Below are 144,179 nucleotides of genomic sequence, written 5' to 3' on the forward strand. Positions count from 1 at the left end.
GGGGTATCGTCTCAGTTGTGCGACTGGATTCGTGATTTCCTGTCAGGAAGGTCGCAGTTCGTAGTAATAGATGGCAAATCATCGAGTAAAACTGAAGTGATATCAGGTGCTCCCCAGGGAAGCGTCCTGGGACCTCTGCTGTTCCTGATCTATATAAATGACCTGGGTAACAATCTGAGCAGTTCTCTTAGGTTGTTCGCAGATGATGCTGTAATTTACCATCTAGTAAGGTCATCCGAAGACCAGTATCAGTTCCAAAGCGATTTAGAAAATATTGCTGTTTGGTGTGGCAGGTGGCAGTTGACGCTAAATAACGAAAAGTGTGAGGTGATCCACATGAGTTCCAAAAGAAATCCCTTGGAATTCGATTACGCGATAAATAGTACAATTCTCAAGGCTATCAATTCAACTAAGTACCATCATCATCATCATCATCATCATTTAAGACTGATTATGCCTTTCAGCGTTCAGTCTGGAGCATAGCCCCCCTTATACAGTTCCTCCATGATCCCCTATTCAGTGCTAACTTTGGTGCCTCTTCTGATATTAAACCTATTACTTCAAAATCATTCTTAACCGAATCCAGGTACCTTCTCCTCGGTCTGCCCCGACTCCTCCTACCCTCTACTGCTGAATCCATGAGTCTCTTGGGTAACCTTGCTTCTCCCATGCGTGTAACATGACCCCACCATCTAAGCCTGTTCGCCCTGACTGCTACATCTATAGAGTTCATTCCCAGTTTTTCTTTGATTTCTTCATTGTGGACACCCTCCTGCCATTGTTCCCATCTACTAGTACCTGCAATCATCCTAGCTACTTTCATATCCGTAACCTCAGCCTTGTTGATAAGGTAGCCTGAATCCACCCAGCTTTCGCTCCCATACAACAAAGTTGGTCGAAAGATTGAACGGTGCACAGATAACTTAGTCTTGGTACTGACTTCCTTCTTGCAGAAGAGAGTAGATCGTAGCTGAGCGCTCACTGCATTAGCTTTGCTACACCTTGCTTCCAGTTCTTTCACTATGTTGCCATCCTGTGAGAATATGCATCCCAAGTACTTCAAACCGTCCACCTGTTCTAACTTTGTTCCTCCTATTTGGCACCCCATCTGTTTATATTTCTTTCCCACTGACATTACTTTCGTTTTGGAGATGCTAATCTTCATACCATAGTCCTTACATTTCTGATCTAGCTCTGAAATATTACTTTGCAAACTTTCAATCGAATCTGCCATCACAACTAAGTCATCCGCATATGCAAGACTGCTTATTTTGTGTTCACATATCTTAATCTCACCCCGCCAGTCTATTGTTTTCAACATATGATCCATAAATAATATGAACAACAGTGGAGACAGGTTGCAGCCTTGTCTTACCCCTGAAACCACTCTGAACCATGAACTCAGTTTACCGTCAACTCTAACTGCTGCCTGACTATCCATGTAAAGACCTTTAATTGCTTGCAAAAGTTTGCCTCCTATTCCATAATCTTGTAGAACAGACAATAACTTCCTCCTAGAACCCGGTCATATGCCTTTTCTAGATCTATAAAGCATAGATACAATTCCCTGTTCCACTCATAACACTTCTCCATTATTTGCCGTAAGCTAAAGATCTGGTCCTGACAATCTCTAAGAGGCCTAAACCCACACTGATTTTCATCCAATTGGTCCTCATCTAATACTCACACTTTCCTTTCAACAATACCTGAGAAGATTTTACCCACAACGCTGATTAAAGAGATACCTCTGTAGTTGTTACAATCTTTTCTGTTTCCATGTTTAAAGATTGGTGTGATTACTGCTTTTGTCCAGTCTGATGGAACCTGTCCCGACTCCCAGGCCATTTCAATTATCCTGTGTAGCCATTTAAGACCTGACATTCCACTGTATTTGATGAGTTCCGACTTAATTTCATCCACCCCAGCCGCTTTATTGCACTGCAATCTATTGACCATTTTCTCCACTTCCTCAAATGTGATCCTATTTCCATCATCATTCCTATCCCATTCTACCTCGAAATCTGAAACATTACTGATCGCATTTTCACCTACATTGAGCAACTCTTCAAAATATTCCCTCTATTTTTCTGACCTGTCCAAAATGCTTGTCATTTCCTTTTTACCTCCCTTTCGAAGACTGCTAATTACACTCCAGAATGGTTTTCCAGCAGCTTGACCCATAGTCTCCAACCTGTTTCCAAAGTCTTCCCACGATTTCTTCTTGGATGCTGCAATTATCTGTTTGGCTTTGTTTCTTTCTTCAACATAACTTTCTCTGTCTACCTGGGTTCTGGTATGTAGCCATTTTTGATACACCATCTTTTTCCTTTTACAGGCTGCCTTGACTGTATCATTCCACCAAGCTGTTTGCTTCATCCTACTTTTACACACTACTGTTCCAAGACATTCTTTAGTCACTTCTAGTACTGTGTCCCTGTACCTTGTCCATTCATTTTCCAATGACTGTAATTGACTACATTCAACTAACTGGTACCTTTCTGAGATCGCTGTTATGTACTTGTGCCTGATTTCCTTATCCTGAAGTTTCTCCACTCTTATCCTCCTACATATGGACCTGACCTCCTGCACTTTCGGCCTCAAAATCCCAATTTCACTGCAGATTAAATAATGATCAGTGTCATCAAAGAATCCCCTGAATACACGTGTGTCCCTCACAGCCTTCCTGAATTCCTGATCTGTTATTGTATAGTCAATGACAGATCTGGTTCCCCTGCCTTCCCAAGTATACCGGTGAATGTTCTTATGTTTAAAAAAGGAGTTTGTGATTACTAAGCCCATACTGGCACAGAAATCCAAGAGTTGTTTCCCGTTCCTGTTGGCCTCCATATCCTCTCCAAATTTACCCATAACCTTTTCATACCCTTCTGTTCGATTTCCAATCCTGGCGTTAAAATCACCCATGAGCAGAACACTGTCCTTGTCCTTTACTCTAACAACTACATCACAGAGTGCCTCATAAAAACTATCCATCTTATCTTGATCTGTCCCTTCACAATGCGAATATACTGGCACAATCCTAATTTTCTTGCTAGACACTGTCAAATCTATCCACATCAGTCGTTCGTTTACATACCATATTGCAACTACGCTGGGTTCCATTTCTTTCCTGATGTAAAGCCCTACACCCCATTGTGCTATTCCTGCTTTGACTCCTGACAGGTAGACCTTGTATTCTCCCACTTCCTCTTCTTTCTCACCCCTTACCCGAATGTCATTAACAGCTAAAACGTCCAGCCCCATCTTACTTGCAGCCTCTGCCAGCTCTACCTTCTTCCCAGAGTAGCCCCCACTGATATTAATAGCTCCCCATCTCATTACCATTTGTTTGCCAAGTCGTATCTTAGGAGTCCCTGATTTGTCAGTTAGAGGTGGGACTCCGTCACCTCCAAAGGTCCGAGGCATTTTGCTCTGATTGTTGCCAGCATCATATTTAGAGTACCAGAGAAGCAGGTTGCTAGACTTACTTGCCCCGAGTCCCATTGGGTTTTACCCCTAACGGCTGAGGGACTAACCGGTGGATTTGGTAGTCTTTGCCGTATGAGCACAAAGGTGACCACGACTCAGAATATGCCCGAGATGCCCAGCCTTATTCCGAAGTAACCGGTATCCCGACTGTCGAGACCACTTACTTGGCCACTCATACGTTGCCCGTGGTTCATGAACTAGGACATGGCTACAGGAACCCACACCATGAACCACTCAACTAAGTACCTGGGTGTTAAAATCACGAACAACTTCAGTTGGAAAGACCACATAGGTAATATTGTGGGGAAGGCGAACCAAAGGTTGCGTTTCATTGGCAGGACACTTAGAAGATGCAAGAAGTCCACTAAAGAGACAGCTTACACTACACTCGTTCGTCCTCTGTTAGAATATTGCTGCGCGGTGTGGGATCCTTACCAGATGGGATTGACGGAGGACATCTAAAGGGTGCAAAAAAGGGCAGCTCGTTTTGTATTAAGACGTAATAGGGGAGAGAGTGTGACAGATATGATACGCGAGTTGGGGTGGAAGTCATTAAAGCAAAGACGTTTTTCGTCGCGGCGAGATCTATTTACGAAATTTCAGTCACCAACTTTCTCTTCCAAATGCGAAAATATTTTGTTGAGCCCAACCTCCATAGGTAGGAATGATTATCAAAATAAAATAAGAGAAATCAGAGCACGAACAGAAAGGTTTAGGTGTTCGTTTTTCCCGCGCTCTGTTCGGGAGTGGAATGGTAGAGAGATAGTATGATTGTGGTTCGATGAACCCTCTGCCAAGCACTTAAATGTGAATTGCAGAGTAGTCATGTAGATGCAGACGTATCAAGTCTGAGCATAGTGAGCCCCCTGTGGAGCGGTCATCCGTCTTAAGATCTTATGTTTATAGAAAGCTATCACTGCAGTGAGCCTAAAATCTGACAGTTTCACACCATCATCTTGTTGATACATGCCACCACTTAGGACACGTTTTTGTAATAGGATTTTACCGATGGTAAGTAACATGACTGGCTGCTATTTTCAATATGTAATAATTTCCTAGTATTAAAGTAATGTGTGGATAACGAAGTTATGTTAATTTCAGAAATGATCTGCAAATGCTCAGTTATCATGTGTGTCTCATTAGTATTTAAAAAAACCCAAACAGATTTATTGGTAGAACACAGAAATGTAGAAGGGTCTTGATCACACAATTCTTCATTAAGCGTTAAGTGTTTCCAAATTTCGTCATCAGTCTGAAGCTGTGGAATGAAGTGCACAAGAAAATTAACGATAGAAAACACAAGTATGCATCTAAGTATTTCAATACACAGAAATTTCAGTTAGTATTGTACTTATATAAAAATCAAACTTTTGTACAAAGCTCACGAATGTGAGCGCATAGATTGAATACAATACAAGTTTCATCTCATTTATGCATATTTGATAGTGCCATTGTCAATTCGAATAGAAGCAGTGCCAAACTGAGTTTGACAAACTATCAAAGAGGTAAGCGATGGCCAATAGGTGGTGCTAGCATTAACCATGGCAAGCAAGTCAAAGAGTAACTTTACAAACTTATTAAGTACATACATGCATGCATGCAACTCGTGAACAACTTGACAAAATACATTTATGCTGCTTTTATGGAAGAGCCATACTAACAGTATGAAAAGTGCATCGTTAGGTAACACTGTAAATAACTGAAGACTACATCTGTAACTTCAGATTACCTGTGTGTGTGTGTGTGTGTGTGTGTGTGTGTGTGTGTGTGCAACCGACTTTACTTCGCCATCACATTGAAAAAAGAGACACATTTACTGCTATGGGAAAACTTATTATTTTCTACTTGCTCCTCCCATGACAGTTAATTAAAGTACCACAGCATAGGAAGATATAGCCTGCATCGTCCTTGAAAGAAACGGAGATATTTCTATTCCTTTTATTTCATTGCACTCCTGCCTGTATGTTATGTATAATACTGTGATTTTGTTCACAACCTCTTCTTGCGTAGTATGTAGGTGGGAAAGGTGTGCTATCCCTTCCATTTTGGACGCTGTTAGTGCTATTTTATTTTTTCCTTGATCGTAGTTTACATACCGTAGTTGTAGTAACTCACAATACAGTCAGGTAAGTAGTAATAAAGCAATTTTTCACTAACATATGCGGCGAATCATAGACACAAACAATGTTCATCGTATTGTCAAACTTTCTGTTAATCAAAATTCCTGTCAACAAGCTCCATGCTTGACAAGCACATCAAACAGTACTATACACACTCAAATATTTGGCAAGCATAGTTAAGTTTGACAAAATGTTTAATCATTTATAGGGGCCTTAAACATGAGGTGTAGGAAGTGGAAGATTGGAATCTCGTCAAATACCGCAATATTTTTATGTTTGTAAATCTAATCAAAAGGCTTTGATGATAATTTTTATTGAATTAATTGGTTTAAATTATTTTTTTATTTCTCATACCTTACCACGAAATTTTCATCATCTTCTTGACTTTTTATTTGTTTTTATTTTCCTTCTTATCATTCTTTATTTCGTTTGGAATCTGTTTGTGTCGTTTATAATCTTCACCCAAGTGCCATTCAGGATTGCTCATTGGTTTGTAATGTGCAGCACAGTTTCAAATAACCAAGACACCTAGAAATTACAGTTTGCTTTTAGCGTTAAAAATGAATTTCTGCTGCAAAAGATGGCTGTGCAAACAAACATATTATGATCTTTTCTGTCTCGAGTTTGCCTGTAGAGGCTACCCTTCAACAACTAGAACAAAGCGATCATGACTTTAGTTCTGCTGCAGACTGTTGATCGACGTTTTCTCGGCTACAGTCCCCACTAGGGGGCTGTGGCGATGAGTTTGACTTCAGAGCTTGAAAACCTGCCGTCTGCCACACTTCAGTCATTGTTAACTTAAAATCAGCCGTCAATAGAGCGCCTACAATCTCCGTCATACCTCGCGGCGGCTGCTTCCAACATTGCTCTGGATCACACATTAAGAGCATTTCTGAAGTGACCTGCTGGTTTTCTGTGTGGCGTGTAACCGAGCGGTAGTCGGCAGCGAATGTGCCAACACTGTAGCGGCAAGTAACAGACGTTATCTATCAAGTAATTTTAATCTGACAGGATCATGTTTTGGAAAGGGCTTGCTAAGATTTTGTGTGAGCCGTGCAAAGGGTGTCTTTGAAATCATACATGAAAAAGGACAAGTAATGGAACAGTTCTGAAGCTTCAAGCAGCAGCATCAGAAAATGATCAAAGCTCCCGTAAATTGAATAGAAATAACAAAATAGATGGTCAATGTGTTGTCCTAATAAAAGAATAAAGACGTTACATTTGTACCTCGCATTTTCATGACATTTTATACCACTGTGCAATGGCTGAGTTTGGCATTATCAAAATATTTACAGAAGGAAATTTTAAGTTTTTTTCATCCTTAAATTTGTAGTTTCTATGATTTTTTTTTCGATAGCATATTCGCAGTTTAGACATTTATGCAGGTCCAAAATAAAGACAAAAAGTGAAATATCGTTGATTTCATTAAAACACGAAGTTTGTTAGTACTGTTTCAGAGTTTCATAACAGAAATAAAACATACTTTTATTTCCATTGTCATTTCACAATAGTTTGGTCCATCTGACCCACAACTAGAAAAGTTACTACTTTTCATGGCTATGGCTGTAACAACCTATTACGTTTGGAATAAATCCTCGTAGACACATTCCCACCTCAAGAACAATCACGGTTTACACATTTACAATGCTGAGATAAGATAACGGCAAAATTTACACGGCGCCTTTTTATATATATATATATATATATATATATACACCATGAGTCCGTGTCTGGCTACTAATTGCTTTTTTTTTTTTCTTTTTCGTTGCCAAGTGTTTAATATGCCGGTGCTTCGAAGAGTTCTGGCTCGCGTAGTTCGAAAAAAATGTTCTGTCAGTGTAACGCCCCTGCATTTCTTGAAAACATGAAGTCATCATGACAGTTTACATCAGCGCCCATATATATCGCAGAGGCTATAAAGGGTAAGAAAGAATTACGCATTAGGAAGAACCAGGAAATATGTACCGGTGCATGATTTTGAGCTTTGCATATAAAATTTAGAGTTAATTTAAACGTAGGCTGTCAGTGACAATTGAAGTCCTTCCTACTTTGAAGAAAACACGTTTGGAATAAAAAGCAACAAACAGTAACCCAAACACAACTTTAATTCGAAGGCAGGTGCACCAGTTTCCGGAAGCACTAATTGTGGAAGCAGCATTTTGTGATGGATATGTTCTTACAAATTGTATTTTAATCCCGTGTGTGCTAATACATGCGTTAACCCCAACTATGTTGTACTCGTGCACTTGTATTAAATAGTAAATCTCTACTCTTGTTTCTGTACCGAGTTCCGTGAACATTTAGTTACATTATTGATCATAGAACAAACAAGAACGTGACAAGAAGCTCTTAATGTAGTTTTGTTTCTGAAACACATGAATATATGTCTAAGAAATCAAATAGTTATTCAAAACTTGTTAAGGAGATACAGTTGTTACAATTGTAATTATACGTGTATGTCTTACTGCAGTTACAGCAGCTGTGTTTATATTAAGAATTAATTTGGTGGTATGTGAGTGTTACAAAATTTCGTGTGTCTAAAAATGTGAAGTTTTCCATTTGCATTTTTATTTAGTTCGAAAACGAATGCCTAAGAAAAATGGGTCCATGAGCCGAAAGTGTTAAACAGAAAAAAATGAATCGAAACAGAAATATAACCCGTACAGTTGGTGCATGAGATTGCTGTCACTTTCGGTTGGTATTGTGATCAAAGAAAAAATATACACACAGTGCCAAGCAGGTGATTTTCATCATTTGCTACCACATACTACATCTTAATCATTGTCGGAGTGATTGCATCAAATTTACGGAACAGAAATACTATTAGGAATATACATACAATAAAATAGAAACACATTAATAGAATATATATAAGTTGGTGTAAAAATTTATAACAAAGGCATTTAATGTATTACTTTTCTGAAACTGGCAACAACTTAAATTACGAAAAAAATCATTACTCATAATGAAACAGAACTTCTTGAGTGGCCTTATATTTTGTCAATTCCGCACTTCCATTTTGCGGTAACAGTGTAAAAATATTAAACTAAATACAGAGGTCACAATGTTAGAGTATTAGGAGTTTGGTTCAGAACTTTTTCAGTGGTGAGGATAGTACTTCAGAAGGTAACAAATTAAACATGTTCAGTGCTACCAGAGAAAAGCTGTCACATTTTACATAATTAACAGTGCAGGATGCCTATGTTGTCATGTTTCCAAATGTTGTAGTTGGGACTTTCATTCTTGATTCTAAACGTTTCATGATTTTCTTTCCCATAACAAAGATTGTTGAAGGCATATTCACTGAATATTGTAATTATTTCTTGCTGGATGAAGATAGGTCTCCAGGGATTCATTTTCTGACTTGATACCATAATTTTGTTTTGTTTTTTTCTGGAGGAATACACACACATTCTTCAGAGTAGCCCCACAACTATAGTTCATAACTAATGTAGTAGTGAATGGGTGTGTGATATGCTATTAAAAATTATTTTGCTGTTGTTATACAAGATGTATCATAATTAATGGTGTAAACACATACAGTTGAAATACCATGATACTAGAAGCAAAAAAGTCTCAGTAAACATAGGGTTGAAAATGCATACCTTAAGAGGTAAGAGCAATTTTTCATCTTCGATACTGTGAAGCAAATCTCTTCTACTGCAAGCTCTTTGCTTTCCATATTTTGGGAAATGATAGTGTGGACCAAAACAAGAAGAAACAATCCAGTAAACACATGCTCTAAAATGCATACTTTAAGAGTTATGAGCATATGCTCATCTTTGCTACTTGGAAACACAATTCTTCTAATAAACAATTGCTGATAACTTTTGAGGTATGCATTTTAGAGCAAATGTTTACTGGACATTTTTTCTTGTTTTGGTCCATACTACTACTTCCCAAAATGTGGAAAGCAAAGAGCTTCCAGTAGAAGAGATTGCTGCTACATACCCTCAAGTCGTACAGTTATGCTTGCCTTAACTATGAGCCTACCAAGCAGAATGCCTCCCTAGATAATGTCACATCAAACATTTTGCAAAGATGATGTAATCTTAAATGTTGTTAAACCAATGCTCTCTGACCATGATGGAATTTTCCTAAAATTAATGACATTCGAAAAAGAACAGGCTCAACCAATAGAACCCAGGGCAGTGAGGCAGTTAAACCCATCAGATTTAACAAATCTCACACAAAGACTTATGATCGTGGACTTGTGTAATGCTGTCATGGAAAATGAGTCATTAAGTGTTGCTTTTAATTATTTCTTAGACACCATTACCACTATCTTTAATGAATATTGCCCCCTCATCATTAAACACGATAGACTAAATGCAAGGAGAAAAGAGAAAAGAAAAGTAACTGACTGGTATACATCTTACTTAAATAACTTAAGGATTATGTTAAGAATTGACTATGATAAATCTTGCTTGAATAATGAGTATAGACACTCATAATTTAAAAAAGCTGTACAGAAAAGAAATCATTTCTGCAAAGAAAAAAGCTAATGATAACTATATTTGTCAGTCCAGCAACAAATATAAAGCAGCATGGAAAATAGTTATAGCAGAAACAGGGCTAATTGCAGAAAATTTACCTGTTCCTCTAAGTGCAGTTGAACTAAATAATAGTTTCATAAATTCTGGAGAATTAGCTATGGCAGATGAAAGTAATTAGATGATAGTGAGGACAGACTTCCCAAATTGCAGGAAACAGTTGACAGTAGCCTTGCCAAAATTTGAATGGAGAACCATTTATCCTAAGGATATACTGGATGTAGTCAGATCACTAAGCAACTCCAGAACTGAGGACATCCATTGTTTTTCTAATTTTACGATAAAGAAAATAATAGACACTAAGCAACAGATCACTAAGCAACTCCAGAACTGAGGACATCCATTGTTTTTCTAATTTTACGATAAAGAAAATAATAGACACTATATGCATTCCACTGTCTTACTTAATCAATATGATGTTTACAGAGGGAACATTTCCAGACTGCCGTAAACTGACAATATACAAAAAGGGAGACAGAAATTCACCCCAAAATTACAGACCTGTAGCAATAGTACCAATATTATGTAAAATTATAGAAAAATTAATGAAAGACCAATTAAATGATTTTTTGGAGTACCACAACCTTCTCAATAAGGCTCAGTATCAATTCTGAACAGGGCTATCAACAATAAAAGCAGATCAGGAAGTTGTCTTATCAATATTACAAGGTTTTGAAAATAGGGAACATACCTATACAACTTAAGTTGATGTAACAAAGGCATTTGACACTGTCTCACATAGCATTTTAATTAAGAAACTAGAAAAATATGGAATAACTGAAACAGAACTATTACTGCTGAAATCATATTTGACAAACAGAAACCAAATGGTCTACATAAATTCAAACAACAAATTTGACCTTCTCAAGGTAAAATATGGACACCCACAAGGATCTGCACTGGGACCTTTCTTATTCATTGTGTATGTGAATGACCTGCCCAACACATTACCATATAAATCTGTAATGTACGCTGACAACACAACTTTTATCACGTCACATAATGATGTGAATGTTGTCAAACAAATGAACAAATCCATAATGGAAAAGGCAGCTCACTGGTTCATGAAAATAGTGTTGTTGTTGTTGTTGTGGTCTTCAGTCCTGAGACTTGTTTGATGCAGCTCTCCATGCTACTCTGTCCTGTGCAAGCTTCATCTCCCAGTACTTACTGCGACCTACATCCTTCTGAATCTGCTTAGTGTATTCATCTCTTGGTCTCCCTCTGCGATTTTTACCCTCCACACTGCCCTCCAATGCTAAATTTGTGATCCCCTGATGCCTCAGAACATGTCCTACCAACCGATCCCTTCTTCTAGTCAAATTGTGCCACAAGCTCCTCTTCTCCCCAATTCTGTTCAATACTTCCTCATTAGTTACGTGATCTACCCATCTAATCTTCAGCATTCTTCTGTAGCACCACATTTCGAAAGCTTCTATTCTCTTCTTGTCCAAGCTATTTATCATCTATGTTTCACTTCCATACATGGCTACACTCCATACAAATAGTTTCCGAAACGATTTCCTGACATTTAAATCTATACTCGATGTTAACAAATTTCTCTTCTTCAGAAACACTTTCCTTGCCATTGCCAGTCTACATTTTATATCCTCTCTACTTTGACCATCATCAGTTATTTTGCTCCCCAAATAGCAAAACTCATTTACTACTTTAGGTGTCTCATTTCCTAATCTAATTCCCTCAGCATCACCTGATTTAATTCGACTACATTCCATTATCCTCGTTTTGCTTTTATAATGTTCATCTTATATCCTTCTTTCAAGACACTGTCCATTCCGTTCAACTGCTCTTCCAGGTCCTTTGCTGTCTCTGACAGAATTACAATGTCATCGGCGAACCTCAAAGTTATTATTTCTTCTCCATGGATTTTAATGCCTACTCCGAACTTTTCTTTTCTTTCCTTTACTGCTTGCTCAATATACAGATTGAATAACACCGGGGAGAGGCTACAACCCTGTCTCACTCCCTTCCCAACCACTGCTTCCCTTTCGTGTCCGGGTGCTGATAACCTCGCTGTTGTGCGCCCTAAAACACTAATAATCATCATCCTTTCGTGTCCCTCGACTCTTATAACTGCCACCTGGTTTCTGTACAAATTGTAAATAGCCTTTCCCTCCCTGTATTTTACCCCTGCCACTTTTAGAATTTGAAAGAGAGTATTCCAGTCAACATTGTCAAAAGCTTTCTCTAAGTCTACTAATGCTAGAAACGTAGGTTTGCCTTTCCTTAATACTTCTTCCAAGGTAAGTCGTAAGGTCAGTATTGCCTCACGTGTTCCAACATTTCTACAGAATCCAAACTCATCTTCCCCGAGGTCGGCTTCTACCAGTTTTTCCATTCATCTGTAAAGAATTCATGTTAGTATTTTGCAGCTGTGACTTATTAAACTGATAGTTCGGTAATTTTCGCATCTGTCAACACCTGCTTTCTTTGGGATTGGAATTATTATATTATTCTTGAAGTCTGAGGGTATTTCGCCTGTCTCATACATCTTGCTCACCAGATGGTAGAGTTTTGTCAGGACTGGCTCTCCCAAGGCCGTCAGTAGTTCCAATGGAATGTTGTCTACTCCGGAGGCCTTGTTTCGACTCAGGTCTTTCAGTGCTCTGTCAAACTCTTCACGCAGTATCGTATCTCCCATTTCATCTTCATCTACGTCCTCATCCATTTCTATAATATTGTCCTCAAGTACATCGCCCTTGTATAGACCCCCTACATACTCCTTCCACCTTTCTGCTTTCCCTTCTTTGCTTAAAATTGGGTTTCCATCTGAGCTCTTGATATTCATACAAGTAGCTCTCATTTCTGCAAAGGTCTCTTTAATTTTCCTGTAGGCAGTATCTATCTTGATATATGCCTCTACATCCTTACATTTGTCCTCTAGCCATACCTGCTTAGCCATTTTGCACTTCCTGTCGATCTCATTTTTGAGATGTTTGTAATCCTTTTTGCCTGTTTCATTTACTGCATTTTTATATTTCCTCCTTTCATCAATTAAATTCAGTATTTCTTCTGTTACCCAAGGATTTCTACTAGCCCTCGTCTTTTTACCTACTTGATCCTCTGCTGCCTTCACTACTTCATCCCTCAGAGCTACCCATTCTTCTTCTACTGTATTTTTTTCCCCCATTCCTGTCAATTGTTCCCTTATGCTCTCCCTGAAACTCTGTACAACCTCTGGTTTAGTCAGTTTAATCCAGGTCCCATCTCCTTAAATTCCCACCTTTTTGCAGTTTCTTCAGTTTTAATCTACAGTTCATAACAAATAGATTGTGGTCAGAGTCCACATCTGCCTCAGGAAATGTCTTACAATTTAAAACCTGGTTCCTAAATCTCTGCCGGCCGGAGTGGCCGAGCGTTTCTAGGCGCTACAGTCTGGAATCGCGCGACCGCTATGGTCTCAGGTTCGAATCCTGCCTCGGGCGTGGATGTGTGTGACGTCCTTAGGTTAGTTAGGTTTAAGTAGTTCTAAGTTCTAGGGGACTGATGACCTCAGAAGTTGAGTCCCATAGTGCTCAGAGCCATTTGAACCAACCTAAATCTCTCTCGTACCATTATATAATCTATCTGATACCTACCAGTATCTCCAGGATTCTTCCATGTATACAACCTTCTTTCATGATTCTTGAACCAAGTGTTAGCTATGATTAAGTTATGCTGTGTGCAAAATTCTACCAGACGGCTTCCTCTTTCATTTCTTAACCCCAATCCATATTCACCTACTATGTTTCCTTCTCTCCCTTTTCCTACTCTCGAATTCCAGTCACCCATGACTATTAAATTTTCGTCTCCCTTCACTACCTGAATAATTCTTTTATCTCATCATACATTTCATCAATTTCTTCATCCTCTGCAGAGCTAGTTGGCATATAAACTTGTACTACTGTAGTAGGCATTGGCTTCGTGTCCATCTTAGCTACAATAATGCGTGCACTATGTTGTTTGTAGTAGCTTACCCGCACTCCTATTTTTTTATTCATTATTAAACCCACTCCTGCATTACCTCTATTTGATTTTGTATTTATAACCCTGTATTCACCTGACCAAAAGTTGTTCCTCCTGGCACTGTACTTCATTAATTTCCACTATATCTAACTTTAACCTATCCATTTCCCTTTTCAAATTTTCTAACCTACCTGCCCGATTAAGGGATCTGACATTCCACGCTCCAATCCGTAGAACGCCAGTTTTCTTTCGCCTGATAACGACGTCCTCTCGACTAGTCCCCACCCGGAGATCCGAATGGGGGACTATTTTACCTCCGGAATATTTTACCCAAGAGGATGCCATCATCATGTAACCATAACAGTAAAGCTGCATGCCCTCGGGAAAAATTACGGCTGTAGTTTCCCCTTGCTTTCAGCCGTTCGCAGTACCAGCACAGCAAGGCCGTTTTGGTTAGTGTTACAAGGCCAGATCAGTCAATCATCCAGACTGTTGCCCCTGCAACTACTGAAAAGGCTGCTGCCCCTCTTCAGGAACCACACGTTTGTCTGGCCTCTCAACAGATACCCCTCCGTTGTGGTTGCACCTACGGTACGGCCATCTGTATCGCTGAGGCATACAAGCCTCCCCACTAACGGCAAGGTTCATGGGGGGGGGGGGGGGGGGGGGGGTGTTGAATTTGCTGTCATTAAATTAAAATAAAACTGAACACATCCTCTTTTTCCTTAGAGATGCAATAATCTTGATACCAAATTGTGCTGGAATACCCACACAGAAAAGCTGTGCAGTAAGTTGGCAGGAGTTCTATATCTCCTTAGGAAACTGAAGGATAGTGTCAGTAAGGGGTGCATACTTATGGCATACCATGCCTATTTTCATACTCATCTGCATTATGGAATACTTCTTTGGAGCAACTTTGCTAGGGCAAAAGATGTTTTCCTCTGGCAGAAGAAAGCCATTAGATGTATTTTTGGTGTGAGTGATTTAACTTCTTGGAGACAGTACTTCATTGAGAACAAAATTCTTACAGTTCCCAGTCTATACATACTTAAAGCACTTATGCATGTCAAAGAGGATGCCCACATGTATGAACGCAGGTCAGATGTGCACTCATTTGAAACCAGAAATAGGAGCTTATTCCTTGGACACGTTTGAGTAAAATCCAAAACAATTTTTTACATGCTGGCAAAACATTTTACAACAATACATCACATGGAATGAGGGAATTGCATGAGAATAGATTTAAAATGGTGGTAGAGACATGGTTGAAAGAGAACGCATTCTATAGCATAAGTGAATTCCTACATAATGAAAAAATATGATTATTATTATAAATATGATTGTGATCAAAGAAACTGTAATTTATATCTAAAAACAAAGATGATGAGACTTACCAAACAAAAGCGCTGGCAGGTCGATAGACACACAAACAAACACAAACATACACACAAAATTCAAGCTTTCGCAACAAACGGTTGTTTCATCAGGAAAGAGGGAAGAAGAGGGAAAGACGAAAGGATGTGGGTTTTAAGGGAGAGGGTAAGGAGTCATTCCAATCCCGGGAGCGGAAAGACTTACCTTAGGGGGAAAAAAGGACAGGTATACACTCGCACACACACACATATCCATCCGCACATACACAGACACAAGCAGACATTTGTAAAGGCAAAGAGTCCCCCGTCGATAGATTGTTTTGTCAGTTACAGGGCCATAATAGATGGTGGTAGGAGGCAACATAGGGCACAGTGGGAGCGGGCAATTGCGCAGGAGCCATAGAGTAGGAAAATCGATGCAGAAGAAGCATAGGGTCTGACTAGGATATTGAGGAGGAGGGGGGGGGGGGGGAGGGGGGGCAGCGAAAAGGTATTCTAAGTGTTGTGTGCAAAATGTGAGACAGACTGGACCTTGTTTCAGGACAAGATGTTAGGGAGTCCAGCCTTGTCAAAGTAGCTGATTGATACATTCAAGATCAGGATAGTATTGACTGACAGGAGGTGTACTCCAGGGCTGTTTCTTTAAAGGGATCAGTGAGTATTGTATGTGATGACCCAGACAATATGCTTTTGATTTAGGCTGGTGGGTTAACAACGTCCAGTGAAGGTTGAGGTGTGAATAGTGGTGTATTGTTGTAAAGAGTCTGATCCTGAAGAGATATGTTTGCCTTGAATTCCAAGGCTGTGTGGGAGGAAAAATTCGGGATGAAAAGGATGGCAGCTGCCGAAATGTAAGTACTGTTTTGTCAACATAAGTGTCTAGCTGACCCTTAGTGTGGATGAGCGCAACCTCAAGGAAAGTGGTTTGGGATTCAGAAAAGGACCATGTGAAATTTAGTTGAGAAGAGTGTATTTAGAGATCCCAAAAATTTTAACAGGTCATTCTCACCAGGAATCCTTATGGCAAAGAAGTCGTCAGTATATTTAAACCAAACCAGGGTTCAAGACTAATGAGTCCCAGGAAAGTCCCCTCCAAGTGGTCCGTGAAAAGGGTGGCAGAGGAAGAAGCCACCCTTCTTTTGAATGTCTGCCCCTCAAAGGTAAAGTAGTTGTTCATAAGTATAAAGTTGGTTAAGGTATTTGAGGCAAACTTATACCACAGTCACGTTTGCAGAATGAAGTGGTACCCATTGATGTGCGTGTTGATTTTCCATTGTCCTTATTCTGCATTTTGACATGTCAACTTCCATGTGAGCAAGAAATTCCAGAGGGAATGTTTGTCTTGCTAGCAGGTTAGCAGGAAGCAGCTTCTGAACATGATTAATTTTGTATGGATAGCAATGCCGGATGTTTTGCAGAATTTTATGCAATGTAATGATGTGGCCAAAGCTTCTACAGGTGTCAGATCTTTTGGAATTTTGTTATCATTTTCTATAGACCATTAAGCAAACCATTTTCTCTACATCCATAGCAGACATCAGACCAATGCCGTTTTTCATACATTCCGTATCTGGGACTTTTGCAGGTTTACTGGCACACAGTCACTGTTCTTGTAAAAGAGCTGCACCAGCAGTGTACAATCATTCATGGATGGTGACAGTTATGTTTGGTATCTTGGGCGCAATCTGAGGAACAGATGTATGCCATGTGTCTGGTGGTTTGCATATTCAGATGTTTAAAGAGCCATAAATTTGGCCATATCTTCGTTAATCTCTTTCTCTCTCCCCTGCCCCCGCCCCCCCCCCCCCCCGCCCCCCTCTCCTTCCAACACATTCCCTCTTGCACCAATAAAATGCTGTTCAAATTTCATGTCAATCTGAGCAGTGATTTTCTTTCTACAGTGTTTTGAAACTGGAACTTTAGTTGTGGACACCCTGTGTGTAAACACAAACTAGATTAGAAGCTTGAACCTTCTACACACAATTACAGTGTGCAATGATGTCAATTTATTTTCAACCACTTTGCTTTTAAAAGCAAAAGATAATCTTTGTTATAAGTTGATAGATTTTTACTTATTTAGTGTATGATTTATAGAATTATTCGAGGTTTGGAACTTTAATAGTGGCAGCTATTTATTTACAGCTCATACAAAATAGATACATGTTTCAAAGTTTTACTGACCTTCAAAGTAGTCACCAGCATTGTGTGTAACCTGTTGCAGGGGTGTGGAAGTCGTAGGATACCCTTAGCAGTGCCAGTTGGGTCGACAGTTCGAACTGTGTGGTCTGCTGCCTGACAAATTTGTAGAAGTTCTGAAGCGAATGCCATGAAGTACTCCCTTCAGTTTAGAAATTGAGTTGAACTCACAAGGGCTTAAGTCAGGGGAGTGCAGTAGATGGTATAGCACTTAGCAGCCCCATCAGTCAAACAAATCAGTAACAGCTTGCACCGTACGTGCTTGAGCATTGTCCTGCAAATTGATGGTCAGATCCTGCAGAAAGTGTCATCACTTCTGTCTCTAAGCTGGTTGTCGGTTGTGTTCCAAAAATAAACAGTGCTAAGAGTATCCTACGACTTCCACATCGCTGGCAACAGGCTATACACGGTGCTGGTGACTACTCTGATGGTCAGTAAAACTTTGAAACACCTATCTATTTTGTACAAGCTGTAAATAAATAGTTGCCACTATTAAAGTTCCAACCCTCGTATTTTACAAGTACAAACGGATGCAAGATAAGATCATATAAAACAGAAACTGGTTGATTGCTGTAGGTGTTGTGTCTGCAAGGTGTTTCCAGGTACTCATGAATTTTCTTTTTGTGCAGTTTTGCTAAATGGGGTTCAATGTTTCTTTCATAGTTCTGCAGTCACATTGGTCATCATCGGTCATTGCCATTTATGTAGTGTTACTTTGGTCATTTTGTGGTCAGTTCTGACACAGTTGAGGGAGTTCCACATTTTTCTTCGCAGATTCACTCCCGGGGCTTGAATGGTCAGATGTGTTTTACGTTTCTTCTTTTGACCATGAATTCAAATCCAGTCTACTCTTAGTTTATATTCTCAGGCAAGCTGGCCACTGTTAACCCATATTGGTTCTCAATACTTTAACTGAGTGCACAGTAATGGACAGTTTACACTAATTGCTATCCAATGCCATGTTGTGTCTGAGTATGGGTTTTGCACTGGGTTGAGTGACGTGTGCTTGTGCTGAAAGGAATTCAACCTGTTAACCGAAATGACAGGGAGACTTTGCTTATCCAACTTATATTTCCCAAGGTGGATATGTAGGATCGGAGGATGAGGAGGAGAATAAGCTTCTCAGAAAAGAAAGATAACTTCTAAGTTTTATTCAGAATCTCAGTTATAGAAATGACTTCCCTAGCAGAAGTACCTTCACACTAGTAGCCAAGCCGTTCTCAATAAGACAGTGATTATTTATTACAGTTTTGTCTGGATAATGAAACCCTCATATAAGTTCTAAGACCAGCAGAGTTCTGCAACTTTTATATTCCCAGCAAATCCAGATTGTAAATAGGGTCTGTATACTAGTTCTGAACTAGAAGTATCAATGGGGACAATAGGAGGTTGGTGCTTTTAGAGGAGCTAAATGCCAGAACCAAAGAAACATACTGCTTTTACTTAAACTGTTTTAGGGAAGAGACAGCAATTACAAATCAGGCTGATTGGATGATGCTATGTATATGTGTGCCCCCAAAAGTCAGTCCAATTATTTATACTTTCTTCAATAATTAAGAAACCAAAAAGCTCAGAAAATGTACAGGTAGTTCCACATAATGTGAATAGCCTAATATTGCATAAACACTTCAATATGCTGAAACAATATTTTTGAGAAGTGGTAGTATGCCAAGGAATTTGCTAATTTTCTTCTCTGTTCTTGTGCTCCATCTTTAATGACCTTATCACCAATGGAACATTAAACCTCTAATCTTCCATTTCCAGGACTAATATTTTGCTATATCATCAGCAGTGCAACTTTTTTTTATATCTAGTGCGATATTTAATCAACTGTGATTTCAAAAATGGAACTATGCATCTTATTTAGCAGAATTCTGAGAGCCACTGAAGATTTTGCATCACATAACTTTACTGGAAGAATGGTGTGAGAGGCCACTTACAAGGGTGCAGGTACAAAGGGGATTCAAAAACTGTGTAGGAAAAAAAAAAATGGTTTGAGAAGTAACCGAGATATAGATGTGGGTGGTCCTGCCTCTTGTGTCCATAACTTCTGCTAATGAGGCGGCAGCTATCCCTTAGTCCACAACTCTAAACACACTCTCTTGTCACAGTATGACTACGCCCATGAAATAATGTGATTTATAAGGTGACAATACACATGGATCACACACCACCACCTGCACATTTTGCTCATGTTCCACAATTGACTTCTTGCTGCCACTTCACTATGGTATTGTAACATCTCAGAGGTTGGCAAGGCGTGCTGAAAAAAATATGCTATTTGCCAAAAGGCTCCCAATATCTGCCAACTGAGGAATGGAGGGAGACTTTTGATCTGCCATGGTATAACTAGAGTTCTTCATAGTACACTGGTGTGCAAAACTTAAGGACCAAAGTAACGTTCGCGTGATGTGTCACTGCCAAGTAACATAGGCTTGATGAAGCTTGAACCATACATAGAAAACACTGCTGCAGCATAGTACAGAATGTAATTGAAAAACATACACAATGAGCTGAACAGAAATGGCACTTTTATTCTAAGACAATAATTACACTGATTTCACCACGATTTGTGGTCCCCTGCCCTTTATAAAAGGCAGGAAATGGTTCTTTGTAGGGTGTGTGATCACCATGGATGTCGAAGTATCCTCTGAAATGTGCTCCCATGCTGCTAACAAAGTTGGTAAGGAGTTCATGTGGTAGCACGTTCCATTCCTCCACCAGTGCAGTGGACAACTGCTGGGTGGTTGTTGGTACAAATGGACATACTGCAATACATTTCCCCAAAGCATACCACCTATGCTTAATGTGATTTAAGTCCAAGGAACCAGCAAGCTAGACCACACACCAAATGCGAGGGTGGTTTGGAAAGTTCTTGGAATGGAATAGAAAAAAAGTTCTTAAATCACTGAAATTTTTTTAATATTTCAATGTAATCTCCTTGTAGATTAAACCACTTGGTCCAACGACATTCCAGTGCCTGATCCCATCTCGAAAATGAGTTTCCTCCAGGCCTGCAAAATAGTTGTCAACTCCGGCTATCAATTCTTCGTTTGAAGTGAGTGTTCGTCCACCAAGAAAAATTTTCAGTTTTGGGAAGAAATGGAAGTCCAACGGAGCCATATCAGATGAATAAGGTGGGTATGGCAACAATTCATTCCTTAGTTTGTGTAATTTTGCCATGGCGATGCCACGTGTGCGGGCACTCATTGTCTTGATGGAAAATGACTTTCTTCCTTGCTAAAATTGGCCTTTTTTGCATATATTTTTTGCAAATTGTCTAAGGGGTTGGCATAGTATTTTCCAGTAATTGTTTACCCAGTGGGGAGATAATCTACAAACAGAATCCTCTTCGCATCCCAGAACACTGATGCCATGACCTTTCCTGCCGAAGGAATTGTCTTTGCTTTCTTTGGTGGTGGAGAATCAGCATATTTTTCCACTGCTTTGTCTCTAGGGTCTAGTAGTGCACCCAAGTTTAATCTGTGGTTACAAACCGGCACAAAAAATCTTGTTCGTTTCTCCTAAAACAGGCCAAACATTGTTCTGATATGTCCATTCTCGTGCGTTTTTGATCCAGCATCAAGGGTCGCTGCACCCGTCTTGCAAATAGTTTTTTAATTTCTAATTCTTCACTTAAAATGTGATATCCCCTTTCAAATGAAATCCGGCAAGCATGAGCAATTTCACGCACTTTCAATTGGTGATCCTCCATGACCATTTTGTGCGCTATTGCATTGATTTCTGGAGTAGTGGCACATCTTGGCTGACCACTGTGGATCATCATCTAAGCTCTCCTGACCAAACTTAAATTCATTTGTCCAGTTGGCAACAGTTGAATATGAAGGAGCAGAGTCCCCCAGTGTATTATGGAAATCGGCAAGAATGTCCTTTGCTTTCATACCTTTCTTTATGAAGTACTTAATCACTGCTCGAATCTCAATTTTTTCCATCTTCGCAAATCACTATGCGGGAACAACAACAGAGCTACATCACCGCCAGAGCTCTCTTCCAGGAACACTGACATGGCATGTGTTTACAGGCAACAGTCCAATGAATATCACGTGAACAACTCATTGCGCTAGCACTGACCTCTCATGGTGAGTCCAGGAACTTTTCAAAGTCCAAGAACTTTTCAAACCACCCTCGTATCCTCACGTTTCAAGAGCTTCTCCACATATTTAATTCGATGCAGTCATGCATTGTCATCCACAAAAATGAAGTCAGGGCTGCATACACCCCTGAAAAAATTGCACATGGGGAGGGTGCACAGTGCCATAGTAACATTGAGCAGAGAGCATACCATGTCTGAAGATATGGAACACGTAATGAGCCTAGGAACATTGTTGGACATGATCATTGTGATTGTCAAGGTGTTATGCTTAGGGGCTACTATGTTACATGAGCGCACTGACCTCCAAATTTTGAGCACAGTACTCCTTCTCCATGTTCATCTTTTGAACAGCGAAGGTGGAGGAGCTCTTGGAACAAGAGGATACTAAGTGAATGCACTGACCTGCCTGTTCCCCTCAACTTAAATCCCATCGAGCGGGTGTGGGATGTGTTGGGGAGACATATTGCAGCATGTCCACTTGCACCAGTGACCGTCCAGTAATTGTGGAGGAATGAAATTGCCTACCTCAAGAACTCCTTACCAACTTTGTGGCCAGCATGAGAGAAAGTTGCAGAGCATGCATCCCTGCCCATGGTGATCACACACACACTATTAAGAATCATGTCTCATCTTTTGTAATTTCCGGGGGCCATCATAAATCGTGGTGACTTCAGTGTAATTTTTGTCTTTGAATAAAAATGTAATTTCTGTTAGTCTCATTGTGTATTTATTTCAGTTATCTTCTGTACTATTTTGCAAATGTCCTTTCTATGTATGGCACATCGAACTACGTTACTTGGAAGTGACACATCACGCGAAAATTACTTTCGTCCTTAAGTTTTGCATACCAGTGTATCTAATAGAATAATTAGTGAAATGGAAAATTATCTAATAGAATAATTAGTGAAATGGAAAAAATATATTACACTATTTCATCAGACTTTATTTACTTGTCAGAAATGCCTTAACTGTAAGAAATGAATATCCAACTTATTTTGGTGTCAAATATGCTAGGTTTTTGATACAGCTGAACTGCTTCCAAGATCCAGGTGATAGAACAGATGAATAGCATTGGCACAGCTTCCCTTTTTCATATTTTGTAGTTTATTTTCAGTGTGTGGGTTAAGAGATGATATTTTAACATTGAAATAGCTTAGAGGATATTTAAGACAATGCCAGTGTCTGCAGCAAATTGTGAACATATGTTCAGATGATAAAAAAATTTACTTAAAGTCAAGTATAAGTGAAAATGCATTTTCAGATTTAGCCACGTATCTTGTCAACAGAATATGATTCTGCTGTTAAACTTGACCTCAGCAACATAATAAATGCAAGGGAATTAAAATTAAAATTAAAATTATAGCTCTATTAATAACTACCCAAGCAATTAAATAAAAATTCAGAACATGGTAAAAATTTAACATTCCTTTGAACCAAGAATCAAATCAATACTGCTGCCGTTTGTGTTTAAGTACAGAAGACATAACTTGAATCAATCTAATAATCTTCTCAAGTTAGTTGGGTCCACTGCCACAGCGCAATGAACATGAATGGATGCCTTAGTTGTAAACAGTGTAACAGTCCAGGGAAGCCTACAGAACCAGGGTGATACAAGTAATGCAAATGGTATCACAATAAGGTCATCTGAAAGGGAAACTATATTAAAATCTGACCACACAAGTATTTAACAACAATTCCCTTTGCTCGTAGTGTTGGCGCTTTCCCCTTTAGCACCCTTATTTTAAAACTGTGAAATTAGTGTGTTCCCCATTAAGAGTTAGAATCAAACTGTTGAAAGCTGAATTCCTGCCACTAAACCAGATACCAATTAATTAACCAACAATCTAAAAGCTAAACTACACTAACAGTTACAACATTAATCAAATAACAAAATCTTAAAGGGAAGTAGCGTACTAGATTTCAACTTCTAGGCACAATTCTCAGTAGCCACTTTCATCTCAGTAATGAACAGTTTGACAAAAGAATGGTGAGATCACTCAGCTTCACTGCAAATAAAGGCTTGGTGTGAGCTTATCTACATCCAAATGCTTGTGTTCACACATAAAGCAGGCCAGCAATGCTGCCCCCAGTCACCACAGCAGTAGCACATGCTGACCTCTACAAAGTAATATAATAGAAGAACATAGACACGCATTAATATGGTAACCTGGTGCTCAAGACAAATTATATGTGGTGGTCTTTCATCGACTAGAATACACAGATTGGCTAACAGGGCCCAGCGAACTATAAGCAGCAATAATGTTCATTAACACCCTCACACATACAGTTTCCACTGCACGTCCTGCTGCACTCCTCAGTTGTGCAGTATCAGAGCTATAAAACATTAGCATCAGTATATATGTCAGCCAAACCATCATCAGATTTCAGCTATATAAAATGCTACCATCACACACCATCAACCAGTTCCTTACAGTACTCTTTTAACAACCTTGTATCATGTCATACATGTTGTACCATTCACTGCTGCTGGTCATACATTTTTCTGACAGCTCGTTTCAACTTACTCCATGTCCACCTCCTCCTGCCACCGCCATCAGATGGTGCTCATGTTTGGTCATCCTGCACCGCGCAACGATGTGTCCGTACCCTGACACAAGCAAAGATGTGGCAGCTTACAGCACATACTCCCCCTTCCCGCCACACACACACACACACACACACACACACACACACACACACACGGAGGTTGGGGCCCACGTCTGCAAGGTGTGACTGCCCCACTGTTAACTATTTATGGCTGTAGGCTTCACATGGTAGAGATGAGCTCTAATTGTTTTCTTTCTCCTTTGGTCGAACAATAATAGGATAATAGATGTTAAAATTCTTATGATTTCCCAAGATTCAGTCTTCCTTGGTAACAATTTCTTCACAGTGTTATCAGTTGCCTTATTAGTTACTCCCAGGATGTGCACAATCACCAGTCTGGTCGGGGTATGACTGCCGAATTGTTGTCTCTCTGCTTTTCCATCTGATGGGCTTTTCTGATATTATTTCTGGCTCACTTCCACTGTGTAATGATTTACCGAGTGGTTGTCCTCTCCAGCAACAGGTCATCTGTGAACCACAAATTACTCAGTGGGGTTGTAATCTTAAAACTGAGGAACAACTTGGTGTGTGTGTGTGTGGGGGGGGGGGGCTCAGTGACTCTTATGTTTTATTGTATTAAAGGCCAACTTTAGCTAGGATTGTGATTAATCTGTCACCCGTTGACCCTGCTATGTAGCTTATTAAAGCAGAGCACAAATTCCAATTCACTCCTTCGTCATAAGATGGATTGGGATCATATGTGTGGGTTGTATTATGACGGACATCAAAGTCAGTATGAAAGTTCTTGAACTCCTTCAATGTGAAACAGGTGGCATTGTCCATTACTATGTTTGGTTGGCCTGCATATTCCTGCTATGATTTTAAGAGAGGAAATGGCAGAACCGGATGTGGCAGTCCTTGTAGGGAAGAACCACATGAAATGTGCAAATTCGTCTACACACATGAGAATATAGCAGTTCCCTTCCCTAGATCTTGGTAACTATCCCACAAAGTTGGCATAAAGCCTGTCAAATATCCTTTCAGCCAAGTTAGATGCTAATAGCCCGACCTCTGTATTCTGTGCTGGTTTGCTTTCAGCACGTCTTACACACGTAATTATGTTGCGAATGTCGGCATCCATCTAATGCCATATAAACTTCTCACATATTTTATTCCTAGTTTTAAATAATTCCAGGTGTCCACCTATTGGATATTCATGGTAATATTAAAAAGGCACAGTACCAGATCTTAATGGCACAACTATTTAGTTTTCTTGTTGTACATTTCAATACAACACACCACACCCTGCTTTATCAAATATGACCTAACATTCTCTCCTTATTGAAGTTTCTCCCTGATGTCGCAGAGCTCCTTATCATTATTCTGATAATCATTGATACCTTTAAATAACAAGGCGGCGTGTCAACAAGAATTATGTTAATAGTTGTGGTAGGTAGTTTATCTGTTTCCCCCAGTTGGCTTCAAACATTCTACTGAACATATCAGCAATAATGCTGTCACTCCCTCATTGTTAACCACATCAAACTTAAATGCCAGTATCTGCACTGCCCATCTAGCTATGCACCCTTATCTTTTTTGGTCTTCCCAAGACTCAACACCTGGTTTTTTTTTTCTCCCCCTAACCAAAAATGAGTATGTTCCAGATAAACTTTGATCCTTTCTTAGCCAAACAGAACAGCTAATGATTAGACTTCATAAACTGAATATTTCTTCTCCAGGTCACTAAAAGCTATAGGTTGCCTTCCTCCCTCCACGTCATGTATCAAAATTTCCCCCCACCCCTGCATTGAGCCATATGTCTGTAGTATAAATTGTGTATCAAAATTGGGTAATGCTAACACAGGGGCAATACTGTGCACTTGTTTTAGGGCACTAAAGGCCTCTTGTTGCACCTCTCCTCCATTTAACCTTTTGTTCTTTTTATGTCAATCACTGAGAGGGACTGCTTTTTTGAGAAAATCCTGAACTGAACCTATAAAAATAATTAGCCATTCCTATGACTTGAGCTACTGCTTTAAAATTATTCGAAGGAGGTAATTCAACTTTAGACAGCAGTTTGCTAGGCTTAGTAGTCACTCCTTCCAGTACTACCTCATGGCCAAGAGACTGTATGGTCAAACAAGCTATATTTATCTTTCCAGAGATAAGAGGGAGTCCCACCTTCCTGAGACTCATAAACACTTTATAGAGATGGTTACAATATTCATCCATTTCTCGCTATGTTATGAGCTCGTCCAAATAATTGTAGTCAAACTGAAACTTAATATCTAAAGATATCTGACGCATCAGTTGTGTAAGCATGGCAGTCCTGGTGTACCAGCTGAGTGCAACTCTATTGAACTTGTAAATGTTCCAGTTGGTGGTAAACATTGTTATAGGTTTCAATTTTTCTGGCAGGGATATCTGATTATACGGTGTGTAACAGGTATAACCGCAGATTTTTTTTTTATATGTTGTACCTTAATATATACACACACCTTTGTGTTGTTTGTTTTCTCTCTGTATCAGACAATCTTCCCACAAACACATCACATAATTTACGACCTGATATTGTCTGCATGGTTGTAACTGCTCCACTAAGAGGACTATGCGTGTCAGTGTAGACTAACTGTTTTGTGTTCACACTTCAACATCTGACCTGCTTCTCATGAGGAAAATAAGCAGCACTGATGGCTTTTCTTGCCACATGAGTTTGGAGGTAATACCCAACCTAAAAATATGCGACTTTTAATAGCTATAATTATTAGTATGCAAATGATGTAAATATTGTTGTAACATTGTTCAGTACACCATCCTCAGCCACCAATAGAAATATCTGCACTTTTACCCATTACACACTGTTCGGATTGAGAGTGGGAAAGTTCTTGGCTCCCTTGAACCAGTCGAAACTAGACTGCAGGTCAGGCAAGGTAACTGATTGTATAATTCCCTTCTTACTCAACTCTCTGTAATTAACTACAGGCCTGTGCTCACCATTAGATTTCAGCACTATGAAAATAGGTAGAGCATACAGGGATTTTGATGGCGTATCATGTTTTTGTTCAACATATCAACCAGTTATTCAAAAAGATTTCGGGCTTGCAGCCGGTCGTCTTTAGCTTCCATCCATGATATTTTGACTGGACAACTGCCAGCCATCCTCAGGTGAGCCATCGAAGACTGATGAAGACGCACTCCGTTCCGTAATATATAGTGTGCAGCGAGTATCCTGCGCATGCGTCAAAATCATACGGAGAGACGAACCACACCGGCCGCCAGAAGCGCCCTCGCCGGTGGAACTGCAGAACTCAGCTGTCTTCGGCGTTGTCGATTGCTGTGGCCATCGGAGTACTCTGACGTCTTTGTCTGTAGCAGATCTTAGAGATGACAGGGTTCCACGCATTATCTAGCTGATAGCCATTGTCACAGTTGATAAACTTGTCTGCCATGCGAATTTCCACTGATTCTTTTATGACGGAGTCCCAAAAGGATGTTGCTGTGGCCAAAATTGTTGTCTTGTCATACTCCATTGAGTGTCCAGTGGAAATGCAGTGCTCAGCAATTGAAGACTTGCTAGGTTGCAAAAGGCGAGTACAGCGCTAATGTTCAGTGCAACGTTCTTCTACTGTTCGCAATGTTTGTCCTATATATGACATGCCACACTGACAAGGTATTTTATAAATTCCCGCCTTCCGCAATACCAGATTGTCTTTCACTGATCCCAGCAGGTCGGAAATCTTCGATGGTGGTCGGAAAATTACTTTCACTTCGAAACCGTGGAGGATTCTTGCAATTTTGAAGGAAATGTTGCCAACAAAGGGAAGAAAAGCTAAAGATTTAGTAGACGTGCTCTCTTCTTTCTCCACTCCCTGTTTCTTTGACTTAATTGCAAGTGCCTTGATAATTTGCCGGGTAGAATATCCATTCTCTCTGAAAACCCTCTTCAGATGGGCAAGCTCTTCAGGCAAACTATCTGCATCTGGCACTACATGAGCTCTCTGCACAAGTGTTTTAAGTACACTCATTGTTTGCGATGGGTGATGGCAGCTGGACGAATTTAAATACAAATCAGTATGTGTGGGCTTTCGATAAACAGAATGCCCCAGAGAGCCATCACTCTTCTGTCTAACTAGCACATCCAAGAAAGGGAGGCAACCATTTTCCTCTAATTCCATGGTAAACCAAATGTTCTCATGAATGGAGTTGAGGTGATCTAAAAACTCCATTCATTTTTCTTCTCCATGAGGCCACACTATGAAAGTGTCATCCACGTACCTCCAAATATCAGTTGGTTTGAGGGCTGCTGATTCAAGTGCTCTCTCCTCAAAGTCCTCCATAAAAACATTGGCCACCGAGGGAGACAAGAGGCTACCCATGGCGACGCCGTCAATCTGTTCAAAATATTCTTGGTTGAACATAAAATATGTTGAGTAGAGATCATGGCGAAACAAAGCAGTGATTCCCACCTGAAACTTATTGCCAATCAGTGCCAAGGAGTCTGCAAGAGGTACCTTTGTAAAAAGAAACACCACATCAAAACTAACTAAAAGACGGACTACCCTTACGGCCAATAGTGAGTAATATTGGGGCCACCACTTACGATTTTGCCAAATATCTTGCATCCTTGCTGAGGCCATTTGTGGGCAAATGTCCACATCACATACTTAACTCGGCCGATTTTATCAACAGACTGGGGACTCACCACCTAAGTACTTCTGATCTTTTAGTTAGTTTTGATGTGGTGTCTCTTTTTACAAAGGTACCTCTTGCAGACTCCTTGGCACTGATTGGCAATAAGTTTCGGGTGGGAATCACTGCTTTGTGTGGAGAAAGAAGAGAGCACGTCTACTAAATCTTTAGCTTTTCTTCCCTTTGTTGGCAACATTTCCTTCAAAATTGCAAGTTTCGAAGTGAAAGTAATTTTCCGACCACCATCGAAGATTTCCGACCTGTTGGGATCAGTGAAAGACAATCTGGTATTGCGGAAGGCGGGAATTTATAAAATACCTTGTCAGTGTGGCATGTCATATATAGGACAAACATTGCGAACAGTAGAAGAACGTTGCACTGAACATTAGTGCTGTACTCGCCTTTTGCAACCTAGCAAGTCTTCAATTGCTGAGCACTGCATTTCCACTGGACACTCAATGGAGTATGACAAGACAACAATTTTGGCCACAGCAACATCCTTTTGGGACTCCGTCATAAAAGAATCAGTGGAAATTCGCATGGCAGACAAGTTTATCAACTGTGACAATGGCTACTAGCTAGATAATGCGCGGAACCCTGTCATCTCTAAGATCTGCTCAAGACAAAGACGTCAGAGTACTCCGATGGCCGCGGCAATTGACAACGCCGAAGACAGCTGAGTTCTGCAGTTCCACCAGAGAGGGCGCTGCTGGCGGGCGGTGTGGTTCGTCTCTCCGTATGATTTTGACGCATGCGCGGAATACTCACTGCGTGCTATATGTTACGGAATGGAGTGCGTCTTCGTCAGTCTTCGATGGCTCACCTGAGGATGGTTGGCAGTTGTCCAGTCAAAATATCGTGGATGGAAGCTAACGACGACCGGCTGCAAGCCCGAAATCTTTTTGAATATTTAGTTCACCAGGAAAATTTTAAATTTTACATATCCACCAGTTCCTTTAGAATCTTCATTCCTGGTGAAATGAACTGATATGGTGGCTTGTCCACCGGAATATCATCTGTTACCTCTGTAGTGTACTAGACCAACAGTGTAATCCCTAATTCAGCTGTCAACACATCCAGAAACTGTTGGCAAATCTGTCTAAGCCTCTCTTTGTCTTCCGTCCTCAAGTGGTTTAAAGTATCAGTATTATCCCTTGTGGATCCATCAATCTGTGCTACCTAATTGTTTCCATTTTCATGTTCTGTTTCCTATTATGAGCACAGACTTGTATGACATTATCCATTTTTTCCTGTCCAATCTGATTTCAATCTTACTTAAGCAATGAAGTCAGATCCCAATATACATGGGACAGCCAGGCCTTGCACTATCTTAACTGGATATTTTTGTGTGTATTGGCCAATTCTAATCTTAGCAGTAATCTGTCCTATTATTCCTATCATTGTTGTATTGGTGGCCGTGTATTTCTCCTTTTCTTGGCTAATATATTTCCAATTGAAATGTACTTGGCTGTCCCTACACCAGTGTTCATCAATGATCGTGACATCACTCCGTGAATTCAACAGTGCACCTATTGAGTCTTCATTGACTGAAATCCAAATGAATGGTAACCTACTTGTGTCCCTATTTGTTATCCCCTGAATTCCTGTTCGTGGGGTTGCCTTATATTTTATTACCAGCACCATGCCCCCACTGTCAGTCTTCCTTTTCCAGGTAGTGGTTAGCCTTGCACTCTTACCAATAAAATGACATCCTTTCCCATAATGCCAACACTATTTCCATGCTCCTGTTTGGTTTGTCCTGTACTATTACCCTACTCTATGTGCACAATCACAGCTAATATGGCCATTCCTACCTGTGTAAAGCATTTTAACTGTTCCTGACTATGCTGCAGTGTGTGTTGCTTTTCCCACCTTCCATCAAAATGTTGTATCACTGGCATATGATATATGGTTCTATTCAATTACTTGAAAATTAATAAGCTTAGTATCAAATACTGCTCTCTGCCTTTCAGCAGTGATAAATCCATCTGATAGATGCTGTGCAGTATCTACTTCCGTATGTGGTGAAAACAATACTCTTGCTTTTTCAAATTATGTCAACATCATTCCTAATACCTTCTGTTGTTCCTTGTTCCCTACTGTATCTTTCGAAAAACAGTTCTTGCACTGCCCTCTGTACCTTCTCTACAAAGTCCTGCTCATAATTCACTGATGCTCTGCATTTGCTCTATCATCATTATCATCCATTCTGCTAACGAACTTTTTACAGTGCTTGCCCCTACATGTGGCACATTGTATATGGATATGTTATTGTTGTTGTGGTCTTCAGTCCAAAGACTGGTTTGATGCAGCTCTTCATGCTACTCTATCCTGTGCAAGCCTCTTCATCTCCAAATAACTAATGCAACCTACATCTTTCTGAATCTGCTTACTATATTCATCTCTCGGTCTCACTCTACGATGTTTACCCCCCACACACCCTCCAGTACAAAACTGGTGATCCCTTGATGCCTCAGAAAGTGTCCTGTTAACCGATCCCTTCTTCTAGTTACGTTGTACCACAAATTTCTCTTCGTTCTGATTCTACTCAGTACCTCCTCATTGGTTATGTGATCTACCCATCTAATCTTCAGCATTCTTCTGTAGCACTACATTTCAAATGCTTCTATTCTCTTCTTGTTTAAACTGTTTATTGTCAGTGTTTCACTTCCATACAAGGCTACAACCCATACAAATACTTTCAGAAAATACTTCCTGACACTTAAATCTATACTCAATGTTAACAAATTTCTCCTCTTCAGAAACGCTTTTCTTGCCATTGCCAGTCTGCATTTTATATCCTCCCTAATTTGACCATCATCAGTTATTGGTAGTTATTTGGATATACACATTCGTTTTGTGCCATCGTGTAATTGTGTTATTGCCTCTGAGAACTTGAACATGCTATGTGTCTGTTTCACTAGCTTTAACACTGCTGATTTGCTTTTGCTTACTCGACTATTCATCTAATGATGGGACATCTCTATTATGCCGCACTGCAAATCATGACAGTCACTGCCCCTGCGCATGTTAAATAGTTCACTCTTTTTGTGTGTGTGTGTGTGTGTGTGTGTGTGTGTGTGTGTTCCACTCTAGCCTGTGGTCTCTTACTATGGCCAGCCATGGGACTGAGGTGAGTCTTGAAATAACACTTAATTTTGTAACATTTCAGTAAGCACCATGCGAATAGAAGTCGTGGCCCAACTTACCTTTTGTTTCCTTCATTTTAATATTAACAGGTTGGCTCATATTCTTTTTTAAAGTTTAGATTAATTCATCTATACCATTCTGTTGTGATGATTTTCCCTTAGCTCATCAATTCGTAATTTAATTCATCTTTCCTCAGGTAAACTGGGTCCTTTACAGTTGCAGTCGCCCTGGTGAAAAACAACAAAAAACAAGTGTGTATGTACTACAGGAACTGGCTCCAGTAACTGCAGAGTAGCGTTTTAAAACATTTATTAAATATCTAAGAAATTAAATAAAAATTCTAAGCAGTAAAACCAACAGAAAAATGCTCCTTTCCAAGTCAAAAAATTGCGAATATGCTCCTGTTTATTGAAAAGACTCTGACTCCAAAAGTGGGGTGACAATTGTCTCATCCTACCTTGCTTAGCACCTTCAAAAAATTTGGTATGCAAACATAATCATGCTTTTTTTAACGTGTGGCTCACCTCAAACTCCCACAAGATACCCTAACTATAACTATTTCACAACCACTAGTCCATCGCTGTAAGTCACTCATATCCATCTATTCTGATCCCCTTTCTCACTCACTCATTCAGCCCAGTTTGTTGTCATAATCTCTTTGTGTCTCTCTGTCATTGTCTCCTGTGTCACAGCCACAGTGCCCTTCATTCGGTCCTACTACAACAGTTTCCTCTCGCTGTCACTTTCTCCCTCTTGCTCTCTCTTACTGCTGGTATCTCATTCCATCCTTCCTTCCTACTGCTGGTGCCTGCTCTCACTGTCACTAACTCTCTCTTCCTCATTGTTGTCATATACTTTGCCTCTCATTATCATGGACTCTCACCCACTTTAACTTTCTCTTTTTCTCTTCCTCCCTCCCCATCCTCTCGGCACTGTCTCCTCCTCTCTTTTCTTAGCACTATTCTATCATTGTCAACTATGTTCCATTGCCAGTGCATCCCGCTCTTTCTCTCACACTTCCATTGTTCCCATCGTTCTTTCTATAATGAAACCACTGTCTGCTATTTTCCAGTATTTATCACTGAATTAACCAACATAAGCTATATTAACAGTTACAACATTCATCAAATAACAAAATCTTAAAGGGAATTGGCAGTGCTAGATTTCAGCTTATAGGCACAGTTCTCAATAGCCCCTTGCAGCACAGTAGCAAACAATTTCACAAAAGAACCAATAGAAGATCAGGTGAACTCACTCAGCTTCACTACTAACAAAGGTTTAGAGTGAGTTTATCTACATCCAAGTCCTTGTGTGCATGCATGCACTGACCCCTACAAACTAGCATAATACAAGGTCATACAGGGATTAAACCTACTGTCTGAAGGCATTTACAACAAACACTGATGCACTTAATTAATGACAACCTGCCTCGTAACAAAAATTACGAGCAGTGGCCCTTGCATCAATTAGAATGCACAGATCATCTAACAAGATGAGAAACAGCCATAATGTTCACCAAAACCTTCACGCATACTGTTTCCACTGCATGTTCAGCTGCACTTCTTGGTTGTCAGTATCAGAGCTTTAAACTATTAGCTTTAGTATATCAATTGGCCAGACTATCAGATTTAGATTTCAGCTATACAAAATGCTTCCAATACACAGAGCATACCAGCTGTCAACCAACATCTTATGGTACCTTTTTAACATCTGTCTATCATGTCAGACCAGTCGCTGCTGCTGGTTGCGTGTTTCTCTGACAGCTCAATTCAACTGGCTCTTAGTATATCTCCTCCTGCTACCCCCCCCCCCCTCCCCCCGCCACCACTCCCTCAGTGGCACTTGTCTTTGGCCAGCCCACACACCATGAGGATGTGCCAATCCCCCAACACAAGTAAATACGTGACAACTTAGTCACAGCTCATTTGTAATATATACATTATTAAAAGTTTAGGAGGAACAATAAAAATCTTACATTTGTTACACATCATAGGTGTTGTACAGTAGTTGCCATAAAAAATAACATGTAAATCTGGCCTTCCTTTAAATATTTTTTAGAAAGACTATTCAACTTGTAATTTATTTAGTATGATGATTAATTTGTTGTGTGAAATATTTTATAGCAATGTAGTACATTCAAGTAACATTTTTCAGCTATGCTCAATTTTTGCTAAACCTATGTACAAAAGTATAAAATTAGTTAAATTTGCACAAAAAATTGAGTAATGTAGTTTTTGGGGGGTCAGCATGAGTTTTAAGTGACCTCTCCCTTTTCAGTCTTCTCCAACTGTCCTTTCCTCCATGAAGAAGGAACATTTAGTATGAGGTGCATTGTAGTTCTAAGGCCTCTGATTTTTTTTTTCTCCGGACTGGAAAGAGATAGAAACATGCGCATTGTTTTAAAATGAGACCGCGTTCATTGTCAACACATCCCAGAGATGGCAGCACCGTACGGCAGATGGAATTTTACCGCCAGCGGCGAGAATGAGAACTGTTTTAAATACTTAAAATGGTGACGTTTTCCTTACTTGAACAGCTTGCAATCATTCGTTTTCTGAATTTGCGTGGTGTGAAACCAAATTGAAATTCATCGACAGTTGAAGGAGACATGTGGTGATGGAGTTATGGATTTGTCGAAAGTGCGTTTGTGGGTGTGACAGTTTAATGAAGGCAGAACATCGTGTGACAACAAACCGAAACAACCTCGGGCTCGCACAAGCCGGTCTGACGACATGATCGAGAAAGTGGAGAGAATTGTTTTGGGGGATCGCCGAATGACTGTTGAACAGATCGCCTCCAGAGTTGTCAGGGTTCTGAGGGTTTTGTGCACACAATCCTGCATGACGACCTGAAAATGCGAAAAGTGTTATCCAGGTGGGTGCCACGAATGCTGACGGACGACCACATGGCTGCCCGTGTGGCATGTTGCAAAGCAATGTTGACACGCAACGGCAGCATGAATGGGAGTTTCTTTTCGTTGGTTGTGACAATGGATGAGACGTGGATGCCATTTTTCAATCCAGAATCAAAGCGCCAGTCAGCTCAATGGAAGCACATAGGTTCACCGCCACCAAAAAAATTTCGGGTAACCGCCAGTGCTGAAAAAATGGTGATGTCCATGTTCTGGGACAGCAAGGGCGTAATCCTTACCCATTGCGTTCCAAAGGGCACTATGGTAACAGGTGCATCCTACGAAAATGTTTTGAAGAACAAATTCCTTCCTGCACTGCAACAAAAATGTTCGGGAAGGGCTGCGCGTGTGCTGTTTCACCAAGACAACGCACCCGCACATCGACCTAACGTTACGCAAGTTTCTTCATGATAACAACTTTGAAGTGATTCCTCATGCTCCCTACTCACCTGACCTGGCTCCTAGTGACTTTTGGCTTTTTCCAACAATGAAAGACACTCTCCATGGCCTCACATTCACCAGCCGTGCTGCTATTGCGTCAGCGATTTTCCAGTGGTCAAAACAGACTCCTAAAGAAGTCTTCGCCGCTGCCATGGAATCATGGCGTCAGTGTTGTGAAAAATGTGTACGTCTGCAGGGCGATTACTTCGAGAAGTAACACCAGTTTCATCGATTTCGGGTGAGTAGTTAATTAGAAAAAGAATCGGAGGCCTTAGAACTTGAATGCACCTCGTATAAGAATTTTGATAGTTAGGATTAATATTTTTCATTTTAAGTGTTAAATGTTTGCAGCACTAGGAATTTCTTCTCCCGAAAGTATCTGGTGGCCAGCCAGTCTATCCTGTTGTAATTTTAACAGGTTGTAATGGTATAATGGCTTTTCCAGATCTCAAAACAGACAAAATATATGGTACACTAAACAGCTGACAGATCTAAAGAAACAAGTTTTGTTACTGTACAACATATACAATAGTATGAAGTCTGACTGTGCCAAATCAGTCTATGTGGAATGCAGGAATGAATACAAAAAAGCCATCCTGCAAGCCAAAAAAAACCTACAATGCCAACAGCATACATAATTCCACCAATAAATGCAAAACCGCTTGGAAAGTAATTAACAGTGCTGCCACAGATAATAAAAAAGACAAAATTAATATCCCACCACAAACACTTAATGAGTTTTTTTATTAATTCAGTGAAAGAAATAGGAGATGCAATTATCAAACCAGACATTAGTCCATCATAGTTACTCTCCCAAAATTGAGGTGGACAGTCATTAAATACAAATATGCTAACCTTCTCCTAAGTATCGCCTAGATATGTACAAGGGGTCATAAAACAACTGAAATCATCTGATAGCTTAGATATATATGGCATATCATGCAACCTGCTAAAAAAAGTGTGAGATTGCATTCTGTACCCTTTAACCCATTGCATAAACAAGTGCTTACTTGAGGGATATTTCCCTGATGAGTTAAAACTGTCTAGAATCGTCCCAGTATACAAAAAGGGAGATAAAGACTCGCCATCTAGTTACAGGCCTATTTCAATAGTACCCGCATTCTCCAAGGTAATAGAATGCATCATGTACCAACAATTATCATCTCACTTTGAGAATCTAGGAATAATTAATGCTACGCAATACGGGTTTAGGAAGAATCTGTCGACCATTGATGCAATTAACACGGTAGTCAGTTACATCCTCAAAGTTTTTGAGAACAAAGGCTTTGCTCAGGTCTCATTTTGTGACCTAAGCAAGGCTTTTGACTGTGTTGAGCACACGCCACTACTAGAGAAGCTAGAAGTCTACGGCATCAAAGGAAACAGTCTCAGACTATTAAAAGCTTATCTCAACAATCGTAAACAGGTAGTTTGTGTTGGTAAGGAAATGTCAAACATAGAAAATGTTAAAGTAGGTGTGCCTCAGGGATCTGCACTGGGGCCCTTCCTATTTCTGATAATGATCAATGACTTCTCCTCGTTTATTAGATCCACCACTGTATTGTATGCAGATGATACGACTTTTCTTCATAGCAGTGACAATTTTAATGATCTTAAAACCTGTTCTGAAAATACACTCACTCATGCATCATATTGGTTCAGAGCAAATGGTTTCCTGCTAAATGAAAATAAAACTCAGCAGATAATCTTCACTCTAAGAGACAAGCCACTATCTGATGACCCTAGTTCTGTTAAATTCCTGGGAGTTTATTTAGACGAAAAGTTATCCTGGGGCCAACATGTAAACTATATTAGTAGTAAGCTATCTAGAGTAATTTATTTATTAAGACAACTCAGAAATTGGGTACCTGAAACATAATCAGACCATCTTATTTTGCATTTTTCCAAAGTATAATATCCTATGGCATTATCTTGTGGGGTAACTGTAGTCATATATATGACATCCTATTATTGCAGAAGAAAGCCATTAGGATAATTACAAATTCTTCACATAAGGCTCACTGTAAACCCTTACTAAACAAAAAATTATGACTGTAATAAATCTCTATATATACAATATCTTAATCTTTACGAAGAAGAACCTACAAGATGTGAAACATAGAGAAAATGTACATTGTTACAACACAAGAAGCATCAACACATATACACGCCTTACCACAGACTATCAAAATCAATAAATAGCTATGAAGTCACAGGGCACAAACTATTTAATAAGCTGCCACATGCCATACAGGATCTTCCTGAACATACATTCAAAGAAAGACTGCATGAATGGTTTATTGCCCACCCGTTCTATGATATCAATGAATTCTTCAACCGTAAAATGCAGTAATCCAACAGATGACCCACTGTACATTTATTGTAATATAAGCTAAAATATTTCAGTAGTCAATACCTTATCACACTGTATTATAAATTGTAACTTCATTTGACGTTGTCAATTGCTGTAATGGCCTAAAGACAATAAAATATTTATTATTATTATTATTTAATGTTTACAGTAAACTTCTTTCAAAACATACTGCAAATGTAAATGAAATGGCTAAGACTTCCAGCACAGTGCAGTTTCTCTCTCTTTATCCTGTGTTACAAGTATAAAAGCAAGTGAATCTACACCGTGGTTGCAGTTGTGGACACCATAGCACATTGCCCCCATTTTTACTACAAACTTGAAGAAGAATTAGACCACTGTACTCATATTCTCAGACAGTCTAGAATCTTCAAAAAGTAGGTAATAGAAAACAATGTAGCATTTGCGTGGCTAGGAGACTGGTAAGGTTGGTTCACTACCCAAATACTGCAGTTTCCATATCTGATTTTTACACCTTTCATCTTTGGCAACTTTAACTAATCACTCATTGTGGGCCATTTTCTTGTTGGTTGTCATCTTGCTCACAATCTTATGTACACAGACTACCTGTTTTTGCTCTTGTATTTCCATCCTTTTTCCTCATCAGAATGCCTTCCTTGGGCTTTAAACTTCTTGCATCAGTGGTGTGCTACCTTAATTCTTCCTTTTCCTAACATATTGTAATGATTGTTTTATTGAAACTAATTCTATTGCCCTCATTGTTGTGTTGCATCCTTCTGTAGTTTGATCACCATTTCATAGCGCTGTTAAAGACTGGAGGTATTTGCTACATCACATCAGTTTTTGTCACTTGTCTGCTACCAATGTGCACAGTCTGTACAACCTTTGGAAAAATGAAATATTTGCAGTGCATATTGCACTGAATCATTATATTTGATCAAAACTATGTGCCAAAATGAGATTTGAAACTGGATTTTTGTCTACTGTTACATCACTATACGTTTATGGACTTTTGAAATATAGGCCAGAGATAGTAAGTCGGTTATTTGCTTTTTCCATGAACTGTAATTGTGCTACCCAAGCATGACTCAGTCCCCGTCCTCACAGCTTCAGTTCTGCCAGTATCTTGTCTCTTATCTTCCAAACTTCACAGAAGCTCTCCTGCGAACCTTGCAGAACTAGCACTTCTGGAAGAAAGGATCCCCCAGGCTGTGGCTAAGCCATGTCTCCGCTATATCCTTTCTTCCAGGAGTGCTAGTTCTGCAAGGTTCGCAGTAGAGCTTCTGTGAAGTTTGGAAGATAGGAGACGAGATACTGGCAGAACTGAAGCTGTGAGGACAGGGAGTGAGTCATGCTTGGGTAGCTCAGATGGTAGAACAACTAAAACAAGCAGAAAAATATATGTGATCAGTAAACTTGATAAGACATCAGTAGTATCATATGTCAGTGAGGAACTCAAAACTTTCAGCACAGGTCAGGAGCACAGAGAGGAACTCTTGACTCAAGTTTAAAAGAATAGTTGACCCCACACTGAATAGGTATGTACCTAGTAGAACAGTTCATAATGGGAGGGAACCTCCATTGTATACAAAGCTGGTGTCTGTACAGATACCATTGGTGATCTTGCAGCTCCTGAAGAATGAAATTACAATGAAATCAGACCTTTAGCTGCTTACAGGCATTGATAAATATCAACGGGGGCAGTCGAAAAATGTGCCCCCCGACCGGGACTCAAACCCAGGACCTCCTGCTTAAATGGCAAACGCTCTACCCGACTGAGCCACAGAGGACACAGAGAACAGTGTGGCTGCAGGGACTTATCTCTGGCATGCTCCCCGTGAGACCCACGCTTTCCAACTTTCTGTCCACACACTACATTTGTAGTGCCCCTGTCCACCATACTCATTACTCATGGCAGTCAATATACTGATTCCCATAAGAGTTTGGGCAATCTGAGTGCATCCGCACGGAAGAAGATCATTGGCCGGTAAGCCTTATCTATATGAAGGTGATATCTGTTTTTTCGGATATGTCCGAAAAAACAGATACCCTCTTCATATAGACAAGGCTTACCGCCAATGATCTGCTGCAGTGGGGTTGCAGATAAGTAAAAAATGTCTAGGAAACATGGGACCTAAACTGCATACCTTAAGGGCTGTGAGCTCTTGTTCACAGTCACTAGTGTAAAGTACATCTCTTTTACTGAAAAAGTGCTCATAGCTTGTAAGGTATGCATTTTAGAGATCATGTGTACTAGTTTTTTTTAATCTGTCCTACCTTCGCCCAAAATATGAAAAGCAAAGAGCTTCCAGTAAAAGAGATTAGTTTCATAGTATTGAAGATAAAGAAGTGGCCATATCTCTTAAGGCACGTGCTTTAGAGCTGTTGCTTACTAGATACTTTCTTCTTATTTTGTTGTAAGGAACCTGTTCCTAATGTCTGTTGGAACTTTTTGGGACACCGTGTATTTATTACAGATATATGCTATGAGAGGTGTGGGATTTAACCCATGTATTTGGAGTATCATAGTCTAGTGGTGATGTACTTTGTGCTACATATGCTCCTCCCTTTCCCACCCTTATATTGGTGGTAAGCTGGGACAACCCACCTTGAATGAAACACCACTGCACTAACATTCATTAGTTAGCTACATAAGCTGGTCATCAGTTTCAAATGCTTTCTATTTTCCTCCTTTTGCTTCATTCACTACATTACTACACTTTTGTTAGTATCTCTTTAATGGAATATTGTAACAAATAGAATAATATTTTAGTTGTTCTGTTTTACAAGGCAATTCTACTATCATTCAAGTTGTATTTCATATTTTTGTAGTATCAGTAGTCTTATAAGAAAGATGAAATGAAACTTCCTGGCAGATTAAAACTGTGTGCCAGACCGAGACTTGAACGCAGGACCTTTGCCTTTTGCGGGCAAGTGCTCTACCAACTAAGCTACCCAAGCACGTCTCATGACGTGTCCTCACAGCTTCAATTCTGCCAGTACCTTGTTTCCTACCTTCCAAGCAGCAAAAGGCAAAGGACCTGAGTTCGAGTCTTGGTCCAGCACACAGTTTTAATCCGTCAAGAAGTTTCATATCAGTGCACACTCCGCTGCAAAGTGAAAATTTCATCCTGGAAACATCCTCCGAGCTGTGGCTAGGCCATGTTTCTGCAGTATCCTTTCTTTCAGGATGGCTAGTTCTACTAGGTTTGCAGAAGAGCCTATGTGAATTCAGAAGGTAGGAGCCGAGGTACTGGAAAAACTGAAACTGTGAGGACAGATTGCGAGTCGTGCTTGGGTAGCTCAGTTGGTGGAGCGCTTGCCTGCGAAAGGCAAAGGTCTCAAGTTCAAGTCTCGGTCCAGCACACAGTTTTAATGCTTCAGGAAATTTCATATCAGTGCACACTCTGCTGCAGAGTGAAAATTTAATTGTGGAAAGATGAAATGAGTAAAGCAAAAATTGATCATTGTGCAGTAGTGTTTATGTCTAATATCAGAATGATTTATAGTTCATCTGTTAATATGCAACACATTATATACATTCTTATTTTCTATTTATGCTTGGTGGTTTGTTACAGGTGCTGTTTATAGATTGTTTCTCCATAAAACACCTGAGGTGTGAAGAATGAACCAAAAATGTTACTTAAGAAAGAGAAGGTGCCAAGGCAGAACTACTTATAGTTATGGGGCAACTGGTTTAATTTAATAATGTAGAAATGAAGTTTACTGATACCATTATCTTGCCAAATGTAGCATAGCTCACATTTTAGAAAGATTTATCTAGTGCCTTATTTTGTATCATACTTTAAGAAACTAGTCATGTTGAATGTATCAGATTAACTATGTTGTAATTTACTTGTTTGTAATTTACAATTTTGAAGAACAGATGCTTGTCATATTAACCAAAGAACACAGTTTATTTTAATTCTGTACTGAATTTTTACTTTTAAATGTTATTTATACAAAGCTTTTGCTATTTTTATGCCGTATCATCTCCTCCTTAGAGGTGTAAAGCTAAACCGAATGTGCCAGTACCAAACACCAATGAATTTAGAAATTAAGAATTTCAGTGATATCAGACAAGTGCTTTAAATGTGTCAGTTATATCTACAGGTACAAAACTGCACGCATAGCGTACTATTCTTGTACTTCCTGCTTGGTCGTCAATGTGTGTGTTGTAAAAGTTACAATTGTATATTCAATACCCACCAGAGCAATAAAATGTGACAAGCTGCACAGGCACAAGTAGCCATATTGTTCCTAAAAATAATCTGAGAGGAAAATTTTTATTCTATTGCCACATTGAAAAACTGAGAATAGCATTAAACTGGCAATCTGCATTCTTTTTGTGACATTTTGCTTGATTACTGTGTTATCTTCTTTGTAAGCCATAATACAAGACACTCTGCCAGCAGTTGCTTGTTATAATTTTTGTGCAGTTTAAGATTTTGAATTGTCATGGGTAAATTGATTAAGATGAACATGAAGAAAGAAAAAGGCAAGAAACGTAACAAGAATCACAAATGCCAGTATTGCAGAAAGAACTTCGCAGCAGCAGGTGATTTAACAAAGCATTTGAGAACTCACACAGGAGAGAGACCTTATGAGTGTGCAGACTGTGGTGCACGGTTTGCACAGGGTGGTGGTTTGAAGAACCATATTGTGGCCAAACATACATATCCTGAACCATTTACTTGCCACCACTGTGGACGGACATTTCCCATCAAGGAACGCTTAAGGCTGCATCTGCGTACACACACTGGTGAGCGACCATATGCCTGTCCACAGTGTCCACGCCGCTTTGCTCGTGGGGGCCAGCTGCTGCAACATACCATAACCCATACAGGTGATAAACCATACCATTGCACACGTTGCCCAAGGCAATTTGCCTCCCAAAAGAATCTCAGTATGCATCTGAAACGACATGATGGGACACGTGATCAGACATGTGAAATTTGTGGCAAATCATTTGTTCGGCGTGATAGTCTCATGAAACATGTTGCTTGTATCCACAGTGGAATCCGTGCTTTCCGTTGTGACATCTGTGGAAAAGAGTTGAAAGGTCATATTGTCCAGCATTTACGTATCCACATGAGTGAAAAGCCATTCAGCTGTAAGACATGTGGAATGGCATTCACACAAGCCTCTCATTTAAAGGTTAGTTTTTCTTCAATGAAATATATTTATGGCCAGTTTACAAATAGTAAGTTGTGAAAATAGTTACTTTTGTGGGAATTACTGTTCCCTCTCTTTTTATTTTAGTACTTTAGTGTTAAATTTGAAGCAATTTTAAAGAAAACAACAGCCCAAAGCAACTGCAATGAAATAGAGTAAAAAAAGACTGTTTACCAGTTGGAAGCAAATTAACAGATACATATCTGTGAAATTGTTGTCACTTTAGTTTCTATTCTTTTGCTTTGGTTTCTGAAATGGTTAGAAATAATGCACATTTAAACATGGCAGCAAAAATTGTCACAATTATAAATGTGTTGTCATTGGCACATTTTTCAAATACTGAGTGATAATTGTAGAGTTTCTAGTTGTGGAAGTAATAGTACACTGAAACCTATCTTGCCATATTTGCTCTTAAGGGAATTATCATTACAGAAATAACAAAAGATGTCCTGTTCATGAGTGATTAATGCTGTACAAATGTTGAACTAATGTTTTTTTCTTTGAAAAATTTCTTCTGCAGTGAGGAAGAATGTCTTTCACCAGAAATTTCTAAAAAGTGTTATTTTCATGCTCTGTTCAAAGAAGAGGCACTTTAAGATACGAATATGAAATTTTTATAAAGTCTTAAGTCTGATTTTTATGAAGTCTTTATAGAGTCCGGCCAGCAGCCAAAGATAGTGATCATGTATGTGTGAGGTGCGTTTGTGTCAGTGTGTGTATGCACGTATGTTGTCTATTTCAGGAGAACATCTTCTGGCTGAAAGCTTACGTGTTTAGTAGTCTTTTTTTGTTGTGCCTAACTGCGATTCAACATCTCTGCTATATGGTGAGTAACAATCTATCCTTTTTATAATATTGTCATTATCCAATCCTGGATTTTCCATTGTTAAATTTTTAAAATGTTTCAGTCAAAGGCCCCTTCCTCAATTATGGTATTAGAATGCTCAGTATAATGTGCAAAGCATTTGTTTTGGAAGTAGTGGGTGATTTTAAACTATGAAATTTTAGTATTCTACCATTTGTTAATGTTCAGTAAAAGTGTGTGTACTCACTCTTTATCAGGAGACCTTTGTTTCTATACCAGTAGAAAACTTATGAGGTAAAATCAAACAATGGAAAATCCAGAATGGAATAAACACAATTTGAAAGCATTAAATTGCTATTCACCATAGAGAGGAGATGTTGAGTGCCAGACAAGCAAATTGAAAAAAGACTGCTAGATATTATGAAGGAGATCTCCTGTTCCTTGCCTTCCCTGTCAACTATCATCCCCCACATACCTTTCTATGCCAATAAAGGAGCTTTCCTCTTTCGATTCTATACCACCCAGGACTGAGCAACTGAATAACGTTCTCTGCCAGGCATCTGGCTACCTCTTTTTGTGTTCTGAAATTAGAAGCATCCTCCCTACTATACTCCTCACCCCTCCCATAGTGGTGTTGTGCCTCCCACCCAACCTAAACAATAATATTGTCTGTCCCTATTCACCCCTGCTCCCAACCCTGTGCCGCATGGCTCTTACCTTTCAATAGGCTTAGATACAAGATCAGCCCCATCCTCCCACTGCCAACTACTACAGTCCTGTCACAGATATCTCCTACCCCACAGGAGACAGGACCACATATGAAAGCAGTCTTGTGATCTATCAGCTTAGCTGCAACCACTATGCTCCATTTTATGTTGGCTTGACCACTAGCATGATGATGGTCCCTGCAAATCTGTGGCCAAGAGAGAGCTGGACAACCTAGTTGCGAGCATGCTATCCAACACGATGTGCTTGACTTCAGTGACTGCTTCACAGTCTGTGGCATCTGGATTCTTCCCACCAACATCATCTTTTCTTAATTGCACAGGAGGGAGCACTCCCTATAGCATACCCTTCATTCCCATAATCTCCCTGGCCTCAACCTTTGCTAGTCCCTATCCTTCACCTCCCTATCCCATTCCCAGCTCTCACTCCAGCCTTACACATGTGTTTTGTCCTGCCAATGCACCTGCATAGTCCTTTCCACTTCTCTCCTTTCCCTTTTGCATCCCCCTCTCCTCCCCCTCCCCCATTTTCCTCAGCACAGCCTTCTGATTCAGCACCTATCATTGTTTGTCCCCACCAAAACCCTGCATGCTCCAAAATGCAGCACTAACATCTTACTCCTTTCCAACCCTGCTATGGTGGTGTAAGAATGAAATTTTAAATTTTCCTTTACACTGTTTAGATGTAATACTTTAGCCTGAAACTAACAAATTATTTACGAATAAAGAGACAACTCACCAAAAGGTAGAAGCGCAGCACCGTTGACAGATTCATGAACAAAAGGTAAAGAGCTTTCCTTTGCTAGCTTTCAGAAGGAAATTCCTTTCTCAAGGTGTAGGAGAAACATGCGAAACACACACACACACACACACACACACGCGCGCGCGCACGCGCACTTGTCTCCCTACATTGTATTCAACTGCCAGCTCTTTTGTGGCCCACAGTGAGTGTAATAGGGTGTGATGGGGTGCAGGGTGGGATGGGGTGGGGTGAGGGATAGAGAGAGGTGGGAGACAGCGAGGGGGTTGGGGGAGAAGCATCTAGCAGCTCAAGGGAGAGTGGGGAGCCATCTGTGGATTGGCTAGGGGTGCACATGGAGGGGGCAGGTGGCAGACAGCTGCACATGCGATTTCACAGATTAGGTCACGAGATTGCGTTGCGGCAAGGCCATGGCCATGAGCAATGTTGGTGTATGTGGAGGTTGCATCTAAACTGACAAGTAGGGACCTGGAAGGTAAGGGCATGGGGATGGTGGAGAGCTAGTGCAGGAAGTGGTTGGTATCTTTAAGAGGCTAGGTTTTGGACCATTGGTTGCAGATGTTGATCAACAAGGGCTGAGATTCTTTTGGTGGGGACACTGTAACCAGACCTAATGGGGTGCCAAGGATTTTTAGGTTGTTGGACTTTGGGGAGGATGTAGAAAGTGGCTGCGTGGGCTGTTGTAGTGGTGAGTAGGGAAATGGATTCAGGGGAGAGGTTCTGGGGAAGCCTAAGGATTTTAGCAGGGTTGGAGATTATGTTGGACGTCTGGGACGGGGTCACTTTATCAGAGCTTGTAGGTAGAGGTGTTGAACAGCTGGGGGAGGCCCTCCCCCCCTACTCACTTTGGTTCATCACAACAGTTGTAGAACCTTCGTCTGCCCGAAGAATGATCAGATGAGGATCTGTTTTTAGGTTGTGTAGGGCAGTCCTTTCTTCTGCTGAAAGATTGATGTTCTTAGGGAGGGTCCTGAGGGAGGATGGTGTGGCCAGGTTGGAAGTTGAGAAATCCTAGAAGGTGACCGGGGGATAGTTAGGTGAAGTGTGGGAGGGTCATGGCTGGATGGTGGTACGAATTGGGACAGGCAGGGTCCAGTATTAGGATTGGACAGGAGGACCTCCGCCAGCTGTCCGACACCACCTACAAGCTCTGCCAAAGCAACTCCATCCCAGAAGTCCAACATAGCCTTCAATCTCTGCTGAAATCTGTAGGAACTTCCCAGAACCTCTCCTCAGAATCCATTTACCTGCTCACACCAACAACAGCCTGCACACCCACCTTCTACATGTTCTCCAAAATCCACAAAACTAACAATCCTGGGTGCCTCATTGTGGCTGGTTACAGTGCCCTACTGAAAGAATCTCAGCCCTTGTTGACGAACATCTGCATCCAACTGTCCAAAACCTAGCCTCCCACATTAAAAATACCAACCACTTCCTGCACCAGCTCTCCACCATCCCCACATCCTTACCTCCTGGGTCCCTACTCATCACTGTAGATGCAACCTCCTTATGCACTAACATCACTGGGGCTCATGGCCTTGCCGCAATTGAATACTACCTCTCCCAGGCAGACTCCAAACCCATGACTTCATTCCTCGTACACCTAACCAACTACACCCTAACCCATACGTACTTCACCTTTGAAGGGAAGGTATACAAACAAATTCGTGGCACAGCCATGGGCACCTGCATGGGACACTCCTATGCCAATCTCTTCATGGCCCACCTAGAAGGAACATACCTAACCTCCCAAAACCCCAAACCCCTGGTCTGGTTCAGGTTTATTGATGACATCTTTATAATGTGGAACCGAGGCCAGGACACCTTACTCTCATTCCTCATCATGCTAGATTTCAGTGGCTGCTTCACAACCCATGCCATCTGGATCCTCCCAACCACCACCACCATTCTGAGCTGCGCAGATGGGAGCTATCCTCACAGCATATCCTTCACTCCTATAACCTCCCTGGCCTCTCAGTCCACACAAAACCCACCAGTCATCAAAAGTATCTGCACTTTGACAGCTGCCACGTCTTCCACACCAAAAAATCCCTCCTATGCATCCTGGTCACCCGTGGCAGACCCATCTGCAGTGATGAAAACTCCCTCGCCTAGTAAGCTGAACGCCTCACAAAAGCCTACGCAGACAGGCAATACCCCCCCCCCCCCCCCCCCCGCCCCCAACCTAATACAAAAACAGATCTATACCATATCCCCACACACACCTGATCCTCAAATCCATCCCCATAACCAACCACAAAGAACTGCCACCTTGTCACCCAATACCACTTGAGACTGGAACGACTGAACCGTGTCCTTTATCAGGACTTTGATTATCTATCGTCATGCCCTGAATTGAGGGACATCCTACACAAGATACTTCCATGCCCTCCCAAAGTGGTGTTCCACCGCAAACCCAACATCCACAACATCCTAGTCCACCCGTATGCCACTCTCATCCCAATGCCCTGCCACAGGGTTATACCATTGTGGAGGACACAGATCTGCCCTATCCACCGACCCAGCATCTCCTACTCCCATCCCATCACAGGCTTATCCTACCCAATCAGAGGCCTGGCCACCTGTGAAAGAAGCCATGTTATATACCAGCTCTGCTGCAACCACTGCACAGTGTTTACATTGGTATGACAAACAGCCAGCTGTCAACCAGAATGAATGGGCACCATGAAACTGTTCCCAAAAACAACATGGACCACCTAGTGGCACAACATGCAGCAGAGCACAATATTTAAGATTTCAGTGGCTGCTGCCCCCAACTGTGTCATCTGGATCTTCCCAACCACCACCAACTTTTCTGAACTGCGCAGATGGGAGCTATTCTTATGGCACATACTTCGCTCCTGTAACCTCCCTGGCCTAAAGCTAAGGTAACTCGCTGTTTCCCCAGCACCCACCCCAGAGAGAGAGAGAGAGGGGGGGGGGGGAGTGGGTGTGGGGGTGGGAGTGTTTGTATGCACCATCCCTTTCTAATTACACCCACCCGATACATGTCAGCTAGTTGTGTGGTGTCATCTCATGCCCTAATCTGTGAATCGTGCGTTCAGACGTCTACTTTGATTATCTATCGTCATGCCCTGAATTGAGGGACATCCTACACAAGATACTTCCATGCCCTCCCAAAGTGGTGTTCCACCGCAAACCCAACATCCACAACATCCTAGTCCACCCGTATGCCACTCTCATCCCAATGCCCTGCCACAGGGTTATACCATTGTGGAGGACACAGATCTGCCCTATCCACCGACCCAGCATCTCCTACTCCCATCCCATCACAGGCTTATCCTACCCAATCAGAGGCCTGGCCACCTGTGAAAGAAGCCATGTTATATACCAGCTCTGCTGCAACCACTGCACAGTGTTTACATTGGTATGACAAACAGCCAGCTGTCAACCAGAATGAATGAGCACCATGAAACTGTTCCCAAAAACAACATGGACCACCTAGTGGCACAACATGCAGCAGAGCACAATATTTAAGATTTCAGTGGCTGCTGCCCCCAACTGTGTCATCTGGATCTTCCCAACCACCACCAACTTTTCTGAACTGCGCAGATGGGAGCTATTCTTATGGCACATACTTCGCTCCTGTAACCTCCCTGGCCTAAAGCTAAGGTAACTCGCTGTTTCCCCAGCACCCACCCCAGAGAGAGAGAGAGAGAGAGGGGGGGGGGAGTGGGTGTGGGGGTGGGAGTGTTTGTATGCACCATCCCTTTCTAATTACACCCACCCGATACATGTCAGCTAGTTGTGTGGTGTCATCTCATGCCCTAATCTGTGAATCGTGCGTTCAGACGTCTACTACCTGCTCCCTTCTACATACACCCCTAGCTAGCCCATGGATGGCTCCCCACTCTCCCATGAGCCGCTAGATGCTCCCTCCCACCCCCCGTACACACACACCAATCCCCACTCTGCCTCCCACCTCTCTCCATCCCTCACTCCACCCTACTCTGCACACCCACCTCAACCCAGTACACTCAATGAGGACTGCAAAAGAGCTGGCAGTTGAATGAGCACAATTTAGGGAGACAAGCGTGTGTGTGTGTGTGTGTGTGTGTGTGTGTGTGTGTGTGTGTGTGTGTGTCCTACAGCTTTAGAAAGGAATTTCATTGTGAAAGCTAGCAAAGCAAAGCTCTGTACCTTTTGTTAGTGTATCTGTAAACGCCGCAGCAATTCTGCCTTTCGATGAATCGTCTCTTTATTCCTAAATAATTCATTATTCTCAGTCAGAACCTCTAGCCTGAAACTAGGTAGTACATCCTATTTGTTGCTATTGCTACCACACCATTCTGTTATAACTGTTGGTTTGATACTTTGAGCCATTGGTGCTTTGTCATCAGCGTCTAGTACTCTATTACTGGGCAGTGTGTAGAACATTTACTGTACAGTAGGCAGAGAGAGTTGTACAACAAAGCCTTCTGGGACACCTTCTGTAACAAATAAGGTATATGGTTTTAGAACATGTCAGCCTGGAGTTTCCATTGTTAGAATATAGCTTTAGGTTATTTACACATACTAAATGTTCACTGTTGCTCAGGAATGACTGCAGCAGGAGGAAAGCATTCTCTTCTATTCCATAGTACCGTACTTTTCTGATTAGGACATTGGGAGAGTCTGTATCAAAGAATTTCCATAGGTCTAGTAAAGTCACTTTTAATCTTATACTTTTGCTATAAGGCTCTCTACTTTCCTCATGTTAGAGACATTAGATCTGAAGACACAGTATGCAGGACAAAGAAGGTTGTTGTCTTGAATATTGACTCAACTGTTGGTGCATACAGTATGCCATTAGAAGCTGTTTGGGGCTGGCAAAATGGCCTGGTATTTATCCAGTGACTCTGTTTTACTGTACTTATAAACATGTTTGATTATCGATATTTTTTAGCATTCTATTTAAACACCTCAGTTAATCTTTGATTATTTTTGTTAAGTGTTTAGTGGCAACGTGGCAACATTTGGAAGGTTATAGTGACCTTCAGTTTAGTAATTACTGCTGTTGTTTCACTTATTTGTCTATGAGTTATATGACTTGATCTAAAACTGTCAGTTGTTTTGCTGTGTAGTCTCAATGTTAATGTTTCTGCTTTGCCTACATTATGTGCAATCTTGGTCTCTGAGACAGATTGGCAAAGTATGTATGACGTGTCAGGAAAAACTGGAATGCTCTGATTTTTTTGATAATGTAACCTTTTTTATGGCTTTCTGCGGGGCTTTAGATTTATTTTCAGAGTTAAATATGTATCCATCATTAGCCTTACATTTTGTTGCAGATTTGCAGTGCTTTTTCATGATTGTGTATTTGTCTTTATCTTCTTTACTGTGATGTGATCTATCATAGTACAGGAGCATAACAATTCTCTGTTATTTAGCACTGGTTTGTATCAGTATTTCAGACTTTCTGGTTTGGAGTGGGTGCTTTACTTACAATATCTTTTTAAATACCTATGCCATACTTCTTCAAAGATTTCAGTTAGCTCTTCTGAAATTTTGTTTTGGAGACCAGTCACTGAGTAATGGAAGTGTTGAGCAGTTGACAGGTGCGCAAAAAGAATGAAAATTTACTAGCATTCACACAAGTCCTTTTATGAGTTAATATTGTGTTTGATTAGTTTGTTACAGTCTATTAAGTTTAACATAGATGTTAGTTGGTTTTGCTTCTGTTCATTAGTGGTAGGGGGGATGATTTTCAGTATTCATTATATCTCTTGTCAGCTACAACACTTGTTTCAGTTTGAAAGGCTGTTTCCAAGTTTGTCAGAGGGATGTGTTTTACACAAGAAAATACAGAAAATTTATGTGATGTGCTAACATTATTTGTGCTACTGTTATTTTCATGTGTATGGCACCTTGCACTGGGTAAACACTAAAAATGGATTCTTAAGCTGAAAGATAGAAGTTGTTAGATTCTTTGGGTGAGAGACAGTATCAAAGATGGGCAAAAAATTACAATAAGGTCCATCTATTGACCATCAGATTCTTCTCCTGATGTAATTGAAAACTTAAAAGACAGCCCTAATTCACGTGTATATAAGTTCCCTAATCATACTGTAATCATTGGGGGAGACTTTAAACCTCCAACAATTGGTTTAGATAGTTTCGTTGGTGGTGGGCATGATGAGACATGCTGTGAAATGTTACTAAATGCCTTCTCAGAAAATTATCTGAAACACAGTTCAGAATTCCACTCATGATGGAAATACATTAGATCTAATGACAACAAACAGACCTGATCTCTTTAAGGAAGTCCACATTGAAAATGGTATCAGTGGCCATGAGGCAGTTATAGCTACAATGACTACCAAAATGCAAAGGACAACTAAAACAAGCAGAAAGATTTATATGTTCAGCAAACTAGACAGAGAAACAATAGTGACATACCTTAATGAGGAACTTGAAACTCTTAGCTCAGGACAGGAGCCTGTAGATGAACTATGGTTCAAGTTTAAAAGAATAGTTGACCATGCACTGGATAGATATGCATGCATTAGAACAGTTCATAGAGGGAGGAACCATCCATGAGTGAAAGAGAGATTAGTGTTAGTTGTGTTAAGAAACAGCTGAGATCATTAAAACTGAAAAGCCTCAGGGTCTGATGGAATTCCTATCAGATTCTGTACCCAGTTTGTGACTGAGTTAACCCCCCTGTTAACAATAAGCAACAAAAACTGTGCCCAATAGTTGGAAGAAAGCACAGATCACACCTGTGTATGAGAAAGGTAGCAGAAGTGATCCACAAAACTACCAATATCCTTGACATCTATTTGTTGTTGAATCTTAGAACATAGCCTGAACTGAAACATATTGATGTATCTCAAACAGAATGACCCCCTTCATGCCAACCAGCTTTGATGTCAAAAACATATATCTTTCCTCACATGACATTCTAAAAGCCATGGCTCAAGGCAGTCAGATAGATGCAGTATTCCTTGATTTCCAAAAAGCATTCGACTTGGTATCACACTGATGCTTATTATCAAATGTATGATCATGTGGTGTATCAGACAAAATATGTGACTGGATTGATGATTTCTTGACAGGGAGGACACAGCATTTTATCTTGGGTAGCGAGTGCTTGACAGATGTAGAAGTAACATTGCATCCTTTCACATTATACATTAACGATCTTGCAGACAACATTAATAGTAACCTCAGATTTTTTGCAAATGATATAGTTACCTACAACAAAATACAACCTGAACCTGAACAAAACTGTACAAATATTCAGTCAGACTTTGATAAGATTTTAAAGTGATGCAGTGGTTGGCAACTTTCTTTAAATGTTCAGAAATGTAAAACTGTGCACTTCACAAAACAAAACTTAAATATAATATTAGTGAGTCACAGGTGGAATCTATGAACTAATATGAATATCTTGGTGTAACACCTTGTAGGGATACAAAATGGAATGGTTACATGGGCTCAGTTGTGGGCCAAGCAGGTAGCAGACTTTCGTTTATTAGTAGAATACTAGGGAAATGCAATCAGTATACAAAGGAGACAGCTTAAAAATCATTTGTGTGACTCATCCTAGAATACTACTCAAGTGTGTGGGGCCCATACCAAATAGGACTGGCATGGGATATTTAACATTATACAGAGAAGGGCAGCACAAATGGTCACAGATTTGTTTAATCCATGAGAGACTGTCACAGAAATACTGAAGGAATTGAATTAACAGACACTTGGAGACAGACGTAAACTATCCCAAGAAAGTCTATTAGCAAAGTTTTAAGAACCGGCTTTAAATGATGACTGTAGAAAGATAGTACAACCCCCCAACATATCGCTCTCATAAGGATCATGAGGATAAGATTAGGTTACTTACAGCATGCACAGAGGCATTTAAACATTTTTCCCATGCTCCGTATATGAATGAAACAAAAAAAAGCCATACTAACTGATACAGTGGGATGTACCCTGTGCCATGCACTTCGTAGTTGTACACAGAGTATAGAAGCAGACGTACAAAGTAATTCAGTAAATGAGAATAGGTGTAAGAAGTATTACAACTGAAGAGGGAAGATGCCTTCATTCAACAATTTTATGGCTGTGGTACCCATTATGAAGAAAATGTTCATTTATGGAGCTAATTACTACGTTATTATTTAAGGCAGTCTAAACCACAGCCCTTCTTGTTCAGTGGTTTAATTTTATTAAATTGTGTTCTGTTAAATGAAAATTACAAATTATATTGACATGCAGTCTGCATGATAGTTTTTCATTTGTACAGCAAAACTGTAGAGATTTTAGGTAAATGTGTACAGTTCTGCTTTTGAACATATTGTCCCATATAGTAACACACTGTAATGTTTAATCTTGAGGTGTAAAATTATCTGTTTTTCAAGACTTCCTGTGGACACATCTTCATCAAATACAAACACAACTATAATTTCTCAGCTTGAAAATGATACAGCCGCAGCTTCAGCATTTGATTCTTTACTAAGCTCATTGACATCAATAATTTAATTTAATTATTTTGGTATTGTAGATAATTTCCTAAGAATGTTTCAGATTTATGCTGCAGTAACTTGTAGATTATGTCTCAATCATTGAGATATCCATTGTTCATTTACCAAAAATACTGTAGTTTTAACTTTTTTAGCCAATATTTGAGTTAAAAAATTATTTTCTTGTTTCCTTTAATTTTCAGGAAAAGTGTCCAAATCGTGATCACATACTGTTGTTGTCTGTTCTAGTGGATGTACACGATTTTCTTTCAGACAGTGTGTTAGTTCTGGACCAGTCATAAAATCATCAGATCCTTTCCCTCAGTTTCAGTTTTTGTGCTTTTCTTTTTGCTCAACTGTGTTATTTTAATTATAAATATAAGGTTGGGTGCTTAAGTTCATTGCCTTTTTCTTTCTTTTTCTTTTTTTTTTCATGTTGGTATTCCGGTTGCTATGAGTTTACTTATCAATTGTCATTTTTTATTAATAATTCATTGTTGCTGTTTGAGTTTACATATTGTCTTTCTGTCATTTGGAGACAGTGAGTGGAGCTTTGGATGCTAGAAAATGGAATGCCAAGTGAAGAAATCAGAACGTTTCTGACTTATTCTTCTCTTTTGAGTTCAGTAGAGGGGTGACAGCAGTGGACATAGCCAGAAACATTTGTGCTGTGTATGGGGATAATGCCATGGAAAAGAGCATGGCTAGAAAATAGTTTTCTTATTTTAAGGAGGATCATTTTGACATCAGTGACTCTCCAAGTTCATGGGCTTGATGAAGATCGTTTAAACACATTCTGTAAAAGTGGTGGAATGCTGAGGTGCCTGTTCACCCGGATGCTCTAAGTGGCAGACAGAGGTTTAAAGCCTGGTGATTGCAGAGTTGGCCACACCATCGATATGGCATTTTGAACGACACAGGCTGGACATCACATTACTGCACAGCTGTTCAATGATGAGGGTTGGTCAGGGTTTAAATGCATCTGTTCCTGGCTGACTTCATGGTAGTGATTGTGTTAGTGTGTCACATGCAATGTTCTTGGAATAGAGGCAGTGATCAAAGCAGCTGTTGTCATGTGGCAGTGAGTCAAGCTGTAGAACATTCCTGATGGCCAGCCTGAGCGCATTGACATGCGGAAGTTTGATGAAACGGGGGCGACAACTTCTGCTGGGGCGTTGCGCCTGCACGTTGGCAACCGGCTGCAGCTGATACTCGTTTCCTGGTTGATGTTCATGGTTCCAAGCTATGCTATGGTCTGTCCTGTTAGATTATCATGTGACCTTTGTATCATATAGATGCTTGTGATTGCACACACACAATATGTCATTAGTCACAGTTTCTATGCAGCCTTGCTTCTTATTTTGTTGTTTATTGGAAACCTGTTGCATAGGACTTCTTTTAAGTACATTCCAGGTCCAGGATAATTTGAATGGACTTAGTTTTTGATGAGATATTAAACCCTTACGTTCTGCCCTTTCTTTCCATTTGAATTGCCCCTGGATATAAGTATTGATATTTACTTGTGACTGAGTTTTCTAAAAAGTATTCACTGTCTCGGTTCTTTATTCAGTCGATCTCTGTCATTTGATAAAGTAAATACAAATAAGCATGAAGGGAGTGTGTGTGTGTGTGTGTGTGTGTGTGTGTGTGTGTGTGTGTGTGTTCAAGAATAATGCACAAAAAATAATGTTGTAACTGTAATAGCTTCATTTCTGAACAGTTCTTTGCTGAATATCCATTATGAATTTAGTATTTTTTAATGACACCACCATAAAGCTGCTAAAATTTTTTGTTTTTCTGTGGCTAGCTTTGACATTTATGGTTGTTTCTCATCAAAATGCATGTTATAAAAGCTGTGGAGCAGAACGTAAAAGAAGATTTTATGAATGTATGTGTTAAATTATTAGTTTTGAGTTATTGATTTAAATCACTGCAATATTATGAACTACTTGAGTACAAAAATAGCATGTTTTTAGTCTTCTATTATTTAGTTGTTTAATTGTTATAGACATAAAGGTAATAATTGAAGGAATTTAATATTTATCTAAAATAGTGTAGTTATGGTGTTGTTCAGATTTTTCAGCGATACACGAGGTCTGTTCAAAAAATTCTGGAACTTTGTCCACAAAATTTTTCTGCACTTACCTTCTACTTATTGGGCATGGTCTCTTTCGAAATACTCTCCTCCACAATTGATGCACCACACTTGATGCAGTCTTCATTTCTAGAAGCAGGCTTGGTGTGCCTCTTGCTGGAGTGTGCAAAGTGTGCAGATTTTCTGTTATCTCGTCTAACATTGCAAATCTTCATCCTTTCAAAGGGGTTTTCATGGAAATAAAAAAAGGTCCACAGGGGCCACGTCTGGAGGATACAGAGGATGAGGCAGTACAGTGATTTCATTTTTTGTGCAGTAGTCAAATGCCAAAGGGATGAATGTGTGGGTGCATCATTGTGACACAAGAGCCATGAATTGTCTCACTACATTTTAGGCCATTTCCTTCTCATATTTTCTTGCAGGCATCGCAACATGTCCCGATAGTACCATTGATTAACACTTTGTCCTTGTGCCATGGTTCTTTATGAACTAATCCTTCAAAGTCACAGAAAACTATCAGCATGACGTTGGCATTTCACTGACCTGCTGAGATTTTTTTTTTGGTCTTGAAGAACCTTTCTTGATCCATTGTGGAGATTGAATCTTGGTCTCAACATCAATAACTGCAGACCCACATCTCATCACCAGTTACAATTCTCTTAAGGAACATCTCATTCTCATTTGCATGATCCAAAAGCTTTTCACAGATTGTGAGGCATGAGCCGTGGGAGGAACTTGGTGGCAGTGTGATGCATTCCACAATGCTGTGTCACAATTTAATGACATGATCCAACTGAAATGTTACATTCTTGTGCAGTCTCTTGGACAATCAGTCTTCGATTGGCACACACAATTTCATTGACGTTCCTGACATGAGCATTGTTGGTAGATGTTGAAGGGCATCCTGGAGGCTGGTCATCTTTAACTTCTGCCCGGCCATTTTTAAGCCGTGTGAACCATTTGTAACACCCAGTACAGCTTCAGCACTCATCACTGTTGGCTTTGTGCATCAATTTGTCCCTCTCCGTGAAGGTTTTATTGAGTTTCATGCGAAACTTAATGCAGTTGTGTTGCTCCTGCAAGTCTGCCACCTCGAAATTCGCGAACTGTGCGACACAATGTTGTATTCAATATAGCACTGAACAATACCTAATAGACGTACAACAATGAAACTTCTGGCAGTTACACATTAAACATAGGTGTATGCAGCAGCCAACCGCATTTCTCTCCAACACACCATTGGCACAAAATTATGAATGTTCTAGAATTTTTTGAACAGACCTTGTATGTCTTTTGCTGCTCCAGTCTCTCTTTTTGTCCCTAGAAGTATGGTATCTGAAAAGTGGGTATTTTGAAATAATGCAATGCGGAACATTCAGGCACTGTTTGTGGATTAATTATTATTCGTACTTTCAAATGAACTTAGCTAAGCTAATGTGCACTATATATTCACAGTATTCTAATGTGCAATATATATTCACATTTTCTCTCTGCCGCCCCCCTCCCCCCCCCCCCCCCCCCCTCTCTCTCTCTCTCTCTCTCTCTCTCTCTCTCTCTCTCTTTATCTCCTAGAAAGTTCATTATGAGTTGTCACATTTCTAGGAGATAGTGCTACAATAACTGTACCTTCTAATGTGTCACTTCAAAGAACTATTGTATTTTTTTTATTTTAGTCTTTTTATTTGTTGAATTACATGGCTCTTACAAAAGAAATTTCTTTTCAGCAGACATAGGATTATGGGGATGTGGATATGAAACTTTGCATTCATGACTGCTGTTGGCTATGCAGTAGTGATATTACCACAAATCATCATTATTAGGAAATGATGTCACGTCATGTGAGTAATGTGACCACAGAGAACTCACAGAAGATGAGCATTTTCACAATATGGGTTTGGTGGTTTAACTGTGGTGTTCCACTCAATCTTCATACATAACAGTATTCGCTAAGTGGTGGAGGTCAATTTAGATGAGTTTTAGGCATAGTTTGGTCTTTCAGAAGGGTCATCACGGGGACTTCCAGCATGATTTCTATTTCAGCTTTGTCTTCATCTAATAACCCACATGGTTTTTTGTACCGGAAATTTGGGCTTCTTCACATTTTATTGAAACAGAATTCAGATGTCTTCATATAATAGTTTCTCAGTAACAGTCACATAAGTTACTTTTTCTGTAGGATATATGCATGTTAATAGCACATTTTAACACAGGTAATTAAGTCCTGCTTAGTGTAATACTTTGGATAACTTGTCTGCACATTTAGTAAATATATAAGAAATGTACTTGAAGTTGTTTTTACTACGGTGAAGGTTTAACATATCCACATCTGTGATTCAAGTAAAGTCTTTATGTGTAAAACTTTGTTCAATAATATTGAAAAACTGTATTTAATGCACAAAGATATGTTTTATTGGGTCAGTTAATTATGTTGGATACCATTAAGTGTCACAATTTCTTGGAACTAATTACACTAATTATATTAATAAATAATCAATTTGTGAAGTTATATTTGAATAGATAAAAAAATCTACCCACACATGTAAAAGTTAAGGAAATATACAAGCATTTGGAGCCAGTGGCTCCTTCTGGCAGAAGGGCTGAAGGGGAAAGAAGAGGGATGAGTAGAAAGACTGGCAAGATTTAGGGAATAAGAGAGCTGCAGAAATGTTGTCCAGAAGCCTAGGTCAGGGGAGACTTACCAGATGGTAAGTGTTTCTGTTCTCACTCCAGGCGTTTCCCAGAGTGAGCTGTCCTCACCCGGCCAAATTCTGACAGTGTTTGATACTTGCAAAAGCTGCTTATTTGTGAAAAGTGTTTAATATTATAAAGAGCTGAATCATCCATCTCTAACATAATTGGTCCCTCAGCATGGACCTCCTAGTGATAATAGACAAGGTTGTGAAAGGGCCTAGTCTGAGACAGTATTGAGTCGAACAGTGTTTGCATTAGTGGGGTGGTGCATGGTTGGTTCTCCCCATGAGTCTGGCCCATAAGAGCAGCCCTTCATGTCTTTCTAAATGTTGACATTGTTACAGATTCTGAAAAAAGCTGCAAATTATTTTCACAAGACACCATCATAGTAACACTGCTTATAAAGAAAGACTTCTTTGCTCGGTTTATAAATTGCATTTTCAACTAAGGCTCTGATAACCATACTGTTGAGTACCCAAGACTGCCACCATCATACTTAACAACAATTGCTTTGAATGGATGGAAAAGGGCAACATTTTATAGTTTGATATAGAATCATAAATAATAGGTGTATTTGAATATCCTGTTTGTCAGGTATGTAATAAATTACACTATTACACTGAATATTTGATGTAATGGTTGACTATTTAGAGTTGCTAAATATTGGCAAAAGATTTCTCGTACTTTGTTTTAACGGATGAAAATACACAAAATTGGTTAGTAGTTAACATTAGAGTGATAAGTTTGAATTCTTGTAGGCTGTATTGGGGCTACCCAAGTTGGGTACTACCCCAGAGTTCGTTCTTCAGTGCCAGATATTTTATTTACTTCCTTGGTGACATCAGCTTATTGGGACATTGGCCAAAACCAAAAAACCAAGATTATCACCAGGAAATCAACCAATGGCCTCGACTGTATAATTTTACATGTCACAATATATTTTGTACAGTTATATTGGAGACACTCAGGTGCAACTGTAACAGTTCATTTGGGTGCATCTTTGACTGGACAGACAGACCATATGAGACCAAGTTCCTCCATATGTGGCTGATCTTTATCTGCAGTAAAGGTTGAAAATAGTGGTGTGATATAATCTACACGGCAGGAAACATGCGACACCTGTAGAATTTGTCAAGCAAGACAAGTGATTCTTGATGCACTCTGATTTTAGAGGCAGCTTTATGTGCTGTGCAAATGAGCTTGTAATGCATCTAACATTACTTGACCCATATACACAAAAGTATTGCATGTATGTTAGTAAGCTTCATGGCCTCCTCTGCAGTACCATAAAAACTGATCATAAAATTTTGAAAACCTGTCTTCACAGAACATACTGATCTTCTATACCTATGAATTGTGCAGAGGTTCTGATTGTAAAACTAGGAGGATTGGACCAAGAACAGAAGTGTCACAGCAATCCCTTTCATCTCCACAGCATCTGTGAATGGAATGTGGACAATGACAAGTAATAATTTATGACACTCCCCATTGCAACTGTTTGACACATAGGTGTAAATATAGAGGTACAAGTGTGGATTTTGACCAGATTTCACTCTAGTAGCTCTTTGTGACTACGTAACACCAGAATATTCAAAATATGGAAGTAGCATCTTACAATAATGATAATTTCAGGATATATATATATATTTTTTCAAAGACATGTTTAATTATTGTTAAAGATAAAACTTATGGAAATAGGAGCAGAAGTTATTCTTCAAAACAATAATGTTCAAGCACCCACAGAAGGTCAGTTTGGACACTATTTGAAGGATTACAATAACTACGGAATGGATTGGCCAGTGAGATCACTGGACTTTCGTTCTACTGAGTGCTCCATTTTTGTGTGTCTTTGCGTGTTCCTCCTTGAACAAATTGTGCAAGAATTGTGAAGTTCTGTTGAAAGACAGTATAACGAAAATAAGGAATCTCATATCAAAATGTATGAAAGAAATTTGATTCAAAATCAGAATGATATTCAGTATTCTTAGAGAGACTAAAATGGGTGTGAATTACATTGCTACTGAGATTCTAAATGTAAATAAAATTAGTGCAAATATTTGGAAAGAAGTTTTGGCTAATTATAAAAGCATATGAAAATTGTACCCAGTTTTCTTCAGTGAATAATAATCACAGTGAAATCTGGGTACTCATGTGCAACCCAAAAACAAAAAGGAATAGTTAATAGTGGCACACTGCAGCTTCACCAAACTGGAAAAGAAGTGAAAGAATGTAGAAAATGTATTCTCATTGTATTTAATTGTAGAAGAGCCATTGACAAGGTGTTTGTGCTGATGAAATGTGCATATTGCATTCAGGTACTCAGTCATGTGGGACTAAAGCTTAGCTCATCCACATGAAATCCATCATGAATTGTTCAACATGATGACCTGTCAAACAACACTGTGTTATTGACGAGGAAGTTTTTGAGTACCAGAAACACTCCAACCTTCCTTAAGCCACCCTATCATACAAGTGTGGCATTATGTGATTTCATTTAGGTCTCTCATACAAGGGCTGGGATGGTCTCTGTGAAAAGGCATGGCCAACTTCCTTCCCTTATCCGATGGGACCTCGCTGTTTGGTCCCCTCACCACAAATAAACCAAACAACCTACCAATCAACCAACCTCATGCAAGGTTTTACCATAAAGGCAACCATTTTAGGCCCATCAAAAATGTCCCAGCAGCTGCAACAAGTATCTTGATTCAGTGTCTCCACTGAAGATTGATAGCACTGTTATGGAGAGTGGCAGTAACATTGTAGACACTTAAACGGCCTAATTTGAATCCTACATACTGTCTTTGAATTTAATTTGTTTTATAATAGTGTTTCATCTTGAAGCAATATTTGATAATACTATCTTTTAAAGATGTACATGTGGGATACACCTGTTCTTATTTCATGTCAGAAGAAGGGTACTGTTCTGTCAGTATCTTGAATTTTGAGTGATTAATCAGTTCAATTATTAAATGTTCTTGATAACAACATGTTTATAGGCAAGCCATTCTGCTTGTTGCATTCATTTAATTGCTGCTATCATTTTTTTCTCCCTCCCCTCTCCACCGCCACCATTTCTGCTATCTGCTCCAGGCAAATATGGAAATCATAACTGATCCCTTCAGTATTCCTCAAATAATTTATGAGAAATATTCGGGAAAAACTTAATGGAAATGTAACTGATTAACTGTGAGTTTTTGCTGTGGTTAATGTGCTACAATGTCTACGAAATTAAGATACATATAGGCATTTATGTTTTCTGTGAAAAACTGTGTGGGCAACAGTGTAGTTATTAAATATCACTTTCTTTTTGCAGCTGGACAGTTGGAAATATTGCCACTTTTTGAACAGATTATTTTGAAACCATTTTGGTAACAATGTTTCCAATTGAAAAATTGCAACTCTTTAACTTCTCATACAACAATTTCACCTTTTTTTCTACATTTTCTCATTACAAGGTCCATGGTCGTGTTCATAGCGGGGAGAAGCCGTATCAGTGCAAAGTGTGTAAAAAGGCCTTTGCACACTCAGCTGCTCTGAAGATGCACGTTCGAAGACATACAGGTGAGAAACCATTCAAATGCCTTCTCTGCCCATCAGCAGCATTTGCTCAGTTGCCTCATCTCAAAAAGCATATGCTGTGTATTCATAAAACAGCAAAACCTTACTTATGTATTCGCTGCCGAGAGTTTTTCAAGACAAAAAATGACTTGGAAACGCATGAACAGACATGCAAAGCAGAAGAAGTTAACCATGCATGTGAGGACGGTGGTGACTCTCTGGATAAAGTAAAAGACAGTGACGATAAGGACAAATCACTTGTACCTCCCATGCCGATAGCAAAAATGAGAATGTTATTGGCAATACTTCTAAAAAGGATCTCAACATCTGAAAGGCTTGAGCAGTTAGGTTTCGGGGAGCGCCTCATTGATGACGTACTGTGTGAATCAATTGAAATGTCAGGTAGAAAACCCTGTTCTGACAAAGGTATGGATGAAGGCGAGAGGTTGAAAAAAAATGTTGAGATTCTTTTGGAATGGACAGTACCAAAACGATTCATGGATAGGTTTCAGAAGGAGGGTAGATCTGCAGAAGCACTCTTAGAAGAACTCACATCATAATGTATCAGGTTGGTTAGGTATTTATATACGATCACAGAACTAAAGAGGAAATTGTTTTTATGAAATGAAACCAAACATTGTTATTGTGACTGAAATGTTTATTTTTCAATGTCCAATACAAAGATAAATACATATAAATAATCTTTTTATACTAAAATATATCCTATTATTTTTAATCTTGTTTATTTTTATATTATTTTCATAAAGTTAGAGAATGTCAAGAAAATGATTTTAGCCATCAGCTTGCCTATTTTGTGTATTAAAACAAATTTAATAAATGATTGCCTTGAATACGTATGATTATTGTGATGGTAATGCTGTGTGCTGATTCGTATATCAGCTGCTTATTGTGTTCAATATCTTTAGGGTCAGATATTTTGTATTTAATCTAACAGAAAGGCTACCTGTAGACTTTGTGGATTTGCCTACTGCAGTGTGCATTCAAGATGTTTGTTCCTCTCTTAATTTTTCTCAAAGTTGGCTACATGCCTAAAAATATGTTTGATAAAATAAAAAAGAACCAGCACCTCATGTTTTTACCTTAAACTGGGACTGTACTGTGTGGCAGAATCCATTGTTATATTGAACAAGTGAAATAGTTCAATTTTTAATGTAAGATATAATTATTATTTGTATACAGTTTCAGGACAACATTTAATGTGAGACAGTAATTACAAAAATAGTTTTGTGATAACCATCTCTTTACTAGAGGAAGATAATGCTGAAAAGTGGGGATCTATTATATTCTCTCAGGAATTGTTTTATTTAGATAGTGATAGTGATATAATTTTTTTTTATCTCCCCCCCCCTCCCCCCCTTCTTCCTAACTTAAAATACAACACGAAGCCTGTACTGGAATTTCCAGTTTTTTATGATAATCAAATTTGCTGCAGATAATAGTATATCTGTGCAAAGCTTAGGCATTTGAAACATATTTTTTTAAGGACATCATATTTGCTATTGACCGTAGAAATTATGTATTTCATAATTGCAGTTTAGCCCTTAAGGCCATTATCAAATGGTACTGCAAAAGATTTTGCGTCAATACATGTCGCAATTTAAAACCCTCTGAGGTACTATATGTTTGCAGCTGAAAAGTCACTGACGTGGAAGACAGATACAAATTTGTAGTTCGTGCTGTGGTGAAAGATAGTCAAAAACAACTGATAAATACAAAACCATGTATTTATCTGTTAGGACCACCACAATGGGAGGCTTTTCAGAACTTTCACACCTCTCACAGGCAACATACCAATTTGCACTGCACGTACCTCATGCTGTCAAACTGAAATAATTGCCATCAGTGCATAGCTGCAGGCAGTGAGGGGAACAACCCAAAAAAAAGAAAAAAGAAAAGAAAAATCAGGAACACAAACAGCACTCCCCAAACACTCACACAGGCAAAAAATTCTTATGTGTGATATTTTGTGTTGAAAATGGATGAAAAAATTATGGAACATTTGCTCTTCCTGCATTGTTCTGTTTAAAAATTTGGTCCAATTGTCAAGAATTAACGCTATGTCCAGCTCACACAATGTATTTTTGAACTATTGTCATAGTAGATCCTATAATAATGTTCAGTCGTACTGACCGAAGAAAGACAATGTGTGAATTTTTTGCCCCTTCTCCCTAATCAAGTTTTTAACTTGCAGATGGGAATGACTTTTCATGTTGATTGTGTAGAATTTTCTGTGTGTTTATTTAATATTTTAATGTGTTTACTATCTTGCCAGACAAGTCAATGTACCATTATCCAGTCATCTTGTACGCATATGACAAAATATTTTGCTGTTAAAAAAAAAAAAAAAAAAAAAAAGAATTGAGGGGGGGGGGGGGGAAGGGGGGGAGACAACTTTACAAAACAATTGAGCTTTAAAGTATGGTACCATTATAGTTTTTGTATAAAAAAATAAATATTTATGCAACATAAGTAAAAGAAAAGAGTGGAACTGTAATAAATGAAAAAGATCAACTGTTTCAGCATTGATGGCAGGTTCTGTACATTAGTGCTTGTAATTGAAATACTGTAACAAATTTTACCAAAGATTTTAATTGTCAGATGATGAAGTTACAGATGAAACTTTTGTTAACAGAAATAAACTATTAAAAATACTGCTTACCAATGCAGTCAGATATTATTGTGTCAGCAATATTGTTTTAATTAGTACCATAAAATGCAAGCTCAGAACAAAGATGAGTTCTGTCTCAGGAGCCAATGGAAAAAAAAGAGTGGATGGATCAGAATGAAGTGAGCGAAGAAGTTTCCCTATGTGCAGAGTGGAATCTTCAATTTTTGCAAATGTGTGTCTCTCTTGGCAAGGTCACAACATTCCTTATGGTGTGACACATTGCTGTTTGTTGATTTTTATTTTTATTTTCCTGTCCATTGTCTGAAAGGTAATTACTTGTGTAGTTTTATATTTTGACTATGCAACTTGCAATTCTTGTAACATTAGCAATAATTTGACCATAATATCTTGTTAGTATGCACTCAAACTCTTGCATTCTGTTAGCTTGAGTACACTCATGTTTAGCCATTGAACTGCAGTTTTTCTGAATGTGCTATAAATTAAGGGTTATAACTTTTAAAGGTCACTGCCTTGTTACCAAAAACAAACTTTCACCTGAAGATATTTTTTGTTTTGAAGTTTTAACAGCTGTAATGTAAGCATTTTTCTGTAATGATGATTGAAAAGCTTATTTTTGATGTGTCTTAAATCCATTAAATGGCAAACAACAGAAATCACAACTTTATTTTTGAAAGGTGTAATTCAGATATAACTTCAGAATGTTATGTTTTGCTACCATTTGGTAAAGTTTCACACTGAGTTACAAAAACTGTAAACCTATGGAATTGTTGAAAATGGTGACATGACCTGGAGACAGTTTGGGAAGAAGGACTTGTTTAAAAATGTCATTAAATTTCATTTAATAAAGTCAGATATCAAATAATTAACACAAATGCAGTATTTGTTTGTATCTCAAAAGACAGGCTCTGGTGAAGACAGAACTGTCAGAATAACATTGCAGTATGCTGCTTCAAGATATCTGTATACTTAAAATAATTTGATATCTTCAGACTCCTGTTCCTTAAGAGTATGAAGTATGAGGAGGTCTGAATAGGTGGTTGTGTGATCCACTTCACTGACTGTTATCTCAATGTATTTCATTCCTGCTATATTGAAGTCCATTTTGGACTTCTGTAAGTCACCTAGTGGATTCTCTCCAGTCAGTGGGAAACCATTTCTCACTTAGTACATGTAGACAGCTCAATTTCTGATTATCCTATGGTTTAATTAGTAGCAAACTTTGTTCCATTTTCCACAGTTATTTTCTGCTTTTCTGGAACCTAAGCAACTGGTAAAATGTTTTTGTAATGGGAAAAGAATGTTGGCTGTTGTATCAAACATTTCGGCCACTACTCAACTTTGGTACAATAATTGTATGGAAACAGTTGCAGACAGCACAAGTAAATAAAGTAGTTCAAAATTTCCCAATGTAATGTTTAGGCTACCAGCTAGTCATTGCAGTGAGCCATCACTGGCATGTTTATGTACTTTGCCTTTCTTATATTGCTTATTCTAGATGTGTTTGAGATCTCTTTCTGCTGGAACAACCCTTCTGGCAATACTTCAAAACAGATCTTTTGTATCTATACAGATAAACAGACGAATTAATCCTTCAGCACCAAATTGCCATCATTTCACTGTATGTAGCGACGAGAGCATGGGAGAAGCTATGTCATCACATGATGTGTTTGCATCCATGGATTGGCCAGGAAGAGTTAATATAATGGAAACAAAACAGCAGGCATGTAAGAGGATTAAAATAATAAATTTTCAAACCATCTGTAACATGACAAATAAGGCAGCCTGCCAGAGAACAACTGAGTAATACAGAAAGAACATAATAAAGATAAAATTTTAGATTTGAGACACTTCAGAAATAAACTCTTTAGCTGTTCAGTAATTAGACAGCTCATAATTCTTTATTTAAATATTGTACTGTTTTGTTCCCTTTTTTGCTGTTCTCACTAGTAGTTAATTCTTAATTTGTGTGCCAAATGTTATTCTTTTTCCTCATAAGGTAGACTGATTCTATTTTATTTTGGTATATGAAAATGTGTTGACAGTTAAGTCACTAGAAAGAAATCCAGTGCAATTTCTACCTTCATAGCCAGTCTGTATTTGAATATTGCAAGTATTTCCAGCAGACACTTTTGATTCTCTTCCTATGTAAATTACAGTAACAGCTTGCAGGATCCTAGCACCTCAAAGTTCCTAAGTTCCTACTACTGTGCCATGGGTTTGTACTGGATATTGATTCTCTTTTCTGAAAACAAAGAAGTGCAATTTGGAAGACCTAGTCTTATGGTTATAATTTCATAGCAATATTTTGTAATTACAGTAAGAAATATTTAATATATGACCATTGTTTGTTATAAAATTTAGTCTGACTTCTTGTACAAACAATGTAAAATGTTGTATTGTGCAAAGTAAATGATATTTCTTTTTGTACTGAGCTGAATCCGGACAAACATTTATTTATTTATTTATTTATTTATTTGCGTGTATTGAAGACAAATAATTCCCACATAGTCAATAAAAAACCTAACTCCATTCTCATCTTCAATATATATCAGTAGCAGCGAGTGTTGTTATAAATTTGGCATATTATGCATTAAGTGCAAAACAGAGGGGAAGCATGCACAGTACTCAAGCATTATTTGTAATTTGTTACACAGTTTGAGGGAGAACACAATCTCAGGTACCATTAATATTCAAACAGTGGAAAATCGAGGATGGAAAATGACAATATTATGAAAACTACAGTGTTACTCACCATATAGAGGAGACACTGAGTTGCAGAAAAGCACAACAGAAAGATGCTATGAATTGAGCTTTAGGCCAGAAGGCCCTCTTCTACACACACACACACACACACACACACACACACACACACACACACACACACACAGTCCACTGTCTGGCAGCTGAGGAGGCTGGATGGCAGCTGTGTCAGATGGGAGAAGCAATCTGTGGGTGGTGTGGGTAAAGAGGAGGTTGTGGTAGGGAGGGGGAGTGATGGCAGGTTAGGGGTGGGGGAAGGTGTAGTGCCATTTGTGGGAGCATGCAGGGATGTGGATGGGGCAGGGTAGGGCTGCTAGGTGCAGTCAGAAGGTTTGTGTAGGAGTTTGGTGGACAAGGAGGGAAGTAGAGGAGGGGAAAAAGACTAGTGGGTGTGTAGTGATAGGGTGGGAGCAGGACAGGGACTACTGGTTAAGGCCAGGGGATTTCTGGGAGTGTAGGATATATTGCAGGTGGAGTTCCCAACTGATAAATTCAGCTAGTGTTGGTAGGAAGGATCCAGATGGCATAGGATGTGAAGCAGTCACTGAAGTGAAGCATGTTGTGTTGGACAGCATTCTATTAGTTACAGATTGTCAGTGGTCATTCATAGGGACCAAATGCATGTTGGTGGGCATGCCTACATAGAAAGCAGCACAGCTGTTGCAGCTTTGTAGGTCACATGTAGCCCTACTTAGGAGATGCCTATGACTGCACTGGAATAGATGGCGGTGGGAGGATGTATGGGACCGGCCTTGCATGTAGGTCTATTGCAAGGATATGAGGCAAGGGATTGGGAGCATTGGTGGAGTAGGGTTGGACGTGGATATTGCGTTGGCTCAGTGAGTGACAGGATTCCGCTGTGGGATCGGTGGGAAGAATAGTCTGTAGGATATTCCTCATTTCAGCATACGACGAGAGATACTCAACATCCTGGAGGAGAATGTGATTCAGTTGCTCCACTCATGGGTGTTACTGCAACATTATGGAAGTGCTCCTTTGTGGCTGGACAGTGGAAATGTGAGAGGTTGTAGTTGCCTGGAGAGGCAAGGCACTTGAGATCTGTTTCTTTACAGTGTTACTGTGCCCCATTGAGAGAATCTTTGCTGTCATGGACCAACACCTTCAGGCTGTTCCCTGAAACCTACCCTCTTGTATAAAAGAGACCTACCATTTCCTCCTGACTCTCACATTTCCTGTCTGTTTACCACATAGTACCCTGCTTGTCACTATTGATGCCACTTCCCTCTACACTAACATCTCAGATGTCCATGGCCTTACTGATATTGAACAATACCTTTCCAAACACCTGACTGATTCCAAATGTACAACTTCCTTCCTGATCATTATGACCAACCATATCCTCACCCTCAATTGCTTCAATTTTGAAGGTATCGCCTACAAACAAATCCGAAATATGGTAATGGGCATCATATGGCACCACCCTATGCCAACTGATTCATGGGTCATCTAGAGGACTCTTCCCTAACCACCCGGAATCCCAAACTGATTCAGATTCATTATTGACAGCCTCCTGAACAGGACTGAAGAAGAAGAAGACATGCTGTCCACATTCGTCTACAACTTCAACACTTTCTCCCTCATCATTCAAGAATCAAGAATTTTATTCACCGTAGATCATTTTACAATGGTATTGGCTTCGTCATACGAGATGTACTAGAACATACAGAATAATAAAATAAACTTCTGTCAATACATTATAGAATACATTTGAAGCATGGCAGTGTACCAAATTACAAAGGATAGCTTTTAAAAGTTAACGCAACAAGCTATCTTATAATCTAATATAATATGGTATTTTATTGTTTATAGTATAAACTTTGTAATTCCACACGATTAACCACAGCACAAAATAATATGTTTAACTACAGACAACTTTTAAATGCTTATGTTCTCCTCAGGCATCTCAAAGAATTCTTTAATGTCATAGAATGGATGATCTGACAGCCAGCTGTACCACTTAATTTTAAAAGAATTTGTATCCATAGACTGAACATGAACTGGCAGTTTATTGAACATTTTGAGTGGGTTAACTTTGTGGGAATTTCCTGTTCTCGCTAATCTGTGGCGCGGTATGTCTAAATTACTGTTAGCCCTGGTGTTGTGTTCATGTATTTCCCTTCTGGCAATAAATTCTGAAATATTATTTTTTATATAGAGTACAGACACATAGATGTATAGATTTATAATTGTAAGTATTCCGAGTCTGGAAAAAAGAGGACGACAGTGGTCTACATCTACATCTACATCCATACTCCGCAAGCCACCTGACGGACCTCTTTTACATATTATACGTATGACTTTTTTTTATAATTTCAATACGTTTTTTATGTGAGGGGAGTGCCCCCATATAATCAGACCATATGAAATATGTGACTGGAATAGCCCAAAGTTTGTCACCCTGAGGTGCTCCAAGCTCACTACCTCCCTTAGTTTCAAGAGAAGGTATGCCACCCGAGATATTTTTTCACATACATGATTGACATGTTCCTCCCAATATACTTTTGAGTCAATGTGAATACCTAAGAGTTTTACCGACTTATTGCTTACTTCATTTGATGTTCCCATTAGAAGTTGTTGTGTTTTGTCAGGGTTGCATAGGAGCTTATTGGCTGCAAACCAGTCCAGGGCCTTATCTAGTGTTTCTTTTGTTAGGTTATTCAGATCTGAAATGTTCAGATGTGTGGTAAGTAGTGTTGTATTGTCAGCATAACACACAATAGGGTGAGCTATATTTTTAGGTAAATCATTAATAGCGACAGTGAAGAAGAAGGGTCCAAGGGTAGACCCTTGTGGTACACCTGTGCTGATTTCCATGATTGAAGAATTTAAATTTCTGACTGAAACGAATTGTTTTCGGTTACTTAAATAAGAATTTATCACAGATAAAGTGCTCCCTCTCACCCCATAAAACTCTAGTTTCCCCAGTAGTATGTCAACAGGAATGCAATCGAAAGCTTTGCTTAGGTTACGTAATACCAGTGATACCATGTTATTATTTTCAAAAGCTGTTAAGGTTTGGTCAATGATTTCCAAGATGGCCCCTGTTGTGTTCTTCCCCTTTCGAAAGCCAAACTGATTGTTACATAGGATATTGTGTTTTTCAAAGAAGTTGCTTATTTGTGTGTGTATCAGCACCTCAAATACCTTTGAGAATATTGGAACAATGGAGACTGGTCTGTAGCTTAGGGGGAGATGTTTGTCTCCTTTTTTAAACTGGGACAACTTTTGATACCTTGAGTGCATCCAGAAAAACTCCAAATTCTACACATTTATTAAAAATATAAGCTAATGGTTTGGCGATTGAGTGTATTGTCTTTTTAATTATGTTATTTGATAACCAATAACAGTCCATACTTGTAGAACCTGAAAATTTGGATACAGCTTTTATAACATCAGCAGGTGTGACAGCCCTCCATTGAAATGCCAGGTTAACAGGCAGTGGTGTTCCAACAAGGTTCATTGCAGATGAATTTGTTGCTTTGATACTGTTACTTATTTCTTTAACTGAGTTTAAAAAGTACTCATTTAATTCTTCAGGATCAAGCAGAGCTGTTTCTGTGCGTTTCGGTGTATTCTCTTGTTTTATTATTTACCAGGCTGCCTTGCATTTATTGGGAGCTCTTTCTATATAGTTCTCCATTGCTTGCTCTTTTGCCAGAAGAAGTTTAGCTTTATAGTATTTTTTGCATTTCAGATATGACCTATGAATGTTCACACTTAGTTCTGCCCCTTGGTCAGAGGCTTGTTTATGCATCTGGTACAGCCTATGCAAGTTTCCTCTAATTTCTACTAGCTCTTGTGTGAACCAGTTCAGACTTTTCTTTTTCATTTCATTTGGATATCTAATTTTTTTTACTGGTGAGCAAGAATACCATAAATCTGTGTACTTTTTAAAGAAGTTACCAAAGCTAATTTCAGCTTCCCTTTTTCCAGATTGACAATTATATATAAAGTCCCAATCTGCACTTCCTAATCTATCAACAAACATATTTATATACTCTTCCTTCTGTCTTCGTACAACTACTACTTTAGATTCTTCAGTTTTAACTGGCTGCCTCTTACAGAGTGTAAGGAGTAGTGGCTCATGATCTGCAAGTCCACTTCCTGCAAGTCTAACTGTAAAATCCTACCTATGGAAATTCACAATAATATTGTCTATACAGGCATTCTTACGTGTGGCACAGTTATTTGTACAACAGAGGTCTAATGATCTTAGCATATTCAAAAATGTCCCAGCAACTGGTCTCTGTGTGTTTACCATTTCTATGTTGAAATCACCACATATAGCAATTCTCGTTTTACTCTTCAATATTTTTTTAATTATTAATTCACATTTTTCAATAAACAAATTTACATCACCATCTGGTGACCTATATAGACTAATTACCACTATATTTTCATTCATTAATTTTACACAACTAAACTCCCCATCTAGCTCTGAGGAGTATGTAGATACATCAATTCTGGAAAACATTATTCCTTCTTTGACAAAAATTCCCGCCCCACCATTCTTTCTCTGTTTTCTACATATCATGTCTCCCACAACATACCCTTGGGGAATGAACATAATTACTTTTTCTTGTGTTAACCAGTGCTCAGGTACACATATAACATCAACATGCTCAGTGTTACATAAATGTTCTAATTCTAAAATTTTTATTTCTAATGCAACGTATGTTAACTTGTAGAAAAGTAAGTAGTTTGTCTCTGTCTGTATTCCTCTGAGAGCAATTTGACTTCATATTTGAAGTTGTAGGTTCCGTTAATGTCTTTAATCTTGATGCACTGTTATCATATGTGTTATGATAGTCCCATACCTGTTCATCCACTTGATGACTCACTTTGTTAACTGCTTTCATCTGTGAAACCACTGCTGATCCCACCAAAAATCCTGGCCCCTCGGTTGTGGTTTCTTTTTTCGGGTTGACTGCTGTACTCCACGTGTTGGTATTCCCATCCCTTGAGTTTGATTTGCTGTTCTTCTTTTTGCAAGTAGGTCTCTCTTCTTATATGGTGCCTTCTTTCCTGCCACCTCATTTGCTGCTTCTTCAAACTTTTGCACTGTCCTCTTGGGTAAGTTTATTGCTTGAGTAATTGTCCTCTCCACACAAACAGAGTTCACTTTTAAAGATTCTGTTGTTATTTGTGCTGGAGTTGTGTCAGTAACAATTCTCACTGATTCTTTATCTGAGACTTCAGTATCCTTCCATTTAAGTTCTATTGCTGTTTTGTACATTTTCCTGTTTGTTTCCACTGGATCATAAATCCTTGTGGCAATTAGTTCTTTACCAGTTGCATTAAGGTGGTGTCCATGTGCTGTATAAAGCTCCTTGTTACTAGGAGTATCAATAAAACAAGTGTTATGGAAGCCTTTCACTATTTTTTTTTTTTTTTAGTTTTCTGTTTGCAGATTGAATTTCTTGGTTTACATAAGACCATTCAGGCAGGTCTTGTCTATGTGGTACACCAACTACAATCACCTATGTATTTGTATTTTGTAATGCTGACAAGGCATTATGTAGTGAACGAATTGCCAACTTGGTTTCATTCTTTGCTACATCATTAGCCCCTTCCTAGATAACTGCAAAATCTTCACTTGTCAACTTATGGAGGTCATTGCATTTTTTTAGTATTACACTAGTGGGGACACCTGGTATCACCTTCCCTTCAACATCACATTTATTTGAAGCTAAGTTTAAAATGTTTCTTGCACAGTCTCTGCCATGGCTATCTGAGGCAACGAATATTTTGTGTCTCCTATTCACTGACTGACTCTCAGGAGCAAAGGTTTGCATTTTCATTGCTGCACCCATAGATTGATTTCCTTTTTGAACTGCATTCTGTGTTGTGGCATGCACACTGTGTTGTGAATCGTGATTTATGCTGGGTGCATCAAATCTGTAGTTTTTGCACATTTCTATCTTGCCTGATTCTCACTTCTGTAGTTCGTTTGTTAGCAAACATATAATTGCTTTCGAATACTTAAGTTCCTTTCTTACTATTCTGAGTTCATTCTGTAACTTTTCGCACACACACGTTTTTAACGGATCTGTTTTGATTTTGTCCATATTTTCACCGTCATTACGAAAACAGTCACTGCATTTCCAGCTTTTCACTCTATTCGTTGAATTTACACATGAGTAATGGAATTTCCTGTTACACTTTGCACAACACACGCCTGTTCTTGCTGTTTCGTTACAGGAACACGGTTTATTCCACGCTTCCTCACTTATTTCGTAAATAGTATTCAAATTTTCCGAACTGGTCACGGCCATTGTGCACTAGTTAGTTTCAAAGCACAATGTGTCCCTGTTCTTTCAACAGACTCACCGAGAACAATTACTAATCCACATATACACACCATAATAGATTTAACTTAAGCTCGTTAAACGATCAAAGTAACTTATTTTGTTCAAACATTTATCAGCACACACTATACAGCCATTCCAAAGATCTGTTGTCACTTCACCTAGTCCTCTTCAACAAAACAAGCCACCTTTCTTAATTTTGACCTGCACCTTAAAGATGACCACATCAGTACCTCCACCCATATCAAACCTACCAACCATCAGCAATACCTATGTCCCTTCCATACAGCCTAGTCTGTAGTGATGAGGCCTTCACAGACCAAAACTACCCTCCCAATCCCGTGCAGAAACAGGTCTCCCATGCTTTGTCTCTAGAGTCATCTAACACCTGCCCATTCCCACTGTCCAGCCACAAAGCACTCCCCTCTTGACTCAGTACCACCCATGACTGGAGCAACTGAATTGTTTTCTCTGCCCTCATTGCACGTTGAAATGAGGAATAGATTCTACCCACTCCTCCCATGTGGATATTCCACCACTCGCTGAACTTAAGCAATATCCTTGTCCATACCTACTCCAACCTTGCTCCCAACCCCTTGCATCATATCCCTGTAGTAGACCTAGATGTCATATCTTCCCATCACCACTCCAGACTGTTCACAGGCATCACCCATCCCATCAAAGGCAGGGATGCCTGTGAAAGCAGTCATGTGATCTACAAACTAAGCTGCAACTACTGGGCTGCTTTCTGTGTGTGCATGACAACCAACAAGCTTTCTGTCCACTGACAAACTGTGGCTGAGAGACAGCTGGACCACCCAGCTGCTAAACATGTTGCCCAATACAATATGCTTCACTTCTATGACTGCTTCACAGCCTGCACCATGTAAATCCTTGCTACCAATGTCAACTTTTCTGAAATGTACAGGGGGATCTGTCCCTGTAATATATCCCATGTGCCTGCAACCCCCTGGCCTCAACCTTCACTAATACCTGTCCTTCACTCATCTTCCCCTTCCATGCTCCCACTCCAGCAATACACAGCCTTCTATTTCAATAATCTAATAATGCATGCACTAGTGTGTCCCCCCCACCCCCACCCCCACCCCCCCCCAAAAAAAAGAAAACCCTCATGACTGCACCTAGCAGCCCTACCCTGTCCCCACCACATCCCTTCATAATGCTTAACACATTTTTTTCTGTTTTTGTTCACCCAGACAAGTTTTGACACATATGTGTCATCTTCTGCAGGTCAAATTTATTTCTGTAAAATGTAATGCAAAGTTCATGGTCATTTATCTACATTAGGCCTAAAACTACAACATGTCCATTTTGTCTGGTTTGATTGCTACTTGAACGTTAACATTTCTAGTGAAAATGGATTTTTGTAGGTCAGCTTTTTGTGCCTTTTTATCCTTTTGGACAGCATATATCTGCAAAGTAACCATGAAGAAATATGTAATTTAGAAGTTGCTGTCTTTTTTTTTTTTTTTAAGGTGGAAAATGTATGTATGATGTGAGGATGTGCTGAAAAGTAATGCCTCCCAATTTCTTAAGTGAAACTCTTAAAATCTTTGTAATAAAACAAACTTTATTAACATCCTACATCTTTATTCTGCTTGCCCACATATTTATTCCTCCACATAGTCACCCTGGTGACAAACACATTTCTTTCAGTGTGATACCATCACTGCAGAATATTTTACTCCATGGACAGAGCCACAACCCATCTCTGCTTGCACTGCTTCATCACTTTCAAAATGGAGTCCTCAAAGGTGTTCTTTAACTTTTGGAAACAGTGAAAATTGGATGGTGTGAAGTTGTGAGTGTATGGAGGACGATGACAACAGTGCACCCTAGGTGTCTGATCGTTGCAGATGTTGCAACGTTGCTTGGTTATGGCCTGGCATTATCATACTGAAAGAGAGGGTGCTCCATGTGTGGACAAACATTTTCTGTGGTTAGAAATTCAACTACAACACGCTGCTGCTTGTGTAATACCTCAATCAATATTGAGAACAGAATAGAAAATACAAAAGCATTATTTGGCATGCCCTTGCATATAGAGTATTGCAAACAGTGTTTTGTTGCAAAGGTATGTATTTTCATTAAAGACTTTTGGTCCTTGTATCATTATTTTTTGTTTGTTGTAATTCTCCTCGTGGCAGAGACTATTGCGTTCTCTGAGGATCATAAGATAAATTTCAATGTTGTTTGGGTGGTGGTTTTGTTCTACAAGAAGATCTGCAACAGTCAGTAGACCGTGTACCGTCACTTTTTAAGGCTCTGAGATGTTTAGAAAACCTAGTTTTAAAATTTCTGTGTGTTTGGCCTATTTAGACAGACTGCCATGAACTACAGGTAAACGGATAGATACCAGAATGTGAAAATTTGACTTTGGAGGTGTTCTTAGTTTTTAGATTTTTCTGGAGAGAGAGAGAGAGTGTGTGTGTAGAATAATATTTGTAGTCTTCATTTTATCGAGGACCCCCACTGCCTCCCCCCCCCACCCCCCACCCCCCACCCCCCCCCTCTCTCTCTCTCTCTCTCTCTCTCTCTCTCTCTCTCTCTCTCTCTCTCTCCACTGCCTCCCCCCCCCCCCTCTCTCTCTCTCATTACACTCACGTTCTCCCCCAGCACACACACCACAACAGTTCTTACATTAAATACTGAACAGAAAACGAACAATTGAGCAGCAACAGTGACATGAGTGTTTGCTCAAATGTTTTGTAGAAAATACGCACAAAGAAAATAGGCGAGAGTGAAATACAGGGTGATTTTAAGTACAGTTCCAGTTTCAAAATGGTGTGAAAAAAGAACCATTGCTCAGAATGACATCAAATTTGAACGGAATATTATTGAAAAAGGGGGAAACGTTATGGAGAAAAACAAATAAATGAAAATTTTCCCTCTAGATGGTACCGTAAGTGTCATAATTTAAATAAGTTTGGCTACAAATGACAAATAAATTGCACTACATTGGTTATGATGTGAGTTGCACATAAACCATCTGTACTGTGCAATGTGCATGAATGCACGAGTTCGGCATTCAACAGTTGTGGCAAGACTGTAGCATGTTGGATGGCAAAAATCAGTTTTTGATCATCCTGAAGCCAAAAACTGAAAGCAACAAGGAAATGAGTCTGGCCCAAGACGTGTGCAATAAGCTGTACACAGTTTTCTGCCATAAGTTGCAACTGAGAAAAAGTTCCTCTGCAGCAGCTGCTTCTCTGGCTGTGTAATATGTGAAGGAGCACCATGTTGCATAAAAAATGATCTTGTCCAAGCTGTTGAAGGGTTGGAATGATATTGATGAGCAAAGCACTCTCATAACATTTTTACCAGTGATGGTGCTGGTAATAGGACCTGCAGGACCCATCTCATAACTCATTCATTGTCCACTTCCATGCTAGCAAGAAGTTTTATAACAAAGTGCAACTCCTGAACATGGGTAATTTTGTATGGATAGCAATGCAGGACATTTTCCAGTCAGCTCACACACATGTCCAAAGTTCATTTATACTGAGCATCTCAGGTGCAAACGGAGGAATAGCCTCTTACCCTTGCTTATTCTGCCACTTACAGCACCATTGAGTGGTAAAATTTTCATTAAATTGTTTTTGTTTTCATAAGGTTCCCCCTCCTTCTGCTTTACATTTGAAGTCATTTTGAGCAGTGGTTATTTTTCTGACAGCGTTCTGAAACTGAAACTTTAATTATAATCACCATGTTTATGTGTATAAAAGTGTACACAACAGCAGTAGAAAGAGAACTCCCAGAGGTGCACAACAGGGTGGAAAAAGTAAGTGCAATGACAAACAGCCACTACCCATGAAAAACTTTTTCCAAAACCATGTATATTTTCTTCATGACTACTTTGGTAGAGGTCATGCAGTAAAAACGATAAAAAAAGGGGTGCAAAAAGCTGACATAACAATCCATTTTCACTAGCAATGTAATTTTCAGGCGAGCAATCAAAGTCAAAATTACATTAGTGCAGTTGCACAAAACTATCCTCAACATTAGAGACCTACTGGTTTTTGGCTTCATCAGCTCTGTGGAGCAGGTGGTCAACACTCTACCATCTGATGTTGCAGATGAGATTTGGAGAGAGAGAGATGCAGGTGCTAACAGGAGCCAGGTTGCTCAAAATGGACTTCTTAAGAGACGAGAGGATAGCCCTCAAAATTTTGTGAGAAGATGAAAACTTACTGGTGTTGCAAGGGGAACTGTGCTGTCATAGTGCAGAAGACCAACTATGCACAGAAGATCTGTCAACTTTTAAAGAACCCCACTTACAGTCCACTAGAAAATGACTCCAGCAATAGAGTGGAAACGAAAACCAAGGCCCATTTTAAGGAAATAGGGTGACATGAGAAAGTTGTCAACTGAAAGATAAGGCACCAGTAACACCCAGACTATACAGATTACTCAAGATCCATAAAGAGGGTGTACCGCTTCATCTGATCACGAGCAATATCGGTGTAGTCATCTACCCTACAGCCACCTATCTTAAGTAGGTGTTTGCGGGTGTTAGCACCATATGTGGGAAAGTGTGTCGACCACATCCGCAACTACTCTGACTTCATGGAATGTTTCAAAAACCTATGAATCCTGAACACAGTCGTAATGGTCATCTTTGATGCTGTGTCTCTATTCACCAGGCTACCTCTTCAGAACACAGTAGATTTGATCAGTGAGAGATTTGACAGATATCTGCTGGATTCAAGCATATTTTAACACTTACTTCCTTTGTCAGTGCTAATTCTGTGAGCAGACTGAAGGCGTGGTGATGGGTAGGCCCTTATCTCCAGTAATGGCAAATCTGTTTATGGAGAAATTCAAAAATATTGTCCTTAAAACTATTGCTTACCAGCTGACATATTTCTTCAGATATGATAGTTTGTCATCTGGCCACATGGACGGAAAAGACTGGACTAGTTCCTGACCTCAAAGACATCCCAACATTAAGTTCACCATGGAACTTGAGAATGATGGTCAACAGTATCGGAAAAGAACGCACACCGACTTATATCTATAGACTGTCAGCTGCCACCATCCAGCACAGACGAATGGGGTGCACTTGTACACTAAGCTGAGGCACTTTCTGACCCAGACAGCTTTACAACACAGTTATAACACATACAGTGGGCGTTCACGGACAGCAGTTATTCAACCCGGGGCATCCACAGTGTTACAACCCACGCGATGGCCTAATGAAACATAAAGAAACAAGAAGAAGAGACTGGGAAGGTAGCCATTCTACTGATTGCTTGATTATCTCTGCTAAGATCAGCAGAATACTGAAGAAACATAAAATCAGAATTGTGTTCTGTCCACCCAGCAATATCACAGCACTCCTTGGAATGGTCAAGGATGTTCTGTGGTTACAAAAACCTGGTATCGGTATGCATGAGACAGCATGCATATGTAATATATTTGAAAACAACACACATAAAAATGGGATTTTCCAGTGCTCATACCTCGGGTTCCATTGGTAATAAAAGGGTAGGGTCAAATGTTTTGCGTAGCCTTTGGACTAGGGACAATTTGTACAGCCTACAGAGGGATTGTCTTAGTGTCAATATCCTACAATACAGTGTCAAGGTATGAATATTAGACTTTCTCAAGCTTAGGAAAATGGAGCAAATTGGTTGGTTCTTTTTGTATTTCATGTAGTTTATGGTGGACTTGATGGAGCTTAATGAGGCAACATTAGTTCATGGGTGGTCCCTCAGAAAACTCCACAAAAAACAGTTTTTTTATTATATTTTTGCAGTCACCAGCAGACCAAAACGTAGCCAAGGATTCCAAAATGGCTTTGCACAGCAGAAGGCTAAAATTCTCATGATGAGACCTTGGTCTCAAATAACTGAAAATTTTCTTGTTTTAACAGTATATTCTCTAGGCATTTATCAGAAGAAACATCTCTCTCTTTTCAAAAATCTTAATCCATTATCGAGAAACACCCCAAAAACTTGTTTTTTGGGTACCAAAATGGAGCTGCGGATTGTAAAGTGTCTCCGTTATCATATGGGAACCTCATGTTGTAGTACTGTAGCAGATGCAAATTTTTTTTGCACATAAAATCCAGCCTGGGTTGTAAAATTAGTTCTGTGGTATTTTAGTTTCAAATAACTAAACTATCTAAATTTTACTGATCAATATATTTCTTTTCACATGAGTTACATGCTCTGCTGCAGCAGGGAAAAGGATGCAAATATGTTCCTATTTATTAAGAAGACACCATGAAAAGTGAGGTACCAGCTGCCTTGCTCTACCTTCCTCAGCACCTTTAAATTTTGGCATGTGAACATACTTGTGCTTCTTTTATGCTGAGTGAGAACATTATAGCAGTGGCAAGGAAATGGAAAAGTAATCAATAATGGAAGATAGTAGACACTGGTTGTGTTCTGGAAAGAGTGAAGGAGACAGTGTGAGACAAAGAGCTGGATGCAATGGCAGTGGAACATATTGACAGTGATAGAACAGTGCTAAGAAAAGAGTGAGACAGTGCTGGGAGGTGGGTGCGGGAGGGGAATAATGAAAAGTGAAAGTGGGTGAGAGCTCATGATAATAAGAGACATAGTATATGATGACAGCAAGGGAGAGTGAGAGAGAGCAGTAGGAAGGAATGACTGAAATATTAGCAGTAAGGAGGAGACAGTGACAATGAGAGGAGAGTAGCAGTAGGACAGAATGAAGGGGACTGTGGCTGTTACACAGCAGACAGTGGCAGAGACACACAAAGAGATAACGACAGTGAGTGAGAAAGGGCAACAGGGAGTGCATTGCTATGAACGAATTACAGTGATGGACTAGTAGGAGTGAGTGAGTTACAGTTAGGGGAACTTGTTGAAGGTTGAAATGAGTTGCATGTTAAAAGCTGTGAATATTTTTGCAGGCAAAAATTTTTAAATCTGCTGAGGAAGGTAGAATGAGGCAGATGGTATCTCACTTTTCAATCAGAGCTTTTTTTTTAAATAAACAGGAACATATTCACATTTTTTGTGCTCTGATAGGAGCATTTTCTTACTGGTTTACCATATAACTTGTCAATGCTGTATGTATTACATCTGTCAAACCACCAAAACAGTGGACATAAGATGTAAGGAACACCAAAGATATACAGGCCACTAAATTAGCAAGAGAAGAACATTGCCTGGATGTTCAACACATCATTAACTATGACAAATCCAGGATACTGGCTCAGACCCCCAAATTCTGGGACGGTGTCATCAATGAATCTATTGAAATCAAAATTGCGAATAACCTGATCAACTGGAAAGCAGGATACCAGGCTAGTACGGTGTGGAATCCAGCTTTGGAACTAACTACAGAAACATGAAAATAGTTATCTTCTTCGATAAGGAACCTCTGATGACCAAGAGCATAATTAAAAGGATCAGCTCTCATACAGAGCACCAGGCGGCAACTACCTCCTCAGGAGGCAGCCACAGTGGTCATGGACAAGATATGGAACATCACCACCACCGGAAACCCCAGGTATTGCACAATCAGGGAGCAGACATAATACAGAACACCAGATGGCAGCTACCATCACAAGAGTTTGCTGCAGCATGCAGGGACATAATCGTAGCCTTACAGGTGTTTAGTGAATTCAGAAGGCCAGGAGCTCGACATGGCCATGAGAGAAAGCTGTAGTAGCCACGAACTGCGTAAGGAACATCTATAGCTTTATGATAGTGCTAGGAATGCCCCTGTTGGTTACGGACCTAATAAGGAATGCCAAGAGATGGCTGCCACTGCAGAAGACAGCTGCAGTGGGCATGGACGAAGAGGAATGCATGGAGACAGATACCACCACAAGAACCGAGCAAGGTGGCGCAGTGGTTAGACACTGGACTCGCATTCGGGAGGACGACAGTTCAATCCCGCGTCCGGCCATCCTGATTTAGGTTTTCCGTGATTTCCCTAAATCGCTCCAGGCAAATGCCGGGATGGTTCCTTTGACAGGGCACGGCCGACTTCCTTCCCCATCTTTCCCTAATCCGATGAGACCGATGACCTCGCTGTCTGGTCTCCTTCCTCAAAACAACCCAATCACCACAAGAAACAGTCACAGCAGGTGCTGACAGTGTGGTGAACACCAGACAGCGAGCAGGCATAAATATGGTACCCGGTCAGCAAAGCCCTCAGACTCGGGAAACACCTGATGAAGATGTCGAGTTGAAACATCAAAATATTATGTTGGGAAGATGTGGACCACTGGCAGTACACTCGATTCTATGAGATGACAACATAATTCTAAAATATTAAGGAAACTGACAGTCGCAATTAAAATCGTATAGGCAGAGAGAATGAGTACAACAAAAATAATAAACAAACAGACCAACAAAATAAAAAAGCAAATTAAAAAAGAATAAACTATGAAGAAATTACCAGCCCCAACGAAGTGGCAAGAAAACAAACACAAGGAACCAGGAACATCTTACAAAGATCATAGCATGGCACATACTAACATACAGCAACAAAAATGTCCATGGAGTGGGAATCATTGTGAAGATACGAGGACTATAAATATCATTCTACACAAATAACATGGTGCAGGAAAGTGTAAACAGCGATAACAGCTCCACAGACATATTTTCCAAATCTGGAATCTTTCAGTTTACCAGTAGATCATGAAAATCTGTCTTTGTGGGCCAAACATCCAGAACTTTTAAACCTAGATATTCTTAACACCTCAGAGCCTTAAAAAAGAGTACACTCTCCACTTTTGCAGGTATCTTGTAAAATAAAACCACCACCCAAACAACATTAAAACTGATCTTAAGCCATTCAGAGAAAGCAATAGTCTCCATAAAAAGCTCGCATTAGAGGAGAATTGCTACATACAAAAAGTAATGATATAAGGAAAGAATGTATTGAATGAAAATATATCGCCCTGCAACAAAAGTGTGTTTGCAACACTCGATGAATCATACAGACACTTCTCCCCAAAAAATGTAGTAATCAGATACCCAAATATATTCAAAAACATTGATTTCTCAAGCCCCTCCCCCCTTTTCCCCAGCTCAATTCTCCCCTGACAGACACATCTCGATAGTCCTCATGAAACATTCAAAGTTAAAGCCACACTAAAAGGAAGCAAAATGATGAGCAACTGAGCAGTGACAGTAACATAGCACCTCTCAATGAATATTCATGATACATAAGCAGTCAGCATTCTACATGAGTATGTAGAATACCTCTGTTCCCAGCACTATTGCTGACTGTTGTTGTAGTACGAATAAGTGCATTGTGGCACAGTTTATGATTGATGCAATAATTTATTCTACGGTGTGGCAACAGTAACAAATTCATGGATTGTATCATGTGACACTGATGACTCTATAATGCCTAATATAAAGTAAATACTTGTATGAACCTGATGATCATCTGTAGACCAAAACTGGTTGTTAAATGAAGAAATTTTATCAGTGGCTCTCAGCAGTAATCATGACATTCTTCAAATATTTACAAGTTGTGGGGCACCACCTTCTGCAAATTTTTAACACAGCCTCTGTCAGATGTATGGTTACATACTTTCCTCAGTATTCTTATCGCTATCTTCTGCAGAATAAGTTCTTTATTCTCTTTAGATGCACTGCCACAGCAGATAATTTTATAAGAAGAGGTGAATGTATGTAAATGGTCATCTTTAGAACATGACAATGAGAGTATACAAACAAGACATGCTGAACTGAATTTCTTGATTAATTTATCTACATTTTGACTCCATTTGAACTTTTTATACAGCTGAAACCCTTTTAGAAACACTGTTTCATATTAATGTATGATCCTTAACGTGAACTTCTGATGCTAAAAGGCCATCATAACATAGGCCTCGATGATGTGCTTACCTATAGTTTGATTTTGCACTCAATTTTGAGAAAACATGACCTTCTCTCTTGCTGTACTCAAAAAATTTGAAAGCAGTTCATCCCACTTTATGTGCATTCTACTGTAGCTGATGGCAAGTTTACTTTTACAATCCACAGTTCTTACAGATAAAGTGATGACAACCACACCTAGAAAAGCTTTTTGTCACCTGATCTTCGCAGTATCCTTGTCAGACCCTATGCTCCTTCTGCACCCATCTTCTTACCCTACGGCTCCTACCCCTGTGACCGTCTCCACTGTAAGACTTGCCCTGTGCACCCTCCTACCACCACCTATACCAGCCTTGTAACTGGTGGCAAAACATATACCATCAAAGGGAGAGCCACCTGTAAAACAACTCACACCATATACCGGCTGTTGTGTAAACACTGCATGACTATCACCAATTTATCAGTTAGGATGAATGGGCATAGGCAGTGGACGTATACCGGCAACACACAATATCCCCTACAACAAGACAGTCATGACCTTCGATACCTGTTTCACGACATGCACCATCTGGATTCTTCCCTCAGACATCAGCTTCTCAACTCCACAGCAGGGAACTAGTGTTGTAGCACTAGTTCTCTGTTGACATGTCCTTGGCTCTTGTCACCCGCATGGTCTTAATTTACATTAAGCTTTTCTTCACTGTAACTATTCTTTGCTTCACTCCTTTTTAATTTCCTACATCTTTCATTGTCTTTCCGTCTATTTTTCACCATTCCCTTCCAACTCTGTTATGTACAATGCACTTAGGTTTTCACTCTTATTGACCCATGCATGATGTTTAAGCAGTAATCTCTCTCTTGCATATTATCCTTTCTTCCCCCTTTAAGCTCTCACGTTGTCAAATCTCGTCCAGTGCAGTCCCCAACAGTCTGTCTTTCCTTCTCATCCCATGAGGTAAGTCTGCCCTGACACTGGGTTCTGGATATCTTTTCTGAAGTCTACCCATTTTCCTAAATCTCTTCAGTCCTTTTCCTTCACCAATCTTCCTTCCCCTTCAACTGTTCTGCTGGAAAAAGAAGTCACTGTCTCCGAAAGTTTGCAGACATAAAACTTTTTTATGTGTGTATTCTCCTGCCCCCACTGGGTAAGTAGATTTTTCTTTTCCATCCAGTTACACAACATTGTCAAAAATTGATTATTTTTGCAATTCATTGTATTGTCAGATAAAGTGATGGGCACCTCTTCTGTTAGTTGGTTGGTTGATTCGGGGGAGGGCATCAAACAGCAGTGTCGTGGGTCCCATCAGATTAGGGAAGGATGGAGAAGGAAGTTGGCCATGTCCTTCCAAAGGAACCATTCATGAAATTGCCTCAAGCGATTTAGGGAAATCACGGAAAACCTAAATCAGGATGGCCGGACACAGATTTGAACCATTGTCATCTTCAATGCGAGTCCAGTGTGCTAACCACTGTGCCACCTTGCTCGGTATCTCTTCTTTTGCAACTACTTAGGGAAGAATTGCTGTCACAGTACAGATTAAAGTTCACAGTGGCGTAATGTACAGTGACAGACATGTGAAGATAACAGTACACATGAAATAACTTGCAGTGTTATCACCAGCATTAACAATACTGGTCAGTGAACAGAGTTTGTAGATCATTAACACTTTCAGGTAGTGCATCAACTAGCTTGCCTGATATTTTTAAGACACAAAATGTTATCCAGTTTTGTACTCTCTATAAACATGTGTTGTGCATGTTATATTGGAGTGCAGAATTCCACTTTATCTGACATGGAGATTGTGACCATCATAAATAGACATTCTTATTCAAAGAAATTGTGGTTGGTGCATCACAGGTATCAGAACTTGGTCTATTCCTTTCGTTGTTGCAATTAATGTCTTGTCTCGCTATGTAGGAGGTAACACAGTGATATGTTATGCAGAACACCCATCATAGAATAATACACTCCTGGAAATGGAAAAAAGAACACATTGACACCGGTGTGTCAGACCCACCATACTTGCTCCGGACACTGCGAGAGGGCTGTACAAGCAATGATCACACGCACGGCACAGCGGACACACCAGGAACCGTGGTGTTGGCCGTCGAATGGCGCTAGCTGCGCAGCATTTGTGCACCGCCGCCGTCAGTGTCAGCCAGTTTGCCGTGGCATATGGAGCTCCATCGCAGTCTTTAATACTGGTAGCATGCCGCGACAGCGTGGACGTGAACCGTATGTGCAGTTGACGGACTTTGAGTGAGGGCGTATAGTGGGCATGCGGGAGGCCGGGTGGACGTACCGCCGAATTGCTCAACACGTGGGGCGTGAGGTCTCCACAGTACATCGATGTTGTCGCCAGTGGTCGGCGGAAGGTGCACGTGCCCGTCGACCTGGGACCGGACCGCAGCGACGCACGGATGCACGCCAAGACCGTAGGATCCTACGCAGTGCCGTAGGAGACCGCACCGCCACTTCCCAGCAAATTAGGGACACTGTTGCTCCTGGGGTATCGGCGAGGACCATTCGCAACCGTCTCCATGAAGCTGGGCTACGGTCCCGCACACCGTTAGGCCGTCTTCCGCTCACACCCCAACATCGTGCAGCCCGCCTCCAGTGGTGTCGCGACAGGTGTGAATGGAGGGACGAATGGAGACGTGTCGTCTTCAGCGATGAGAGTCGCTTCTGCCTTGGTGCCAATGATGGTCGTATGCGTGTTTGGCGCCGTGCAGGTGAGCGCCACAATCAGGACTGCATACGACCGAGGCACACAGGGCCAACACCCGGCATCATGGTGTGGGAAGCGATCTCCTACACTGGCCGTACACCACTGGTGATCGTCGAGGGGACACTGAATAGTGCACGGTACATCCAAACCGTCATCGAACCCATCGTTCTACCATTCTTAGACCGGCAAGGGAACTTGCTGTTCCAACAGGACAATGCACGTCCGCATGTATCCCGTGCCACCCAACGTGCTCTAGAAGGTGTAAGTCAACTACCATGGCCAGCAAGATCTCCGGATCTGTCCCCCATTGAGCATGTTTGGGACTGGATGAAGCGTCGTCTCACGCGGTCTGCACGTCCAGCACGAACGCTGGTCCAACTGAGGCGCCAGGTGGAAATGGCATGGCAAGCCGTTCCACAGGACTACATCCAGCATCTCTACGATCGTCTCCATGGGAGAATAGCAGCCTGCATTGCTGCGAAAGGTGGATATACACTGTACTAGTGCCGACATTGTGCATGCTCTGTTGCCTGTGCCTATGTGCCTGTGGTTCTGTCAGTGTGATCATGTGATGTATCTAACCCCAGGAATGTGTCAATAAAGTTTCCCCTTCCTGGGACAATGAATTCACGGTGTTCTTATTTCAATTTCCAGGAGTGTATGAACCATAGCACCACAGATCTATATATCATGAAACAGACAACTCGAGTAAACTTCCAGAGAGAAGTTGAAGGGACTCAGCAGGTAGAAAGATCACAAACATGTTAGATGGAAATTGTAGAGATAGACACTGCAGTGAGGGATGAGCAATAGATGATATCATGCACAATAGTTTTCATCGTGGAAGATTTGCAGGTAACCTGTACACAGCACTTGGGAAAGTGCAGCAGTTAAATAATAATTATGATTTTATATTGAAATATCCGTTAACTTTCATCTTTAGTGAAAGCAGTCTTGCTATTCACAGCATATTACATGACAAAACCAATACTATTGGAGTTGGTGAACTATTAACAGTAATAGCTGTTTGTGCACAGGCAGAGGGGGAGGGGGGGGGGTGTAGCCTCGTTCTGCAGCTAACTCCACATGCATTAATCATGACAACTGTGAATGTAAAGGTGTGATTGTATGCTCTGAATTGGAAAACAAACTGTTTATTCCACATTGTGGAAATAAGTTTCATATTCAGTGTTATTGTCACTTAAGTTGTTGATTGAAAAATCAGTATAATCCAAAGAAGAGTGGAAAAACGGCCACTTTTCTCAGAGATAAGCCACAGCTAAACTCAAATCTGAGAATAGAAGTAGATACACATGGATTTGTTCAAAAATGGTTCAAATGGCTCTGAGCACTATGGGACTTAACATCTGAGGTCATCAATCCCCTAGAACTTAGAACTACTTAAACCTAACCAACCTAAGGACATCACACACATCCGTGCCCGAGGCAGGATTCGAATCTGCGCGCGTAGCGGTCGCGCAGTTCCAGACTGAGGTGCCTAGAACCGCTCGGCCACACCGGGCAGCCCATGGATTTGCCCCCTTTCTTTCTGCCATATCGAGACAACTCTTATGCCCGTAAGAAATAATTCAGTTCCAAAGTCTTAATCTTCCTTATGCAATAGGTGGTCATTTTAGTTTTGATACATAAGTGTGAAAAATTCTGTTCCATTTACTTTCAGGGGGTATGTCTGGCATGCCAGAACTTATAATTTAATATTGTGGAGGAATTGTTATATATTCCATCTATGGTGCAAGAGTTGTAGTTGAGCAGATCTATTCGGAATGTGTGCAGCCTATTCCTGGTATGAAAATGAACTGAAAAATGACGCACCAGCAGCAAAAATTAACTTTCAAGAAAAAAAAATGTAGACAGGGCAAAATTATCATCTCTAGAACCTGATAAGGTTACCTTTCATTCATTTGCACTTATCTGCAGATCCATATTTTATCCTTATTTTGGTTGGTTGGTTGGTTTAAAGGTGGGAGAAGGGACCAAACTATGAGGTCATTGGTCCCCTTTTCCTAATAAAACAATGTCACAAGTGTGACAATAAAACAGACGAAACACACAACACAAAATGGAAAAAAAGAAAAGCCACAAGAGCGAAGGGAAGGCAACAAACACTAAAAGGAACAAAAGAGGACAAGAAAACAACAGAGAGACATTAGAAACAGAAGAGAGTAAAACGTGAAAGCAGATTACAGTGGCTGGCCAACCATCGTGAATACTTATTATGAGCTTATGTCCGTATAAATCTATTGAATTCTTTAAACACCCTTTCCACGGGACTTGCTTCTGGCTGGAAAAAACTTACCAATATGTGTTTAATGACCTTTGTGCTCATGAATTGTTTCCATTTTCTTCCTATGAAATAGGCTGCATTGTCTGTTAATATGACTTTGGGTTTTCCTACTCTTCATAAATAATCCTCTTCAATTCTCCTTATGATGTTACTGGCTGTAGTGGTTTTGATAGCATAAAATTTGATGTACTTTATGAAAATGTCATAAAGAGCTATTATGTATTTGACACCACCTTTTGCTCCAGGATATGGCCCTGTGATGTCCAGAGAAACCATTTACAGTGGAGCTTTGGTCAGTATGGGGTGCAGTTTGTAAACTTTGACATATTGGATGGTTTTTTTCTTTGACAAATAGTACACTTCTTTAATATTTGTGAAACATGTTGTCGTAAATTAGGAAAGTAATAAAATTTGGAAATCTTGTCCGTACATTTTGTTACTCTGTAGTGTCCCCATACTTCGTGTGTGTGTTTGATAAATTCATTGATATATTCCTCTGGAAGGCATGCTCACCAATGGTTAGAACTTTCGTACTTCTGGTGGAACAAAACGCCTTTGTATAACTGATACCATTTAATTACCTTGTGGTTTGCATTCCGGTTAAGATTTTGTATTACCTTCTTCCACCTGTTGTCTTGCTGTTATATTATTCCCATTTGTTTACAAAATTTTTTGTAGTCCGATTTTTGTGTACTACTTTCCACCAATAATGTACGGGTTTCTGAATCGTGTTCAGACAGTTCACTGAACTCGTCTAGTCCCTGCGGTAATTTGGATAATGCATCTGCAATAACATTCTGACTGCCCTTTATGCATATTATTTCAAAACTGAATTCCTGCAGGTACAAACACCACCTTGCTAGTCTTAAGTGTAACAGTTTATATGTTAAGAGAAAAGATAATGACTGGTGATCACAATAGACTTGAGTGTTTTTACCCCAAAGGAAATACTCAAATTTCTTAAATGTCCAAATTACTGCTAAACTTTCCAGTTCTGATACGGAATATGATCTTTATCTTTCTGCCTTTGATAAAGTTCTGCTGGCAAAGCTGATGACTTTGGGTACTGTTTTTCCTCCTTCTTCTTGTATCTGGAACAAACATGCCCCTAGCCCCCGAGACGAGGCGTCCGTGCTTAAACAAAAGTCTTTGGACATGTCAGGTTGACTCAATGTTTGCTGATATTAATGCATTTTCAATTTTGGGAAAGTCCTCCTGGCATCTCTCATCCCATAACCAAGGCTTATTCTTTCTCAACAGGTTAAGTAGGGCATCGCAATTCATAAGCTGTTGTGGTATAAATTTTTAGAAAAAGGTAGTCAGTCCTAGATATGCTTTCAATTGTTTTCCGTTCCTTGGGGGTGGGCAATTATGTATGGCATCTAGTTTCTTTGGGTCTGGCAATATACCCTGTTCTGATATATGCCCTAAAATTTCACTTGTTCTTTGCCAAAGATTTCTTTAGATTTGCTGTTACTCTGTACTTTGTAAATCACTGAAATACCTTTTCTATTATACTGATGTGTTCTGCCCAAGCTGATGTGGCTATTAACACATTGTCAACATAAATGGTAACTTTACTGAGCAATTCAGGTCCTAAGACCTTGTCCAAGGCTGATATAAATACACCTGCTCTAATGTTTAAGCCAAAGGGTGGAACTTGAAATTCGTAACTCCTGCCATTGCAGACAAAGGCTGTGTATTTTCTACTCTCCTCGTGTAACTTTATTTGCAACTAAGATTTTTGAAGGTCGAGGGTGCTGAAATATTTGGTGTTATGAAATTTTAGCAATTGTTCATCTGAATTATCTGGTTTTGTTCTCACTGAAACTAGTTGTACTGATCCATCAGGTTTGCTAACTGTTAGTACTGGGCTGCAATATTGAGAAAATGATGGCTGTCCGATTCCCCACTTACACGTTCTATTGATTTCCTGCTTAACTGCTTTACACTTTGTCCACAGTATAGGGTAAGACATAACACAATGTTTCATGAGGATAGACATTAAGTTTATGTTCATAATCTGATTACTAATGGATTCTTATTAAAAACATTTGCATATTTAAAAAGTAAGTCAGAAAGCTCTTGTCATTGTGTAGAATTTAGAATATTTGATTCATTCAATTTTTGTTCTACTAATTCCTGGTTATCTTCAGTGTCGGTCTCGTGTTCATTATCATATTTGTTCACAAAATATATGGTGGGATATGAATACAGTACAGTGACATGGGGTTCTAGGTTTACTTTGTCATACCTCTCCAGAGTGGTAATCAGGCTGATGGAAAATCTTTGGTCCTTCACAAAGAAATGGCACTTACCATTACCTATGTCTATTTGAGTTTTGTAGGTTCTAAATGTGTCCATACCTATCAAGCAGCTGCCTAAGTTTGTCTACTATTAAAAAATTACACTGCACAGAAAATTGTTCAATGTTCACGGTGATAAGAGCTTGGTGTTTTACTAATTTGGTTTTGTCGCCTGTAGTGGTTTGTACGAGGATGAGCCAAATGAAAACATTAAATATTTTTTAAATATTATTTATTGTGCAGAAGTGGTACAGAGATGTATCACTTTTCAACATACTCTCCCCCATGCTCAATGCAAGTCCTCCAGCACTTACAAAGTGCATAAATTCCTTCAGAAAAAAATTCTTTTGGTAGTCAGCGCAACCACTCATGCACTGCGTGGCATACCTCAGAACAGAAATTCTTTCCTCCCATTGCGTCTTTGAGTGGTCCAAACATATGGAAATCACTTGGGGCAAGGTCTGGTGGGTATGGTGGATGAGGAAGACACTCAAAATGCAGGTCTGTGATTGTTGCAACTGTTGAATGGGGAGTGTGGGGCCTTGCATTTTCATGTTTCCCCAGTAACGGTTCTTGCAAGGAAGCCATCACCTTCTTGTTCAAAGCACCAAAGAAGTTCTTCACAAGCATCAACACATCGTTCTCTCATTTCAGGAGTCAGCTGTCGTGGCATCCATCTTGCAGGCACTTTGTGAAACTGGAGCACATCATGCACAATGTGGTGTCCTGACCCATGACTAATCTGTAAACATGCTGCAATGTCACTGCAGTTTTGCTTCACTATGGCTTCAACTGATGCAACGTTCTGTGGAGTCACAACTTGTTGTGCCTGACCTGGACGAAGAGCATCTTCCACTGAAGTCACACCATTTGCAAACTTCCTACTCCATTCGTAGACTTGCTGCTGTGACAAACATGCATCACCATACTGAACCTTCATTCGTCGATGAATTTCAATAGGTGTCACACCTTCACTATGCAAAAACCGAATAACAGAATGCTGTTCTTCCCTGGTGCAAGTCGCAAGGGGGTGGCCATCTTTATACTGATACTGCGACGGTATGTGTGCACCTGCACTGTGCTGCCACCTACAGGCTATTCTGCACGCTGTTTGTAGCACGCTTACCAACGTACAGGGTAATGGCGCGAAATTTCGATTTGTTATTACAAATTTAAGGTTTACATTTCACTCACCCTCGTACTTTGCAGTTTTGCACTGGCAGAACAGGAAATTTATTCCATCTTTTTAATTCAGTGAAAAATGCTTCAGACATTAAATTAGTCATGGACCCTGTATCAAGTATTAACTGTGTGTCTATACCAAACATTTTCACTCTGATTACTGCTTGCACTTGTTCTTCCAGTGTATTTTTCGCCAATTTTAGTTCATGTTGGTACAGATCGTCTTTCATGTCTCCTTGTTCATCGAATCATACGAAACATGTCTGCAACTCTGGTTTGCCCCAATCACTTATAAGGCCTATAGTATAGGGCTCAACTATGACCGATTCAGGTTTTCCTGTGGTGTAGTCTGATCTACTTCATTCCACGGAACAACTTGTGACAGTTGTACTGTGTGATTGTTTCTCCAGTGTGTATCATTTCCAGTTCGCAACCTGCTTTCTCGTGTGTTCATATGGCTATTGTGAAATGTTCCCGTATTGTGATTTTGCTGCGCAAAGGTTGGCTGCAGTACGGCGTGTTGTATGGTGGTGTTGTTGCCGCGCGCCAGCCACCGATGCGGCTGACTTATCACTTACATGCGGTGCATAATTTTGCAAGGAGGGATTGAAATTAGCTTGTGAATGGTAATTGTTCCTGTTATATGGAAAGTTTTGTTTAAATCTCTTGTTCCTACCATTTCCATTTCCACGGTTAATGTATCCTTGCGGTTACGTGCACCAGCTTTGCTGTGTGTTTGGCTGTCTGAGGCCCTATTTGTTACTACTTTCTCTTCATATATTAAATCAATTGAATCTAAAATGGATAGAAAATGTTCTGTGTTGTGCTCAGGTGTAGTAATTAATTTTTTGTGAATGTGTGATGGCAAATGACTTTTTAAAACATCCACAAGAGAAATTGGATTCGTCCAACAACGTTTTTTGTTGAGATACTTCTCAAAATATCTTCGCAAGCTACCATATTTTCTATTAAAAGGGGGCGGGGATAGAAACCTCTAGCCTAAGTCCTGTACGGCTTCTGACCAGTATTTGTGAAGAAATGCCCATTCAAATTGTAAATATGTGGTACAACGCTCAGCTACCTCGGTCAGCCACAAAAGTACATCGCCTTGCGTGTACCCAACAACAAACCTGATCTTTTGTGTTTCTGTCCAATTTCTAGGAAACACATGTTGAAAAGCATTAATAAAACAACAGGATTCATCTTCTTACCTTCACTCATAAATGTTGGAAATTGACGGTGTCTTAATAGACCTTCGTCAGCAAATATAGTGGACAAGCTGTTTGCATTTTGTGCTGTGTTTACATAGCTGTCATAATTATTTATATTTCTCGTAGGTACTGGTTCTGGTGTTATGCCCTGTAAAATTACACTCTGCATTCTGTCATTACTACTGGCATTGTTTGTATGGTTTGCAATGATCTGTGTGCATACATTACATTGGTTTGCTGTGGCTGTCACTTTGTTTATGTGTACAACTGGTGTATCTGTATCAGTTTCACCTAAGTAGTTGTTTATACTGTACTCTGTAGCTTGCAAATTGGTGTTCACTGTGTCGATGATGTCATTTTCCTTTTGTTGAATAACTTTTTCAACTACATCATTGATTAATTTACATTCCTTCACTACCTTTCCTGCTGCAGTACTGGTTTTGTCTAAAGTACCTGCTTCAACTTGTGAAATTACATCCGATAAGTTTTCACTAATTTTGTCTCTTTTCTTTTTGGCACAGACTGATTCGATTTCAAGTGATGCTACTTTTAAAGTGATTTCATCAATTCTGCTCGTTAAGAGTGTCTAATTTCTGTTTTATTCTGTAATGTCCGTTTACTTCGAAAAGTACATTTTGCTTTAGCTGTTTTTCCATGTCTTTAAATTTTAAATTCATTTCCTCACGAAAATTCTTAGTCAAATCACCGATCTGTTGTGTGACTGTATCCCGAAAATCTTTTAAAACTTGTTTTTGCTCTTATTTTATGTTTATATCTTGTGTGACTATGGTAAGGTTTTGTGGCAAACTGTCAAATTTTGGATTTTTTGTCTGCACACAAATTGGTGTTTGTATTTTTATTTATGTGCACATCGAGTTTTTGAAGTATTGTGGCAGGTGCACTGTTTTGGTTGCTACTTAATGTACTTTGGTTGTTAACAACTGTACTTTGTAAAGTGACATGCAGATAGCAGGTGTAAAGCTCAACAGTTGCCGTCGCTCAGCCAGGCAGTGGAAAAAACCGCCACAATTCCACTGGAGGATGACATCGTGAGACTGGGAAGGCATGGAGCATTCAATGAGGCAGTTTACACCTAAGATTCATCTGCTACCACCGATTTATTGCCTGAGCAGTCCACATCCATTGTGTCTGAGGGTCTGGCGAGATCTAGGTCCTCAGTGGACGCCAAAATCTCCACCCCATCCTCAGCCACAGAGCTTGTAGGTAGCGGTGGTGTGGGTGCCACTGCAATTTACTTGGTCTTGAGGGGTTTTCTTTCTGGATTTCTCTCGCTGCTTCTTGGGTTTCCCTGGCTGGGAGGACTTCACTGGCTCAGTCTCCAAGACTGAGGATGAGCGTGAAGCCCTACGACCAGCTGCCTTGGTGCAGGAGCAACAGGGAGGGAAATGCCCCCCACCATCAAGGGGGCAGGTGTAGTCTTACAGCTCTGAGAGGTGACCTGGGTTGGCGGAGCTGATGGTGCCAGAAGTGTTGTAGCGGTAGTGTAAGACCATGTCATACGCACATTTAGCCTCAGTGTAGGTCAGTCTGCCCAGCGTCTTGTACTCCATGATTTTCCATTCTTTCTGGAGAATCCTGCAGCGAGGCGAGCAAGGTGAATGGTGCTCTCCGCAACTGACATAGATGGGAGGTGGGGCACATGGAGTATTGAGATGTGATGCGCGTCCGCAATCTCGGTATGTGACACTGGAAGTACAGTGGGAAGACATATGGCCGAACTTCAAGCACTTAAAGCACATCAGGGGAGGGATATAGGGCTTTACATCACACCAGTAGACCATCACCTTGACCTTCTCGAGCAATGTATCACCCTTAAAGGTCAAGATGAAGCAATGTATCGCCCTTAAAGGTCAAGATGAAGGCACCGGTGGCAACCTGATTATCCTGCGGACCCCGGTGGACACGCTGGACGAAATTTACACCTCGCCACTCTAAATTGGCGCGCAGCTCATCGTCGGACTACAAAAAAGGTCTCTGTGAAATATAACACCCTGGACCATAATTAAGCTCTTATGGGGCATGATGGTTACAGAAACATCCCCCAGCTTGTCACAAGTGAGTAACTCCCGTGACTGGGCAGAGGATGCTGTTTTGATCAAGACTGACCCAGATCTCATTTTGGACAATCCCTCCACCTCTCCGAATTTGTCCTCAAAATGCTCAACAAAAAACTGAGGCTTCATTGTCATGAAAGACTCCCCATCAGCTCTCGAACATACAAGGTACCGGGGCGAAGAAGATCCACTGCCATACTTAGCCTGACGTTCCTCCTATGGTGTGGCCAAGAAGGGGAATGATCTGGGGTCATACTTCTGTGCACTGAATTGAGCTCATGAGCGCTTAGAGACTGCTGATGTTTCACCACCAGCAAGAGATGATGGACTACGCTTCATCTCTTGTCATCCGCTCTGATGCCACCCACTCCGACCAGGGGCCCTCCCCATGGGCACCACCCAGCTGCAGCATAGGCCACCTGGCAGGATGGCCATTCCCGGAAGTCCCGTTGCCCCAGGGGGATGGTAATGGTGCAGGTATCAGCAGAGTGACCCCCGTGTGGTCAGGGGGCTACAACCAACAGGGTACATGGCGGACCCACCACAACGGACTGGCTACTGTGCCGGATATCAGGTGCAAAGAAGTCCATGGTCATCGTCAAAGCAGCAATCGACACAGCACAGTGTTTGGTGGAAAACGCACCCAGGAAGGTGTCCTTGCCCAAGAGATGGAGAATGGGCAGGACTGCAATGCGACAATAGGAAACTGGGCTAAAGATCTCAATGCACAATGGACACAATGCACCTTCCCCAACTGGTTCGCTCTTCACGAAAAATTTGAAGAATGGAGGTCAAACCCTACAGGGGACCATCACATACAGGCTGAAACGTGTGAAACTCCTGATAGTCACTTCGTACTACAGGCAGGAATACCTCGGGCCTATTCTACCCCGCGAACCCACTGGGGGCTTAATTTTGGACTAGTGCTTAATTAGCAGCAATTTTTTTTTAAATATCTAAGCTTTAGAATAAGTATCAATATGAGATGCAAAGATGTAGTGAAAGAAGGATAATAACGGGAAAGGAAACCTTTTACAAAAATGTAAAATTTCTTTAGGCCCTTGGGTAAACAAAAAAGGAAAAGGTTGGAGGTGTTTCATATGAAATACTGCTGTACTGGTGCTGAACAAAGGGCAGTGAAACCAGCAGAACTTGCATGCTTTCTAAATGTGGATCTTGTGGGTAATTAAAGTTAATAGGAAAGAAAAAATAAGGAATGTAACAATGGAAACAATCAATTATTGAGAAAATAATTTAATTCGATTGATAAAAAATCTACTCACCAAGAGGGAGCAGAACACACACATGAAAGATGATTGTAATTGGCAAGCTTTCTGAGCCAGTGGCTCCTCCTCCATGCAGAAGGGTCGAAGGGGAAGGAAGAGGGGTGAAAGGAAATGACTGGAGAGGTCTACAAAAGGGATAGATTTCAGGAAAGCCACCCAGAACCCCAGGGCAGAGTAGACTTATCGCACAGGACGAGGAGGAAACTCTGGCTGTTGGGGAGTGCATCGGACGAGATTTGAAAATCTGAGAGCTTAAAAGGTGGAAGTCAGGGTAATAAGCAGCCATAAATTACTGCTTAAACATAATGCACGAGTTAAGAGTGGACAATAAGTGCATTGTACGTAACAGATGTAGGAGGGGGCAGTGAAAAATAGATGGGTAAGACAATGAAAGATGTAGAAAACTAAAACTTGGTGAGGCGAAGAGTAGTTACTGTGAAGAAATGCCGAGATGGAAGCAGTTAACATAAATTAAGGCCAGGTGGGTGGCGAGAACCAAAGACATATTGTAGTGCTCGTTCCCACCTGTGGAGTTCTGAGTAACTGTTGTCTGGGGGAAGAATCCAGATGGCACGTGTGATGAAACATGTGCTGAGGTCACGAGTGTCATGTTGTAGAGCATGCTCTGCAACAGGATATTGTGAGTTGTCAGGGTACACCCTCTGCCTATGCCCATTCATCCTAATTAAAAACTTGATGATAATTACACCAATGTAGAAGGCTGAATAGTGGTTACGTAACAGCTGGTGTATGACCTGTGTCATTTCCAGGTGGCTCTCCCTTTGATAGTACCACCTGTGAAATGACCCATGTCTATATCAGCTGTTATGTAAACAGTGTTCAGGCTTTTACATCAGCATGACAACTGCCAAATTAATTAGGATGAGTGGGTATAGGAACAGGGTGTATACTAGCAACTCACAATATCCTGTTGTAGAATAAGCTCTACAACATGTCGATCGTGACCTCAGTGCCTCTTTCACCACACTCGCCATCTGGATTCTTCCCCTAGACACTAATTTTTCAGAACTCCGCAGGTGGGACCTAGGACAACAATATGTCCTTGGTTCTCGCCAACCACCTGGCCATAACTTATATTGATTTCTTCTATCTCGGCATTTCTTCACAGTAACTAATCTTTGCTTCACTCTGTTTTAGTTTTCTACATCTTTCATTGTCTTACCCATTTATTTTTCATTGCCCCCTCCTACCACTGTTACATACAATGAACTGTTATTAACTCATGCATGATGTTTAAGCAGTAATGAATGTCTGCACAGTACCCTGTCTTACACCTTTAAGCTCTCAGGTTTTCTAATCTCATCCAATGCAGTATCCAACAATCAGTCTTTCCTTGTCATCCCATGGAGTAAGTCTCCCCTGACCTGCAGTCCTGGGTGACTTTCCCAAAATCTACCTCTTTTCCTAGACCTCTCCAGTCCTTTTCCTTCACTGGCTCTGAAAGCTTGCCAATTACAACTGTCTTATGTGTGCGTTCTGCCACCACTTGATAAGTAGATTTTTTAAAATAAGGAATGTGGATGTATCAACATGTTCGCTGCAGCTGGTGCTTACAAACATCAAAACAAGCCTCTAGCCCAGTGTTTCTAATGCTTATAAGCATTTCTGTGACCAATGAGCCAGTGTGGCATAAGGTTACAAGTAGGTGTACTACTCAGTCTTGTTTTGCAGCTGTGAACACATGTTTATGCAAACAATGATGTCTACAATTTCGTTTTCTTGTTCTTAGTTGTCTGAGGCATACGTTGTTTAAAATGGTGACTAATCAACCAACATCAGGGTCTTCTAACACTAAAAAGAGTAGGAAGAAAAAAAATCACTGTCAATCAGTTATTGAACATATTAGAAGATAGTGATTCTGAATTCAATAACAAAGAATCAGAGGAGGATAGCTAGAATGTCAAGACCGCAGAAACTTGCCAAAGCCATGACAGTGTGGAAGCAGAGCTTTCAAATATATTTCATGAGAGTGCAGAATTGGAAGATATGGACAATGATAGTGATGTAATTGTTGTTGATGAATAAACCACACTGGCCGAAGTTAATAAATCCTGTGAGACTTGGCATGATTAACTACATAAAATATGTTTACAAAATGAGAATAATTACTTATTCATCTTACTAGCAATACACCAATGGATTTCTTTAGGCTACTAATTACTTAGCATATAGTTGATGACACAGAATACAGCACTGTGAATATACTTCTTAGCAGTAATATGAAGAACAAGTCTAGGATTTGTAGCTGGAAACCTGTTAGTATAGACAAAATATTTGTCTCCTGAGTATTTCATTACATACAGGTAACTTGAAATCTGTCCGATTACTACTGGACGATCTTCTGTTTCAAAATAGAAGAACAGTGATGAGTATGAGCAAAGACAGATATATGATCTTACATTCATTACATTTTGCTAAAAATCTACAGCTATGACAAAGAAAATAAGATGATTGATTACACAAAATAGGGTCTCAACTAAATTATTTTAAAAAGAGAACATGTCAAGTGTATTACCCAGGAAGAGATTATCTTCAGGCGAATCAACATTTCTTTGGAGGGAAACATTGTCTTTTGGACCATATAAACGAAACAAAAAGCATAAATATGGAATTAAAATGAACACACTGAACAACCCAGATGGTTTCATAAATACTGCACTTTGTATGTGGGGGTGCATGACAATCTGGGTGGCAAATCTCATGCTGAAAAGGTCATTCTGCATTTGTTGGAGGACAAGCTGCTTGTTGGCCACCTTATTTACATAGAAAATTATTACAACTCCTGTACATTAGCTAAATCTGTATCGAACCTGAAAACAGATTGCACTGGGACTTTAGGGGTGTTCCTCCTATTTAACCTTAAAGAAACTGTATCTGCAATACTGAGTAAAGGAAATAAAATTGCTCAATTTTTGCAAGCAGTGATGATCAGAAAATGGAAGGACAGACAAGAAGTTAGTAACAATTTCACAGAATTTCATTATAAAATATAACAAGTGATGAATACATGTCAGCAAATAATCACAATGCCAATTGTCAAATACAATGTGAAAATGTCTGGGACTGATAAGAAAGACCAGATGCTGTCATATTGTTTATGTGAACAAAAGACCATTCGCTTGTCTAAGAAACTATTCTTCCACACAACTGCCTGCATAATTCTTGCTTCATTTGTGGTCACAGGATGGATAGATAGATAGAGAGAGAGAGAGAGAGAGAGTGTGTGAGTGAGTGAGTGAGTGAGTGAGTGTGTGTGTGTGTGTGTGTGTGTGTGTGTGTCCATCCTGGAACTTACATTACTGAAGTGAATACTAAAATAATAATAAACAGAGGAAAGCACCTAAAGATCCATGTAAATAACAATACCAGTAAGTAAAACATAAAACATGTTACAAATGCACGACATCTATTGTTACCAACATAAAATATTTATTAATTACATACACTTTTATTTAAATGATTACTTTAACACAGTTCAGAGATCTGAGCGCACTTTAAAACCAGGGCCTGGAGGTTCTCCCTTTAGTGATGTGAGGCCGCCTGCTGGTTCTGCAGCATAACGGCCATTCCTGAAATATAAAATTAATTGGAATAGTGTGATAAACAGCAATAAAGGTGCAATTAATCAAAAATCTTTGCTTTCACAGAAATATATTATCTGCTCCTGCAGTAACTATCATACGTTATTTATTTGTAATTTCCGCTAACAGTCACTTTTATTTGTTTTATGTTCAATCAAACATAATACAATGCATTTAGAACATAACATATACTGCAATAAACAATGGATATGATCCTTCACTAATTAGTACCATGTCACAACAGATAAAAAATAAACTGAACAAACAACATCAAACTACACTCACAACTGACAGTGCCCCAGCAGTCAAAATATGTAAAAATTCCATATCTTGGAATGGTATCTGACAAATTAGCAAGACTACTCAAAAACACAGATGTAAAAATCAGCTTCAGCACCAACAACCACATAAGTAGGAAGCTTATTCACAATATGAAATCACCTGATACAATATTGATGCATCTGGCATTTACAAAATTGCCTGCAGCAATGCAATAAATATTATATAAGCCAAACAGGCAGAAATTTCAGAACTCAAGTCAATGAACATTTAGACTGCTACAGACTCGACAAATGTAACGAACCAGCAGAAGTAACTCACATTAAAGACACAGGCCACCCTTTGAAAGTCCAAGACAACCTCGAAATTTTACACAAAATAGGAAAAAGTAAAAGAGTGGATGTCATGGAAGAAATGGAAATTTTCATTCATAATACAAAACATGGAAATGACACTCTTAATGAGATAACCAAATTCAAATACTCAAAATTCTTCAACAGTTTGAAGCCAGTTCTAACTCAACAGATTCAAGATGTTTCAAAGTAAATAAACAGCTACAAATCTGTCAGTACCAAGAATATTGATACAAAATCTCGATAACCGATACTGACAAGGGAACCTCCCCATCGCACCCCTCTCAGATTTAGTTATAAGTTGGCACAGTGGATAGGCCTTGAAAAACTGAACACAGATCAATCGAGAAAACAGGAAGAAGTTGTGTGAAGAAAAAAAAAAAAAAATACGAACTGAATAGTCCATGCGCAAGATAAGAAACATCAAGGATAGTGTGAGCTCAGGAGTGCCGTGGTCCCATGGTTAGCGTGAGCAGCTGCGGAATGAGAGGCCCTTGGTTCAAGTCTTCCCACGAGTGAAAAGTTTATTTTTTAATTTTCAGACAATTATCAAAGTTCAGGCACTCACACATAATAATCAACTTCGCTCTCCATAATTCCAGGACATGTTCAGATTTGCTTGGACATATGCAGGATTTGACAGTCTACACACAGAAAAATTTGAAAACGTTAAAAACATATGTTTTGACAGAGCACAGGGAAAACTGTGAAACTGTTGCACAGTTTATGTGACAAACTCTTATGTTTTCATCACTTTTTTGGGAGTGATTATCACATCCACAAGAAAACCTAAATCGGGCAAGGTAGAAGAATCTTTTTACCCATTCGCCAAGTGTACAAGTTAGGTGGGTTGACAACATATTCCTGTCATGTGACACACATGCCGTCACCAGTGTCGTATAGAATATATCAGACGTGCTTTCCTGTGGAGGAATCGGTTGACCTATGACCTTGCAATCAAATGTTTTTGGTTCCCATTGGAGAGGCACATCCTTTAATCTACTAATCGCACGGTTTTGCGGTGCGGTCGCAAAACACAGACACAAAACTTATTACAGTGAACAGAGACGTCAATGAACGAACGGACAGATCATAACGAAAATAAAGAAAGTAAACTTTTCACCCGAGGGAAGACTTGAACCTAGGACCTCTCGTTCCGCAGCTGCTCACGCTAACCACAGGACCATGGTGCTCCTGAGCTCACACTATCCTTGATGTTGCCTATCTTGCACATGGACTACTCAGTTTGTATATTTTGCTTTTTTTTTTTTGCATAGTTCCATACAACTTTTTCCTGTTTTCTCGATTGATTTGTGTTCAGTTTTTCAAGGCCTATCCACTGTGCCAACTTATAACTAAATCTGATGGGGGTGCAATGGGGAGGTTCCCTTGTGAGTCCCATGCTACAAGTCCGCCATCTTGTATTAAGTACATAATATTTACATGTTGAAACAATTTGTGCAGTGAATTGCGTTGAAAAACAGTGACAAAAACAAAGTGCAGAAGTGTAACATTACTCAACAGCCCTGCCATTACACCAATGATGTAAGTGAAGCTACAAGGTGATAAAATCATAAGCAATCATCTGTCATATAAAAGCCTTTCGCATGATTTTTGCAAAACACAACTGATGCAAAACTATCTGCATCCTATACCGGCTGTGATGTCATACAAAACCAACATGAAAAATCAGCAGAAGACATCACTGACGTTCATTTCTGGCCATCCACAGCCCCCCCAGCCCCCACCCCCCATATGCCACACCAGCCCCTACAGTAACGAACAATGGACAAAAAGTTCTAGGTTAATTTAGTTTAAGACAATTTATTTTTAAGCAACATTTCTATGTATGTATGTTCTAAACATGTTTTATTATGTTTCATTAAACATAAAACAAATGAAAGTGACAGGAAACAGAAATTGCAAATAAATAATTATCCCACAGTCACGGTTCTCAAATGTAGCATTACGGCTAAAAATAACAATCATATGTGTCTGGCAAAAGCTATATCAATATGATTGAATACCTGTCCTAAACACTTATCATGGATGATAATTCAGTTTTTGTAACAACCTTTTTCTTCCTTTTATAAGATATTTTATGCTAACTGGTTATCTCAAATAATGTTATTGACAATGTAAGGGAAAGACAGATTGTTACTTACCATAAGGATGATTTACAGTGAATAGCAATCTACATTTTCCTTATATTGTTGATACTTCTACCTGCAGTTTCCACTGGCAAATAATTTTATGTTTGTAGCTAAGATGAACAGCTGAAAATTAACTAGAGAAGGGCTGATGAGATGTACTAACTAAGAAACAATTGTGAATCTCTGGATTTCCAACAATAAAAAACAGTTACTCTGTCAACAAAGAAGAGACAAAGTAAACAAAACTTGTGCAAATTCCATGTTACTAAATGCACTTCTGGCCTCAATGAATCCAGTAAGAGAACTACACTCAAGAAAAATCAGAGTACAGGCAGAATGGATATGCACAGAACACAAGAAAGGTAAAAAGGAGTGAGTGTGGGTGGGTGTGTGGGTTTGAGAGTGAGTGTGTGTGTGTGTGTGTGTGTGTGTGTGTGTGTGTGTGTGTGTGTGTGTGTGTGTGTGAGAGAGAGAGAGAGAGAGAGAGAGGGGGGGGGGGGGGGAGGGATAGGGGGGAGAGGACGAGGGAGAGAGGGGGGGAAGGGGGACAGTAGCTTCTGAGAAAATACCTTGGTCCAGCTTTAGGCTGCTTTCCATTCTTGAGGTCATCCAAAATTTCTTCAGTATCTTTCACAGTTAGGTCCTCCTGTACACATACATAAAATGCACAGCTGTAATATGTACAAGTAATTATCAGGTATGAAAAAGGATTGACATGTGTGTGTATTCTCCAAAATCTTAAAGATCTGATCAACACGGGTACTAAATAAAGACTGCTCTAAGGCTTATGGAATGAAAATATTTCCCTCTTGGAGTAAAAGGAAGAGGGAAACTATTAGGAAGAAGACAAATAATTCCGCATTTGTAATTGCAACTAGATCCTAGAACTGCAGAGATATTGGAAGCGCAAGGTCCAATATGTTATTCAATCTGTTACTGGGTATTCAGCAAGGTGGTGGTGTACGAAAATTCAATCATGCAGGACTTACCAAAAATATGATTTTCTTCCTGCTTTCTTCTGTGAAACAAATTTTTGAAGGCCATCCTCCCCTTTTCCACATAAGAAATAACCACATAACACACTGCCTCTACCACATCTCTCTTGCCTGACTATTTGATTATCTGCTTGTCATCATACACATTACCTCTCTGAATGCCAGTTTCTCCTATCTGCAGGGTCTCAATAGCACCCAACAATAATTTTACCAGTGCCCTACTAACTCCCAACAAGCCTTTCTTATGAATACAATAAATTACACTTTACAATTTGCTGCTTTTCCTTTCAAAGTTATGTATACCACAAAATTTACAGCCAACAAATGGACACTCTGGCACCGTCCTATATGTACCATCTTATGGGCTTCTGACAGAATCCTTTCTGCTCATCCACAACACAGTAGCTGCATTCAGCAAAAGTATATGCCATACATTGGAACTTCACATCTATCCTCATTCACAGAAATATGGTGTCTCCAGTTCCCAAACAGGCACTGCATGTGAATAGGATGCAGTTCCTAATAGGACTGTGTAAGAGGATCTGAACATGTTGAAAATTGTAGCATATTTTGAAGTTGCTTGCCCAACATCTCAATGCATTTTTATGCTCTTTATATCACATTCAAAACCACTTTGTGCATAACTGAAACATAAATTATTTCAATACTCTGGTGTATGTTTTCTTTCAATTGGCCAACTGATTTAGGGTTATTTCATGCAAGTTTTATTTTAAATGTCCACTTACAGAAAAATCATTACCATGTACATTATGTGAATGAGGCAGCCACAAACAAAAAGTTCCAAAAAGGTGAAGATAACCAGATATACTGGCCGTGCTTTCGAAGAACAATGGGTCAGTAATTCGACTACCAGAAACCACATGCCATACTTTTTTTTATGATGAAGAGATATTTGATGCCCAATGTAAGGTTTTTTTGTGGACCAGTACTGATTAATTCAACTATTCACATGGTAACAAAACCAAATGTCATCACTCAAAAAAATACAGTATCAAGTTTACAATCAACAATACTTTTAAGCAACCAATTGCAGTACTTAACCTTCTCTGGACACTACAGTGAAGTGCATGGCATAAAGTACTTCCCATAGTACAAATTTTAGGGCGTTTTCCCATCGCATTCACATGTTGAACACAGAAAGAATGATTGCTTGAACACTTCTGTCTGCTTTGTAATTAATCTTATCTTCGCAATTTGTATGAGAGGGATATGAAGGGGGTTGTAGCATACTCTTAGACTCTTCAGTTAAAGTTGACTTTAGAAACTTTCTAAGTAGGCTTTCACAGATAGTTTGCTTCTATCTTCAAGCACCTGCCAGTTCTGTTTTTCAGCATCTCCACAATGCTATCCCTTGTGTCAAACAAACCTTTGACCATTCATTCCACCCTTCTTTGTATACATTCAATATTACCTGTTAGTCCTGTTTGGTATGGGTCTGACACACTTTACTATTAGTCTAAGGTGGTTGCGTGAGTATTTTGTACGCAAGCCTTTTAGTAAACTAACTGCATTTTTCTATTATTCTACAAATGAACCACATTTTACCATCTGCTTGACTTTTGACTGAGCCTAATGTGATTGTTCCATTTCATATTCCCGCTGATTGTAACACCGAGCTATTTGAATTGACTGATTCAACTGTGACTCACTGATATTGTAATCATAAGCTACTATCATTGTGAAGTGCAAAATTTTACATTTATTAACATTTAAAACATGTTGCCATGAACATTTAAAACATGTTGCCAATCTTTCCACCACTTTGAAATCTTAATAAACATGTGACTGAATGCCTGAACACACAAAACGTGGTAGGGTTTCTGGTATATGGACTTAAGGACAGAATGACATTATATATGATAAACACCTGTCTGTTGCAAAAGCCTCCTGACAGATTTTTTCAGGTTAAAATTAATTTTTTGCAAAATATTTACAACTGTTTCCAGACTTCAACTGAAAAATAATGCGTAAGTTTATAATTAGAAGATCAGCACTGGATTGCCATTTCATCAACATCTGAACGCTTCTTTTTTCAGTACTGGAGTTCAGGAACGGTTCACAAAAAATTTCACGAGTCTTCTCAAATGAACCAGCACAGAAATGCTTCAACTATACACACACAGAACTGTAAGTACACTTTCATTCATAAAAAGTGGCATACTTTGCTTGAATATCTCACACTACGACAAAAAGATACTCACACCAGTATCAAGCAACAAATTAAGCTGTTACAATTACCCTGTCATAAGACTGGGCTAATGGGAAACTATTAAGTCACAAGTCAGGTTGCGTTTATCTTTGACATACTGTACATCGACAGTTACAAATACATGTAAAATAATGAAAAAATGTGAACCCTGATTGTACTTACATAATAGTCATCATTGACCTGTATCATGGGGGCATTCACACAAGCCCCCAAACACTCTACTTCCGATACCGTGAACATCCCATCTTTTGTCGTCTCCCCAGGTCCTACTCCTAATTTCCTTTTGATACAGTTCATAATATCATCAGAGCCTCTTAACCAACAAGGTGTTGTTGTGCACACTTGCACATGGAACTTGCCAGTTGGCTGCCTGGAAAAAGAAAGCACATTTTAGTACTCAAAAGACACAGGAAAAGTATGCACTCTAAATATTCTGAAGTTTTTTACATGCAATGTTTATGCACACAGAGTGGAGGTAGTACACAACAGTCTAGCATACATATGAGCCTTACAGATGTAATAAATCACAATGTGGATTTATCGTGCATTTATCATGGTGCTTTTTAACGCAACCTCTGAAACATAAGGAAATAGGTGTCGATGGCAAAAAAGGAAAGAATAATTCAGTTCCCTAATAATGGTTCCTATGGACGGAGATAGTCATAGCAGCTGGGAATCTCCTTGTAAAACCACTAGTGGGGCCATTTGGTGGCTGCAAGAACTGTAAGGAACAAAAGCAAAGCTTCTGTTTAATAGAAGGAGAATTAAACATGAAAGCATTTAAAATAATTTGGGTCAAAGGACAAATATTAAAAAATAGGATGATCATGGGAGATTTAAGTCCTACAGATTAAAATAAGGTAAAAGATTGCAGAACAATATATTTTCATGGAAGTCTGACAAAAATGTTCTATGTGGTAGAATAAAATAACTTGGGAGAAGAAATGAAGCACATACATGTCAAACGGTTTTGCCACAATCAGAATTAAAATGACACTAACAAAACCTGAAGGAAGGTACTGCTGAAAGACAAATTATTGGGCCATTCTATAGCCGGACAAGATACGACAAAGTAGAAAGCTTATCAATGTTTAGTATTTTAAATGATCACCACCTGATTACCAATTGTTGTCCTACTAGTGAAGGTATGCTTTTGCGAATCTCCTAAAACATGTAACAAAGCACCTAAACAATTATAAAGGGGGATACTGTTCAAACTAGAATCCAAAGCAAAGTACAATTTGCCATATTTCATGCATAATGAACTCCTGTGATCATGGCAATCTTTGTTCAACATGTCCACATTTCACAAGAATTATTTACTGGTGTCCATCGAAGTTCATTTTTCTTGTGAGGGTGCTTTTCAGATGTTTAGTGATCAATGTGAACAAAAAATACTGTACAGAACTGGCCTCCAGTAACAACTTCCATAATTATATATAGGCTGTAGCAACATAACATGTCAGAAGAATGCAGCTCATTAACAAATTTACTCCTACCGTCCTTCAACACTACCTCATAAACATTGTGTAGAACGTTGCAACTTCATAGACACGCATTCGTGGCATGCCAAGAAGTTCAGCAACATGGTGCATTGCTGAAATTGGTAACCATCCATGTTGTCGTTGTGCTAAGTCGAGCAAGGGAATGACAGCAGCTCTTTTATGTCCCTCAGGATAAATTGCCATTATGGCTTCTGCCCTCTGTGAAAAGAAAAAGAACATGAAAAAGAATATGGAAGATAAATATTTTAATATGCTTGTAAAACACACACACACACACACACACACACACACACACACACACACACACACACACACACACGGCAGATAGGAGGTACATCTACATCCCATCGTGAAGTGCATGGCAGAGGGTACATCCTTGCTAAAATCAAGATCTGACAGTTTTTATGTAGCTTCTCTTAGGAAGTGCTTCATTATAGATAACTGCATCCTCTGCAAAAAGCCTGATTTTACTATTAATACTGTCTGCAATGTCATTACTACACAACAGGAACAGCAAGGGTCCCAACACACATCCCGGGGGCACACCTGAAGTTACTTCTATATCGGACAATCGCTCTCCACTCAAGAAAGCATTCTGTGTTCTCTCTGCCAAAAAGTCCTCAAACCGATCATAAATTTCTCTTGCTATGCATATGATCATACTTTTGACAATACACATGCAGTACCGAGTCAAATGTTTTTTTGCAAATCAAGAAACAATGGCATCTACCTGGTCGCATAGATCCAAAGTTTTCACTATTTCATGTGAGAAAAGTGCAAATTGGGTTTCACATGATCGATGTTTTCAAAATCCATGCTGGTTGGCATTGAGGGGGTCATTCTCTTCAAGATACCTTATTATGTTTGAGCTCAGAATATATTCTAAGATTCTACAACAAATCGATTATATTGGATGATGGTTTTGTGGGTCACTTCTACTACCCTTCTTGTAGATGGGTATGACCTGTGCCTTTTTCCATGAACTAGGCATGATTTTTTGTTCAAGGGATCTAGAACAAATTTTACTTACAAGAGGGGCTAACTCAGATGTAAATTCAGTATAGAATGTGACAAGGATTCCTTCGGGACCTGGAGCATTGTTCACTTACAATGATTTTAACTGTTTCTCAACACCATGAACACTAATACTTATTTCATTCATCTTTTCAATGGTATGAGGACTAAACTGGAGCAATTCTCCTGGGTTTTCCTTTGTAAAGGAACATTTGGAAATAGTGAAGTATTTCAGCTTTTGCTTTGCTAACCTTAGTTTCAGTTCCTGGCTCGTTCGCTTGGAACTAGGCAATAACTTTGGTGCCAATAACAGCCTTAAAATACACCCAGAAGTTCTTTGGATTTTGTGAAAGGTTTTTTGACAATATTCTGAAACTATAGTCATTGAAGGCATCACACATTGCTCTCTTGACAGCCAAATGCGTAACATTCAGCATCTCTCTATCTACAGCTCTACGCTTTGTTTTACACCTATTATGCAGCAATCTCTGTTTCTTTAGAAGTTTGTTTACAGTAACTGTATACAATGGAGGTTCCCTCCCATTATGAACTGTTCTACTAGGTACATAGCTATCCAGTGCACGGTCAACTATTCTTTTAAACTCAAGCCAGAGTTCCTCTACATGCTCCTGACCTGTGGTGAAAGTTTCAAGCTCCTTATTGAGATATGACATTACTGATATCTAAAAGGGCCTTTTTTCCCTTTTTTTTTTCAACCTCCAACAGGCTATAAATAAAAGACAAGTGCATAGAAAACAATTATTTTATTAGCATACGTTTTGTACACTTACGGTTACTTTTCAACATAATCACCGTAAAGATTGAGACATTTATTGTACCTATGGAAAAGCTTTGCAAAGCCCTCTTCAAAAAATGTTGCTGCCAATGATTTCAAAGGAGCAGAGCATTGACATTGTTTTGACGATCTTCATTCGTTTGGAAGTGCCGCCCTCCTAGCCACGTCTTCAGTTCAGGGAAAAGGTGAAAGTCACTGGGTGCCAGGTCAGGACTGTACAGCGGATGATCAAAAATGTTCCACTGAAATTGTTCAAGGAGCCATTGGGTTGTGGGTTGCGCCAGCAGTGTGTGGACGAGTGTTATCATGGAGCAACACAATTTTTTACTCTCCACAAATGTCGTAAAGTTTCACAATAAGCAACTGCATTGATAGTGGTTCTGGGCTGCATAAACTCTACAAGCAACACACCTTTTTGGTGATAAAACACAGTAGCCATAACCTTTCTGTTGTTGAATGTTTGTTTGAATTTTTTTGGTTTGTTTGGTGAATTTGGAGGCGTCCATTGCTGTGATTGTCGTTTTTTCCCGTGTGTCGTATTGGATCCAAGTTTCATCTCTAGTAACAATTGATTTCAAAAAGTTCTCTCCTCCATTGTGCTAACGGTCAAGGAAATTCAAAGCTGAGGCCATTCGGTGACTTTTGTGGGTGCCCGTCAACATTTTTGGAACCCAACAAGCACAAAGATTTTTGTAGCCTAAATGTACAGTAACGACAGAGTGTGCGACAGATCTTGAAATTTCAGAATTTCCGTAGACAAAGCAGTTATGGTGAATGTACTGTTTTCTCTAACCATTCTGTCAACTCGTTCAGCAAGGTTGGCTGTAATGACAGACTTGCACTCTTCGCCCCCTTCATCACACACGTCATTTCAGCCATCTTTAAACTTTCGGCACTATTCACGCATTAACACCATCAATCTGAAGTCACTCGGCTCATTCTCCGATGAATTTCTGCTTCACAATTCCATTCTGCTTGCAGAAACCAAATTACACTTCTTTTTCACACTTGGTGGGAGCAACAAGTAACTTCTTGTGTCTACAATGCTGGCGTATAAGTGACAACTGGTGCTGCCCACCAGTACCACTTCTATTCCAGCTCTCTTTTGTGAACTTTCACGAACAGCTGTCTTGGCCTGGCACACACTTTCTTTAATATTACAATCACACTCTGTGACACACTCCTTGTAAATATTGTTGCTTTTCTCTTTACCAATTGTTTAGTGGCATGATATGGAATTGTCTGATGAAAAAGTATTAATAAAAATCACAAGTCTACCTGTATTGTAATGTTTGTGTTATTAACCAACTGAACAGTCTTCAAAATTCAAGTGATAGACACTAAAAATCATTTTACTATGTCGCCCTCTGTAAATGGTCTACATATTTGGAAGGGAAAGGGATGTTATACATGCCAGAAATTTGACTGGATCATGAAAGTATGTAGGAGTGGTAGATGCAGGCACTGAAAGCAATACTGATGCCAGAGATCAGAAAGAATTTAAATAGAAGTAAAAATATATGGGTCAGGCTGCTACACAGGTCATGGACAATGGCTCTTCTATGGCTCATTGGTGGTGAGAGAAACCCCACCCACATCTGACCCCTGCCAATCCAATTAAGGACAGAGTAAAGAATGCCTTCCATCCAGGAGATTCTTAATAGTAAATGTGAGAAGGCTGCAAACCTAATGGACAGTAGTTTGAAATACAATAGTAAAACAAGATAAGAGAAATAATCAGGTCAGTAAGTGTGTGGGGCTAGGAGAGTGTTCCCAAGGACTCTGCATGCTACAAGGGCCCTCTCTCCCCACAGCTGTCCTACCCCCAACCCATTTATAGTCGAAGCGTTAAAGAAGGGAACAGCATCCACTATGCATCAGAGCACTAATCCTGAAACAGAAAATAGGATGCAACAGAAATGGAGCTAACCACATATAAAAGGTATTAAAACGGAGTAAAAAAGGGATGATTGAGGCAGCAGAGAAAGGAAGCGACTGAATAAATACATATAAAAATGCAGTTGATGGAGGTCTGTTTAATAAAACATAAGGCTCTGTTAATGGCTATCAGCTCTACCATAAACACACTACACATTCCTGGCAACAAATGTTGACCACAAGAGATGTAGGAGCATATCCTGTCCTATACATGTTTTTAAAGCCATCAGTGTAAATGACAGTAACACCCTGGTGAAATAGATGCTGAAAGGTGATGGGAGAGACAAACCTTAGGACCTTGAAATAGATTGCTCTTAAATCTTGGCCTAGGTGTTGACTAAGGGAGGGAAGGGGAAGAGGGGGGAAATTTGCAAGGAAAACATGGGGGTACACATTCTAAGGAGGTTAGGTGGAGGTCCTGGCAGAGGATCTCAAGGCACATTTTCACTTACAATCTAACCAGAGGGTAGGTGTCTGGGAGTCAATGCACCTTGTATGCAAAATACAATTTGATGTGTTGGTTGATTAGGAAATTATCTGATGACTGCAGAAGTGAGCAAGGGCTGGTACATTTGGAACTGAAGAGCAAAGATCTCCTTCAGCAAGGAAAATGTCTTAAGGGCCTAGTCCAGAAAGCGCCACTGGCCAATCTGATTCCACGATGAACTCAATCCAAACTGTGTGTGCTGCTGAACCATAAACCCAGCAACCATATTCCAATACAGACAAGAGCAAGGTCCAGTAAATATGAACGAGATTAGTGCGACCAGCACCCCAAGAGGTGTGGGCAAAGAAGTAGATCATGTTAAGTTTACACTTGCGGTTAGTCTAATTGGCAAATGTGGGACCAGCCATGTCAGCTTGTGGGATATCCAGGTTGGAATGCTCACAGTCAAATACGGAGAGCAGATGAAGGGAATTCACACACACCTTGTTACTTAATATGGAGATACAACAAAATGCAGGTACACGATAAAATAGCATACTGTAAAACACCACAGGTACTCTCCTCACTGGAGCTCAACAACACATGAAAGGGTCTCATTATCTTGCACTTGCATTATCAACAGTGAGGTCCCCATGAAGACCCTGCCTCTTCAGGAATGCAGTGAACTGGAGGAAGCAGTCCCCAGAGGCTGCATCTACTGACATCTTCGTGCAGGCACACTTGACCAACAGTGCCACAGCTGGTTGCTATGCAGGGCATCGTTGGGCTGTTTCTTGATGAGAGAGAAGCAAAAGAATGTGATGTGATCTTCACCCCCATCTCAATACAGGTAATACTGGCTGAGGTAGGGTGGAGGTCAATGGGGGCAGCCGTGTTGCAATTGCCGATCTGTCTTGAAAACATCAAGCTGTGATGGGGAAATGCTAGGCTGTAGAGGTGGCTGGGTAGTGGGTGTGGTGCCATCAGGCTCTGTTTGCAAGTGTTTTGTCCTAGGTGCTCTGTGGTTAAGGAGGCATCAGTCAATAACCTTTATGTAATCACAGATAATTTGATGTCACTGAGAGAAAAAATTATCATACTGACCTGAGTCTGTGGTGGAACATGCATTGCATTCTGTACATGTTTGTCCACTGCTGATGCTGTGAGGGTTGCTGTCTCACTCATGTAGGTCACGTGGAAAGATTCCTGCGGCCAAGTGTCCTCAAAGGCAGCTGTGTATAAAGTGGCAAACTACTGGTGGTGCCAGGTACAGACTCTCTGTGGATTTCTTGCATAAAATCTGGAGAGATATGGAAGTGACAGAGGAAATCTGCACCCAAATACAGCTGTTGAACAGTGGCGACTGCCATGGAAATTTGTCATGTAGGCCAATGTCTATGTTGCATGTGACAGTTCCACAAAGTTTGATAGGACAATCATTTGTCGTGTGTAGTTGGGTGGCAGGTGTATTAAGCTTCATTGGTGATTTCTTCCTGGGGATGGAGCTCGCTTCTGAGCCGATGTCAGTCAGAAAGTATTGATTTTTGAGTGCTAGCACAAAGAGTTGGCCACTTTTGTTTAGAGGTGGGGCAAAATTAGTTTGGCCCTCATATCGGAGCTATGGATATCATTTTCATATGCTGCTATTTGGATCATGTCTTGCATTTGGGTGGTTGCACTGCATAGAGCAGATGCGTGCCCTGTCACCAAAACAAGAGTTGAATCAATACCGCCATGGTCACGACAGTCCAACTGTGTGTGGAATGTTACTGTTCACCACGGGGGAGGTGGACACAGCTGGCCAAAGGGCAGCGGCCTCACAGTGGGGTCTAATCTCTCCCAAGCATGCAGAATGCATCACGTTAGCTGCTAACGACTACAGACAGCATATTGTGCTGGGAACGTGCTGGTGATCGCCATTGTTTGGTAATTTACATGTTGCTGTTGCTGCACGACTGCAAAAAATCTACCAACCACGACTAATTTGCATTCCATCAATTCTCTCTCATGCAAAATCATTACCATTTGTATCTGTGGTGCCCACAGCATAACATCCCACATGAACAATGAGGTGATAGATGCAAAGAGATGTCTCAAAAGCTGCAATGGCATTCTGTTGACATGTGTATCCTCATAAATCACTGATCATAACTGACACTCTGCCAGTGGTGCAATGCCTCTTTGGCAGCATCAAATTTGTCATTAGCCTGATGTGCTAACTGACATCACGGATAATGTAGGTGTGGTCTCCTATGGTGCTCAATAAGTTGACAAACTGGCAAGTGTAATTGGAGATGCCATGACTCTGTAGGATGTAGTCAATGGTTACAAACTATGTTGCTCAGTGCTCCTGTTGGGATGGCAGTAGTTTGGGATGCAAATGCTGTATATATGCTCTACAAAACTTTTGTTGTTGGTGTGCTGGGTTCTGTGGTCTGGGGGAGCCAGTAGATGAAACCCCATAGACTGTGTAGCACGGATGACAATCAAAGAATCATCTCGCACGGCTTTGATAGCTAGTCTCGCCTTAAGGTTATGAATGGATTCAACTGGATCATGCTGGACAGATGGACCAGTAAAATCTCATGAGTTGCTACTGTGTAGACCTGGAATAGTTGGCAAAATATTGCCTAGTTGATGTGAGGAAGCTCTGAACTCATCACCAAAATCAATGACGAGGTTACGAGTCGTCATACATTGCTGGTGTACACTTGCACCCCTATTGTAGTCCAGGTTTGTGAAGTATCAAAAAGTTCAAAGTTGTGGTAATAACTTACACACACACACACACACACACACACACACACACACACACACACACACACCAATGGGAGGACTCGAACCTTCGACAGCGACAGCTGTAAAGTATCCTGTTATGGGATAGTGCACGCAGAAAACAAAAAAGAGCCAATGCAGCACTGAGCAAAGGAAGCTGATTTTTACAAGAAAGCAAATAAGGAAACATGACAACAGTCAGCATCTCAATGAAGGGAACATAAGAGATCATCATGATCTATATTAAGAATTGTCATTATATCAATACATGTCCAGAAGGATGTGTGTGTGTGTGTGTGTGTGTGTGTGTGTGTGTGTGTGTGTGAGAGAGAGAGAGAGAGAGAGAGAGAGAGAGAGAGAGCACAGTCTGTCACCATAGATTACACTGCCACAGGTAAGATCGGAATAAGTCACTGTCACAATTGGTGGCTGCAGTGGCATAGTCCTGGTCCTTGTGCACAATACTGGAGACTTCTCTTATGTCACTCAGATTCATGGTCAGCTTCAACCACTTGTGTCAGACTGTCGGAGAGTCTATAAAGGCTGCCCGGCGTACGGATACCAGGAAGTGGGTGGCATCAAGTTGTTTTGTGGATGAAAAATAGTGTCGGCTGTGTCCAGTGATCACAGCACCCTTGTTACTGTGGCACACTGTTGCAGTGCAGTGGAGCTGTGTTAGCTGCAGGCATCTGAAAGAGCGTCAATCCACAAGGTAATACTATGTGGTGTGTATGCTGGGTCATCAGACACCTGCCATACACTGCAGATAGAACACCACTTTCACATTTCACATATACTGAAGGCTGATTTGGGTAGTGAAAAACATTATATGAAGCACCATGAATGTCACTTTCTTGTACATGTTGTCTGTAAGAGCAGCAACCATGGGACAACAATCAGGTAAAGAACACTGATTAAGTTGCACTAGCTGCTGCTGTTTGTTGCGGGGTCACCAATGTAGGAGCTCCTGGTTGGAATGTTTGTAGTGAAATGGAGAAAGCAGATGAATGGAATGCACACACACTTTATTGCTTACTGTATTTACTCGAGTCTAAGCCGCACTCGAATCTAAGCCGCACCTGAAAAATGAGACTCGAAATCAAGGAAAAAAAATTCCCGAATCCAAGCCGCACCTGAAATTTGAGACTCGAAATTCAATGGGAGAGAAAAGTTTTAGGCCGCATCTCCAAATAGAAACAAAGTTGGTCCACTGTAATATGAGAACATTTAGGTCGAATGAATGACGATACAGCTACAGTAGTTTGGTTCGAGTCTTAAGCTTAGCAGGTAAGCTTTACCAGGTAGCCATTGCTATGCGTCAGGCACTCTGTCCGTATTTATATGGGTACCCTTCCTTTTTCACGTGCTTCGTCTGGTTTGAATTGATTGCTTATTTTTCTTTGATCTGATAAGCGCAGTTTTCTTTGTTATAGGTGTTTACGTCGCTCTACGCTGAAAATGCATTACTGTACTGTGTCATGCATTGTTTGTCATACTCTGATACTGCGTGTTTACGGCCTGTCGCCGATCGTGGCATGGCTTGCTTTTGTGCGTGCTACCGCCGCTTACAAATTAAAAAAAGAGAGAGAGAGAGAGAGAGAGAGAGAGAGAGAGAGAGAGAGAGAGAGAGAGAGAGAGAGAGGAATCGTCTCATTAGCGAAACAATGGCAAGAGACTGCTACTTCTTGTTACTTACACTGCTGCTTTCTTTGATAATGATCAACAAGAACCAAATAATAGACTGCGTATGATAGAAGATGTTCTGAACGAGAGTTTAGCGAAAATTTTTCTCCGTTTGAAAATCTTTGCAGGCGCCTCTTTAGTACATTGCATTCTGCACAGAAATTAGAGTCATCTTAGATTTAAAAATCTAGTCAATTGCCTCGCTTCATTTCTGACTGTATCACTGTTTAGCATAAGAATAATACGAATATAAACATGACATGATATGTATATTCTTCTGCATTTGCTGTTGTCTTTTGTGGTTTATTACGCAGACAGGATTTAAATGAGATAGCAGCAAACACAAAACAATACACGGCAAAATGTTTATATTCGTATTATTGTTATGGTGACGAGAATACTGCATATGATTCACAATTTATAAAAGTTCCTATTAGCAACCATCTCTTCTCACAGATAGGAAAAAATTCAGAATGTAGAGTTGGCCATATTGACAAACATCCTAAACATTCTTGCCAGTCAGGTTTTCGTAATACATTGAAATGCTGCTACATTCGAAGATGAACAATACGGAATTTGTATTTACTTCGTTGGATAATGTATGAAAATGCAGTGGTCGAAACTCGGCGCGGAGAAAAAAAAGCTTGTCTTCCACCCTTTTTTTAAAAAAAATTATTTACTGACGCAGAGGTTTTGGCGCCAGTATTTATCTTTGTGCCTACAAAGCATTCCTGTGTAGTGCTACATATATTTGGCAGCAGAACTAAGTTGTGGCGGCACCCACCGACGTTTTTAAGAACTTCCGCTTGCTTTGCACTCGATTCTAAGCCGCAGGCGGTTTTTTGGATTACAAAAACCGGAAAAAAAGTGCGGCTTAGATTCGGGTAAATACGGTAATATAAAGATAAAACAAGATGTGTGCATGATACAACAGCATACATCAGACAGGAAAACGTCAAAAATACTCTTCTTGTGGGAGCTTAACCACACACAAAAGAGTCTTATTCTCACAGGGGCATTATTGATGGTGAGGTTCCAACCCCTCCCCCTCCTCCTCCAACTTGTCATTTATGAATTTTAAAAGTAGCTGGGTAAGAAAAGGACACTAACATTTTCGCAGAGTGGACTGCAAGGTGTTCAGTAAGAACAGACATCAGTACAACTACTACCTTAAAGGAAGACATCCCAAACAGTTGCTGACCCAAAAGACCTTGGTTTACAGCTGCAATGAAGAGGCACATGCTCCCAAGGAGGAGACTGAACACCCCAGCATTACTTCTTACTGTGTTTACTTAGTGACCTTAGTGTGAAGGTACTTACAAGGGAGAAGGGTGGTCTGAGAAGGATGTTGCTTGAGGCACTGCAGGATGCTTTGATGATCATGAATAGCTGATGCAATGTATTTGCTCTGCAATGGCACTAGCTGGCATTGAAGAAGGGCCTGTAGAAAGGCTAACAGCAGTTCCAGCAGCAGGAATGCCCAAAACCTTGTCAATGCAATCTGATGAGTGGGGGTGAAAGCAACGGCAGAGGTACATAACTGCCACTTGGCTCTTGTACAAACCCACTGTGGTTGTTAATCTACGGGACAGTGACAGCAAAGGCGTAAGATTGGGAGGAACAGATTGTAAGGCTGATAGCCGAAAAGGTGCCCTGGGCAGCACTAAAGTGAACAGGAGTACTGCCATTGGGAACACACATCAAGATTGAGGGGGGGGGGGGGGGGGGGGGGAGGAGAAGGCTGGTCAATCAGAAGGCCCCTACATACAAATTGGTGTGCATTGTAAGCCACATGTTGGAGGACAAAAGGGGGAAGAATTGTTGGATTAAAGTGGTCAGTCATCTCAAGCTGAGTAAGTGCTGTGCCTGAAGGCAAGTAAATGGCGATAGCTGGGGTTGTTTGTGCGCTCTCTCTCTCTCTCTCTCTCTCTCTCTCTCTCTCTCACACACACACACACACACACACACACACACACACACACACAGAGAGAGAGAGAGAGAGAGTCCCATTGCTTCCATTGTGATACAGAGAGGAGTCCACCCTGTGACAAGACATGTGCATATCAATGTACAGACCCTTCCAAATGCTCTACAGGCCAGCATGGTTCTGACAGAGTGCACAGTAACCTTGAACAGATGGGAAATGATCAGCACTGAAGTGTGTTTCTTTGAGAGCAGCATTGATTGCAGAACAATTAGTTGTCGTAGTTCCAGTAGTTCTACTGGATCATCACATTTACTGATTAGGCATGAAGTGGCCTCGGGAACAGTTCACACCCCATGATCACTGTCATCAGTGGAGGTGGAATATCATCAATGAGCACTGGTTATGAGTTAGATAGTGTAGTGGAAACTGCCACCTCCAGGGTCACTGGAGTAATCTTTCCCCACAATTTCTTCTCCTGTTCCACAAATTTTAACAGTCAGAATTCTTGAGAGCTTAATCTGATGTGGATGTAGGAACAGAGAAAGAGTGGGCAGCCCTGGGACCCACAGCCTGTGTCTCCTTCAGCCATTAGCTGGTGACAGCTCTCTGATCTGTTGATTTCCAGAGAGTGAGTTCCTGAATGGGAGATGCCGGAGGAGAAAGCTGCTTCTCCAGCTGGATGCAGGAATTCGTTCCCAAAGATGGTGCTGCAGGAGCCACAAGTGGGAAGGGTCTATCACCCCCACGGTCAGGTTTATTCATGCAACTACCAGATGTCGACACTGACTGAGTAAATTCACCAGCTACTGCTGAAGACCTGTCCACAGTGGTGGCAAAGGTTGATATCAATGAGTCTATTTTTTCTTGCCTTCAAAATATGAGAGACGATCAGTGACCTTCAGTTCCTGGATTGTGTGTTCTTGGAGTTTGTTAGGACACTTTGGGTATTGGGGAGGATGATCATTCATGCAATTGACACAGACAGACAGGAGCACAAACAGTGAATTTTTGTGAAATGGCCAACCATAGCCTCCACAAATTTGGTCATATGTACACAGGAAAGACATACATCCAAAGTGCTAGCATTTTAAACACTGCATCGGGGGTGGGAAATACTGCTTCACATCACAGTGGTAGCACATCAGTTTCACCTTTTTTGCAGATTAATCCCTCTCAAAATTGAGGCTGAATGGGCTGGTGTCTATTCTGTTGTCTTGTGGGGCTTGAATCATACAATGTATGAAGGGGAAAACTTCAACACTCTGTCTGTGTAGTTCATCTGTCTAGTATTAGGTCCTCGTGAAAAATCAATTCCTCCAGCATGTTGAGATTCTTATGGGCTGTGATGATAACAGATACATCATTGAGTTGTTTACAAGAGAGTAACACCAAAGACTGGGTAGGGTTTGAAATCTTAAGATGTAATTTGCTAAGGGAAGAGAATTCAGCGAATAAGTTTCCAATACTAAAAAAAGAAGAAGAAAACCCCATTGGTTTAACAGAGGGAAAGGACCCATCACCTGTTTGGGTGCATCCAGGAACTGAGAGGACAAAGTCACTAGGGTTTTCTTTTCCTGCCATTGCGTAGCCAAGGAGGAGAAGTTTCTAGAGTCGTAACAATTGACACTAAATTGCGGTCAGTCTGAAGAAACTGCCAAGGCCTCACACCACTGGCTGATAACTTTGGTCATTTCATGATACCATCTGCTCCAAATGAGGGCTTCTCTCATGAGCATCACCCATCCAGAGCAAAGGCCACCTGGCATGATGGCCTGTACTTGGAGTGCCGGTGCCCTCAAATACTCCTTGGCATGTGCAAGGAGATGACAGCTCTCTGTGGTCAGGAGGGCTACTACTGTATACAGGTACCTGACTGGCTGCCATAGGTGACCTCCACATGGCCGAAGTCAGTATAAAGTTTTGAAAAAGGTGGAGGTCAAACCCAGCTACTGGGACCAAACATAAATTACCGAAGATATATGGTGTAAAACAGGGTAACGAAGTGTGAGAAGCCAGAACTGATGGCCTATGAGTGAGTTAAATTGTCAGCCAGGAATTTGTCCTACAGATTAGAGTTATATTCCACCAAGGACTTTCAATTAGCATATGCATATCAATTGTCACAAAATCCATTGCTTTTTGCAGCCTTACCTTCTTATTTGCTTCATTAAATTCAAATGGAATATCTGGGTTGTTTTCTTTGGAATCTCTGTGCTGAAAAATAGAAGCAATATTAATGCATGCTGTGTTACAAAGTTTTCTTCACAATTAAAATCTAGGTAATGGGTATATAGAGTGACAAAAAATGGAACTGACACTAAGTGCTAATTTGACAAATTCTTAAGAGTATAATCTTAACATATGCTCCTTGAATAAACTGAATAGATAGTATACTGAAGGAACCTCTTGAACCTCTGCACAGCAGGAACTGGTAGTCTGAGTGTGAACAAAGAGTCATTAAAGTAATTCACTGATATGAAAGTGCTCTTCAGATTTATCTATGTGAAGGTTAATTTTGCAATTCTGAATGATACTGATGATTACTCTTGAATTTAGGACAGGGGTTCATTATTAATAACTCTGCATGCCTCCCCCTACCTAAAAATGTATTTGAACAACATTGTAAATGTGAATAAACTCTTTTGTGAAATATATGTACATACTGTTGAACTAATTGCAAGTACATGCAGCATAATCAAAATGGCAAAAAGTAAATACTTTTTGTTACTCTTTATTACTGTAACTCAAATCAGTTTATGCTCTTGCACTCACGAATTTACAGAGTATATATAAATATCAGCTGACTGCAAGATTTCATTCTGTGTTATGTTCAACAATTGGATATAATAAATTTACATTTTACTGTAATATTGTTTTCTTGAAAATAACACGTTTGGCAGTTACTAATGCAGCAAATAATTAAAAGGTTAGTGAAAAGCCTCAGCCGCATTGTCTTTTGAGTTGGCACACACAACAGAACTTTAAAGTCTCTTGAGCATGTGGCCAGATTGATTGATTAATGTAGAACAAACATTTGATGGTGTAACATGTCGTCATCATGATTAGGTAATTCCTGCAGACTGACATCCTGGACTAGCAGGTGCGATATATATATACCGGTTGTCTCCCCCTTCCACTAACCCTGTGTATGGGCTGCACAATGTGCCAGCTGCTGTCGTGGAGATAACTTGTGCTCCAGAATTGAGTGGCAGTCCTCTGTCTGCACTCCGCCTTTGCTGTGCTCAGTGTTCCATTTCCACTGCATTTAGAGAATTTTCTGTGCTGGAGCCCACACTTGACTAAACTGAAATTCACTGTCCTTGTTGACGAGGTTCTCATGTAGCTGGATTTTGATATCCTCCTTGTATACACAGTCCCAGTACTGGGAAGAATTTTGTATCTTCACATTTGACTTTTGTAGTTGGTTTCAAGCCAACGTTCAGAAATTGCTGATTTTGTGGTCTACTGGAGATTGATGTGTCATTTGTGTTCCATAGAACTTTCTTCAATTGTGTGAATAGTTCAATCTATGCATTCCTGCACTCACATGATATGTAACACACTCCAGATTTCTGGAGTCCCAGATCATCGTTTACTTTTGCTAAAAGGGATTTGGTCTTTACCGGCATGAAGTACATACATTTAATATTTTGTTGTCATAAAATTCTATAGATTTTTCCAGATACATTACCTGTGTATGGAATGTAGGCTATCTTTTTGGGCTGGTCTTCATCAGGTGTTGGCTGTAGTACAGCATTTTGTTTGAAGGCACATCAAATTTGGTGGTTGCTATAGCTGTTTTTCTGGAACATGACCCTGAGACGGCCCAGTTTCAGTTTTAGCCTTTCTTTGTCAGAAATTACAAAAGTTCTGTGGACCACCATGCTTAGCACTCCTTCCCTTTGTGATGGGTGATGGCAGCTAGAGGCATGTGTTCCATCTGGTTTTTGCCATTCCTGAACATCCATGAATGGCAGCTGACCATTTTGCTCAACCTCCAAGGTGATAAATTTGGTTGTGGATAGACTTAAAATGCTACAAGAAAACTTGAAGCTCATCTCCCTAGTGAAGCCAAATGGTGAACATATCATCAACATATCTGTAAAAGACTCAGTTTTAATTGTGCTGAGTCTAGTGCCTTGTCCTCAAAGTCGTCCACGTATGTAATGGCCACCACAGGTGACAGAGGACTACCCATAGACACGCTATCGTCTCTTCATAGTAATCTCCAAAAAGAAAATACGTGGATGGGAGCACAAAATTGAAAAGTTTGGTGAATGAAGGCCCAAATTTCTTTTCAATAAGTTCTAATAACTCCTTTAGTGGAACTCTGGTAAAAAGTGATACAATGTTGAAACTGACCACAAGATCTGAACTGGCCAATGCGAGTTCCCGTAAATACTCCACAAACTGAGCTGAGTTCTTGACGTGGCGCTCACAATTGTCAACCAAAAGTCTCAAAACTAATATCAAGTGTTTTCCAAGCTGGTACGTTGGTCATCCTATTGTAGTCACTACTGGTATCAAAGGTGTGCCCTCTTTGTGTACCTTTGGAATCCTACAGCATTTTGCTCTCCCTTCTGTAAAAGCTGTTCAAAGACGTTCAGTCACCTTGCACTGCTTCTGGCTGGTTGTTGTTGTTGTTGTCGTTGTCGTCATCTTATAAGCCGCATCACCCAGGAATTTGGACATTTTCTCTTTGTATTCTGCAAGTATTACTAAGATGGTTATGTTCCTCTTATCCACTGGGTGGATGGCAATGCCTGGATTGTAATGCGGAGAATGCAGTGCACTCCTTCCCAACTGGACATGTCATGCCTTGGTGGTGCGAATCTGGTGAGAGTACGGCAAGATTACCACCATATCTCCTCTGCCATATTGTTCCACTCCGCTGATGATTTTTGTGACAGATAGTGCTGTTGGTATTGAGGAAAAGTTTTAGTGTTTCTCAAGGACAGACAAAACATTTTCATTGATGGCTTTCTCTGTAAGATTCATAGTGGTTTGTCTAGTCTGTTGTTTTGGCTATTTTGATGCTAGCCAGTTGAATTTTGAAGACTGCACAGATGCGTTTTGTTGTTGTAGGAGGAGGAGGAGGAGGAGGAGGAGGAGGAGGAGAAGCAAAGAAACATACTGGTGTGAACATAAACAGAAACCACAAAACAGGTGTGGTTGTCCTAGACTGAAAGCACATCAATGAGGTGTTCGAAAATTCTGGACCTGTTTAAACTCTCATTGAAATGAATGCATCATCTAATAAAAGAAGAGATAACATACTCTACAGACAAGTGACACAACCTGATATTTCATATTCTGCAAGTTACATAAACATTGTGAAGATCCACTAAACAAGATTGGCTTAGAGTGAAAAGTTTTAAGGTATTTTCAGGGAACCAAGAATTTGCAACTATGTTTCACTAATGAATACTCCACAGAAATAACTAGATACTGTGGTGCAGACTGGGCCAATGATCCAGTAGATAGGAGGTCTGACACTGAGTACATTTTCTGTTCTAGAAAGGCAATATTACATGTAATTTGTGCAAACAGCAAATTGTAATGATTTCCACTGCTGAAGCAGAATACAGGGTGGTGTGATCAGCTGGGCAAGAATCTCTGTGGTCATCAGCATGGGAGTAATACAACATTCATACACCATGACAATGAAAGTATAGTCAAGACAACTATTTTTTTTTCCTTTTTTTTATTAGAGTTAGTTTTACAGCACCTTCCCACTTGATAATGATCTTAGATTGAAATTGCAATTGCGTGAACTGTAATAAAAGATACAGTTAGCTGTGAACATGTCATTTAAAAAAGAGCAATAAAACTGTCATCTATGGACTGCTACCAACCAAGGACAAAACACACAGATATACATCTGCACATTCTCAGAGAAAATGTTGTGAGGTCAAGAATAAAATCTGTTTATTAAAGGGTGTGACATTGTGGCTAAGAGTCTGTTGAAATGGACAATACATGAAAACTATTTGTATTGTGTCAATAAAATTTGTTTACATTCTGGTGGAAATGTTAGATATTAGAATGCAAATAATTTTATGTTCTCACAATTGCTCATGTAATTAAAAAGTGTAAATAAATATTAGCTATTGCAAGACTTTATTCTGTGATGTGAATAATCTTTGGAAATAGGGTTGCATTCTTCTCTACTAGTGTTTTCTTTTATTGCAAATAACTACGTAATTTATCTTTATTTATACCAAACAAAACTGCACGTTTAACCATTACAAAACACAAATTAAGATGTAAAACGTATACTAAGTAAAATAGGCATCTACAAAAATTGTAATTAACTTTTACAAGAGGCCTAATTTTCAAAATTTTCTAACAGTGAATATGAGCTATTTCTAACAATAAAATAAACAGTACCCAAAATATAATAAAACTTTTTATAGAAAAGGGAACCTCAGAGGTTTAGAATAAAAGCTTTGGTCTTCATTGTGTCATCTGCAAAATGTGGAACACTGAATTCAAGAGGATTGACAGGCAAGTTGCAAACTCCATGACGTTTTCTTTAATGTGGCATATACTAGCATTTGAGAAACATGCCAGACATTTTAGGACAAGTAATACTATCCACACACAAATCTGTTCAAAAGGCTTGTTTCCATTCTAATACAAGTCAACTGCACACAGCAAAAATAATATTGTTTTTCCAGAATTTAAGGCATGGAGAGACAAGACATCAATAACTCAACAATCATTTGCCAGCAGAACAAGACTGAAGGTCCAGAAATCCTTTGGACAAGTACTACAAATGTGAAAATGACTGTTTCATATAGAACAAAACCCTCTCACAAGATATCTAGCCTTATCAAAGGTACTTTCACTGCCGGGCAGGACGGTTTGTGTGCTCCAGCAAAGTTGAGGACTGTGCCAATAGTAACACAGCTACTGACAGCGTCACCCACACCAGACAGGCCTCGGCAGAGGAGCAAGATGAAGTGTGTCTTTCACTGGGTAGGAGCAGCTCTATAGATGTAGGGAAGCCAACCCTAGTGGAGTAAACCCCAAGGAAGGGATTCGGACCTAGGGCTACAAACTCCACCTTGCAAAATGGAATTGTAGCAGATACTACACATGGGACTTGCAAGGGTATTGATTTCAAGACAAAAACCTGATAAGGGGAAAGGTTAAGGAGAAGGGAAATAGATATTATGATAGCTGCCTGGAATGTGACCACACTTACAAGAACTGGCAAACTGAAAGAAATTAGAGGAGAAATGGATGAGTATAGAGTGAAAATGGCAGCACTACAAGAAATAAAAAGGCAAGGACATGGAATGATAGCATCGGGAAATCCTATACTACTGATATATAATAGACACAATATGGACCATATTGGTACCATCTTTCTTAATGGTAAGTCAATGAAGGCAAATTTAATTATAAAATTTTAGGGTGTTTGCTTGCAATTTAAGACAAAATTTTTTAATGTTATGGTGTTGCCCCTCTGGAGGATGCAGAGGATGTATTTTACTCCAGACTTGATGAGGGAGTCAGCAAAGTTCAAAGGCATGATGTGAAAATGATCATTGATGATCTAAATGTAACAATACGAAAAGAAAAAGTGTATAGAAATTTTAACTGGAAAAGAAAACCTGCTTGAAGTCAGTGAAGATAATTATCTAAGGCTGATAGACTTCACCAGTGGGAACACGGCAATGATACAAAGCACAAGGCATCCAAGGAATGACATTAAGAAGTGTTCTTGAGCTTCATCACACAAAGTTACCCAGAAGCCAAATAGACCATGTTATAATAGAAACAGATAGAGATTATCAGATGATGTGGAAGTTAGTAGCTGTAGAGAGCAGACGAAGACACAGATCATTAATTTGTGCGGATAAGGTACAGAAATAACATAGATATGCCAAGAAACAAAAACAGCAGGGGGGAAAAAATGTAAAAAGTTTACACATTAAAGAAAACCAGGAAGAATATAAGCAGAAATTAGAAGACTTTTGTGACAAGGAAGTGCACATGGAAGGAGGGGGATGTGGAAACTAAATGGTAGATTCTGAAAACAAGTCATCAATGTGGCCTCAGAAGAAGTACATGAAGGAATCCCACAAGAAAAGTTAAATAGTTCGAAAGGGAGTGTTCACTGGTAATCCGAAAGAGGAAAGAGGAAAAGAAGGCTGCAAAGGATCTAGCAGTGGAAGAGTACAGTAGTTGTTGTGGTCTTCAGTCCTGAGACTGGTTTGATGCAGCTCTCCATGCTTATCTATCCTGTGCAAGCTTCTTCATCTCCCAGTACCTACTGCAGCCTACATCCTTCTGAATCTGCTTAGAGTATTCATCTCTTGGTCTCCCTCTACGATTTTTACCCTCCACACTGCCCTCCAATACTAAATTGGTGAGCCCTTGGTGCCTCAGAACATGTCCTACCAACTGATCCCTTCTTCTTGTCAAGTTGTGCCACAAACTTCTCTTCTCCCCAATCCTATTCAATACCTCCTCATTAGTTATGTGATCTACCCATCTAATCTTCAGCATTCGTCTGTAGCACCACATTTTGAAAGCTTCTATTCTCTTCTTGTCCAAACTATTTATCGTCCATGTTTCACTTCCATACATGGCTACACTCCATACAGATACTTTCAGAAATGATTTCCTGACACTTAAATCCATACTCGATGTTAACAAATTTCGCTTCTTCAGAAACACTTTCCTTGCCATTGCCAGTCTACATTTTATATCCTCTCTACTTCGACCATCATCAGTTGTTATGCTCCCCAAATAGCAAAACTCCTTTACTACTTTAAGTGTCTCATTTCCTAATCTAATTCCCTCAGCATCACCCGACTTAATTTGACTACATTCCATTATCCTCGTTTTGCTTTTGTTGATGTTCATCTTATATCCTCCCTTCAAGACACTATCCATTCTGTTCAACTGCTCTTCCAAGTCCTTTGCTGTCTCTGACAGAATTACAATGTCATCGATGAACCTCAAAGTTTTTATTTCTTCTCCATGGATTTTATATCCTACTCCAAATTTTTCTTTTGTTTCCTTCACTGCTTGCTCAATATACAGATTGAATAACATTTGGGAGAGGCTACAACCCTGTCTCACTCCCTTCCCAACCACTGCTTTCCTTTCATGTCCCTCGACTCTTATAACTGCCATCTGGTTTCTATACAAATTGTAAATAGCCTTTCGCTCGCAGTATTTTACCCCTGCCACCTTCAGAATTTGAAAGAGAGTATTCCAGTCAACATTGTCAAAAACTTTCTCTAAGTCTAAAAATGCTAGAAATGTAGGTTTGCCTTTCCTTGATCTAGCTTCTAAAGTAAGTCGTAGCGTCAGTATTGCCTGACGTGTTCCAATATTTCTACGGAATCCAAACTGATCCTCCCCGAGGTTGGCTTCGACCAGTTTTTCCATTCGCCTGTAAAGGATTCGCATTAGTATTTTGCAGACGTGACTTATTAAACTGATGGTTCAGTAATTTTCACATCTGTTAACACCTGCTTTCTTTGGGATTGGAATTATTATATTCTTCTTGAAGTCTGAGGGTATTTCGCCTGTCTCATACATTTTGCTCACCAGATGGTAGAGTTTTGTCAGGACTGGCTCTCCCAAGGCTCTCAGTAGTTCTAATGGAAAGTTGTCTACTCCCAGGGCCTTGTTTCGACTCAGGTCTTTCAGTGCTCTGTCAAAATCTTCATGCAGTATCATATCTCCCATTTCATCTTCATCCACATCCTCTTTCATTTCCATGATATTGTCCTCAAGTACATCACCCTTATATTGACCCTCTATATACTCCTTCCACCTTTCTGCTTTCCCTTCTTTGCTTAGAACTGGGTTTCCATATGAGCTCTTGATGTTCATACAAGTGGTTCTCTTATCTCCAAAGGTCTCTTTAATTTTCCTGTAGGCAGTATCTATCTTACCCCTAGTGAGATAAGCCTCTACATCCTTACATTTGTCCTCTAGCCATCCCTGCTTAGCCATTTTGCACTTCCTGTTGATCTCATTTTTGAGACGTTTCTATTCCTTTTTGCCTGCTTCATTTATTGCGTTTTATATTTTCTCCTTTCATCAGTTAAACCCAATATTTCTTCTGTTACCCAAGGATTTCTACTAGTCCTTGTCTTTTTACCTACTTGCCTACTGCTGCCTTCACTACTTCATCCCTCAATCAAAGCTACCCATTCTTCTTCTACAGTATCTCTTTCCCCCATTCTTCTCAATTGTTCCCTTATGCTCTCTCTGAAACTCTGTACAACAACTGGTTTAGTCAGTTTATCCAGGTCCTTAAATTCCCACCTTTTTGCACTTTCTTCAGTTTTAATCTTCAGTTCTTAGCCAATAGATTGTAGTCAGAGTCCACATCTGCCCCTGGAAATGTCTTACAATTTAAAACCTGATTCCTAAATCTCTGTCTTACCATTATATAATCTGATACCTTCTAGTATCTCCAGCCTTCTTCCATGTATACAACCTTCTTCCATGATTCTTGAACCAAGTGTTAGCTATGATTAAGTTATGCTCTGTGCAAAATTCTACCAGGCGGCTTCCTCTTTCATTTCTTATCCCCAATCCATATTCACCTACTATGTTTCCTCCTCTTCCTTTTCCTACTATCGAATTGCAGTCATCCATGACTATTAAATTTTCGTCTCCCTTCACAGAGAGAAGAGAAAATGAACAAATAAGCTACACAGGCAGAAGAAATAGCAGTACAAAAGGAGGAAGATACAGCAGTTGCATGAAATGAGGGACAATAATGAGATACCCAAGTTCTATGATAGATCTAGAGAACTGAAGACATGTTACCAATCGAGAGCAGTTTTCTGTAAGTATAAAGATGGAAACCTAATTGGAGATAAAAGCAAAGCTTTGAGAAGATGAGAAGAGTATTGTATTGAGTTACTTGATGGAAATGAGGCAACGGACTTGCTGCAGTGGATACATGGCTCCCGTCAGATAACCAAAGTTAAGCACTGTTGGGCATGGCCAGCACTTGGATGGGTGAACCATCTGGGCCACCATGCGATGTTGCCATTTTTTGTCGTGCACCCAGCCTTGTGATGCCAATTGAGGAGCCACTCAACCGAATAGTAGCGGCTCTGGTCACAGAAAACCATAACAACAACTGAGAGAGCAGTGTGCTGACCACATGTCCCTCCTATCCGCTTTCTCAGCTGAGGATTACACGACGAGCAGATGGTCCCGATGGGCCACTTGTGGCCTGAAGGCTGAGTGCTTTGATGGAAATGGGAAGGTAACAGACAGGAAGCCTTCAATGAGGAAGGGGGAAGTTGGATTTGAAATAGGAATTAGAAACAGAGGAGCAGGAAGTTGAACCACCAGACTTAAAGGAAGTGAAGTGTGAAACTAAAAACTTAAAGAATAACAAAGCAACAGGAGGAGATGCCATGGAAGCTGAATTATTAAAATTTGGGGGAAGAAGATGGAGACAGCTGTCAATGACTTAATAAAGGAAATGTGGATAAAGGAAGAAATTCCAAAGGAGTGAAACATTGGAATAATCTGCCCATTACATAAGACTGGTGATAAGTCAGAATGCAGCAATTACTAAGAGATTACTCTTGGATGTAATGTATACAATGTTTACTAAAATTTTAGCCTACTGAAGACAATAATGTGTGGAAAGACTACTGGGAGATTATCGGGCTGGATTTAGGAAAAATAGATCCACTATTGATCAGATATTTTTAGTGTTGCAAATGCTGAGAAATTTTATGAATATGTCAAGCAACCTCATCAGTTGTACACTGATTTAAACAAGCACATTACAGAGTAGACAGCAATAAGATTCTCCAATATGAAAGATTTTAAAATCCCACTAAAATCAGTGAGGTTGATGGAAGTGATAAAGCAATTGTTTACAAGGTCAGCATAGAACAACATTTGTCAGGAGACTTCCATGTAGGGAAGGGGGACATGATCTCCTCACTACTCTTTAACATAGCACTCGAGAAGGTAATTTGGTAAATGTCAACAAACCCAAGGGCAACAAATATTTAACCAGCAGGTTCAAACGGTGGTGTATACTGATGATGTTGCATTAATTGCAAGTAATATCAGAGCTTTGAAGGATAATGATGCTGCATTAGAAGGAGTGGTGCAGAAGCTGGGACTGGAAGCAGATACAGGTGAAACAACTTGTTGTCAAAGCTTTGAAGTAAACACTCCAAAAACGAATTCACAGAATCCAGATACTGATGGCTCCAGTTATGCAAGTATTGATATACCTGACAGGCTGCACATGGAGTGCTTAGGGGCCTGAAGATGGCAGTAATGAAATGGCTGAAGAGCAATAATGAGATGCCAAAACTGGTCATCTTCCTAAAAGATATGTCAGTTTGCCAATTTTTCTTTGGGAAATATTTGACCAGCTGCTGTCCCATATCCATGATGGACCAACAGAGATACAAAGGACGAGGGCTGGTTATTGAGATGGGAAAGGAAGATTTTCAGAAAGATATTTGGTGCAATGAGAGAGTAAGAAAGCTGGAGAATAAGAACAGACACATATCATTATATTCATTTCATGTGGCCAAAAATATTACAGCAATTGCACAACTCAATGATACTTACAACAAACAGGTTTTCACTTAAAGATGCTGCTGAAGTGTGGACACTTCTTCCATTCCGCCACTGAAAAACAAGAGTCATATTAATAAACACAAAGACAGTTGTTTTTATATATTTATACAAATCAACGGGTGGAGTCATCACTTTGATCACTAGAACTTTTCAAGGTAGTAAATATAACTTTCACCTTCAGTAGTACATTGTAAGTAAGGAAAAGTGTGGTGTATGGTGTGTGTGGTGTGTGTGTGTGTGTGTGTGTGTGTGTGTGTGTGTGTGTGTGAGCGAAGAGGGGATTAGGATTTCATGTTCTAGTGATGGTGAGATCATTAGTGATGAAGCACAAGTTTAGTTTGAGAGCCGGCAAAATAATTTTCTGATAGCAGCGTCTATGTTGTACAGACAGGAAGAGCGCTGAAGATAAGATATAATGAACACACTGCGGCCCTACAACTGAAGAATATGGCGAGTCAGCTGTTGAAACCTATCTGTGTCACCCAGGACACAAAAATATAAAATGCTCAATGCACGGACCATTCAACACACAGCTAAAATGTACAAAGTTTCTAGACACTTCAATTTGCAAAAAACAAAAACTGTAGTCAGATACATTCTACACCACAAGTTAGACAAGGAATACGTAAATGCTATATGGATCTTTAGCAAGACAAACTTCTTTCCTAAAACCCCCCTTATATGCGGCTGAATGTAATTGACTTAAATTAGATATCCTCTGCTCGAAAATATAATTGGACAGATGAAAAAATCTACTCACCAAATGACAGCACAAGAAAACATGCATAAAAGATATACAAACTTGGCAAGGTTTTGAAGCCAGTGGCTCCTCCTCCTGGCAGAAGGGTTGAGGGGAAATGAAAGAAGAACTGGTGAGGTTTAGGAAATGGGGAGAGTTATTGAAAATTCACCCAGGATCTAGGTCAGGAGAGACTTACCAGATGGGATGAAAAGGAAGGACTGATAGTTAGGGACTGCATGATATGTTATTTGAAAACCTGAGAGGTTAAAGGTGGAAGAAAGGATAATAGGCATGACAAGAAACTGACAACACATGGTGCAAGAGCTAATAAGAGTGGAAAGCTAAGTGCATTATGCATGGTAGACAGGTGGTGGAAGGGGGGAGGGGGATAGATCAGACAATGAAGAAGACACAGAAAACTACAAGAGAGTAAAGATAAGGAACAGTTAGAAAAAATAAATGCAGAGACCGAAAAAATTTAGGCCAGATTGGTGGCGAGAACCAAGGACATGTTGTGATGCCAGTTCCCACCTATTAGGGAGTTCTGAGAAACTGGTGTCAGAGGAGAGAAACAGATGGCATGTGTGATGAAACAGGCACCAAGGTAATGGCTGTCAGGCTGTAGAGCATGATCTGCAACAGGATATTGTGTGTTGCTAGTACACACCACCTGTCTACGCCCATTCATCCTAACTGATAATTTGGTGGTAGTCACTTGCATGATGTTTTGTAAGTAATCCATGTATTGTCAGTGATCTCTGTCTTGCTTATTACCCTTCCACCTTTAAGCTTTCGAGTTTACAAATCTAATATGGTGAATTCCCCAGTCAGTCAGTCTTCCTTCTCATTGTGTCTGCTAAGTCTCACCTCACCTGGAGTTCTGGGTGACTTTTCTGTGACTCTCCCCATAAAAATGATTATCATATTGAAGGAAATTACTGAGATTAACTGACAACGAGCCTGTAAAATCAGGATGCCCTCTGTACGACAGTTTGCCAAACGATATAAAGATAACAGAAAACATGTCAGTTTTCAAAAATAAAATAAAACGTCGCTTGATTAAAACTTGTTCATACAGTGTTCAAGAATATCCTGAAGCAAAAAATTAATGTAATGTTTTGTATGTAACTGTGGAAATATGTAAAAAGATTCAGAGTGCATAAAGTGACTTTAATCTTTGGTGATTATCTATGTATATTAATTTTTTTAGATGCTTGTATTTTAGAGGCTATTTTTGAAGAAACCAGTTTTTACTGATATATGTAATTATGTAATTTTAAAACTTGTAATTTTTCAAACTTCATGTAAACATAACATGTCCAATACTATTGTACAGAATAGTCCACAGACATAGATCAACAAATAACAAATAAATCTCTTAAACCACACCAGTCATTTTTCTCCGACTCTTTCCTTTCGCTCCAGTCATTCTGTCAGGAGGAGGAGCCACTGGCTCCAAAAACTTGCACATTTTCATAACTTTTCCTGTTGTCAGTTGGTGAGTCAATTTCTTATTGATCCAATTACATTACATTTTCAAAAATTGATTATTTTCACAGCTCTCTCCTTTACTTGCATATGCAAGATCATGTATTAACTTGGGGGAAGACAATCAGGCTCATAATGAATTAGTATCAATAAAACAATCATAACTGATGTGAAGTAATTTAAAAAAAAAAAGAGGTGTGTTCATGAAACAAACCGCTCAAAAATGTTTTGAACCACCCTCATTACTTACATAGTTTAGTTTTTGTCCATAAACCCCTTTATGAATTCTCTTTCGATCACAGTGAATTGCTACATGTAGCTACACGTTTAATGAAGGTAAAGGTAAGCCTGCATTCTCAGAACATGACTGTGTCTTCAGCTGAGTACAGGAAAATGTGGCCTGTATACACAACTGTCTGTCAATATACCTTGGAAGGTCATTTCACATTAACTACGTGCATGTTGTCATTTTATGGCAAGAATAGATGAAATTAACCCATCGAACTGGTGAGCAAGACATCAAAATCACTTGTCACCCACAATCACCAACAAATGCTGTCTATGAACAGTGGCCTGTATGTGGACCATGGAGAATGTGACAGAAATGCTAGCTGTCTTTTTGGAAGCAACTGGGAGGGCTGTTTCGACCCAGACAGTATGCAACCATCTCCCATGATCAATCTGGCAAATAGGCATCCATTACAAGTAATACTACAAAACAGAGAACTGTGATGTTTGAAGATGAGCACAAGAACAGCTAGAATATAACCTGGAACAATGGTATCAGAGTATCTTCACTAAAAAGTGCAGGGTTCCTCTATGGCTGAAGATCACTATCGAAAAGTATGGAGGCAGGTAGGTAGTACCTATCTCAAGCATGCAATTCCGCGTGTTCTGCAGATAGTTTCTTCCACCATTTTTTGGTCCATTATCATGTATGCATCTCAGATATCTTCTATTTACTATAGAGCAAGGGTAGACACTAACATTGTAACTGGAAGAAGTCTATTTATGAAACTGGTTCGAAAAGACTAGCTGTTAACAGTAATGAAGAAATATTTAATTAAGTATCATAACTGAACAACAATAAATAAAAATTACTTTTGTAATGTGCTTTACACGTGTTAAGGTTTGCTGTGGCTGTTTAAAAACTGGTTGACAACTGGTGAACACAGTTTGCAAAACTTCACTTAACTGTTCATCAATTCAAAGCAATAATTACATTAAAAGAACTTCAGTGTTGAATACAGTGATTCACACACAAAAAGGTCACACAAATTTAGATCACTCTCTCTGCACACTCTTTAGTTAGTAGGTATTTTCTTTTGAAACTTTATCCAAAATGTAGTAGTTGAAGAACCACTTCAATTCAACCCATCATCCTCATGCAATTCCAACAGCTCAAACTATATGAATTGACTAATTTATAAGTGGTAGTAAAACAGTAGAGCCAGTCCACAAAATCAACAGCAAATGGTTTTTTCATGAATGAAACTGAACACTTAAGTTTCTACAGTTACCATTCATTTCTTTAGCAAGGTCAGGCATGTTACATAAATTTTCTGTTTCCACTTTAACTCCATTAAGGAGTTCAATAATTTTCTTCAGACATTTTAAATGAGTGAATATTTTAGTTTCAATTTGTTCTGAAAGTTAAACACAGCCAGCATATGTACTGCATTGCCAAGATGACAAGAGTTGCATCAGACTGAGATGAGACACACACGTGCCTTTTGAGCACACTGTGGGCACTATTACTATAGAGAGTAATTTGAGGACTGCACATCATTGGGACAAGTACCATACTTGCGCCCATCTCCTGAACACATTTCTTCATGAAGCAGAAATCAACGGAATGGAATGGTGTGCTGTATCTACTGAGATGAACACAATTGAGCATGCCTGGGACAAAGTGAACCTCACAGCGCGTTATAGCAGAAAACCACTTCACATCCTCCGTGACTCCAGAACAGCCATTGTGCAAGATCAGGACAGAATCATGTAGTAATTCCTCAAACACCCTGTAAAGGTGTGCCAAAGAGCGTCTGAGCATGGTACAGTGCATGGAGTGGAGCAACACAGTACTGAAAATTACCCAGTAACATATTTTGATTTCACAGGTGTGCACTTTTGAATAGATTTCCTTTATTTTGATTATTGGTTTGTTCTATTTCACAGTAAAGCTGTTTTTGTTTTTTGTAAGGTTTTGTTCCTTCATTCTCTAATTCAAATTGATCTGCCCCCACATATGTGGGCAGAGCAACACACTTTTGGAGCAGTTTATATGTAAAGTAAACTATGTATAAGTCTCACTAACGTCCAATTGCTGTTTTGAAATTTATTGTAAAAGTACTCTAAGTTATGTACAAATTATTGTTGTTTTCAGTGTGAATAGATTAGATTAGTACTTGTTCCATAGATCATGAATTCGACACTTCTTAATGAGGTGGAACGAGTCAGGTTAATAAAAGGTGTCTATACAAGATATTACATTACACAAAATATTACACGACATTTAATATTTTTAAATTTTTTTATTGGTTCGATGCAGCTCTCAATGCTGGTCTATCTTGTGCAAGTCTCTTCATCTCTGCACAACTATTGAACCTGCTAACTGCATTAAAACCTTGGCTTTCTCCTACAATTTGTACCCCCCCACACTTCCTTCCACTACCAAATCAACAGTTTCTTGATGCCTCAGGATGAATACTATCAACTGACCCCTTATTTTAGTACAGTTGTGCCACAAATATATTTTTTTCCCAATTCATTTTAGTACCTCCTTGTTTGTTATTCAGTCTAACCATCTTCTATAGCACCACAATTCAAAAGCTTCTTGCTGGAACTACTTACTGTCCACAACAGACTCCTGTACAAGGCTACATTCCAGATAACAACCTTCAAAAAAGACTTCCTAATACAAAAATTTATGTTAGATGTAACAATTCCACTCTTTCAGAAATGCTTTTCTTGCTATTGGCAGCCTAGATTTATATCCTCTTTACTTTGGCCATCATCAGTTATTTTTCTGTCCAAGTAGCAAAACTATTACTTTTAGTTTCTCATTTCCTAATCTCATTCCTCAGCATCATCTAACTGAATCTGATTACACTCCATTACCCTTGTTTTACTTTTGTTGATGTTCATCTATTATCTCTTTTCAAGACATGATTCATGAAACCACATGTTAGCAATGATTAAATTATGCTCTGTGCAAAATTCTATCAGGCAGTTTTCTCTGCCATTCCTTTCCTCCAGTCCATGTTCTCTTCTTGTTTCTTCTTTTTCCTGTTAATAAATTCCAATCACCCATCACAATATAATTTTCATCTTGTAAGTATTTGAACAATTTCCTTTATCTCCCTATACATCCTCCTTTCAGTATCATCATCATCATCATCATCTGCAGAGTTACTTGGCATATACAGCTGTACTACTGTGGTGGGTGTCGGCTTCATGTCTACCTTGGCTATGATAACGTGTTTGCTGTGCTGTTCATAGTAGCTTATCCAATTTCCTATTTTCTTATTCACGGTAGGCCTAATCCCGCGTTACCCTTATTAGATTTTGTATAGATAGCATTGTACTGATCTGACCAAAAGTCTTTCTTTTCACTGTTGCCACACTTCACTAATTTCTCACATCATCTAAATTTAACCTACACATTTCCCTTTTAAATTCTCTAACCTACCTACCTAAATAAGGTATCTAATATTCCACACTCTGATCCATAGACTGACAGTTTTATTTTTCCTGATCACGACATCCCCCTGAGTAGTCCCAACTAGGAGATCCGAACGGGGGACTATTTTACCTCCTGAATATTTTATCCAAAGGGATGCTATTGTCATTAGGCCGAACAGTAGCCCCTCCAACTTCTGAGAAGGCTGCTGTTTCTCTTCAGGAACCATAAGTTAGTCTGGCCTATCCCTCCATTGTGGTTGCATCTACAATAGTTATCTGTACCATTGAGGCACCCAAGTCTCCCCGTCTCAGCAAGGTTCACAGTTCACGGCGGACAAAGAACTATGTCAAAAGGCCAGTAGAAGCAACATACAGGGTGTTCCATTTATCTGATGACCACCTGCCCAGAGTATTGCAGGCCAGCCACGCAAGCCACGCCTGTTGGGCAAGTGGGTCCCACAGGACCGCACAATTGCCCCCTCCCCCTTTTTTTGTGGGTTTTAGCCTAAAGACTGTACAGACATACGCGTCTTGTTGGCCAGTGTCATTTGAGCAATGAAACAGGCATATCACGAGTAACAATGAAGTTCGCGAACGCAACAATGACAAGAGTTTATTATTCAATTTCACGAGTGTTTATTTACAATTCGTATGTGCATACTGAGTCTGCTCGCACTGTTCGAAGATCGAACACAAGTTACCAGGTGCTCAAGTTCTGAGGTGTGATGCAGTTCACACATTAGTGAATAAATTTCGTGAAATATGAAGTGTTCAAGACAAGAAGTGTAAATGACAATGTACAGTGCGCACAGAAGTTCATTCCATGACATTGCATACCGTCTGGAAAATTCCCCAAAAAGTCTCTTAGACATCTTTTGCAGCAAACACCTCTAATGCACACCTCTGTACAAAGAGGTGCTAAGATGCTTGGGCTAAGGCCCTATGAAGTATCAGTAGTACAAAGAACTTTGACCTGGTGATCCTACGCACAGGGTTAAATTTTGCGAATGGGTTTTAAAACAAGTGCATGACTGTGAAATGGATCCTTCCCTTATTCTGTTTTCAGACGAGGCTTGGTACCATTCATACGGGTATGTTAACTCCCAAAACTGTTGACATTGGAGCACAGTTAGACCTTTTGTACTTCATGAGGAACCTCTTCATGATCATAAAATAGGAGTGTTGTGTGCAGTTAGTGGTGACAAAATAATAGTCCTATTTATTTAATGACACAGTTACAGGTGAAAGACACATGCAAAACATTTTGTGACTGTTTTTTTTAATTTGTTGAGTGAAAGAGAATGAAGCTTCACATTTTTTTAACAGGATCCAGCAAGGGCTCGTATGTCAAATGTTTCTTTGCACGGAATTCACAATGTATTCAATGAAAGAGTGATTAGTAACAATATCTGGCCCTCTAGAGGTACTGATTGAGTATGTGATTTTTATTTGTGGTGTGAACTGATGGACAAAGTGTACACAACAAATGCTCACATGATATAGGAACTCAAGGATAATATCTGTGAATCAATTAATTCAATATCTCAAAGAGAATTACATCATGCGATTAAAAATTTCTTGAGTAGATGTCGGAAATGCATGGAAAATAATGGCAGGCTGTTCCAGCATCACACCACAAATGTATGATTCTCTTTTGGGTGTACAAAACATTTTATATGTTAATGCATCTACATCATCACTCTTGTCAATAAACATTTTGTTTCATTCGAGAAGTCTTCTTTCGAGAGGCCTCTAAGGTAATTTTGCACAGTTTTTTGATAGCTGTAATAGACTCTTATCAGGTTTCCTTCAGAGAACTATTCAGTAGGAAAAGAAAGAAGTCAATCTTTGCTTAACTGGGGGAGTGTGTAAGATACAGGAAGGCTGTCTCTTGGTTTTTGGAAGAAACTGGGGGAGGATCGTCATAAATCAAAAACTATTCTTTGCTTTTATAGACAGTTGGCTCCACATGTCTGAATTGATCCAATACATCTTTTTATAATTTGCCAATAACTGATTGTACTTTGACCATTAAGTAACTGTGGCTGCTGCCTTGACATTTGAAACAAACTGTATCCATAACGTTATTCTTTTATTTCACAGCTCTCATCTTTTTTGGCTCTTTTTTTCTTCACACTAATGTATTTGCTATTTTGTGGGCGAGTCACATTCTAAGCACCACATTTTGTCACCACTCATGATGGATGTTGGAAATTTGCACCTGTGTTCATTCACAATTCTTGCCTTCAATTGACCATTGTTAACTATTACTCACACAAGTTAAATTTAAAACATTAGCAGAAAGGCCGATACTTTAATAAAGTTTCTTCAGTTCCTTTTAATAGGCTGTGTTTTAATTTAATATTCACATGTATTCAATGGCACTTATCAAAACATAACAGATACCTGAATGCTGCAAGAACAGAGACCTGTTTACAGTGTACATAGTCATTTCTCATGCAGCCAATTTTCTTCATACAAAATGCAATTAACTTTGTTTTGAGGATAATGCCATTACCATGCTGACACATAAAAGCTCTGATTACAAACAGTTATAACAATGTTTGAAACTTGCTGTTTTCTATACGGCTTTAATAAACACATTTATTTTTCCACTGATCAAAACTGTCTTGAGCCCAAAACCAGAAAAAAGAACTTCACACCATATTACTTCCACTTTCATGGCCATGAAACACATTCACGTAAATATTATTTACATATTTGTTCTTGTTATTAGCAGTTTTGGGCAACAGCATCATTGTGAGAACAGAGTCCTATTGTACCTCAACAAATTGTCACTGATCTCTGAATTTAAACTGCAACATCCTCTCACCAATAGTAATATTGGGCACAAAAAGTCTCTGTAGGCACAACTAACCTGTTGGTAATCATGGTCACATCCTACAACAATGATATCTGTTTTTACTACTATTACTCAGTTCTGTGTATGAAACAGACTTACATAAGCAAGCCAAGAAAACAGATGTCATGGTCAATTTGATGCACTGGGGCAGGGGGAAGTTTTAAATACATCAGTGACTGAACAGCAATTACTAAAGGACAACAATATTGCAAGCAAAACATTTAAACACTTAGTCAATGACATAAAACATTTGACAAGGCACAGATAAATTCAAAAACTGCTTTTGGGCAATTCCTTCAGTTCCACAGAAGATTTTGAATTCAGAAACCTGTAGCACAAAATAATTACATACATACTTTTGTTAGTCAGACAAATATATTATAATGAACATTATATATTCTCCTGTATGTAGTAGACAGTAGTAGCCATATTTAAATACTGATATATTAACCACCTGTAAAAACTTGTTCCATAATATTAAAATTACTGTGTGAACATGAATGAAGTATACCACTAACTAAACCGAACTAATGACCCATTTCTAAAAATCATTACTGATGTTTTGAGCTCCACCTGTTTTGTCTCAAGACGTGTATTAGACTGACCAAGTTTCCACACTAGAAAGAAATCTAAGCTGCACAGACAGCTAGTAAGCAAAGAGCACAATGGGTGAACAGTGTGTGTTTCCTACATCCGTATGTATAATATTCAAGACTGTATGGTGCATGATGCAGGATACTTCACACCAATATTATTGATTTTCTGTCCTTGCTGTATGAGGTGAAATGACTGTCTTTATGCCTTTGTACTCAACCTATATATGTATAACGAGTGTTCAAAAAGAAATGAGGAATGAGCCGGAGGCATAATTACAGAAACCAGTACCTGTATGTTAGAAGTATTGACCGTGGCTGTTGAGACCCTTGTCCCACTGTGACACATGGAAGTGAATGGCTGTCTTATAAAATTCCCAGGGCTGCAATGTTAACCAGTTCCGCATGTACAGCTGGACGTTGTCCGAGGTGAATCGTTTGCTCCTCAGAGCCTTTTTAAGGAGACCAAAAAAATGGCGTAATCTCACAGAGAGAGGTCTGGACTGTATGGAGGGTGGCCGAGAACCTCCAATTTGAATTTCTGGAGGAGTGCCGCGACTGTTGGCCATATGAGGCTTTGCATTACTGTGGAGCAGAATGACCCCATGGGTGAGACAGCCTGGTCGTTTTGATTTGATCACTTGACGAAGGGTGGTCAAGGTTTGCAAGTAATGCTGGGCATTCACTGTTGTCCCATGCTGCAGGAAGTGAAACAGAAAGGGGCCATGTTGGTCAAAGAATAATGCCAGCATAACCTTTCCTACACTCATGTGGATGATTGATGCAAGCTGCTGCTAGCTTTGTGGAGTCACATGACGTGCTAGCGCGCCCTCTAGCAACGGGCTGTGAAATTCCACGCTCTGGTAGGAATCACACCTCGTTACACACGCTACGATATTACTCTCCTGTCACTGGTTTACGCATTCCAGGCTCTGGCTCATTTCTTTTTGAATGCCCCATATAACCATAACAACAACACTTGCGACAAACATAAAAAGCTTAAATTTTCAGCATCTAGCTACATTTACAAATTAGTTTGTGCAAGACTGTAAAATGAATTGTTCCACATTGTTATAATTTACTGTGCAAATGATCTACGGGACACAAAAATAACTAACTTATCTTATTCACATAACCCCTACACAAGATATACCCAACATTGTTTCATCACAAGAACTATGCCATATTCCTTCCAAAGATTCATATTCATTCCTCAACTATTCATCTTGCACTTTCATATAGCATACACTATTAACCTAGCAGCACATCTCTGATTTCATCCAATGCCTATTTCATGCCTACTTGGCAAGGACTCTAAAGACTGGAATAATTCCCTACATTTGTTGTACTGTCAAAGAAATCTAAGTCTTTCATCACATTCTACAACACTGATTTTTACATGATAGTCCCATTTCCTATCACTCCTAAATACTTGTACAATTTGATGTGCTCAAGATGTTCAAATACTAATTTTGTAATAAAATACTATCTGGTCCTCTTTCTTTGTTGCAGGCATTATCTTGTAATGATACAGATTTAAAGAGTGTTGCTGCTGATTACAAACTGAAATTTTGTCCAAGTTTTTCTGCAATTCCTTAGGATCATCCAATAATTATAACTTCCAGCAGAAAACATTAGAGGTCGTATTATGCTTTCTTGGGTCACGCTCAATGTTACATTGTTTACGTAGAATTATCACTGTCCTATAAAACGCACAGGTTTCTATTAATCATATAATCACAAAGGCAATCGCATGTCTGTGAACATACTCTGATAATATCTTGGTTAGTAATTGATGATGCCTCTCTGAAATCTAGGAAGACTGAATCCATCTGTTTACTTGCATCTATTATTTGCATGATATGTATATACAAAGAAGGCTGTGTTCACACAAGTTTTATTTTCTGAATCTGTGCTGATTCTTTTAGAGAAATTTCTTTTTTTTTCAGGAACATAATAATGCTTGAAATTAAAATATTCTCTGGGATCCCACAACGGCGTTGTCTCCACTATTAAGAGAATACATGGTGGTGATCTCCATTATTTTCATTAAAATGCCCTTTATTATTATAATCTGAAGCTTCTGCAACATCAGATTGGATTTTTACCCAACGTGACTTGTCTTCCTCACTATACTTCTCAACTACCTGACCTAAATCAGCACAACAGTTTCTTATTTAGGTATGTACTAGATTGTATAACTGTGTCATCAAAAAATGTGATTTGGGACAGCAAACAATCAGATACACTCCAATTGATTAGTGCACCTGGAAATGCAGTGTGTGTGTGTGTGTGTGTGTGTGTGTGTGTGTGTGTGTGTGTGTGTGTGTGTGAAGACATAGCCAGGAATATATAAAATTCTGTGACACCACAACGAAGACTTAAGGAAATAGACTCTTTCCTTAAACAAGAAAATGATCCGTAAGAGCCCTGTCGTAACGATTATAGCTTGTGAATGGACGTTTTAAAGCATGCAAGGAAAGTTAAACTAGAAGCATTATGAATGTGTAGGTGCACCATTAAAAGTTAGCACAACTGTATACGAAAAATGAGTTGAACATACTGTCTCCAATATTGATACTAGCTCAAATAAAAGAATTTGTACGTTTGGAATGATACACTTACTAATAACTGAGAAACATTTCTAATATTCGCTAGCATGTTATTTTTTTTCTCCCAGAGCAGTAACTTCTACCGCATAGAACCTCACTCTTTCGGAGTTTCGGGTTTCGGCAGACGACAACAGAGTAGCGGAGGTAACATATATCGATTTATGGGTCACTAATCGAGTTTACGAGAATCGATTTGTGTTTAGAGGAAAACGTATAAACACAAAAGTTAAATATGCTGTTTGTATGTGTGCCGTTAAATTATTTAATAATGGTGACTACTACATATAATCAATCTAATGATCTGTTAAATGCGTATATTGACTATAATGATGTGAACAACAAATACGTTACTACATAAAAACATAGCAGCTTGTGAGCCGTTTAATAACCTGGCTTCATGTCTACTTCGCTATCTGTTGTTGTTATTTTACAGAGGAAGCTAACAGTATTTTAAAAGAATTTGTAATCTTCCCAATTGTTTTTGTCGTTCTTTGCCCATTATACTGCGTACTACTACATCAAGATCGAAGTGGCTGGTGTGTAAATTAGCAACGACCTTGGCCTCTCGGGTTGTCCTAGAGGACCAGCGCCACGGAGTGTTCAGACTATTTCTGTTAGCAGAGTAATATACGGGTGGTTTCTGATTGGAACAATTTATTAATACATTCAACAAGCTACATGAATTACACACATAAAGAGCTCAATACACGGAATAAAACAAATCATAGTGTCTGTAGTTGCCCATAGCAGAACAAAAGATATTCACACACCAGGGAGGCATAGATTCTAAAATCCCACATCCCTACTAGAATTATGCCTGCAAAAATGATACACACACAACAAAAAACTACTTTCTCAGTCCAAAATCTTGCAGCAGCAGAGCTTTTGTTATCATATCCGCCAGCATTTGGTCTGAAGGTTTGTGCTCCACAGTAATTTGAGCAGACTCTATTTTTTCCCTTATGAAGTGGTATCTTGTATCTATATGTTTGGTTCGACTCTTGTAGCCGTAGTCTTAGACAGGTCAATTGCAGCCTTGTTGTCACATAAGAGCTTGATAGGGTCTCTTTTGGGGTTTGGTAATATT

General features: G+C 39.8%; 3 protein-coding genes across 6 annotated transcripts in view; 1 reads left to right on the top strand and 2 right to left on the bottom strand.

Moving 5' to 3' along the window:
* The window catches only part of LOC126176074 (craniofacial development protein 2-like), a 17,054-nt gene extending 13,631 nt beyond the window's left edge, over positions 1–3,423 (bottom strand). Inside the window, exon 1 of the mRNA XM_049923209.1 lies at positions 2,581–3,423. Within this exon, the coding sequence (XP_049779166.1) occupies positions 2,581–3,423 (843 nt within the window). The remainder of the gene's footprint in view (positions 1–2,580) is intronic.
* Positions 3,424–7,382: 3,959 nt separating this feature from the next.
* Positions 7,383–66,964, top strand: LOC126176948 (zinc finger protein OZF-like). Of its 4 annotated transcripts, none has more exons than XM_049924155.1 (4): positions 7,383–7,528; positions 32,391–32,449; positions 41,457–43,035; positions 62,056–66,964. In XM_049924155.1, exons 3-4 carry the CDS (start codon positions 42,337–42,339, stop codon positions 62,716–62,718), a joined length of 1,362 nt encoding a protein of 453 aa, XP_049780112.1. In that variant the 5' UTR covers positions 7,383–7,528; positions 32,391–32,449; positions 41,457–42,336; the 3' UTR covers positions 62,719–66,964. The 4 variants fall into 4 exon arrangements, with proteins under 4 accessions (XP_049780112.1, XP_049780111.1, XP_049780113.1 ...); XM_049924154.1 differs by lacking the exon at positions 32,391–32,449 and adding an exon at positions 38,161–38,294; XM_049924156.1 differs by lacking the exon at positions 32,391–32,449 and adding an exon at positions 38,195–38,294.
* Positions 66,965–100,255: 33,291 nt separating this feature from the next.
* On the bottom strand, positions 100,256–143,250 carry LOC126176949 (probable NADH dehydrogenase [ubiquinone] flavoprotein 2, mitochondrial). The gene is made up of 7 exons (XM_049924157.1): positions 143,106–143,250; positions 131,102–131,161; positions 120,656–120,718; positions 107,955–108,142; positions 106,602–106,809; positions 103,784–103,860; positions 100,256–100,417 (listed from the first exon to the last, which is right to left on the bottom strand). The coding sequence occupies exons 1-7, from the start codon at positions 143,139–143,141 to the stop codon at positions 100,324–100,326; spliced, it is 726 nt and encodes a 241-aa protein (XP_049780114.1). The 5' UTR covers positions 143,142–143,250; the 3' UTR covers positions 100,256–100,323.
* Between the last annotated feature and the right edge of the window lie 929 nt (positions 143,251–144,179).

The sequence above is a fragment of the Schistocerca cancellata genome, chromosome 3, assembly GCF_023864275.1.
Source record: "Schistocerca cancellata isolate TAMUIC-IGC-003103 chromosome 3, iqSchCanc2.1, whole genome shotgun sequence".
Classification (NCBI taxonomy): domain Eukaryota; kingdom Metazoa; phylum Arthropoda; class Insecta; order Orthoptera; family Acrididae; genus Schistocerca; species Schistocerca cancellata.

Coding starts and splice junctions, on each gene's coding strand:
- LOC126176948 (XM_049924155.1), top strand. CDS start 42,337: ATGGGTAAATTGATTAAGATGAACATGAAGAAAGAAAAAGGCAAGAAA. Junction 43,036..62,055: donor CACAAGCCTCTCATTTAAAG/GTTAGTTTTTCT, acceptor TCTCATTACAAG/GTCCATGGTCGTGTTCATAG.
- LOC126176949 (XM_049924157.1), bottom strand. CDS start 143,141: ATGCTAGCGAATATTAGAAATGTTTCTCAGTTATTA. Junction 106,810..107,954: donor TTCTACACAATGTTTATGAG/GTAGTGTTGAAG, acceptor TTCTTTTTCCAG/GCAGCCAACTGGCAAGTTCC. Junction 100,418..103,783: donor CAGCCTAAAGCTGGACCAAG/GTATTTTCTCAG, acceptor TTTATATTTCAG/GAATGGCCGTTATGCTGCAG.